Source organism: Phragmites australis, chromosome 12 (genome assembly GCF_958298935.1).
Source record: "Phragmites australis chromosome 12, lpPhrAust1.1, whole genome shotgun sequence".
Lineage (NCBI taxonomy): Eukaryota > Viridiplantae > Streptophyta > Magnoliopsida > Poales > Poaceae > Phragmites > Phragmites australis.
In genome coordinates, this window is record NC_084932.1 from 23,210,643 (window position 1) to 23,322,236 (window position 111,594).

General features: G+C 43.1%; 8 protein-coding genes across 10 annotated transcripts; 7 read left to right on the plus strand and 1 right to left on the minus strand.

Annotated features, from left to right (window-relative positions):
• Positions 1-33,391: 33,391 nt before the first annotated feature.
• Positions 33,392-44,976, plus strand: LOC133886037 (chromophore lyase CRL, chloroplastic-like). The gene is made up of 9 exons (XM_062325758.1): positions 33,392-33,734; positions 33,950-33,999; positions 35,282-35,342; positions 35,418-35,453; positions 36,124-36,174; positions 36,824-36,916; positions 44,285-44,389; positions 44,550-44,642; positions 44,738-44,976. Exons 1-9 carry the CDS (start codon positions 33,567-33,569, stop codon positions 44,879-44,881), a joined length of 801 nt encoding a protein of 266 aa, XP_062181742.1. The 5' UTR covers positions 33,392-33,566; the 3' UTR covers positions 44,882-44,976.
• Positions 44,977-47,369: 2,393 nt separating this feature from the next.
• LOC133886705 (obtusifoliol 14-alpha demethylase-like) lies at positions 47,370-51,028 on the plus strand. The gene is made up of 3 exons (XM_062326495.1): positions 47,370-47,606; positions 47,720-48,194; positions 49,814-51,028. The coding sequence occupies exons 2-3, from the start codon at positions 47,727-47,729 to the stop codon at positions 50,813-50,815; spliced, it is 1,470 nt and encodes a 489-aa protein (XP_062182479.1). The 5' UTR covers positions 47,370-47,606; positions 47,720-47,726; the 3' UTR covers positions 50,816-51,028.
• A 7,167-nt stretch (positions 51,029-58,195) lies between these two features.
• On the plus strand, positions 58,196-61,573 carry LOC133887357 (N-alpha-acetyltransferase MAK3). 2 transcript variants are annotated; one of them, XM_062327288.1, is made up of 4 exons: positions 58,196-58,598; positions 58,728-58,863; positions 59,990-60,045; positions 61,095-61,573. In XM_062327288.1, the coding sequence occupies exons 1-4, from the start codon at positions 58,389-58,391 to the stop codon at positions 61,305-61,307; spliced, it is 615 nt and encodes a 204-aa protein (XP_062183272.1). In that variant the 5' UTR covers positions 58,196-58,388; the 3' UTR covers positions 61,308-61,573. The 2 variants fall into 2 exon arrangements, with proteins under 2 accessions (XP_062183272.1, XP_062183273.1); XM_062327289.1 differs by having other exon boundaries at positions 58,197-58,598; positions 58,737-58,863.
• A 4,209-nt stretch (positions 61,574-65,782) lies between these two features.
• LOC133886617 (DCD domain-containing protein NRP-like) lies at positions 65,783-66,183 on the minus strand. The gene has a single exon (XM_062326343.1). The coding sequence runs from the start codon at positions 66,154-66,156 to the stop codon at positions 65,908-65,910; it is 249 nt and encodes an 82-aa protein (XP_062182327.1). The 5' UTR covers positions 66,157-66,183; the 3' UTR covers positions 65,783-65,907.
• A 15,333-nt stretch (positions 66,184-81,516) lies between these two features.
• Positions 81,517-83,133, plus strand: LOC133886412 (uncharacterized). The gene is made up of 2 exons (XM_062326125.1): positions 81,517-82,778; positions 82,870-83,133. The coding sequence occupies exon 1, from the start codon at positions 81,517-81,519 to the stop codon at positions 82,585-82,587; it is 1,071 nt and encodes a 356-aa protein (XP_062182109.1). The 3' UTR covers positions 82,588-82,778; positions 82,870-83,133.
• A 46-nt stretch (positions 83,134-83,179) lies between these two features.
• On the plus strand, positions 83,180-84,731 carry LOC133887144 (uncharacterized). Its single transcript, XM_062327084.1, has 3 exons — positions 83,180-84,096; positions 84,183-84,399; positions 84,489-84,731. The coding sequence occupies exons 1-3, from the start codon at positions 83,786-83,788 to the stop codon at positions 84,702-84,704; spliced, it is 744 nt and encodes a 247-aa protein (XP_062183068.1). The 5' UTR covers positions 83,180-83,785; the 3' UTR covers positions 84,705-84,731.
• Positions 84,732-87,740: 3,009 nt separating this feature from the next.
• Positions 87,741-90,739, plus strand: LOC133887147 (protein COFACTOR ASSEMBLY OF COMPLEX C SUBUNIT B CCB1, chloroplastic-like). Its single transcript, XM_062327087.1, has 4 exons — positions 87,741-88,080; positions 88,904-89,028; positions 90,054-90,206; positions 90,292-90,739. Exons 1-4 carry the CDS (start codon positions 87,796-87,798, stop codon positions 90,476-90,478), a joined length of 750 nt encoding a protein of 249 aa, XP_062183071.1. The 5' UTR covers positions 87,741-87,795; the 3' UTR covers positions 90,479-90,739.
• Positions 90,740-101,181: 10,442 nt separating this feature from the next.
• Positions 101,182-108,363, plus strand: LOC133886277 (uncharacterized). 2 transcript variants are annotated; one of them, XM_062326031.1, is made up of 5 exons: positions 101,182-102,762; positions 104,550-105,121; positions 105,233-105,452; positions 106,568-107,909; positions 107,992-108,363. In XM_062326031.1, the coding sequence occupies exons 1-4, from the start codon at positions 101,473-101,475 to the stop codon at positions 107,885-107,887; spliced, it is 3,402 nt and encodes a 1,133-aa protein (XP_062182015.1). In that variant the 5' UTR covers positions 101,182-101,472; the 3' UTR covers positions 107,888-107,909; positions 107,992-108,363. The 2 variants fall into 2 exon arrangements, with proteins under 2 accessions (XP_062182015.1, XP_062182014.1); XM_062326030.1 differs by having other exon boundaries at positions 106,568-108,363.
• The last annotated feature ends 3,231 nt before the right edge of the window (positions 108,364-111,594 follow it).

The following is a 111,594-nucleotide window of genomic DNA, read 5'->3' on the forward strand; positions in this document are numbered from 1 at the left end:
ACATTGGTGTGAACGACAAGGTTTTAATGATCTCACACCTAATGATGTCCTTGGAAGAATTCTAGTATATGACTTGATGCAACAAGAGTCTAAGGAAGTCTATGATCTCAACAACCAAAGCTTAAGTTCAAAGAAACAAGATCTACCATTGAAAGCAAGAAAATAAATTGAATCAAGCACAAGTGAAGATGATAGTGAAGATCACCAAGACAAGGATAGCATGACACTCTTTGTCAAGATATTTAACAAGTTTCTCAAGAAGAGTGGCTACAACAAGGGTGGTAGAAAAAAGACCTTCGACAAGTCAAAAGGGAGACATTCATTGTGAAGATGCTATGGATGTGGTGAACTAGACCACTTCATAGCCGATTGTCCAAACAAGAAGGACAAGAAAGACAATGAGAAGAAAGATAAGTACCACAAGGGAGACAAGAGCAAGTATGACAAGAAGAACTACAAAGGTTAATCTCACATTGGTCAAGAGTGGGATTCCAACGACTCCGACACCGATTCCGATGAGGATGAAGGTGTTGCAACTATTGCCTTTGCAATCACTCCACCGGTCAAGTCTCTTTTTGATCATTCAAGCAATGACGAGTCACCCATTTGTCTTATGGCAAAAGGGCGTAAGGTATCATCAACTACCAAATCTTATGATATTGATGTTACTAGTGAACATGATTGTAGTAGTAATAGTGATGATGACTTGCTAGATGATTTGAATAAAATATCTTTACCTAGCATGTGTGAATTGCTTGAGACAATACAAAGTTAAGAGGAAACTATAGAGAAGCAATAAGAATTGCTCATCTTTGAAAAAGAGAGGAACCTTGAACTCGAGAAGGCCCTTGCTAAAGAGAAGGAGAAAAAAAAATGAAAATTTGGCTAAAATGCTTGAGTTAACCAAAGCTTCAAATGCTAATCTTGAGAACTAAAATGAAATACTTCAAGAGAAATTTGATTGTTTAGATACATAAAACTCTTGAAGTTGAATTTGGAATTGTCAAGAATAGCACATCCATCTCTAATGATGCATCTTGCTCTACTAGTGCCTCAAGTAACATTGATTGTTTTAGATGCAAAGATATTGAGATTGATGCTTAAGTTACTAACTCTAAATCTATGCAAGCATTAGCAAGTCAAAATGAGAAGCTTATGGGACTTCTTCACAATTGCCTTCTTAAGTGCCATATGGGTAGTAAGGCCCTCAAGGAGTATCTTGGTTATCAAAGAAGCAACTTCAACCATGAAGGACTTGTATACTATCTTCCCAAGGGAAGGAAGGTTGAAACCTTGATACAAAAGCAAGGATTTATCAACTTTATCAAAGCCAAAATTATCCAAAACCATATTCATGCACCTCAAGCTACTTTTGATGCATCATATGTGCTTAGAAAACATAGTCATCATAGAGTTGTCGCTAAATATGTTGGTGTTTGAAATAAGCATGTTTTTATTAAGAGACCATTTGGTTACCAAAAATGTTTGTTACTAACATGAAAGTACCCAAGCAAGTGTGGGTACCTAAAAAAATAGAAATTGATCTATTTTTTGTAGGAATATATCTCCGGTGGAATAAGTTGGGTAATCGATAACGGTTGCACAAATCATATGATCGGAGAGAAATTAATATTCTCATCATTTGATAAAAGTGGATCATCACATGAGAATATTGTGTTTGGTGATAATGGCAAAGAAAAGGTAATGGGTTTAGGTAAAGTTGCAATCTTAAATGAACTTTCCATATCAAATGACTTGCTTGTTAAGTCCTTGAATTATAATTTGTTATCTGTTTCTCAATTATGTGAAATGGGTTTTAATTGTTTATTTACCAATGTTGATGTGACGGTCTTTAGAAGAAATGGCTCCTCAACAGTCTTCAAGGGTCATATGAAGGGCAAGCTTTATCTTGTAGACTTTTCATCGGATGAAGTAAGCCTTGAAACTTGTTTGATGGCTAAATCTAGTATGGGTTGGTTATGGCATCGTAGGCTAAACCATGCTAGTATGAGGAATCTTAGCAAACTTCTAAAGGGCGGTCATATTTTGGGACTAACAAATGTTTGTTTTGAGAAAAAATAGGATTTGTAGCGCATGTCAAGCCGGAAAGCAAATTAGAGCACCTCATCCTACCAAGAACATTATGCCAACATCAAGGGCATTGGAATTATTTCAAATGGATTTTTTTGTCCTATTGCATACATAAGCATTGGTGGTAACAAATATGGCTTAGTAATTATTGATGATTATTCTCGTTTCACTTCGGTATTATTTTTGCATGGCAAGAGTGAAACTCAATGAACATTCAAGAAATTCACAAGAAGAGTGCAAAATGAGTGTAAGTTGAAGGTCAAGAAAATAAGAAGTTATAACGGGAGTGAATTTAAGAACACTCAAATTGAAAAAAATTCTATTTTGCTGAATCGTGATCAATTTGCTAGATATTGCTATGAGTCATATATGCATATTTTAGTGAATCAATGTTGGGAATGTGGGTAGATACTACTTGTTGCATAGTACTTACCTTGACAAAGTTGTTAATCCCTGATCATTGTAGCCTAGGTATAATATGTCGTGGTCTAAATTAAAAGTGATGCGGTAATTGCTTAGCCTTTGCTTAGGCCTTCGGTAGAAGAAGAGCAATGGATGTCACCGTCGTTCGCGAGCTACATGACTTTGAATTACTGTTTCAAAGGAATGACAAGTTGAGATGGTGAGTTGGTAAAATTGAGATGAGATGTGGGCGGGGTTAGGGGCCGAACGGGAGAGGAGATACGGGTGCCATAGACCACTTGCATCAATTAAGCACCGTCCGTTGGTGTCGTTAGCTTAAGCACTTTTCATACTTCCACATATTCAATAAATGTATGAATAAGCTGACTATCATACGCCATGCTGACATTTACCTTGCGACCCTATGACATGTAAGAGGAAAAGAATAATAAGAAGCAAGGTGCCGGGGAGCCAAAGGTGTGAGAAAGCTTAATCTGGGTATGAATAGGGGCATGTTCAAGTGGGGAGTTCCGGGTATGAGAAAAGTTATCTTAGGGGCCAAGAGGATGGACCCGAGGGATGTGGATAAAGATGTACCCCCTACAAGCTGTAAGATCAATTTGAATTACCGCGCTATCGGTCATAACAATGCTTAAGTTTCATCCACATCAATCGTAGAGTTTCGTTCTATATTTGAGATAGGATATATGTGGGATGTTGAGAGGCATCTGCTGATGCTTATTTGAGTTGAGAAAGCTTACATCGTTGGAGGTTTTGATTATCGTCGATCAATATTAGTTGTTCATGTCTTTATATTGATCAAAGTGCTTTTTCGCTGAATCAATTTAACCTTGTGGTCATTCCTTTCTATTTATCCAAATGCATTATCCTTAGAGTCTGAAATATATATACACATATGGTGTATGTCTTGTGAGTACCTTCATACTCATTGTGCTGCCCTTAAGTTGATTCAGGAAACAACGAACTAGTGTATGGATATTTTTATCCTGTCGTTGCTGACGATGGACATGAATAGAGGAGGAATGTCTAAGCCAGTTCCGGTGGTGCCTTATGAGCAATGGCACCACTGACCTTTTGTTTTATTAATATATTTCTGTTGCGTATAAACACTCTAATAGAAGTAGAAATTGGATTTGTGAACAAGGTATGTAATATAGTAAAGTCTTTGCACTCTATTCATATCTTGTGATGTAACCTTATTGTAAATGATATGTGTTGTGATCTTTGGCCTTGTTAAGCATATATGGGGATTGCTCTTGTTTTAATCGAATAGTGGTTGCGATGGATGTTTTTAGACAAGTTTTAGCACTTGACATGTCAAATGATGGTTGTGTGCTAGCTCTTATATTTATAGACAGTCGGCCCAGTCGATTAAGCCGAGTGCGATTTGGACGGGTCTGACAGCGTGGTATCAAAGCCAAGGTTGATAGAGTTAACCATAGCTTACTTAGAGTTAACCATAGCTTACTTAGTAAGTGGGTTAATATTAAAACTTGAAAATCTCAATTAATGAAACTCACTAATTGAAGCTAAAATTCAGAAAATAGCATGGTTGCTCTATTTTATTCCTTCTCTATCCTAGAGCTATTCTCATCTTGCTGCTTAACACTTAAATTGGAAAACTTTCGATTTATGACTAGCCTTTTCCTTCATGGGTTAAGGATGGCTACATACACTATAGTGATGGTCACACATGCTGAGGGTGTAGCTGGGTTTCCCGCCCTCCTCTGAGAGGTACTCTGGTGCGCAAGTTTCACCTTTGCGCCCGAGTACATGATGTACGGCAAGTGTCTCAAACTATGATTGGTGGACTATTTAGCGATGATGAACATCCTAGAGCACTTGGTTATAGGGGATGTCCCTCATCATTACGAAGCAGAAGGGACATCAGAGAACATGGCGATATAGGCAGTGGCTTATAAAGCGATAGCTTCCCTTCACGGCGAATTACCTTGTGGACGGTGGCCATTTCTTTATTTCCCCGTACATGAAGGAGATCTCGTCAACAACTTCGTGTAGGTGCCAAATGCAGCTTCTCTCTTCGAGCATCGCATCGTAGACCTGGTTCACTCCTTAGACCAAGCTTACCAATGTGTGATGGTTGAATTAAGGTAGACACGTAGCCACTGCAGTCAGCTACAACATGCAATGGAAGCATATGTCCATCGTGGCTTGGTGAACTATGGGGTGTTGTACAGGGAAAATCATACCACACCATTTGAGTCAGCCCCCATTTTCTCTTGTTTCCTCTAGTGCTTTGTATGCGGATGCCTAGCGCCCGTGACTGCCCAATGGGGACATGGAATGGAGTGCCCATGACGCCAGCTCCATGCACGAGTAGCCACTGGGTGTCACTATTGCATGAGCCGCAATAGCTTTCACACCCTTGGAACCTGAAAGTCCTTAGTGTCGACTAGAGGGGGGGTGAATAGTTGTTTCTAAAATTTAAAACTCTGCAGCGGATTAGACGGTGTCCGGAGACTCTGGCTCAATCCAGATACTCCGGGTTCCAGAGTATCCGAGTTCATCCGGATTATCCGGACTATACAGGAAGATGTTGAGTTGGATGACAAGGATCTTCAACCCGATCTTTCCTATCGTGAGCATCCGATTCACATCTTGGATGAAATCAAATGAAAAACGCGACGTCGTTTGATTAAATTTCTCGAGGTTCAATGGAACAACCATTCTGAAGAGGAAGCAACGTGGGAACATGAAGATCAGCTTCGTACTAATTTTCCTGAGCTTTTCTCCAACATATGAGTAATGCTCTAGTAGTGTGGGTGCCACTAACTCTTTCCTGTTGTTGAGATAAGTTCATTGCTGAACAGATGAAATGTCTATTATCCCACCCACACCATCCCTCTCTTTTGTATGGATATAATATTCCTAAAGTCTTTAGATATGTACATAATCACCATCAAGTAAACAAGGAGACCACCCTCACCTTTTACTCTCATGAACAGGATTATAAGTTGTTACTTTGTCATGTCAGTGAACTGAGATGAGAAATGATGATGACAACACTAGCACTCACACAACACCCATCTGGTAATCTTGTAGGATCCTTGTTGGAGGATTAACTTGTCTAGGTGAATATGGCACTAAGAAACCATGGAGTTTTCCAAGGCCGGGAAATATATCCTTGCAGCACCATCTTGTTGTCTTTTCGATACCGTTATCATTCCATTCCTGGAATTCCTAAATTTCCTCGCACTCTTCCTAAACCTCACCCAAATCTCGGAACGAAATTCCTTTAGGGGGGGGGGGAGTTTTGTAACATCCCAAAATGCTAAAGCATGTCATTAAGCATTCATGAGCATCATTAACATTGTAATTGAAGCTTTGAGCAAGTATTACAATGCAATTGAATCTAAACAGGAAATGAAATTAGTCCATGACGTATGAAGAATATTAGTGGTTTTCCCAAATTTAGGGATTTAAATTGAAGCCATAAAAATTACTGCAAGGTAGAAAAGATTGCAACTTTGAAGAATTTTTATTTAAATTTGACTCAAGCTTTATGGGTCAAACCACTTAAATGGGTTGCATATGTTTTATAGTATCATACAAAAATTGTCCTAGAATTTTTGTAGTCATGGAGGACCTACATTTGGATCAGAGAAGGGAAGAAGATTTTTGTTTACCGTCTGCCACTGTTCACAGCCCACCAGTCATCCCCTCCACCGACCTCCCCTCTCTGTCTCTGTGTTGGCTATCGCCGTTGTTGACTTTGTGGTCGGCTACTGAGCCATGTCGCCAGCCATCGAGGCTTCTAGTGAATTCGGTTGCTGCCTTGCCCTCTCTCTCTCTTTCTCTTGCCCTTATCTCTCTCTCTCTCTCTCTCTCTCTCTCTCTCTCTCTCTCTCTCTCTCTCTCTACTCAATCTCTCCCCTCCTAGCCGAGCGAGCAGAGCACATGCACCACCGCCGCCGAGCTCAAAATCCATCATGCCCCCAATGAGAACCCTTGAGCCCGAGCCCTAGGAAGCAAGGAGGAAGACTGCCGCCATCTCATCGAGTTTCCCCCCATCGAATCCCCATCTCCCTCGGCCAGATTCGCCATGCAGATGCGTTCTTCCTCAGCTCCGGCCAACCTTCTCTGCCCTCACCATTGAGCCACCCCATCTGAGCTCCTCCTCCCAAATATGTACCATGGTGAGCTTCCCCGAGTCCTTCTCATCCTTTTGCGTACGTTGGTTCTCCTTTAGCCCGACGCCGACGTGACTCTCCACAGGAGCAGAGTGCCCAACGTCGACCTAGTTCTGACCGACCCCATTTTCCAAGAGGCACTCCACCGAGTTCACATGCCCCCGTAGTGCTTTACGTGTCCTTGGCCGACCCGCTTGCACCGTCGTTCATCGCCGGTGAGCCAGATAGCCCGGCTGCTGTCGTTTGTCATCGTTGGCTGCTTTCCGATCGTTGTCATCGACCATGTGTGCCTCGAACGGGATCGTTTGTGTGCATTGATGCTGCTACTGCCCTCCATTGGCCATGACTCACTACCACTCGCCGCCAGTGAGGTCTGACTGAGCTGCCAGCCGTGGTTGCACTGTGCGCCAGGGCTCAAGGCCATTTTGACTAGCTCAGTGTGGCCCTGGCCCCACTTTCATGGCTGTGGCTAGCTAAACCCAGGTAGAAGAAGTTTTTGTCCCATTTATTATTCGGAAATCCAGAGAAAAAGGGAAATTGAATTATTGTTACAATATTAAAATTGGTTGAACATTGTAAAATTCATAGGAAAATGAATACAACTCCAAAAATAGGGAAACCAATTTTGTTAGCTTTGTATGATGATGCTATACTTATTAAAAATTCTAGGAGCTATGAAATAGGGACTGAAATTTCTTGAGTTGATAAAATGTGTTTAAGCTTGAATAATTCATAATTAATTATTGAAAAGTCAAAAATTGGTGAAACCAGTTTTGTGAATCTTATTATGTTATTACCTGTTTATTAAAACTACTCACCCTCATGTTATACATAATTAATTTTCAATTAAGGATTAAGCTTTGTCTTAAGCTTAATTAATCCTAGATAATATTAAACAATTAGCAATAACCCAAATTTAAGAAATCATTGATGCTATAAACTCGGGCATGATTCATTACATCTCCACTATGTCATGCATTGTGGAGCATATCCCATCAACATACCATCCATACTCATTGCGACGCATCATTCCTTTATTTAGAAAATGACATTTTGGAGAGTCGTTTGTTTAAACCCGAAGGCGAACTAGTGGAGTTCATGAGTGAAGAACGGGAAGCACCAGGCAATAATCTATTATATTTCACCTATATTTTGCTGAATTGTGGTCAATTTGCTAGATATTGCTATGAGTCATATATGCATGTTTTAGTGAGTCGATGTCAAAAATGTGGGTAGATCCTACTTGTTGCATAGTACCTACCTTGGTAAAGTTGTTAATCATGATATTTGTAGCCTGGGTATAATGTGTCATGGTCTAACTTAAAAGTGATGTGGTAATTGCTTAGCCTTTGCTTAGGCCTTCGGTAGAAGTCGAGCGATGGATGTCACCATGTTTCATGAACTACAAGACTCTCAATTACTATTTCAAAGGAATGATAAGTTGAGATGGTGAGTTTGTAAAATTGAGATGAGATGTGGGCACGGTTTGGTGCAGTTCGGAAGAGGAGACCCATATGCCATAGACCGCTTGCATCTGTTAAGAATCATCTGTTGGTGTCGTTGGCTTAAGCACTTTCCATACTTTCACATATTCAATAAATGTACGAGCCGACTATTATACACCATGCTGACGCTTGCCTTGCGACCATATGACATGAAAGAGAAAAGGAATGAACAAGGTGTCGGGGAGCAAGAGGTGCCCGGGACACACTCGCACTAACCCCGATGCCATAGGGGCATGTGCAAATGGATAGTTCCGAGTATGAGAAGGTTGTCTTGGGGGCCAAGAGGATGGACTCGAGTCATTTGGGTAAAGATGTACCCCTGCAAGGTGTAAGATCAATTCGAATTGCTAGGTTCTCGGTCATGAGTATGCTTAAGTTTAATCCGCATCAGTCATAGAGTTTCATTCGGTATTTGAGATGGGATATATGTGGGATATTGAGAAGCATCTGTTGATGCTTATTTGAGTTAAGCAAGTTTACATTGTTGGAGGTTTCAATTATTTTCGATCAATATTAGTTGTTCATGTCTTTATATTGATCAAAGTGTTTTTCGCCGAATCAACTTAACCTTGTGGTAATTCCTTGCTATTTATCTAAATCTATTATCCATGGAATCGTGAATATATATACCCATATGGTGTTAGTCTTGCGAGTTCCTTCGTACTCAGGGTGCTACCCTTAAGTTGATACAGGTAACGATAAACTAATGCATGGATATTTTTATCTTGCTGATGCAAGTGATGGGTAGGAATAGAGGAAGAATGTCTAAGCAAGTTTCGGTGGTATCTTATGGGCAATGGTACCATTGATATTTTATTTTCTTAATATAATTTCGTTGCATATGAACACTCTAATAGAAGTAGAAGCTGGATTTGTAAACAAGGTATGTAATATGGTAAAGTCTTTGCACTCTATTCATATCTTATGATAAAACTATATTGTAAACGATATGTGCTGTGATTTTAGGCTTTATTTAGCATATATCAGGATTACCGGGATTGCTCTCGTTTTAATCAAATATTGGTTGCGATGGATATTTTTAGATAAGTTTTAACACTTGACACGTCAACTGATGGTTGTGTACTAGTTCTTATCTTTATAGACAGTCAGCTCTATCGATTAAACCGAGTGCGATTTGGATGGGTCAGACACTATGTTTTGAAAGGAATACCACCATTGCCCATTAAAAAAAACTCGTTATAGATTGGCAACAGTGGTCAGCGATGGTGAAGGAGGTTGAGGGTGATAGCGTAGGGGGTCTAAGACAAACGGAGGACGAGGAGGCTGGGGTAGGCGATGCAGTAGGCCGATGGATTATACCGCTGAATGTACTCGCACTCGCGTGTGCGTAAATAGTAGACACTAGGATTTGAATCTTGGTGGGTGGAGTCATCCTCTCATATCTCCAGTACCACACTAAGAAGTGGTTCCAAGGCTAGTTACTTACATTTTTTAATTTATATTGATAATAAAATAATTTAATATGATTATATTTTGATTTTAGCCAAATTAAATAGACAAAAATATGATATACCTTTGCTACATCTTATAGCGGGACAAATGGGCAACCCGGCATGGCACGGCCCAGGCTCGAAAGTGGCATGGCCCGTTTAGGCATGACCAGGTTCGACGCATTAGCTAAACAGGTTGTGCTGTGCCGACCCATGTGCCAAGCAGTCGGTCCAAGGTATGATCCACCTAAGGTCGGGTCATGTCGTGCCGGCGCGTGACACGATAGGCTCGATGGGCCTATTTGGCTCGCTAAGCATGTTAGGATGTGAAAAGCAAAAAAATAAAAAAAAATCATGAAAAATTTAGAGAAACTAAAGAAAATATACAAAAACATAGAAAAAACTCAAAAATTCAAAAAAAAATAAGCTTTATTGACTGGTTGACTCGTTAAAAACTTTATTGACTGATTGCCGCATTAAAAAATAGATAAAATAAGCTTTATTGACCGGTTACCTCATTAAAAAAATTCTACTAAAAAAAATATACAACCTATGCACGAAAAAACTGTGCCATCATGCCGTGCCATGTTGAACATGTTGTGGCGGCCCGTGTGCCGCGATTCCGACCCAGGCACAGCACAGCTCATCGTGCCGTATGACCCAACTGGCTATAAATGGGTCACACCTACAGTGTCGGGCCATATGCCAGTCCATTTGGCCAGCTCTACTTCATCTAAACATAGGTGGCTTAAATACGCCAGTTTTCTGGATTTAAAGCCCTTTGACTCGCTGAACGCTGATCGGATGCGATAAGTTTTAGTGATGAATGCAAATACTAATATTCAAATGCTGGTCTCATGAAGTTTAAACTTATGTTTTATTCTTAAAATTGCAGGATATATAATAGGAAGCGAATCTCCATGGAACAAAACTTGAAATACGTTGTTGCCTTATCTATGTAAATTGTTTTCATTTGCAATCTGGATTCATTTCTTCATTGGACACGAAGCTGAACTCCCCAGAGAGTGAACATGGAGCTACTGAAACTTTGAAACCTTCTTCGGAGTTACTATCTGGATACTTAAAGCCGGTGGTTTGTATGCAGCATAAGAAAGTAAATAGAAGTACTCTGAAAAAGTAAGAATCTAAGATTTTTTTGGTGCTCATTAGCTCGGTAATTTCCCAGCATAAAAAATAAAGGAGCTAGGGCTTATATTATTATTGATCGATGAAAGATACCAAACTACAAATTATCAAGAAAACAATATCAATAAATATGAACATCGTGTTAACATGCAAGCAGTGTTGCAGACCGGGCCTTACCTTGAACTACCATTCTTCCCATGCGCCCACACCAAATCATCTCGTGGAACCATGGCCGTGACGCCACTCTGTTAGAGATAAACTTGTGTTGATTCAAAGGTTTGGTTCATGGCAGTAGATGGACATAGTTGGAAGTAGATCAGGTTTGGTTAGAGTAGATATAGAAAGTTGAATATCGTGTATGATCGCATGTACACAGATCACGTCCGATCTCTCTGCCGTAACCGAACCGGTCTCTGTAATCTTCAGCCGCGTTTGGCCGGCTCCATATAAACATGCAACTGCGGCCTCTACGGGGTGCTTCAACAAAGCTTTCACACTCTCTGTGAACCAAATCATCTGCTCGCTTCGAATACTAGCTAGCCCCGACTCCTGTTGTAGCTTCTGATTGCCGATGAACTCGCCGTCCTCATGCTGGCGACTCCAACCCTGTTAACGTTGAGAACTTTGTGGCCGCATCTTCTGCTTCACTGAAATTTCCCTTGTTACCGATTCATGACTGTTCTTGTCCCACTGGATGAGAGCTCAACATGTTCATCAACAGGCGTCCACCATCTCTCTAGTTGGACATCCTTACATGTACAGATGGCCATCATGACCACTCCGCTGCAGCATCTTCTCCTTTTCCTTGACGATAGTCTTTGTGGCCATTTATAACTGACATGATCTGGTCATCGCAATCTTTCCGAATCCCACTACCTGAAAAGGGACAAAGTAGACACAATAAGTGACAGGTCCTTAAAAGATCCGTCACTTATTTAGCCTCGGGTCAAGATCGGACCATGACTCACCACTGGTAACTGACCATCAGTGACGGATTATGATATTATCCATCACTCATTACACCAGTGACGGATCTTACTACACCAGTCATAAGTGACAGATCATATTATGACTTATCACTTATGAACTGGCGTAGGTGATAGGTCTCCCTAAGCCAATGAAAAATTATGGGTGTTAATATGACTCGTCACTTATTTCACGTCATAAGTGGTAGGTACTCTTATGACCCATCACTAATGACTTAGCTCTATTATAAGAGCTAGCCACCTACTGTTCGCCCACAACAATTACATAGACTCAACAGTACTGCACGCCTAATAGATCTGGTGATTTTCTTCAGTTCCGCTAGAGACTTTCTAATATCTTGTAGATTTGAAGTTTAAATTGTTGTTAGGTCTTTGAATATTTGCATCTCCCTCTTTCCTTCTGCTATAACTCCTATTTGGTATATTTTTTTTGCTTTGAGTTGTAATCAACTATTTTGCTTGTTTATCCAAAATCTTAGTACAAGTGAGTTATATTTATGTTAGATTTTATACTAGGTTTGTCCGATCTACCGCGACATGCCACAGATTCAGTGTAATTGTATGAAATTTTTAATCATATCTTTAATCACACAATTAAAATAATTATTAATGAAGAATGAATGTTTTTACATTAATTATAGCGGATAGAAATTTGATGTACCTTAAGACTCGGACTTGTCCAGAGTACCTGAGAGGGGTAAAATATTTCATAAGTGATATTTTGGAGGATATGAAAGATCATGGTAAAACGGCAATGTATTATTCATATTACGATTGCAGGAATGATAAGAAATTCTCCAAACTAGATAATGCCCATGCACACTTGATTTGTGGATTTAAAGAGAATTATACATGTTAGAACAAACATAATGAGAAAGGTGTTAACGAAAGAGAGATGGATCAGGGCCTCCATGCCTACAATGTGGATCAAGAACTTACATCTGTGATATGGGTTATGATCTCAGGGACGAGGATATATTAGGTTTCAATGATAATGATCTCTAGAATTTTGTGGAGAATATGGACCACATGGTGCGGGATGTCAAGTGGCACGACGAGTATAATAGTGGTGAGTTAGCTAAATTCCAGGAATGTGTGCGAGATTTTAAGGCGCCCCTTTATTCTACTATAAGGAGAAGTACACACGGCTATTTGAGGACCTAAAGCTTCTATAGTTGAAGGCAACCCATAGTTATACTGATAAGAGTTTTAAAGTATTGCTGAATCTGCTAAGGGACATGCTACCGAAGGGGAACTTGGTGCCCGAGGGCGTCTATGACGTGAAGAAGATAATTTATCTTTTAGAACTGGAAATAGAAAAAATACAAACATATAAGCAGGATTGTATCTTATTTCGTAGAGAGTATGCATAGTTGGATCAAGCCCCATTTGTGGAACCCATCGATATAAGCGTAGAAATGACGGTGGTGAAATGGATGAAGACAAGAAAAGTAAATGGCCTCCTAGGAAGGTGGTGTGGTATTTTCCTATAATTTCCTATCTGAAGCATTTGTTTGCTAATAGAAAGGAGGTCAAATTGGTGTGTTGGCATAAGGAGGATCGTAAGAACGACGTAATGATACGGCACCCGGTGGATTCTGCTCAGTGGTGAACCATTGATTCCATATTTGATTAGTTCACCAAAGAATTAAGAAATATTAGGTTTGTTATGAGCACAGATGGCATGAATCCATTCGGTGACGTGAGTACCTCACATAGCACCTAGCTTATTGTATTGTCGATTCACAACCTTCCATCCTGATTTTGTAACAAGCGAAAATACATTATGTTGTCGATCTTGATTTCAGGACCGAAATAACCTGGCAACGATATCGATATGTACCTCAAGCCTTTAGTCGATGATCTTAAGAAACTCTAACTGGAAGGTGTTGAGGTTTAGGATCAGTACAAGCATAAGTACTTTACCTTGCACACCATGTTATTCGTCATCATCAATAATCTGCCAGCACTTTGTAACTTGTCAGGTCAGAGCAAAAGAAAAGGTGAGGCTTGCCCTCATTGCTTAGATGACACATGCAGTTTGAGGTTGAACAACTCAAAGAAAATAGTATACATGTGGTATTGACATTTCCTTCCTCGAAAGCACCCATACCGAAACATGGAAAAATAGTTCGATGGCACAAGAGAGAAAATGTTACCTCCAGGATATTTCAGCGGGAAAGATGTTCACAATCAGGTTAAGAATATTAATGTTATCCTTGGCAAACAAAAACGATACTCCAAGGATGATGAACAAAAAGGAATGTGGAACAAAAAAATAATACTATTCGAACTAGAGTATTGGAAGAAATTAGATATTCACCACTCTATCGATAGCATGCATGTAAAGAAGAATATCTACGAGAATCTGATCGGTACATTACTCCAAATGAAGGGAAAAGGAAATGATCATGAGAACGCACGAACCGACCTTGAAGAAATGAGCTTAAGGCTGGAGATCTATGCACATAATATGAATAAAGGAAAACACCTACCCCAGCAGCTATTACTCTCTTCAAGAAGGAGAAAAAAGAATTTTGTGAGTTCTTGCACAGTGTGAAAGTTCTCTCTGATTACTCGTCCAACATCGTAAGACTTGTTTCAGTAAAAGAGCTAAAAAGTAATTTTGCCATGAAGAAGTCCCATGATTATCATGTGATAATGACGTCACTGCTTGCGGCAGCTATTTGGAACATCCTCCCAATTAAGGTTTGCAAGGCTATCCTGAGCATATGCTTTTCCTTCAATGCAGTTAAACAAAAGGTGCTCGATCCAGGGTCGCTGGAGGAGCTAGAAAAAAGAAATTTTGAGACTCTATGTATTCTTTAGGTGTATTTCCCACCATCCTTCTTCGATATCATGGTACATCTCATTGCTCACCTTGTGAAAGAGATACACTACCTTGGTCCTGTGTTCCTGCATCACATGTTTCGATATGAGAGATATATGGGCATTCTCAATTCATTGTAAGGAATCGAGCCTTTCCTAAGGGATGTATTGTGCAAGGTAACGTGACGGAGGAGGTATTGAAGTGGTCTGTTGGTTACATTGACCCAAATAATCTAATTGGCATGCCTAAATATCGCCATGATGGGAGGCTCATAGGTGTAGGGGTTCTGGGGAAGATAGCAATAACTCCTGATCAAAAGGCATAATACCAAGCTCATTTCCTCATGCTGCAACAAATAAGTGAAGTACGCTCATACGTCGATGAGCACAAGCAAATGCTACTTGAAGAGAATTTGGGGCAGACCGAAGCATGGGTTGTGAGGCAACATATGCAAAGGTTCACGACTCGGTACCAATATCGAATTAAACAATCGAGTACTCCTACAAGTGCTCTAATAAAAAAAACTGGCATCAGGATCTATATACACAATTATGACATATCAAGGGTATGATATAAGCAAATACATATTTTACACGGTTTCCCAAGATAAGAAGAACATATACTAGAACAGTGGTGTCCATATAGATGCTTATAACAATGGCATGCAGAGGAGCACATACTACGGTCAAATAGAGAAGATATGGGAGATGAACTACTTGAGATTCAAGGTAATCCTGTTTAGGTGCCATTAGGTACATGGGGCAAAGGGCATCACTAATGACAAGTATAGAGTCACTAGCGTTGATCTCAAATATGTCGGATACATGTCTGAACCCTTCATACTCATTAAAGTTATTCGCCAAGTCTTTTATGTGATCAACACAATAAAGAAGAAACGCCATCTGGTTCTCGTTGGGAAAAAACACATCATCGGAGTTGCAAATATCGTTGATGGGGAGGAGTTCAATCAATTCGATGAAATCTCCTCTTTTGCTGCTGCAATCATGCCACACCTTTCGCCGACCGAGTAAACTTCATACCTACCCTCCAACAACCATAACGAAGGGATCCATGTTAAGAAAGAACGAAATGGTAAATTTGAATTTGAGTGTCAAATTGGAATTTGCATATATTAAATGTGTAATATTAATGTCCAATTTGTAATATTAATGTCAATTTTAAATTTTAGGTTTCAAGTTATTTGAATTTGTAATAGTAATGTCAAATTTATAATATTAATGTCAAATTTGAATTTTTATATATTAAATTTGTGATATTAATGTCAAACTTGAATATTATGTTTCAAGTTATTTGAATTTGTAATAGTAATGTCAAATTTGAATTTTTGGTTTCAAGTTATTTGAATTTGTAATTGTAATGTCAAATTTGTAATTTTAATGTCAAATTTGAATTTTTATATATTAAATTTATAATATTCATGTCAAATTTGTAGTATTAATGTCAAATCTATCAAAGTGATAGGTAATGGGTGATCATGTTAACCAGTCACTTATTACAATTGATTGGTGACGGGTAATGCTATTCACCGTCACCTATGACTTTTTTCACCAGTCACAGATCGATCATAGGTGATACTATCCACCCATCACATATGACTTGTTATAAGTGATGGGTTGTTATAGTAGGTGATGGGTGATATATTCACCCGTCACCTATGAGCTTATAGTATATATTGGCTAAGATCCCGCCCTCCTCCGTATCATTTTGTTTAAATCATAAGTCCTAGCCCTAACTCATCCCTGAGCTGCCTCTGAGCCCAGGAGCCCGTTGTCGTCTCATCGGACCAGGAGCCTACCATCGTTGCTGCCATCTCATTAGACCAAGAGCCCGCTGTCCTTGCTGCCATCTCGTCGGACTAGGAGCCCGCCGCCCGTATAGCCATCGTCCCAGAGGAGGAGGAGGAGGCTGCTCGTGCCATCGTTGCCCCAACCAACGATGAGGACTAGGAGTATGGCGCCATCGCCTTCCTCCATGGGCCGCTATCGGTGAATCAGGAACCAGGGGTCCCCGAATCCCGAGGCCTGGTCAGCAATTTGCCACGTGGCACCCTCCCGCGGGGATCATCTCCGCGAAGTACGAGAAGACTAAGTCCCGAGAGGGGGTGCTCGGGGCCATGAACAATGGTCCCCGAGTATCCGAGTTCCCCGATAATCTACGAAGACCAAGTGTCAGGAAGAGAGTGCTCGGGATCACGAACAGTGGCCCCTGAGCACCCAAGTCCCTCGATGACCAGAAAAGTCGAGTACCGGAAAGGGTGTGCTCGGGGCTGCGAACAGTGGCCCCCGAGCACCCGAGTACCCCAAAGACCCAAGGAAGGTAGTTCCGGGAGAGAGTGCTCGGGGCTGCGAGCAGCGGACCCCGAGCACTCGGTTCCCCGAGGATCTGAACAGTCAATTCTGGGAGAGAGTGCTCGGGGCTGCGAACAGTGGCCCCCGAGCACTCGGTTCCCTGATGACCAAGAAAGGGCGTTTCCGAGAGAGAGTGCTTGGGGATGTAAACAGTGACCTTCGAGCACTCGGTTCCCCGACGGACTAAGAAGTCCTTCGTCGGTGGCCCCCACAGGGGTCCAGCGGTGAGGTGTCAGCCAGTGAAAGGCTCGATGCCGCATTTAAGAGGGCGCGTGGCCTGTCACTTCCAACTACTCCTGCCACGCTCGGTGTCAGTCCCTGCCACGTTCTGGCAGGAGGGCGTGGGGACATTTAATGCACGGATCCCATCCCGCATCATCCGGCGCGTCTCAGGATAGCATCGCAAGGCCCAAAGCGCCCCGCCTGCCACCCTGCTGTGTCAGGCGTACAAGACCGGGCGGGCACGCCGAGCTGCTCTGTGGCTGCCCGGTGGGCCCTCTCCGCAGCGCCTGTTGTAGAGCGTATCATGACGACCACGACCGGGGGGGGGGGCGTTTTCAACTCTCCCCCCCCCCTCACTTCGCGCAGCAGCCCATGATAGCTGATTTTCCATTTATAGTGCCTTGGAACTCGTGCCCTCCCTTTCGAGGCACGCTACCGCCGATGAGTATTTAAGAGAGCTGGTGGGCGCGGACAAGAAGGGGCGCTAAGACTCGGACACACTCACAGACGCTGAGACACTCCGACTCTCGGACGAAGATCCAAGAAAAAGGTTCAGTACAAGCACAGAAGCTAAGACCACCGAAGAACAAGGAGCCCGAAGCTCTAGGATAGGCAAACATTCTTGTAACCAGCAACATCCCTGAGAGACATTCTCAGTGCATTTATAGCATCCACACAGGAGTAGAGTATTACGCTCAGTGCGGCATGAACCTGTCTAAAAACCCCCAGTGCATTTACTGCATTCTGCATCCGATCATTCCATTCCACCTGCCATCGCATTTACACCCATTTATTTCTCCCGCAAACAGATTCAGAATCATCCCCCTGGCCGAATCTCAAAAGGGGGTCCCTCCGGATCCCTGCTTTAGGAGTACACTCTCCGACAACCACCGTCCACCTTGCCACCGCCGTCTACGAGGAGTCCCGTTCATTTGAGTGCATAACACTGTGAGTATCAAGGTTCACTCCTCTCCCTTCCTCTCTCTGTTTATACCTATGCAAAGCTAGATATGAAGAAATGCATTGAGATTGGGCATGCTTACTAAGTACAATAGTTTTAGACCTGTGAACTTGAATTGTTTGAAATAGTTGGTAACCCCTGGAGACTATTGTTGGTGATACTCCATGGTTTGTTCTAGTTCACCAAAGAACATTTGTTGTGTTGGTTCTCCAGTGGGCTATCTGTTGTTTTGAACCCTGGTTCTAGTGCTATTGTTAGCTGAGATGGAGTTTAGCATCTTTGGTTCTGGACAATTGAGCCAAGTAGCTTTTTAGCTACTATTAGTACTTGTTTTGTGCTATGCTGTTCAGTCTTTATCTATCTCAGTTGCAACTTATTTCATATGTTTAGGATCTCTACTCTCTGGCTTAGTATAGCAGCATTGTTTATGGTGATATTTCAATTTATAGAAATATGTACAGATTCTAATAACTAGTTGAGAACTTAGGAAGCTACCCAGTCGATGATGGATTCATTAGAACAACTAGGGAGCATGACCTTGCTTGTCTTGGAGCCAATTGTTATACCTTTTCTGAGAGCATTTATACAAAATAAATGTACCTGCTATCTAGTACAATATCTTCTTTTGTAGATAATCTTCTACACTTTTGTTGCTTCTAAAATAAATTGGATTCTTTGCAAACATGCCTCCTACTTTGTGTTAAGATATATAGTTGCTATTTAGATGGCCATTTTTTCTACTGAACTTTCATGGATATGCACTCTTCTTACTTATAATCTTTCTATTAGATGTATTATTATTTTTCATACATTACAATATTACATGTTCTGTTAGTCAGCATGAACTCATTTGTATCAGGGTTGGACATGGTAATCATGCGATATAGGTTTGGTAATGAAATTAGTCTTTGATATACCATTGTTTGTCTTTAATAAACGTACCATGCACCTTATACCATAATCAACATGATAGTTCGACTAGTAGATTTAATCACCACGATTATGTTACACTTGATCAAAAGAAAATCCTTTGAATATACCCTATTTTTAACCTTGATTCATTTTCTTTCCTCTAAGAAACCATAGGGCAGAAGAGGACTGTCATCCCTAAGAAACTACAAGCATAGAGGATGCTCATACTAGAGGCTGCCTCGGCATAAGATGGGACAGATAGGAGCCCTAGCCCTCACCCGATGTCCCCCTCCGGCAGTAGCGAAAGCTAGCACTCGTGGCATAGCTCGAGCTCTGTTCAATGCGAGCATCCCCCTGATGTTGAACAAGTAGCTCCGACTACGATCCCGTTGAAGAGGCATTGAGATGAGTCAATGCATTTTATACTACTTGAATAGAGGAATATTATTTGCTTATGTCAACTCTCCTTGTTTTCTCTGTAGATGAAGGGAGCGTAGTCTCTAAGTCAAACAACTGATAGTAATGCGCGAGCTCGAAAGCCAAGGGGTCACAAACACAGTTACCGATGGACAAGGTTACCGTCATGGGAATCGATATTGTCAGGCTACCTACGGATGAAAAGGCCTTAAATAGATTCTGAAGGGTCGTATGGCTCATTTCTTGGGAGAGGGTACCAATAACGACTAAGTTTGATGACCTCATTGATGAAGCAAAAAGGGATTTGCTTGATAATGTCATCAAGGAGTATCTAGAGTACCCTGGAACAAGAGTGAGCGTAAAACGATTGCCGCAGTTAATGCAACAATGAAAGTGATCGCGAAACTTCACTGGAGCTTTAGGAGCAAGCCTGTTAATTGGTAATTGGCTAAAAGGGTGGCGCCCTTCGAGAGCTACAAGCACTTGAAAGAGGAAGATTGGGATGTTTTTGTACAGATGAAGAACTCAGGGTAGTTCAAAAAGGAGAGTGAGGAGAACCAGCAACTTCGGGCTAGGAACAAGCACAGCCATGGGACTGGCGTAACCGGGTACATGGGGAAAAGGGCGAAATGGCGGGTAAAGGATAAAAAGTTAGCCAAAGAAAGCTGCGAGAATCCTTGGCTGCAATTCCCGGGCGATCACGGTCATATTTTCGTGCAAGGGGTGAGCTATCCGAAAGCGGAGAAATCATATGTAGAAACAACAAAACCCAATCAATTGCAGACAAAGTAAAAGAAAAGGCAGCCGAAGCTAGCCAAGATTCTTTCATCGGGGTCAGGGAACATGATGTTCTCTCAGCGACGCTGGAAAACTCGGAGCACCTATGTCGAGTGTGAGGTATATCCAGTTCCCTTGGAGGGAAATATGACTTTCCTAAAGACCTCGGAATGTACAAGAAGAGGAAGAGATCGGGTGTAGTGGACATAGATGCATTGATACAGGACATCACCAAAGTTTATGCAAACATTATGTAAACGCTTGCAGCATAGAGAATAGAGATTTTCATCCCAGAGGAAGCTAGCCCTGGAAATACACAAAAGAGTAGTTATGCTTTCAAGGAGGTCGATCAACCAGTAGCTACTGTGACTGGGCCAAATACGATTGACCTGCTAGAAGGGCCCATGCCCTGCAACCTTGTAATCAGGCCTAGCGAGTATTACATCAATGTTGCAAGGGGTCAGGTGCTTCTAGACGTCCATATCTTACATACAGTCTCGATACGTGCTGACTATGTCATGGTTACAGTAGACATGGTACATAGGAATGCCACCGATCATGTGTTGGAGCTCCTCCCCCCCCCCCCCCTCCCCGCCCAAAAAAAATTATGAAGTCACAACTCTAGGTGAAGCTCTTCATCAAAGGATCCAGTGGAAAAGGTGCAATATTGTGGTCCCTAGTGCATCCTAGTCTGGACGAGGTTAAAATGCACCGTCGTCATGCCCCTCACTTCTAGAGAAGGTTTCTCCTCCAGAGAAGCTAGCTTCACTGCCTTCTCCTTTGCATCCGGCGGCCTCGCTTCTAGCTCCAATTCCATCTCCTCCAAAGATCCCAAAGAAGAAGGAAAAAAGAATCGAGAAGAAAGACTCTAAGAAGCACCTGCCAAAGATATCGAAGGCCATTGTACCGACAAAGAAGTCCACAAACATTGGAGCAATGTGGACTAGTGCCAACATAAAATTTCAATATGGGAAGCCCTTGATGATGATAGATGACCTAACAAGGGTTGGATAAGCATGTGTTGACCTACATAATTACTACATGTAAACTTTCTAGAGACACCAATGCTCAATCTATAATTGTATAGTACAAATGGCGTCACTTCTTAACTGAAGACTAGGGCTGAATGAAAATCTCGAAGCTCACAAGCTAGTTTAGCTCGTTTCTGGCTTGGCTCAGCTCGACTGGTTCTAAAATCTAACAAGCCGAGCTAGAGTTTTAGCTCGTTTAGACAATGAGCCAGCTCGTGAGCAGCTCGCAAGCCAAACAAGCCTGGAGGTAGCCCATACAACATTATGCAACCCAGTAGCCCATTTGCATGACTTAAGTCCAAATATATACCCTCATTCTTAGGAACCCTAATGGAGCATCCTATTTTTATTCTCCCGCAGTCGTTGCAACCGGTGCTCAAGGGATGAGGGCTCAACCTCTCGAGGCATGGGCGTGAGGGCTACGTGGTATAGGTGCCGAGCCGCCAGCTGCTGGTGAATCGGTAACAGCATCCTCCGTCCATGACGTTCGTGCCGTTGGCCACCCAAATCCTCATCCACCTCGGCTTCTCAGCGTCATCGCAAACCTCTTTTCACATCACCGATAGTCCTCCGTCAGCCAAATGAGCCAGCTCACGAGCCAAACGAGCTAAGCCAAGCTGGCACTTTTGCTCATTACGTTAACGAGCCGAGCTGAGCCAGCTCGTTATCTAAACGAGTCAAGCCATAACAAGCTGAGCTTGCTTGTTATCCAGTCCTATTGAAGACAGCTACTTCCTTGTGGGTTTCAATGACTTATATAGCCCCTCAACCTTGATGCTATGGATATATCATTATTGCAGACCTTCACATTGTAAGTCCTTTGAAACTGGACATTCATTAATTAATACCACTAAATCTTGAATCTAACTATATATCTTATCTATAAACACTTGATCAAAGAAACAAAGAACAATAAGGAGCCCGTCGGATTTCTTGACCCTGAGGCAATTTCAATCTCGGTCATCCAATCTCATAGCGACTACGATGCGAACTATGTGGTCAGAGTAATGCAACAATATTTCAAAATAGACTACCTATTGGGCGCTCACAACACTGGTGGTCATTGGGTTTTACTGGTCATCAATGACATGTTGGGAGTCAATTTCAATCTCGGTCATCCAATCTCATAGCGACTACGATGCGGACTATGTGGCCAGAGTAATGCAACAATATTTCAAAATAGACTACCTATTGGGTGCCCACAACACTGGTGGTCATTAGGTTTTACTGGTCATCAGTGACATATTGGGAGTGACAGATGCAGAATCCATCACCTATGACAGTTATCACTCGTTGTCCATAGCTTTTTTTTCAAGTAGTTTCCGCACTTCATCTTCACCGATTACATGTGGCACGCCGAGTTCTGCGGCCTCCACAAATGCATGTGTAAACTGAAGAATTTTTTGGCAAAAGCAGTAAAGCACCACACGGTGCAATGCATTGGACCTGTGTATTTATGATTGTAAAGAGAGATGAATCCTAGACATGTATAGCTATTCAAACGGGTTAAGGATGGAATACAAATCATGTACAATCTGTCAAAGTTGTAATTCTATGCACAGTCTAAAGTTTGATGGAATAACAAAACAAATCGGCTTGGTTGCCGACTCTGTTTCTGTTTCCTGTCAGCATGCTCCCACCCGTGTTACATGATAATGTTATTGACATGGAACATAACCATATTGCTGCATGACGGTATTGAAGAACCTACGAATTTTGTTCTTACCAAAAGAAAAACACAGCCGTTCGTTGCTTCTGTCATGGGGAAATTCTGATCATTTCAAGAGAAAGTCTTCTGCTCCTCATCTAAAAAAAGTCTTTTGCTCCTTTCCTCGTCATATATTTGAAGGGCCTGAAATTGGGAGAACGAATCGAATTAGAATATCTGATAAAAAAAAATGACTGGGACTAGATCAAATCGGGTTGGAATCGTTGTAAAAAACAATTGTAATCTATGGCAGGCGAGGAAGGGACGTGGGAAGAGGGGATTGAGGAGCTGACATCCATATTTTTTTAATGGGATAATTAATTTTTTTTTTTAGTTGGGATGAATTAGAATGAGCTAGTTTTCTGTTTGAATGATGAGATTAGAGTGGATTAGATGGGCTAGTTTTCTATTTGGTTGGTGAGATTAGAATGGGGTATGATTCATTTATATTTATATGCATTCCATAAGCATTTGGATAAATTTATGCATGTTTAAATTTGTTTTAATTCAAATCGAATTAAAATGAGAATATCATATAAAATGATAAAAATACATATAAATAGGGCATTACAAAGGAACTCACTTTTTCACTAAATAATCTAGGGTTGGAAATATTTTTATAAATTAGTAAATCACATGAGAAGAATATCGATGAATTTTTTCAGATTTTTTGGAATTTATTTGAGCATTAAAATTGCTAGAAGTTATAAGAGTATGCTTCTTTAGAGATTTTTAATTAAATATTAGCTTATTATTTTTTATCAAATTAATTAAAACAGGTTACTAGTGAGCTCTAATTTACTTATAAAAATATTTAAAGTTTTTAGACTACTCTTATACTTCCAAATAAATTAAGAGTTAAATGAAAAATCACAAACGCACACGTATGATAGCACAGACGAGACAAACCTGGATCGCTTGGTCCGGCCGATTTTGCCTGGATCAGCTCATCTAGGATCTGAGAGAATATTCAAACATCCTGGCTACCTCATCCAATCCATCCAGTAAACCAAACACTAAGAAAACTGGATGGCCATCTCCCGTATGGGTTCATCCATTGAATCAAACAGAGGCATAGTACTTAGCAATCTTCTCTCTTCCTTCTCTTTTTGTTCATGTAGGACAAATCCTGACATGGATGAACCTATAGCTAGCTGACTGTAACTTGTTGGAGATAACAGTGCTTGCCAAGTGGGCCTGATGGGCTAGCCTGACACATACACGTCTAGGCATAGACTAGTTAGGGTACGACCCATCAGACCCGGTTACATAACCGGTGCCCGGGGTGGCAGTAAGGCGGTGACGGGACGAGGCAGCAGGGCGGCGGCCAGGTGGGACCATGCCCGTGCCAAGTCGTGCTGAGGCATCAGCCCAGGCACAGCTCGACTTGTCTTGCCATGCCAACTTAGGGCACTAGCTCTCGTGTCGTGCTCAAGGTTTACAAATACGTTTTGTCTTCGTAAATCGTTCGATGGCGGTAATCATGGTAACCACGGTAATCGCATAGGAATTTGGTATAAACCGATTGAATTTCATCAAATTTTTAATTTTTTAAAATTTTTTAATTTAAGTTTGATCAGTAACTGTTCGGTTTATAAATATGATTCAGACTGAATCATCTAGTAACCGCGATAACCAAATGGGTACCAATGATATTTTGAACCTTAGTCGTGTTGTTCCTGAGCCGGACCAAAATCATTGTGCCTCATCCTGGTCTATTTAGCCCAGCCCGGTTGGCCAGCTTTAGGAGATACCCTTATTGTCCACGTAAACACCTAGAGGACTGAGTGGATTATGGTGGTAGAGGTATCTTTTAGATTTTAAGTAGTTTCAGCTTCGGCTTTGAGGCCAAAACCCAGAATTAGAAGACAAAATAGACAGGCCCTAAACATCGCTTGTTAAATAGTGTTGTCAGTTGAAGCCCGGGCCAACCCAGGCCATTGTGCACGGGAAGAGAAAAGTTTTTTTTTTCAGGCTGTGAGAAAAGAGAAGCTGCGTCCATGGCGCGGGTTATTTCTGTTACGATGCATGTGCATATTTTTATGGACATGGCTTCATATATGCCTCGGCAAGAGGGGCCTCTTTGGTTGGTGTTCCAACCACCCTGCTTGGTCCAGGCTGCAAATCCAGACGTTGGATTTTGGACACCTGAACCTGGATTTATTTTCTGGTCTAGGGTCCGAACCAAACGAGCCCGAGGCAACTGATGATCTCTCTGTCTATTTCAAAAAAAAGGTAGTTTTTTTTTCTCTTTTATTTTTGAGAGGAAGAGAAAAAGGTACTTGAAGGTGAGTGTGCTAGCTGAACCTCTGTGTCGTTATGTGCGTTGTCAAAGAACTATTAAGCTTACCGCGAAAATTCGGCCCATCAAGGGAAGTGGATTAAAAGGTGGTGGTACACTAAAAATAGGCCAGGCCAGAATCAGGTGTGGTTTCAGATAGATAGCTTGTAGATTGGCCCAACTTCTATTTGTAGGACCTCTCTATTCTGAAGAAGAGTGCGGATTCTGTATCAGAGTTCCAGCGTCCCAGCCGCAAATTCAGCAATGTTGCAATGTTTCAAAAAAATTATCAAAAAGTCGTGTATCAAATTCATCCAAGATGCCAATTACAAAATAGATAAGGAATCAATCCGGCATTGTTCAGCGTGTGCTAACAGCAGCCCTTGTGTTTTTTTAATCTCAATATCATATTTTAAATTGAATTTTTGCAGGCGTATTTATGCTACATACATGATCTTTTTTATGTAATTTTTAAAACATTGTAACATGTTGGATAAATCATATTTTCGTTAAATGGGGCACTAGATCCTTTGGTCACCAACCAATTTCCCTTTGAACAAATTTGTTGCACCTATCCTCTTCGATATAATAATTGTTAAGGTTTACTTTTCAAGGACAAAGTGGCCATACATCCTTTTATATATACCTCTATTTTTCGTACACCATGAATAAACCAGGTTATTTTGTTTAGGACAGTAAAATTTTTATGTCCGCAAAGTAAATAATAATGGGCAAACACATGTGCAACATGGGCAGGGAAAGAGAAGGAGTGAAGCGCTCCGGGTCATTCGAGTGCTTAAAACTTTATTAGTTTTTAGATCAGTTATTGGTAAATACAAGTCTTACAACATGTGATATCATAATCATACAATAAAGAAAGTGGTAAAATAAATCCATCAAGTAATAATACATAAAGGGTTCCGTAAAGGCTCACGAGCAACATAATCCAAATTACCAGAGGACACAACAGGATCAATATTGGGACATGCCACTTTATATGCAACTCGGGTGCGAACACAATCAAGACTTAATCGCCAGCCTCACCATTGGCGTCGGTGAAGTCCGGATCTTCCTATGAAATCACAGACATACTCAGCAAGTCTCGATTCTTGCACTATATCAAAGGGTATAACTACATGTATACAGTATTGACAAGGGTACATCAATAAATTTAATTTTGCAAAAATGTCAAGTTTAAATATGTAAGGGTTTATTTTCATAAGACGGATTTGTTAAAAAATCGTATCATCATTATTAAATGAAGGAGGAGTTCATCTGTGGTGGAAAGTTACCAGGGCCCAAGTTTTAATATTATCGGGTACTCTGTCCATAGCAACTTATGGCATACTGTCAGACCTATTTATAAAAATAGGCACACCTTGCCCACTCATATTCCAAGGAAACACACGTATCCATGCTAGTTGTTGTGGTCAAACCGTAGTTCGTCTATAACCGTGGACACGACTATTCAAATAGATTTACCTCTGCAGAGTGGTACACTTTACCCACAAGTTGAGTTTGGCAACATATCACTGTCATGACAGTGCAACTCAACAAAGTCATTATCCACCTCAGCAACATCCCTCTAATCACCTACGAGAGCTAACCAAGGGATCCTGACCTTCAAACTAGGCCTCCAACCGGGTTGACAAGTCCGCACCTGCTCCTTAGTCTCCAATTGCACTCATGCCTCTGGACAACTAGTAGACTCGCTAGTGGGGTTTAGACGCCCTACCACATATAGGATCGAGCGACTGTATAGTGAAGATTATGTAAGATGTTACACCAACTCGATCCTTAATCGAGCAAAGGCAAAATATCTCCATTTTAAGGCTACCACACAGGCATCACTTAAACTCTCAAGGCAATCTCGGTGAGAACCCTGATTTGCCCCAACTCTAATAAATTATCTTTTATTATCATTATCCATTAAGTCTTCCCATCCTGATAACTCACACAACACCAAAGCACCGAGTTCACACATTTTGTAAAACTAATTATGACTTAAACACGACATGAGAGTGAAGTACACAATCCTAAGCATAGCAGTAACAAGGTGTTCATCTTAGCGTAATTAAAATTGCCAAGACAATTGTCCTAGGGTTACCAATGTTATATTCAAGTTAAAAACAATCAGGCTGGCTAATACAAGATAGGACATAACTAGATAAACAATTCAAATTATACCGATAAGTAATACTTCATGCAATTATTTAGTGGGAAAATGGCTACTACAGGTTGTGGTAATAAAACTTGGGTTTAATACGATCAATTAGAGAAATAGATTGAAACTTGTCTCTGATGAAGTCCTTGAGGGGGTCCTGCTTAAAGTCATGTGTTGTCGGCTCCTCCTTCTCCTCCTCAAACTCTTCAGTCTCTAAAATGCGGTTACACAAACAACACAAATAAATATAAATAAATTAAAAATTAATTTAAAATGAATATGGAATTGATAGGAATGGATATGATTTGAATTTAGAGGAATATCGATGAAAGAATTGTTGAAATCAAAGTTGAAACGTAGAATATATGGGCTTCAGAAGTTGGTTGGAAAATAAATTTTAAAAAATAAAAGGTGGGAATATTCCCTAGAAAATGGAATTTTGAATTTTATAAATATTTTCAAAAAATAGAAAAAGGTTGAGAGGCTGACAGGGGGGACCCAATAAATAGTGAAGTTGACTTGGTCAACCTGGTTACTGCTCTATATGCTTGACTCATGGGTATGTGGATCGAAGGAGCTATAGTCTATGGTCTACGGTGGACCAGGGATGTGGACTATGCTGACGTTGCAGTTGGCTGTGTTAAAGGGGTGGGGTCGGTGCTGAGGTGGCGTTGACATGGATGTGCACATGTTAGCACAAGAGCGGACAATGCTGGGGTGGCTCTAGGGCGTCCGAGGCAAAGGCTTGTCGGAGAGCTCACTGGCGGCGGCTCCCCAGCCTCGGATTGGACCGAGAGCCAGTGCAGGAGAACCAGCATGGCACGGCGGAGCTAGTGGCTGGGATTTCGATGACGGATGGCGGGCGAAACAGTGCCAACAGCTCAACAGAGTTAGGGATGGTAGCAGTCGATAGGGGAAAACGCGGAGAGATGGTTTGGGGTTGGGTTTTTGGGTGTCGGTAGTGAGCCTGGGCGATAGGGAGGATGGTCCCGTGTTTGGTTCTGCCGAGGGAGTATCGCTAGTGGCTGGCGATTGGGACGGAGCCTGGCAGCCATGAAAGCTCGGTGAAGGCTCAGGAGAGAGGGGCGAGGGAGGTGGAGGGTGATTGGGTGAAGCTTGTCACGAGGCCTAATTAGTCGGTGACGGTCTCTGGTGATGGATCAACAACGGCTGTTGTTGGAGGGCAAAAATAGTGAGGGAGGGAGAGAGAGTGTGGGGAGTGAAGGGCGGAGCTTGCCTTGGCGAGCCTGACAAGCGACGGTGAGCCTGACAAGCGATGGTTAGTGCCAACGGTAGGGGTCCAACGGTGGAGCTCTATGTGGGGTACAACGCGCGATGGCTTGTCAACGACAACATAACGCAGTGATGTAGCGGCTTTGGACGCACACGGCATGGGCAGAAAAGTCGATGCGGTAGTTGAGGTAATGGTTTTCTGACACTGTCGTCGCGCACATCAAAGGAAGAGGAGCGGCAAGACAGCGGCGTAGACAGTGACTTCATCGTCCGTATGTAGCGGAGGTTAGGCGGGTGGCGTTGTCGCAGTTCGATGGCAAGCTCGGGTGCGATCAACATGCATACATACGTTGTAGACTTCAATGTGCATCAAATGCATACATACGTTGTATTTGTTGGCTAACTTACTCTATTTTTGTCCTATAAGTACAGGGTCAACGTGGAAGTCGATCGGCTGAAATTTCGGTTCTTGAAGCCAACTTATAATTTTCAAAAATCATATTTCAAAGTAGAGGGTGGGGCAGGGTGAATTACCATTTCCCATCCCCTTCAAATTATATTTCAGTAAAATTCAGAAAGTGATGCACTAAATTTGAGAATTTCAAACTGCGAATTTCTTTTCTTGCTCCTCTTCCTCTTCCTCTCCCCAGTCCCCACCTAGTCCCGGCCGGCCCTCGCGCATCCGCCGTGGAAGAACCCCCGACGATGGGCTACGGCGAGGAGGACACCGGGGGCGGAGGCGGTGTGGTGCGGGGCGCGGTGCTGAAGGCGCTCGTGGTCGTCGGCGGCGTCCTGCTGCTCCGCCGGCTGCGCCGCTCCACCACCCGGTGGGACCACGCACGCGCCGTCGCCGACGCGCTCTCCGGCGAGAAGGTGATCTCCCCTCCTTCGAGAAGTGTTCGGGTCCTGGGGCATTTCGACGCGGCCGCACTCGGAATTCGTCTGGAATATTCCATCCTTTTATTTGTTTTGCGAGGAGAAAAATCCCCAATTTTGAGCGAAGGGAGATAAACGTTTACGTCTTGATGCGTTTATTGGTGTGTAGTTGGGACTTGACTGGTTCGCGTGTTTACTGGTTTGGTGTGCAGTTCTCGAGGGAGCAGGCCAGGAAGGATCCTGACAACTACTTCAACTTGAGGTCAGAATTGTGTTCTACAGAGGCACTGCATTCTTTTTTGCACACTAGTGTTTCCACTGTCCATTTTATTAGGGTTCTTGTCTTTGGTCTAGTGGTATCTGCGAACTAATTGTAGCCTTGTTTTGGGAGGGTTGCATATGCAGAAGCACAACAATCGATTGTTTCCTGTAAAGTAACTGTGTAGGTTACATTATTGATATGCATAAATGTTGCTGACGATGGGTTACTGTAGGTTTGTGATATTTAGCTTTGCTGGTGGTGAACGTCTGATTTTTACAAGTTGCTGCATAAAGCTAAAACGATTGAAAAATGCAATATTGGTTAACTTAGTTGGTCTGAACACTGCAAAGTATTTTGATTGGATTTTTTCTTTGTTGGGTTTTGAATATAAATCTGCACTGGGATCATCTGGTAGTATGAATTTAGTGACATAATAGTTGATTGAGGGCAGCCAACTTTTTGAAATGGTTTAAATTCTGTAATTTCTGGCTGCTGTCTATGTCAACCACAATTTATATTTAAAGAGCCATACCGAATCTTCTAACAAATATCAAGTTTACACATTTAAGGGTTTATTTTCATAAGACAAATTTGTTAAAAACCATATCATCATTATTAAATAAAGGAGGGGTTCAACTATGGTGGAAAGTCACCAAGACCCATGTTTCAATATTATTGGGCATTCTGTCCATAGCAACTCATGGCACACTGCCATACCTATTTATAAAAATGGGCACACCTTGCCCACTCACATTCCAAGAAAACACACGCAATCCATGCTAGTTGTTGTGATCAAATCATAGTTCGTCTGAGGCCATGGACACAGCTATTCAAATAGTTTTACCTCTACAGAGTGGTACACTTTACCCACAAGCTGAGTTTGACAACATACCACCGTTATAACAGTGTGACTCAACAAAGTCATTACCCACCTCAGCATCATCCCACTAGTCACCTACTTAACCAGGGGTTCCTGACCTTCAAACTAGGTCTCCAACCAGGTTGACAAGTCTGCACTTGCTCCTTGGTCTCCCATTGCACTCATGCCTCTGGAAAACTAGTAGACTCACTAGTGGGGTTTAGACGCCCTACCACATATAGGATCGAGTGATTGTATAGTGAAGATTATGTAAGATGTCACACCAACTCGGTCCTTAATTGAGCAAAGGCAAAACATCTCCATATTAAGCCTACTACATAGGCATCACTTAAACTCCCAAAGCAATTCCTGTGGAAACCCTGATTTGCCTCAGCTCTAATAAATTCTCTTTTGTTATCATTATCCATTAAGTCTTCCCATCCCGATAACTCACACAACACTAAAGCACCGAGTTCACACATTTTGTAAAACTAATTATGACTTAAACATGAAATGACAATGAAGTACACAATCCTAAGCATACTAGTAACAAGGTGTTCGGCTTAGTGTAATTAAAATTGCCAAGACAATTGTCCTAGGTTTACCAATGTTATATTCAAGTAAAAAACAATCAGCCTGGCTAATCTAAGATAGGACATAACTAGATAAACAATTTAAATTATACCGATGAGTAACACTTCATGCAAATATTTGGTAGTAAAATGGCTGCTACGGGGTGTGGTAATAAAACTTGAGTTTAATATGATCAACTATAGAAATAGATTGAAACTTGCCTCTAATGAAGTCCTCGAGGGGGTCCTACTCAAAGTCCTATGTTGTTGGCTCCTCCTTCTCCTCTTCAAACTCTCAGGTCTCTAAAATGCGGGTACACAAACAACACAAATAAATATTAAAAAATAATTTAAAATGAATATGGAACTGATGGGAATGGATAGGATTTGAATTTAGAAGAATATCGGTGAAAGAATTGTCAAAATCGGAGTTAAACGGAGAATATATGGGCTTGAGATGTTGGTTGGAAAATAAATTTAGAAGAAAGAAAAGGTGGGAATATTCCCTAGAAATGGAATTTTGGATTTTATAAATATTTTCAAAAAATAGAAATAGGTTGAGAGTGACACGTGGAACCCAATAAATAGTAATGTTGACTTGGTCAACCTGGTTACTGTGTTACAGGCTTGACTCATGGGTATGTGGATCGAAGGAGTTATAGTTTATGGTCTACGATGGACCAGGGATGTGGACTATGCTGACATGGCAGCTGACTGTGTTAAAGGGGTGGGGTCGGTGCTGAAGTGGCGTCGACATGGTGCCGACAAGAGCGGACGGTTGCTGGGGTGGCTCTAGGGCGTCCGCGGCGAAGGCTTGTCAGAGAGCTTGCCAGTGGCGGCTCCTAGCCTCCGATCGGACCGAGAGCTAGTGCAGAAGAACAAGCATGAAACGGCGGAGCCGATGGTGGGGATTTCGATGACGGATGGCTTGGGGTTGGGTTTTTGGGCGTCGGTAGTGAGCCTGGGCGATGGGGAGGATGGTCCCGTGCTTGGTTCTGCCGGGGGAGTATCGCTAGTGGCTGGTGATTGGGACAGAGCCTGGTGGCCATGGAAGCTCGATGACAGCTCAGGAGAGAGGGGGCAGGGGGGTGTGGGTGATCGGGTGAAGCTTGTCGTGGGGCCTAATTGGTCAATGACGGTCTCTGGTGATGGATCAACGACGACTGTCATTGGAGGGCAAAAATAGTGAGGGAGGGAGAGAGTGTGGGGAGTGAAGGGCAGAGCTTGCCTTGGCAAGCTCGGCGAGCGGCGGTGAGATGCGGAGGGGAGCTCAGTTGGCTTTTATAGACGGGTGGAGAGGTGACAGTGCCGACGGTGGGGTCCAACGGTGGAGCTCTACATGAGGTATGATGCGCGATGGCTTGTCAACGACAACATGACGCTGTGATGTAGCGGCTTTGGACGCGCATGGCGTGGGCAGAAAAGTTGATGCAGTAGTCGAGGTAGTGGTTTTCTAACGCTATCGTCGCACACAACGCCAAAGGAAGAGGAGCGGCGAGGTGGCGGTGTAGACAGTGTGGTCGGTTTGTGGTGGAGGTTAGGCAGTGGTAGAGGTTAGACGGGTGGTGTTGTTGCGGCTCGATGGCAAGCTCGGGTGCGAGCACCTGGCTGCAAGAGGAAGAGAAAGGGAGAGGAAGGCGATAAACCGGCTAGGCTAGTGGGTTGGAGGAACGAGATAGGCCATGGAGAAAAAAGAGAGAAAAGGAAAGAGTGGGCCAGTGAGAGTGAGTTGGATAAGATTAAACCCAAGAAGGGGAGGGAGAGGAATTTTTTTAAAATTTCATTTGGATTTTATTTTTTAAATTGAATTTTTAATTTCAATTTATACTGAAAATTTAGGGTGTCAAAAGGGGAGGGTGAGCCATGAGCTAGTGATGTATAGGTTGCCTGCATGTAGGCATTCTCGTTACCTAGTGTAGCTATATCAGATTCCTATCTTATTTAAATAAAATTTTATAGCATCTCAAAATAAGTATATTATAAACATTGTAGACTTTAGTGTACATCAACATGCAAACATACGTTGTATTTGTTGGCTAACTTACTCTATATTTGTCCTATAACTACAGGGTCAACGTGGAAGTCGATCGGCTGAAATTTCTGTTCCTGAAGCCAACTTATAAGTTTTCAAAATTCATATTTCAAAGTAGAGGGTGGGGCAGGGTGAATTACCATTTCCCCTTCAAACTATATTTCAGTAAAATTTCAGCAAGTGATGCACTAAATTTAAGAATTTCAAACTGCGAATTTCTTTTCTTGCTCCTCTTCCTCTTCCTCTCCCCAGTCCCCACCTAGTCCCGGCCGGCCCTCGCGCGTCCGCCGTAGAAGAACCCCCGACGATGGGCTCCGGTGAGGAGGACACCGGCGGCGGAGGCGGTGCGGTGCGGGGCGCGGTGCTGAAGGCGCTCGTGGTCGTCGGCGGCGTCCTGCTGCTCCGCCGGCTGCGCCGCTCCACCACCCGGTGGGACCACGCACGCGCCGTCGCCGACGCGCTCTCCGGCGAGAAGGTGATCTCCCCTCCTTCGAGAAGTGTTCGGCTCCTGGGGCATTTCGACGCGGCCGCACTCGGAATTCGTCTGGAATATTCCATCCTTTTATTTGTTTTGCGAGGAGAAAAATCCCCAATTTTGAGCGAAGGGAGATAAACGTTTGCGTCTTGATGCGTTTATTGGTGTGTAGTTGGGAGTTGACTGGTTCGCGTGTTTACTGGTTTGGTGTGCAGTTCTCGAGGGAGCAGGCCAGGAAGGATCCTGACAACTACTTCAACTTGAGGTCAGAATTGTGTTCTACAGAGGCACTGCATTCTTTTTTGCACACTAGTGTTTCCACTGTCCATTTTATTAGGGTTCTTGTCTTTGGTCTAGTGGTATCTGCGAACTAATTGTAGCCTTGTTTTGGGAGGGTTGCATATGCAGAAGCACAACAATCGATTGTTTCCTGTAAAGTAACTGTGTAGGTTACATTATTGATATGCATAAATGTTGCTGACGATGGGTTACTGTAGGTTTGTGATATTTAGCTTTGCTGGTGGTGAACGTCTGATTTTTACAAGTTGCTGCATAAAGCTAAAACAATTGAAAAATGCAATATTGGTTAACATAGTTGGTCTGAACACTGCAAAGTATTTTGATTGGATTTTTTCTTTGTTGGGTTTTGAATATAAATCTGCACTGGGATCATCTGGTAGTATGAATTTAGTGATATAATAGTTGGTTGAGGGCAGCCAACTTTTTGAAATGGTTTAAATTCTGTAATTTCTGGCTGCTGTCTATGTCAACCACAATTTATATTTAAAGAGCCATACCGAATCTTCTAACAAATATGCAGTGGAGCTGCGCGAACAATGGAACTTGATGTATCGTTGATGGTTTATGAACTTTGTGTCTTGTACTCTTGTTGGATGCTGCCTTCATGACTATTAGGATACGCATGTGCAAATTCTTTGTCCTCTTGTACTGTCTTGAATATTAGAATTCATAAATTTGATCCAATGTTCTAATACTTTGTTAAAAAGAGAGAGGAACAGAGAAAACAAAGTTTTTTGGTCAAGTTCTCGGATTAGTGACTGAATGGTTACACTGATCTGTTATTGTTTTCTTTTAAAGTTTTAACTGTATCCTTGTAAACTTTTGCTCTTTCTAATCACCTGTTGTCATTATCAGTGATACCACAATTTGTGGGGAACTAGTTGATGGTTTAGCCTTGTAATTCTTGCAATAATTTGTCATTTGCTTTTTGGGTGAGACTTGAGAGCATCCGTCTGTTTAATATCTTTTGCTTGACACTTTGTTAAACGATACAAGGGTATCTGGTCTTCTGGGTACTTGTCATTTTGATGATACTTTGTTTACTGTTACAATTCGATCTTGACAATTCATTATGAATAATGAAATCAAAATTTCTCTGAACCTGCTTGCATGTAAGTAACTTGGTAGATTAACCTTCCAAATTTTATTTGTTTGGCATGAGATTAACCTTTTTTTAAGCATATACTAGTCTGTTTGTGATCACATAAATATCCTGTTTTACAATTTGGTATTATTTTTATTTTCAGAATGCTCACATGCCCTGCAACCGAGATGGTGGATGGTTCCAGAGTGCTTTACTTTGAGCAAGTATGAGTATTATCTCTATACATTCTTCATTATAGTGTCCTTTCAGGAATTTGAATTACGTACTTTCCTTTGCAGGCATTTTGGAGAACTCCAGAAAAGCCTTTTAGACAAGTAGGTAGCTTCTAAACTGTAGTCTCACTCTTACATCTCTCTCCTTTACCCTTTTCATTTCATATGTAAGATATTTCCAATTTTTTAATTCTTGAATTGTTTCTGCACATGAATTCATCTTATGCAAATAAATATAGTTTAACAATTGTATTATTTTATATTATCTGACAGTACTCACGCATAAAAAAATTCTGTGATCAAGTGATATATTTTCGCCACTGCACTATTTTGATGAACATTCGATTCACTCCTATAACTATTTATTGTTTCTTTTAAATCCTTTCTTCCTGGTTAACCTAACCAGATTAACAATTTCTTAACGTTGCATGCTATGTTCTGGAGATATGTATGTATTGCCTTTATGTGGTAACTGTGGATAATGCCATTAGTTTGGGATATTGAGAAAAATAGTTCCATACTCTGCAAGAAAGGATACATCTAAAAAATATGACGTAACAAGATGTAGTTGAAAGTCTGAAACTGAACAAATTCATTTTCAACAAGGCTGTTTCACAGCTGATAGTAGAACTTCGTATGCCAGTTGGTAGGATAGTATTCAGATGATTTGACAGTGAAATTTAGATTTCAGCTATATTTTTGTTGGTTCTATATTCCAATATCTTATGTGCTCTACATATGTACAAATAATGATAAGTTATGGTCCCTGCAGAGATTGTACATGGTAAAGCCCTGTCCGAAGGAGATGAAATGTGATGTTGAGGTGAGCTTGAATTTGACGTACTTGTTCTAAACTAATGGATGTACAGAATATTTTACAAAATATATGACATACTTCCTCTGAGATCCTGCAATGTCGTGAAATTGATGTACTGAACAAATGAATGCATCCATACTAATATTTCTCAGTTTATTAGCAGTATTCAGTTCGTCCTCCTCTGCTTTTGACTTTGCCAAAAATGAGACCATCTGAGCAAATCGGATCTCCTATTCAACTATAAAATGATGCATCTTAAGATCATTCCCACATTTTCATTTCCCATGTTCAATGCATAAGAAGTTAGGTAAACTTACTTGATTGCCCAAAAAGCTTGGTGCGATGCAGCATGTCCATAGTGGGGAGCATATAATGGTCTAAGTTATAGTCACACAGATCTGGTACAGTGCTACGTTACAATTTGACTGTTCTAAGCATAAGTTTCTTTCTTTTGGCCCTTTAATGACCTTTCGTGAATCTAGATTGATATTTAGCACTATTAATTTTAATGTTTGGTGGTAACAATGACACTAAAATTGTTGTGAAGCAATGCACTAAAATTGTGGGGAAAAGCTGATTCAAGAATATTTTATCTTAAATTAATTCAGCAGGCAAAGCTGACTAGATAACATTTTAAATTATTTCCAATGGGCAGTTGAGTTCATATGCAATTAGGGATGCTGGAGAGTACAAGAATTTCTGCGACCGTCCAAAGGATCAGAGGCCACAGCCAGAAGAAGTAATTGCGGTATGCCATGTCCAATCACAATCTTACTTTTCAGAATGCATGCTTGAGAAGCCCCCCCCCCCCCCTATTTACTCATAACTGAGGACTGTTGGTGGCTTAAACTTTTGACAGGCAGCTTCAAATAAAATGAAGAAAATATTATACAACAATTAGACAAATCTAATATACTTAATTATTCTAAGTTTTTCTGTGCATTTTAGGTATAGGGAGTTAGGGACCATGTGGAGTTGCTAATGAATGAATGAATAAATCCACTGAAAATAGCTATGCACTTAGATTATCAAGGGCAGGGATTCCATCCTGTTACCAGACCAAACATGATATAGGGTACTTCAGTGGGTTTCAATTATGAGTGATATTCATAAGCCATGGACTTGCCGTATATTTGATTTTACAACTCATTTGCAGCCTTTGATTTCTTGAACATGGAATGCAATGCTGTTATTAGTGCTTCTGCTGTGCCTAGTGTACTACATGGACCAGGACCTAGTTTGTTGTGTGCGGGGCAACTGTTCACGCGTGTGAACAGTAACCACGGCAGCAGCAGGACTTCAAATTAGGTTTTATCTATTCGGTTTGTTAGTTTGAATCAAATTCAGTTAGAGATAAGATTAGAGATCGGTTAGTTTAAATCAGATAAGAGTTAGAGATAAGATTAGGGATACATTAGAGTTGGATTTGAAAGAGGTTTTTATAGGCCTATATAAGGCACACAACAACCACCCTTTATAATCAAGCAAAGAACAATTAATCTAAGTCTCTCCTAGTATTCTGTCTTCTCAATCTATGGTCTAATCCCTCTTTTAGTAGCCGACTCCGTCTAGCTATCTTCTCGGTGGATGTTTACCCTAACATAATTCCTGCATGGATAAAAGCTCTGCCTCCCTTGTTTAATGTGGCTTAAGCGCATAATCATTTAATGCATTTTGAAGCTATGTACTCATTTGTAAACCATTACATACTAGGCTGTGCATGTATCCCTGTACTCACATCTACACGGTGCATCTCCGCATGGAATCATGCACTGACAGCCTGGCAGGCATAGCTTCACATAGTACATTCCTAGCTAAAAGTGTATATAATTTGTGATGCTGATTTTTGGTCACACATACCACTGTGTAATGTTAGTGTAGGACTGAGAATGATGATTCGAGGGGGGTAAATAGACGCCTTAACAAATTTCTTTCGAAATGAGGGGTAAATAGACGCCTTAACAAATTTCATTCGAAATATGTAGTCTTTTCCTATTTTATCACCCAACGCACTTCAAGAACAAAGCACAACATAAAACATAAAAATATAGAGGAAACACAGAGCTCAACCCGAAAGATCCGTCTAGAATAAAACAGAAACTCAAAGAATTCAAAAACCAAACTTGAAGATCCAATCAAAGGTGGGTCTCATGGTTAGAATCGAACACTAGGTTCTACAACAAATCAATCCATAACCCATCTCTTCACAAAGTTTGGAACTTGAGAAAAAAGATTCAAAAATCAAAGATAAGGTCACCGGTTGAAGAAATTCTTCAAGTTGATGATCTAAAGACAAAGAAGTTCAAGACACATGAATATACACTCATATGTGATTTTTATATCTCTAGCAACAAGAAGAATGACTTCATAAGGTGCTGAAAATTCAGTCAAAAATCAAAACGAAACATCGAAAACTTGCAAACTTGCAAGAGAACCAATAGATGTAAATTAGAAAGAGGGGAATTTAAGTATATGCAAAAACATAAACTTTATTACTTAAAGAGGTCAGTCCTATTTTAGACGGATTACAAATATTTTTTACTCAAAACTCTCACCTAATATATAGGCTAAACACTCATCCTTTCTCTCCTCTAAAGCCCTATCACTAGTCTCTCAAATGAGTGGCACAATATGTTCAAGTGGCTGGTTCATCCTCTCTCATAGCCCTACCCCTTTATTTATAGACATAGGAAACATGAACTCCAAGTTTTCTAGCTTTTTTCTAAAATACCCCTCTTTTGTAGTACACTTCTATTCACTATCGAGGGTATTTTGGTCCATTTTTTTTTATTCATCGGATGACCACGGCATCTTCACGACTTAGCTTCGCCTTGACGTAAGTTTCACGATGGTGCCACGTACTCCTCCAGTCCTCCCAAGGTTTTTAGGCCAAACCGTGAAACCCTCTGCACGCTTTTCAAAGCGTCACTCGTCACTTGCTTACACCTTAAGCAAGCGCTTTGATGTCAACACGTATATCTGTTTTGCGATCCTGACCGCCAGCAAGTCTCTCCCGCTTCTGATCTCTCGGGCCGCCTTGTCACTTGCACCGGTATTCCTTTCGTTTGACTTTGTCAACATGCTGTATTCATCCTCCGTTTCATGCTTTGCTTGACCTTCACGTGTACAGTTAGGATCACCCCTGATTCCGTCCGATCTCCTTGATCGTCCGGCATCAAGCACCCGCATAGTCCCGATCAGCCACCATCGACCACTAAATTCTATCTGTCACATGCACATCATGATACAAGCAAACACATTTTTTTAACTCCAACTCCAATTAGCTCATAATCAAGCTCAAGCAATCCAAAACTCGACAACCTTGTGAATCACTCATCACATATAAAGTAAGACACATTTTAACTTGGTTTCTCAATCTCCTTCTTGATGAGTGCATTGCCAACACCTCAAGGCACAAAGATTTGGGTTTGAAGAGATGAAGCACATTCAAGTGACCAAAACTCGAAAAAAAAATAAAAACATATTACTTGGCATAAAAAGGATTGCAAAAGGTTGAAGAGAGTCAAAGACAACCCAAAATCTCAAAAGAGCAAGAAAAACTCAAAACTAAAAAACAAATGCCCCCCTTGATAAATGCGCATTTTTTATTTTTCTTTGAGGTTTGTTGCAAATATTCTCATTTTTCTTCCTTTGAAGCATATCTATGCATATTCTCATCTTTATGCATATGCTCTCCCCTTTGGCAATGCAAATATCAAGGATAAAATATTATGAACATACAATCCTAAATGAGTTTTTACTATAAAACATTTGCGAGAGCTAGAAATGTCAAAGAGCTCCGGAAAATAGTACATAGAGCTCACAATCGCATAGAGACTTAAAAAGAGACAACGACATAAAAACATGAAGCTTGACAAGCTAAACTTGAAGAATTGGTTGCGTATTTAATTTCACATAGCCGAATCATTTTTAAAGTGACCACCACATAAGCATCCACTCGTGCCGAGGCAATACAAACATTAAGAATTAGCCAATTTCAACCTTAAACTAGATAAACAAGTATTCATGATAATAGTTTTGCAAACGCCCACATATGAAACCAAGACTTAGATTGATCAAATGATTAAAAAGAATTAAACAGTTACACATATTTCTTTGAATTTCATTTTATTCTCAAGTTGCCTCTTATCTAACAAAATGTCGCGCGACTAGGTATGGCAAACACCTTGAGGCTTTAAGACAACCGTATTAGATCACATTTTAGCATAAGAGATTTGGTTTTTCATGATTATTTGATTCGCACAAGTTATCAAGATGGTCACAAGATCGAGTTAAATAGTGCATTTTCGACATAAGAAACACATGTTTCTTTAAGGTTCTATCATAAGCTAAACATTTAATAAAAACAGAAAACATAGTGCAATGTTCTCCAATCCACTATCTTGAATCAAGAAGATCTAGAGCAAGATATTCATGAAACTAGCCTTAACACAAGTATTGATTAAGCCTAAGCAATTACGAACATGACGATTAAGAATGTAGCATTTCATAGCCTACATGATTCATAAAATTGCCAAATTTTATCTTAATGAAAGCAAGCTTGCTTCAAATGTATTATGTCAAAGCACCAAGAAGAGTTTAAAATTAAAAGATTGTTTTACACAATTACTCAACTTAGTCCAAATTCAAGTATAGCAATCGAAAATGCTAAAGATATATAAATCAAAACTCAATTTCTATGATTATCTTACATAATGAAATGTAATACAAATACAACAAAAGTAACATAGAGTATGTATGAAGGACAACTCTTCCTCACACAATGCTATAGGGATGAGACACACCAAGCTCTCCTCTCAAATAGACAAATCTTGTAGTATCTAAAGGCTTGGTGAATATATCGGCTAGCTGGTGTTGGGTATTTATGTAGCTTAACTCAATATCTCCATTCTCATAGTGGTCTCTTAGAAAGTGAAATCTCACATCTATATGTTTGGTTCTGGAGTGTTGAACTTGGTTGTTGGCTAAGTTTATGACACTGATGTTATCACACAAAAGTGACACACTCCTGAAATACAACCCAAAATCCCTTAAAGTAGCAATTATCCATAAAATATGTGAGCAACAGCTACATATTCAGCTTCAGCAGTAGACTGCATAACGCTAGACTGTTTGCGAGAACATCAACACACAAGAGAAGTAGCTAAGAAGTGACAAGTATCAGAGATACTTTTCCTGTCAATTCTACAACCAGCAAACTCCGCATCTGAAAAATCTCGAAGAGAAAGCGAAGAAGCAGAAAACCAAAGCCCATACTCGAGAGTGTGCTTGAGGTATCTCAGAATGCGTTTCACCGCTTAGCAGTGAGACATCTTCAGTGAAGCTTGGAAGCGAGTACACAAGCAAACGCGAAGTGGATGTCAGGTCTTATCGTCGTCAAGTATAGGAGAGAGCCGATCATGCTCCTGTATTCCCGCTAGTCCACTTGCTTGTCATCTTCATCTGGATCAAGCACGGTCGAGGTAGCTATCGGTGTTGCTAAGGGCTTCGTATCACTCATGTTGAACTTCTTCAGCAAATTCTTAGTGTACTTCATCCGGTGGACAAATGTACTTTACTTGCATTGCTTGATTTGCAATCTAAGTAAGTTGAGCTTGCCTATCATCAACATCTCGAACTCTCTGCTCATAGCTTCTGCAAACTTGGCCACAAGTACATGAAAAGAGCTATAAAAAATGATATCATCCACATATATCTGAACAAGTAATAAATCATTATCATGCCTGAGAGTGAACAAAGTTTTATCAGCCGATAACATCACATACTCATGCTTAGCAAGAAAGATCTAAGCCTATCATATCAAGCTCTAGGTGACTGCTTAAGCTCATACAAAGTCTTTCTAAACTTATAAACTCTATGTGGGTATTTGGAGTGCTCAAAGCCTGATGGTTACCTAACATAGACCTCTTCTTAATAAAACCATTAAAAAAAACACTTTTGACATCCATTTAGTACAACTTGAAATCTCGGGATGCCGCAAATGCAAGGAGGATCCTAATGGATTCTAATCTAACTATTGGTGTAAAGGTTCCTCCAAAATCTATCCCCTCTACCTGAGTAAAATTCTGAGCCACTAGTCTAGCCTTGTTTATCACTACAGACCCATCATCCCCATGTTTGTTTTTTAAAACTCATTTTGTGCCTATAGTGTGAACATTAGGAGTGGCTCTACAAGGACCTAAACTTAGTTTTTTCTCAAAATTTTGAAGCTCCTCATGCATGGCATTGATCCAACTTGAATCAAACAAAGCATGTTCAACATCTTGGAGCTCAAAAGAAGCAACGAATGCAGAATCAGTAAAAATGAGCATTAGAAGCAGATTTGGACCTCGTTACCCTCTCATTGATGTCACCAATCATCGTCTGTGGAGGGTGTCACCACTGAATGTGTTGAGGGGCCTCACGCTGTGAGTGTACCTCTCCCTTAAACACTGCTGGTACAGGCTCGAAAGCAGCTGAAGTGGAAGTAGAGGCTGTAGGATCCTCTGTTGGAGTAGAAGAAGCAGGAGCCAATTCTGGAGCAGGTGTAATAGAGGGAAGTATTGGATCACCCTCGTCATCACCAAGAACTGAAAGGTCGCCATCTACAAATATACTCTCGCTCATCTTCTGATCACCTACACACTTAAAGACAACTAGTACAGAGGGTTGACTTATCAAAAGTCACATCACAAGATTCCATGATTGTGTTAGTGTCAAGATTGTAAACCCTGTAAGCATGACTATGAAGAGAATACCCTAAGAAAAAGCCATCGAAAGAACATGACTCGAACTTGTCAAGATTGTCATGCTTTAGGATGAAGCACCGAGATCCAAAAACTCTCAAATACGAAACATTCGGCTTCCTCTAAAAACGTAACTCATAAGAAGTCAAATTCAAGATCGAGCGTAAGAAAATTCGATTGGAGATGTAGCACACTGTGTCCATTTTTTTTCCATTCATCGAACGGTCGCGATGCCATCATGACTTAGCTTTGTCTCGACGCAAGTTTCGCGATGGTACCACATATTCCTCCAGTCCTCCCATGGTTTTGAGGCTAAACTGCGAAACTCTCTGCACGCTTCTCAAAGCGTGACTCGCCACTTGCTTACATCTTAAGCAAGCGCTCTAATGTCAACACGTGTACTCCGTCTTGCGATCCTGACCGCCGGCAAGTCTCTCCCGCTTCTGATCCCTCGGGCCGCCTTATCACTTGCACCGGTATCCCTTTCGTTTGATTTTGTCAACACGCCGTCTTCATCCTCCGTTTCATACTTTGTTTGACCTCCACATGTATAGTTAGGATCACCCTTGACTCCGTCCGATCTCCTTGATCGTCCAGCACCAAGCATCCGTTTAGCCTCGATCACCCACCATCGATCATCAAGTTACATCCGTCATTTGCACACCATAAGACAAGCAAACACATTTTTCCAACTCCAACTCTAGTTAGTTCATAATCAAAATGCTCAAATCAAGCTCAAACAATCCAAAACTCGACAAACCAAATCAACAAACTTATCAATCACTCATCACATATAAACCAAGACACATTTTAACTTGGTTTTTCAGTTAGCTTATATGACCTTCAGTTGGGTGGTAGATTAGTAGACATGTTTTAATTATGTTGTCTTAACTCTTATAGCTTGGTGTAGCTGTAGTGTGCTAGAACAGAATGCCCATGATGTAAAATATTGATTCTTCAAGCTTTTTGATGACACTTAATACCAGTATCTGGATTTCGTAACTAAGATTATGTTGCTTTATATTTCTATCGTTGACGGTAACAACATTTAAGCTCTGTATGTTACAATGTTTGTGTGCCCAAACCCCAGAAATATCTGTTGTGAAACACCTTCCCAGTATATATGGACTCTCTTTAACGAGCTATTGAACAATTATAAGATATCTATCATCCTATAATGCTGCAACTCCTACCTATAGTGGTGGTTGGAGAAAGAAAATAGGCAAAAGCTCAGCTATCCACCACTACAACTTTCCTACTCAAAATTGTGTTTATAACCGTCCAAGGTTACGCCCAATATAAAGTGGATTATTACTATTAATTCCCAACATATATACTGTCCTAACACTCAGGCTACATTTGGTGTTCAGGATATAGCAGAGCATCTGACCAACATACACTTGTCACGATGTGGACGTGGAAAACGCTGCTTATACGAAGGATCTACCCCACCTGAAGGTTTTCCCAACAATTGGGTGAGCTACTTGCTCTCCTCTCAATCAGCATATTCAGTCCTCTTTCTGACTGAATAATTTGAAGTCATTTCTTTTTAATTTCATATCATCAGACCCCACCCAGGTAATCCTGTTTTGCAATGATTCGCATGTTCCCATCTCAAGATCAGTATTTTTACAGAATGGTGCATCATATTGTACATCGGATTTGTCCATCCACAAGAACAGTGAAGTACACATCAGGGACAAAGGTTTTGATGACGAAGGAAACCAGGTAATTTTCTTACATTCGTCACACTAGTGTTCCAGCTGACTTGCAATGCTTGTGTAAAAGTGATTCCTTTTGACGATGTGCCCACTTATTCTCAGGTTTGGGGAACCAAGGCGGGCCCTTACGAGTTCAAGCCTGCTCCCAAATCCAAATGCGATGACATGTTCTCACCGCTAAATTTCTCCGCCCCTTTGTCACTAGAGAAGAAGCTGGATAAAGCATATGTAATCGACGACCAGTAGTAGTCTGTTTCCTAAATTTTGTTCATAGGAATGCAATAAGCGAATAGTATGCATGTATATATTGCATCGAGTTCTAATGCATTCTTTTTTACCAACCTGTGCCTCTTGCCCATGATCAGTATGGTGAGGGATGGTCCTAGTGGGAACCAATCTAACTCGGTACATAAGATGATCAGACTCTGTAGTTCCACATAGAATTGACCAAATCACAATCAGATGGGTGTTTCAATCATCTTCTAAAAAGCGGCTGCCTCTCGCCTAGGCAGCCGCCTAGCACAGATGAAGCGCTGGGTGCCTCCTTGCCGCCTGCCTAGCAATTAGCGCTTTTTAGGACTCTGATATATGGTTTATGATCTGGGTGGACTTCTTTGGAACCCTGGAGTGATGCTTGACAGAACTTCACCTTGAAATGGTTCTTTCCTTGGCGAACATGTAAGTTGCTCAGTAACACAGCAACTCCCAATGGCAAGTCTCAAATGGTTCTTTCCTTGGAGTTGCATCGTGTACACCAGTGACTCTCAGTCACATGTTCCTGGCATCAAAGCTATTTTGTTTCTTCACCTCCCTTTCTGCCTGCAAAGTTTTTGTGCTCTTACATGTTCCCGGTTGAACAACTTGAATCAAACCAAACCATGAATATACCATCTGGTTTAAGGGCCCATACTGTTGGCACCTGTGGTATTGTGCTTTACAACTCTTTCATCTGCGGGATATTTTACCAGCTAGTTGCCTGTTAATCTGGATTGGAGTGTCTAGGGGAGGATGGATCTGTTGGAGCTCTGTGTGCCATGGTAATGATGAAGGATTGCTTTTTGGATCCAAATCCTCTGTATTAAGCCAGATTTAAGCAGAGAAATACTGTTTATACAGTGAAATATGTCTTGTGCTGTACTAATTGATCATTTTTACTGTAGCTACAATGGATCACCATGCTGTGCAGGAGCTTTTGTACTGTAGTATTTTTACTGTAGCAGTCAGTCCCAATCGTCCTCCATAACGACTGAGATTTCTCATCACTGTAGAGGATCCGGATCGTTGCTTTTTGGCTAGGTGTCTGGATTTTCTTGGGCTGAGCAGAGCATATGATTGGGGATCAAAATTAGGCCATGTGCATGTAACTAGGAAATGGTGGACGAGTAGTTTTTAGAAATAATAGGTGTATTTTATTTTGAAAAAAATCAAACGGTATGTACTTTGATTAATATCGAATCAAATTATAAGAATGTTTAATATATAAAATTATATAATTAGATTTACAATTTAAAATAATTTCACTATATATAGGTTTTGTAGCTATAAATGATATATTTTATGAAAAAATTAGTAAAAAAAAGATTGAGTCTATAAATAGTCCATCGGACAGAGTAGTTTATCTCTTTAAATGGATGGGCACAGATTCCTCCAAAGGCATAATGGCAGAGTGGCAGATCCAACAAATGCAACTTGAGTTGGGAGTGGTCCAGTCTTTTTGAAAAAAAATGCTTTTTGTTTTGGATGCTGGAGATGTTCATGTGGTCTTCAAAAGGGTTCATCCTAATTGAAGTCTAGATGTTGTGAGAATTTCTGCACAAAAAAAAACTTGTCTTTTTTGGTCTTTTCATCAATTCCTTTTCTTTTACATAAAATAACTGTTTTAGTTTTTTATAGATTCATGCTAGTTATATCCAGTCTGAAACTTGCAAAGTTATATATAATTTTCCAATGCCCCAATTTTAAAGGAAAAGGCACAACTATCAAAGAAAACCAACACGATAGCATAAAAAAGGAAAAATGAAAGACCATCACCATTTGTACCATCTTCCTTGGTACCAGCCTCCGATTATTGAAACGGAGCAGGACTAGTACGAGCGCTATATGTGATCACCTATCCTATCGTTAAAGATGATCCAGTTTAGTCGCACGCTACTCCACTATCTGACTATTTATGTGCAGGTCTACAGGCAAGGTAGGGAGGTTTTTTTTAAAAAAGTTTTAATTTTTGTCACTACTCTGATCTTCATAGGAGATTATATGAAAACTGATTTCACCTTGAAGCACATGTGGTAAAAAATGCGAGAGCTGGGAATCGAACACCGACTCGTTAGTTCGCTCCTTTAAACTTACCAACTGAGCATTCGCTCTATCGTCAAAGCGGAGGAGGAAAAAGACGTGAAAGCGGAGGAGGAAGAAGACATGAAAACGGTTACAAAACCATCACCTGAGATGGAATCAACAACGAGGAATTTAGTTTTCGAGCTCCAATAAGTATGCTCTACCATGAAATAGCTTCTTACCACGAGGAGTGACTACACATATGCTCTACCATGAAATAGCTCCTGATCTTCTTTTTTTCCGCCCGACTGAAATAGCTCGACACCTGAAAATGCCAGCCATCCTTCGTCGCAGCTGACCACCGGTCCACATCCGCTCGAGAAGCCTCGGCCACAAAGGATCCCTGGCACAATCGTCGTCCGCCACACGACCTGTCCACGCGTGCGTGAGCATGTGTCACGGCCAGGTGGGACCCAGGAGCTCTCCAGCTAGCTGCGCCTGCGTGCGTCCCTCTCTCTCCCCATCCGCAGCCGGCAGCTCTCCTCTCCAGCTCTTCTCCATTGTTAACCTCGGAATCTTTCTTCCTGTCCCACCGGTGTAGCGGCGCTTATATAATCCCACTCCCGTTCCACTACACACACAGCCCCGCCGGCGCGCGCGCCGACCCCCCTCCTGCCAGGCGAAGGAACCAAAGGTGAGATCTGAGAAGTTTGCATTTTCCATTTGTTCCCCGCCCATCCAAGCTGCCATCTTGCTTGTGATATGATGATCTGCTGATCCTTGGAGATGCGAATTGTCGTGAACTAGGGGGGAAATGATGGATCTCGCGGGCAACCGGCAGAGGCTCATCGCCGGCGCGGCGCTGCTGGTGGCCACCATCGCCTTCATCAAGCTCCTCCTGCGGTCGGGCTCCCGCGGCAAGCGGCTGCCGCCAAACATTGCCGCGGCTCCTGTGGTGGGCGGCCTGGTCCGGTTCATGCGCGGCCCCATCCCGATGATCCGGGAGGAGTACGCGCGCCTCGGCGGCGTATTCACCGTCCCCATCCTCAGCCGCAAGATCACCTTCCTGATCGGTCCCGAGGTGTCGGCGCACTTCTTCAAGGGCAACGAGGCCGAGATGAGCCAGCAGGAGGTGTACAGGTTCAACGTGCCCACGTTCGGCCCCGGGGTCGTGTTCGATGTCGACTATTCGGTGAGGCAGGAGCAGTTCCGTTTCTTCACCGAGGCGCTCCGTGCTAACAAGCTCCGCAGCTATGTCGATCAGATGGTTGCTGAGGCTGAGGTAAGAATTTACTTCATCTGTCTTGATTTGTTTTTAAATTCTGAATGATGTTATGATTACTGTGTTGCTTCAGTTACTGTGAGGTGAGATGCTTGTTCTTGATTGACATGGATTTCTGGATCTGTAACTGTGGATACTTTTTAGGGGAAATTCAACACCTGGGGGCGGGTTTTGAAATACTATAGTTGCACAAGAGTACCATAAGTCCATACTTTAAGTGTATAGATGTCCACTTTTTGACCAATTTTATGTAAATGTGGTGATTTGATGCTTCTGGAGCAGTTTATTATGTCACCAGTATCTTGTGGTAGCAACAATTTCTTTTTTTTCTTCTATGAATAACATTTAATATCTGAGATATATATGTTCCTTTGCTAACAACATCAACATTGCATTCTGTATTCGGTCCAAATTCGTCGAGTCCAACATATTGTTGTGTATTGGGCTTACAGGGTTATTAATGTGCAAGCGATGAGTCTAGTCCCTTTCTGAAAGTTACAGCATGACTTTTTTGCCCCCCCCCCCCCCTTGAGGGAAGAAAGTTGCAGTATGACTAACGTGTTATGCTGTGCTTTATTCTAATGGGGCACTTTTTTTCCTTTGCTTTAATGTTTTTATGCCTCTTTGTTAGTTCTTTAGAATGAATCTTACACATAGATTATGTCTTTGCTAGTTTTGTCTATTAAAGTTGCCTTTTTCGTGTCCTGATGATCTGCTCCTATGCTGTCAGTTTCTTGATCTTAGTGAGTTACACCTATTTATTAATTCTCAAGGGAATCTGAAACGTGGACATGGTTTTTTATTTTTGCAAATAGGAGCTGGTGATCGTATCTCCCTTCTCGATAAAAAAAATCTGAAACATAAACACTGTTGATTACATTTTTTTCCTTTGCCTTGTACTTTTGTCCTTTTGGTTTGATCAGTAATCATAATTATAGAAATGGCTAAGTTTGTGAAATTATTGAGAGCTGCAATTATATTTCCTCATGAGTCCAGAGGATATATTACAAAATACTGTGTTTCTAGTTGGTTGTGAAGGACCAAAGGTGGTAAAAGCTTTGTTTCATACATAAACAATGTTCTTGCGACCTTGTCCTGCACTTTAGGCTCTTAAGCATCATTCAGAACTGCAATGAAGGACTCCATATAAACTTGTTGCTGAGGAAAAAAATAGGGTCACATACTGTAGAGCATGTGCATCGATCATCTCATCTCCCTCACAAAATCAAGTTCACTATACTGACTCCCTTCTACCTTGAACATCTAGTCACCCTTATTCATAAGTCATAACTAGGTTTGCTACATCTTTTCGTTTGCACTACTGTACAACCAGCATAGGTTTTTTCAGTTGTTTTCATGCTTGCTTTCAGCATTAGCAATGAATCCAAAGTTTTCATGATTATACAGAGCATTTCTCTTTATCAGCTGCTGCACATTTTGGCTTAATGTTCAATGCTCTTATCCATGTTACTAACAATATGTTAGCATTTAATTAGCATGTCAAGATACATCCAATTTGCTGTCCGAGACTTTTTAGTGGTCTTACTTTGCTATTACGGTATATTTTTGCTTATAAATTTAACGATTAATCTCATCTCCAAATCCAACCCTACCTGCAGGAGTATTTCTCGAAATGGGGAGAAAGCGGCACTGTGGATTTGAAGTATGAGCTGGAGCACCTCATCATACTGACAGCTAGCCGATGCTTGCTGGGAAGGGAGGTGCGAGAAAAGCTCTTTGACGATGTTTCCGCACTCTTCCATGACCTTGACAATGGGATGCAGCCAGTCAGTGTCATATTCCCCTACCTCCCAATCCCTGCACATTGGCGCCGTGATCGAGCACGGGCACGTTTGGCAGAAATCTTCTCCACCATCATCAAGTCCCGCAAGGCCTCTGGACAATCTGAGGAAGACATGCTGCAGTGCTTCATTGATTCCAAGTACAAGAATGGACGCTCCACCACAGAGGGTGAGGTAACCGGGCTACTTATCGCGGCACTTTTTGCTGGACAGCACACTAGTTCCATCACCTCGACCTGGACCGGGGCCTACCTCCTTCGGTTCAAGCAGTACTTTGTGGAGGCCATAGAGGAGCAGAAGGAGGTCATGAAGAGGCATGGAGACAAGATTGACCATGACATCTTGGCAGAGATGGATGTCCTGTACCGGTGCATTAAGGAGGCTCTCCGGCTTCACCCGCCGCTAATCATGTTGCTTCGCCAGTCGCACAATGACTTCACCGTGACAACGAAGGAAGGCAAAGAATATGACATCCCCAAGGGCCACATTGTCGCGACATCCCCATCCTTCGCCAACAGGCTGCCCCACATCTACAAGAATCCCGACTCGTACGATCCTGACCGCTTTAGTCCTGGAAGGGAGGAGGACAAGGCTGCAGGTGCCTTCTCATACATCTCCTTTGGTGGCGGCAGGCACGGTTGCCTTGGCGAGCCCTTCGCCTACCTCCAGATCAAGGCGATCTGGACACACCTGCTGAGGAACTTTGAGTTCGAGCTGGTCTCGCCGTTCCCAGAGAATGACTGGAACGCTATGGTCGTTGGCATCAAGGGTGAGGTGATGGTGAACTACAAGCGGTGGAAGCTCGTTGTTGACAACTAAGACCATGGCCGTCTCTTAGGATGTGTGCTCCTTGTCAGTTGCATATTTTTCACCTGTTTGTCAGCATTTGTTCGGTGTAAGTTCTGCTATGTTCAAGCCAGCTTTGTAGGTGTGCTTCCATTGTATAGGACTCTGTAATTTGCTTCAATCATGATCTGCAACTTGTCCTGTGAGCTGCCTATTGATAACAGAGTCCCCCTGTGTTAACTTGTAGCATCTGGGCATGTGTCTCTCCTGTTGAGATCCTGCTGTTAATCATTCTGTTGGATGGCCTGAAACATAAAACTGAACAAATAACCCTGTGTAATGAAAACCTCAAAAGTGTTCAGGCACTCTGAATACCTCTGTTGCTTATGCTGGATGTTGAGTATTTTGTACTGGAGTTTTTTTTTAATAGATTGTGCTGCTGCTACGGCTGGGGACTGCCGCTGCAGATGGCGGAGGCGACGACGTTACTCTCTGCATGTTTGTCTTTGTTTTGATTATCACACTGGTGGGGTATTGAGTTTTCCCTGATGTGAATTAGTTCTCGGATTAACGGTTTGGTCTTGTTAAGTGTTTGATTTACTATATCAATGTGCTACAAAGAAATATGATATGATATTCGTTGGATTTTTTTAATAATATTACTTTATTAGAAAATTGCAAAAATAATATCAAAATTAACAAAATTGTAAGAATAGGTACCTGTCAACATTTCGCGTATCAACAGTCTATGTGGCAGTGGGTTTGGAAGCCTGTCGGTAAGCATGTGTGGTCGAACAGACCTCCACGTGACGACAGACCACCTAGACGACACTGATAGGTCTATCGAGCAGGTGATAGCCAAGAGGCTTGGTAGCATTTGAATGCTGACAGATTGGTCAGCAACCGGTGTGCCAACAGGTGGTCTATCTTTAATTTTTTTTAGTAGTTTTTAATTTGGGAATAACCATGTAGTTAATGAGACATATCCAAAGTAAAATTTAATGTAATAAACAAATACTATAATATTAAAATGGTAAACCGCCTGAAACACCATAGGCCATACATTGACTCTAACAACTATAGTGGTATGTTTGGTACATTTTTCATTCTATTATAGACATGTACCGATGACAAACCTAACATGCCTTAGATAATTTAAAGAAGTCATATAAAGAAAGTAACAATGATATTGACATGTACCATATAATTCTGAAAGTAACTTAGATATGTACCGATTCTAATCCTAACATGTTTTAGGAAATTGAAACTAGTCAACTACTACTGACACTGCTGAGTGCAGCATAGGTATTTTCCCTTTCTCGCCGCCTCAGGTCCAGCTTCACGAGCCTGACGTGCCCTCTCGCGCTTCCACTCCCTATTTGCCTCACGCGCGTCCGCTTTGAGGCGGTTCTGCTCCTCTCTTCTCTTCTGCTCTTCCTCCTATAAGGGTATGCGAGTCACCTCTCTCTTCTCGTCAACTTCTATTTTATGGAATTGTCTCCATACCGTCCGGTGTTGTGTGTGAAGGAGGAACATATCGCTTCACTCTACTCAATATCGATTCACTATATGAAGTCACATAGTGGTGGTGGATACTAGCAAAGAAGGAAAATTTTGTAAGTGGTAAACGACAGATAATTGTGATTTAGTTTTGCAATATGCGAGTACCTAGCCGAGTAGGCAAAAGATCCAGCATTGACTTCTTCGGGTGAGGATCTGAAGCCATTTTGATAAGAGAAGAAGACTTTAGTTTGTTTGGACAAGTTGCCTCCTGGACTGCTATTTATACAGAAAATCAGTGTTGGTTCATGGACTCAATCCATGGAGATTTCACTTGAAAACCTAAGTATGAAAATGCTACTTTTGAAAAGGCTACATCTAAAAAGCCTAGGTTTGTAAAGGCTACATCTGAAAAAGCCTACTTCTAAAAAGGCTACGTTTGAGAAGTCTAGTTCTGAAAAGCCATGTAATTCTGAAAAGCCTTCCTCTGAAAAGGCTATTTCTTTAATCATTGGATTATGATTAAATGTTATAATAAGCATCATACATAAGGCTTAACGGTAATGTTATCATAATTAATTCGTGATAGTACATGTATATAAGGGTTTGCATAGTTCGAACCGTAGGCACAATGAAACAATGGCTTCTAGAGGTAGGAGAGGGAGAATTAGAGGGTCTACTGGCGTGGGGAGGGCACCGGTGATATGGCTGGGTTACTTTGGTCCTAGTGCGTACGAGGAGGCACTCGAGGACTTCCCTTTGCAGGAGAAGAATAAGTTTCAACCACCCCATCATCTGGGGACTTACGACCTTCTGAAAGAGGAGTGGCCGAAGTGCTCTCATGGATATGACTGCATTGTGAAGATGTATGATGGTAGCATTAACGGTGGTCGTCGATTCTTCTGATGTCCTCTTGGAAGGGTGAGAGTGCCAACAAGTTCAGTGTCATATTTAGGATATTTTAGTCTTTAATTTCTATATATTTGCAGGAGGCAAACGATGACGTGAGCTACCACTACACGGGATGAGTCGATCCTCCCATTGAATAGAACATCCAGGAGTACATCCATCACCTGCAAGACCGTATCTTCAACCTGCAGCATGAGGTTGATGCTATCCCAAATTCACACCACTTACTCAGGTTGTCCAATACTCTGAATAATACATAACACAACATGATCCAAATACTACAAGATGGTCCAAATATTATAACACATATTACAGTTGTCTGATATTACATAATATAACAATGTGCCAATATTACAAGAGTTCAACACATTGTCTGATGAATATTATAAACTTAGGGCACCATCCAATTAGTAATACAATATGGAAACAGTTTCGCTGTGCTTCAAATCTGAGTCTCGTTTGAAGGGTTTTTCTTCTTCTTTGGCTTGTGGACCGAGACATGCTTGACCTGCTCGCCTGACACTAGAGTATCCACCGGATATTGATCGCACTGCCCATTAGAATGTGGACCTCCACATATTAGGCACTCCTTGCGGGCTTGTGCTCCCTCAGCAACATCCATATCATTCCTGATACGCTAAGTCTTGTGTGGCCCCTTTGTGTCAACCTTGCTGTGTTGGATCTGGAATCCAAGATGGGCCATTTTAGTCCATTACCGCCTGCCATCCAAGCAACTCGCCGCATCAAGTACTTTCTATGGCTTCCTTGTAGTAGTGTGGCGACACAAAATATTTTGTCTCTATGTTGCCCTTCACGCAACAAGCTAGCACACGAGAGCAAGAAAAATGCATTAGTGATGGCTTGTTGCAGGTGCACTTGCACTTGTTGTCCGCTGACCACAACCTGCATTCTATTGTAATTTCCTATCTTCCGATGTCAAGTCCACCCTTGTCACACAACATCACCTCGAACATTTACTGATGGTTACCAACAATATAAAACCCTATGCTTTTGGCCCTTCAGATCTTCTATTCCATCTAACATGTTATCTTCTCCTTGTACACCCTTTTGCGGATTGCCCATATGTAGCACGGCTTTGCTGTAATGCTCTCGGAGATACCACTATGTTCCACAAGTGACTCCCTCCGCAATTGCCACCAATGATAGTGACCTATTCCCCTTCATTACCCAATTATAAATCTCAGCTAGGTTAGTTGTCATAATTCCATAACGTGAACTATCAGTGTCCGTAATGAGTGCTCATTTCTCCAATGGTACTTGTCTGATCCAGTCAGAGAAACACTTAACTCTCCTTCCACCCTTCATCCTCCTCGTCACACTCTGTGGCTCAAGTGGTAAAGGCTCTAAGCCCTGAAGCTTCTCCTCTCTTGGTACAACTGGCTTCTTCAAAGCTTCTTCCATATGGCTACCAGTTAGTCTATCCAGCTCTTCCTATAGAGCATCAAACTTCCTCATTTAGTTCTGTTTGCATAGCTTTTCAAAAAGATCCATCAACCTCTTGCTCCTAAATTGTCTGTAGAAGCTTGCTCTAAGATGGCACATGCACCAACAACTATGCAAATTTGGCCATAGCAATACCCCACTCACACCACTCTACAATATGTTCATAGCATTCAACAAGCTTGCATGGCGATCATGGAGGAAACACATGTTAGGCTTGTTACCAATATTACCTCTCTTAACCCACTGTAGGAACCACAACTAACTATACGTAGACTCGCGTTCGACAAACACAAAAGCCAAAGCCACAACTTGGTTTTACCATCTACCCCGATAGTTGTGAGTATTTGCCCCTGTATTTACCTGTGAGGAATGTCCCGTTAACGCACATCACTGGTTGGCAATATTGGAATGACTTGATCATACAACCAAACGACCAGAATGCTTACTAAAGGACTCAATCTCCATCCTGGTTGACAAAGTCATGGGTAGCAATGCAGTTGCCTAGGTTCCTCCCCTAAATAACCTCTAGCAATAAAGGTAGGTTATTGTATGAGTCCTTATATATGACAAACCTCTTCTCTAAAACCTTCTGTTTCGCTTTCCAAGCCATATCATACAAAATATTATGTTGGGGGAAAAATAAGCCAGCATGAGAATAACGGTTGAAGATCACCATCTCGGTCCCTCCGAACCCTCTGCTAGAAGCTCGATTTCCGATATCATCAGATCCTTCCACGGTACCCCTCCGCACCTATGAAGCCTTCCCTTGGCTCCACCGGTTCAATCCCCTGAAGCCTTCCAAAACACGGCCTCCCGAAGTCCCGGCCCTCCAAGGTGCCGCTTCCCAACGTCTTCACCTCCCTGTTCTATGCCTCCCAAGGCCCTCGCCTCGGGATGATCAGGCCACCTTCCCGAAAACAGCAGGGTGAGTCAGCAGGCCCTGGGAAGATCTACCGGAAGGGGAGCGCCGGTCGTGCTTTGCTTGCTAGGAAGTGACCGGCATTAAAGGCCTAGGTTGATGGGCGCCACTCTGGCACCCTGGCGTGATAAGGGCTATCTTGACACCCTTGACAGTGCGGCGCCGGGCCGCAATTGGCGATCGGCATGCCCCCTTCAGGGGGTAGGCACCACAATAATTACCACGGTGGACATTTATCTTCCGACAGGATAGAAGGTAGTTATCCGGGATAAGGTTCAGTAATTTAGCCGAATCCTGGATATTTGTACATTGTGATAACTTGTACGCTAAGCTACGCATGGCCTTATAAATAGGAGGCAATGGTCCTCGTCGAAGGGGGAGGGACCCAATAGAACGGCAAAAACAGAAACACACTACAACGAACGTTGTGATACTCCCCTCCCAGAATGACACATTTTTCTATCATCAATATATTCGTGGTGTTCCTTCCTCTCAAACTTCATCTCCAAGCTTGAGTCTCCTCCTTAGAAGAAACTCTCGCCGTACTTGCTGCGGCAAGACGAACTCTGACTCCAACAACGCACCGTCCGTGGGGACCAGAACACAGAAGTGCTAAGAGAGGTAGAAATCCACCAGAAAAACCACCAGAGAATCGGCTAAAGCCACCATACCCTTGCGAGCATGCAACCCTATGCATGGTTGCCTCAGCCATACGCACCGTATGCATGCTCCAGTCCCGCTGCCGTATGGGACGGCGTTCCTCCGACCTTGGCCAACTCAGAACCCTAGGTCAGTATAGGAACCCCAGACGGCGTGGAGGCCTTCCCGCCTCTGCGCGACGAAGACCTCACCGCCTCAGGAGAGGATGCAGCCAAAGCAACAACCAAGCAGGCCGCCTTCCAATGGTTCTGGGCAGTCCAACCCAGGAGTGCTTCTACCTGGGCATGGTCCCCAGGTGTCCCCTTTGACCACACCTGGGATACCCCGAGCGAGCCAACATCTTTAGAAAGTCTGTCCACTCAGCGCCCTCCTTGGGCCCCTCAGGCGAAAGAGGGTTCCAAGGAGACGAAGGGCTCAAGGGTACGCGGACCCCGCCAGTGCCTCCAACGTCGCAACACCAACCGCACGCAGAAAACCCCAAGCCCACCTCATCCGGTGAGGTATAGTCAAAATCACTTCGGCTCCAAAAGCCGGTTCACCAGACAGTCCCGATGGTCTCCCAAAGAGGAAGGAACCCCTGGGGAGACCACTGGCCATAGGACACATCGCCTTCGGTCGCGACCCCGATGACAACTCTAAGCTCCGGCGCCCCCGAAGGCACACGGGTGCATCCTGTATGGACAAGGACGCGGCCATGACACCAACGACTACCACACCCTCATGACCTTCCAGGAGGAATACCTCGAAAGGCAAGCAGAATACCTGGCCGAAGAAGGAGCGGGCGAGGGACGATGCAGGGTTCGGAGGCTTGGGGCAAAATCCCGGGCAAATCCTCGACCCCTCAACCCTGCACCGCCACTACCAACCCTAATACCAACGGTACCACATCCAGCATCAAGAACTGAGTCGGGGACACGCTGTCGCCAGGCTCCGGATGGAATACCTCTGGAGCCGGCAGCGGCTAAGGGCTGAAGGGGTCACAAACCCTCTCTTCCGCTCAGCCTTCAGCTTCGCCTCCAACATGCCATCACCAGGCTCCAAGTGGTTTGTTGGGTTGTTTCCCACAAGCCCAGTTTAGATTCTGGTTCTATGAATTCTAACTCAACTATGAATGCAAGTTTTTTTTTCTATCATTCGGTCGATCCAAAACCCAAGACTACAATTTTTGCAAATGCTTTTGAACCGGCTCTTTTTTTTTAGAGAGATGCCCAATGCCGAGCTTTTATATTTTTTTATATTTTCTAACTTAAAATATTAAATAAATAGACTCCTAGTAGAAAGATTTATTAAAATAGACGTCTACCGTTCTCTCATAGGACGGCTAGGCTCTTACCGTCCCTTGAGAGGGCGACAAACAATCCGACTCTGCCACTGTAGCAGCGTGGGCCCTTACCACACAAGATGGAGTTTTTTTTAAAATTAGTCCATCATATAAAAAGAATATTAATGATTTTTGAAAATTTATTTGAGACCCTAGTAATTATTAGAATTTATAAAGGTAGTCTTATTTGGAGAATTTTAGTTTAAATTTTACGCAGATTTTTTTTATGAATCCAATTAAAATAGGTTACACATAGATTATAAAATACAATTTTTAGAGTAACAGAAGACTACTATTTTGAACAGAATATATAGGAGATGAAATGAGAGTTATGAATAGTAATTTCGACGACTATTGTTTGCCGCTCTCTCAGAAAGTGGTAAGAGTCTAACTGCTCTATGAGAGGACGGTAGATATATATTTTTACAAATCTTTATAACAAGAGTTTATTTATTTAATATTTTAAATTAAAAAAATATAAAAATAAGAAACTCGCCCAATGCCTATGCGTCGAGGCGTTCTGGAAAGGGGATCGTTTCCCTGTCGGAGTGTTGGGCGTTGGCTAGGCCTGGGCTTTTCCTCTCTGACACATTGTGGCATGGTGCTAGAGCGGCCCAAGCCCAATACCCCTTCGTCGTTCCTCGTCTTCCCCAAACGACGCCACGCAGGTCCCAGCCAGCGCCGCAGTCGCCTCTTCCAGCGATCGCCGCCCGAGCGCCTTGTGGCCTCGGATCTCTCCGAGGGGGGTGTCTTGCCGCCAGAGTTACGTAGGGAGGACGCCCTGGCTTTCCCTACTGGAAGGTCCGCCCCGACGCACTGATACCTCGTCGGCGATGTCAGCGGCGACGGTGGCTGTGGGAAGCGGCGCTTCCTCCTCCGCTTCCGGGAGCGGGGATGGGGAGGCAGAGATCACGTACGTGAGCTACGGCGGGGAGCAGCACCTGCCTCTGGTGATGTCGCTGGTGGACGCGGAGCTGAGCGAGCCCTACTCCATCTTCACCTACCGCTACTTCGTCTACCTCTGGCCCCAGCTCACCTTCCTCGTACGCCTCTGCCCCCGTATTCTCTCATCTGCCCCCTGCTCCGCTCCCCTCTCCTATTCTCGCATTTTTCAGGGTGGATTTAGATGCGTTCTTGACGGTTTCGTGGTTGTTATTGTTCGGGCGAATGAGATTGCGCAGGCGTTCGATTCCAAGGAGGGCAAATGCGTGGGGACGGTGGTGTGCAAGATGGGGGAGCACAGGGGCGCCTTCAGGGGGTACATCGCCATGCTCGTCGTCCTAAAGCCCTATCGAGGCAGGGGAATAGGTGGCCAACTTCCTCTTCTTTACCTGTTTGGTTCTTTTGTTACCCTTTTCTGTTCTTGACAATGAGTTATTTTACTTTGTACTGTACGGATGTATAAGGCGGCACCGCACCTCAAAATAGATCCATAACCAAGCTGCAAAAATCTTGGTTGTGTTGTGTAAATGGCATTGTTAAGTTGTGTTAGAAATTAGGAATATTGCTGCAAGCAACAGTCAGCAGATTTATGTTTTTTTCAGAAAGAAGCTTCTGTGTGAATTATTTCGCCTGCTTTTATTCGGCTAAGATTATTCCTTGACAATTGACATTCTTGATGCCTCCCCTTTCTTGGACTAAATGATTTTCTTAGGCTAATTGTAATTGAGATTTACATAACTAGTTAGATGAGGAGTTAGCAAGCTTTGTTTGAATAGTTTCCAAGTCTTGTTCGGGTATTAAGTTATGCTTTGCACAAGTTTTGTATGTTCACTCTGTTCCAGTGTATGATAGTTGATTTGATACAAGAATAGTTAAGTCGCTTATTGATTATGATCAGAAGTTTAACCTCTTTTATCTGGTGATGTGTGCCACATAGGAATAATCTTTTGTCAGATCCTTTCATTAAGAGTCTTTATTAGCATAAATTGATGATGGAATGCTTGAAATTAATTTGTCTTTCTTTTAGCATTTATTTGTTGGAAATAGTCCCTTAGAGGTAGTTGTTTGCTTATGTGGTGTGTCGCACACAAGTTAGCTTTGTAATAGAGGAGCGATACTTGGATCATGATGGGCGTGCTAATTTTTTGTGCTTAGCTTGGTACTGGTAGTCTGTTTATCGGAAAGGCACTGCCTTTTTTGTACGATTACATCAACAGCAAGGATGTTGACCAATATCCATGCATTAGTTGAATCCTGCTAGACATGAATGGCCTTTCTCTACAAGTATACAGAGGACATGGTACTATACTCTCCAGCTTCATTTTGAGCAGCCGTCTGAAATAGAGCAGTGCTCTGCTCCTGCAAATTGTTGTTACTTAATTTGTGTGAAAATTAGTAGAGTATATGCAATTTCAACTTCACCTGTTTCAACTTTTACAATAGGCTGGTCTTAGTAAACAATGTAACTAAATCTCTATTTCTCGTAATACAGCAACTGAACTGGTTACTAGATCGATTCGGGTAATGATGGAATCTGGCTGTGAGGAGGTAATTACTACGACCATTTCGCTTACTCTTTTCATTCCTAACTTTTCATTTGACTTTTGAATTCTGAGACGTGAAAGCTTGTCATTCATCTTATCTATGGTGTCCATTATTTAATTTTTTTCGTGTAAATTGGTTCATAACCTCAGTGAGAAAATTGGAAATAAGGTTGAGCTTAGGCCCTAGATTAACATGCAGTTTCCATAAAAACAGTATGCCACTTGAAGCAGAAGTTCCACCTGCTAATATTGCCTTGTCATATTTTGCTGTCTATACTTAAGCTTATGACAGTTACTATTTTCTGCAAAATGCCATATAGACAGGGAGTGGGGATGTATCTTTGTCAGCCCATGACCCATCACACTTGATTGGTGGCTCACTTCTGACTTAATTGGTGGTTTATTTTGTACAGACTGTTGGCAAAGCAAATGAGCAACAATGGGTAAATAGGTCAGCTAGACCTCGTCCACCTATATCCCTGCCACATAGACCTATTTTTTTGTGTACCATCTTAGATTATTCGAGCTTAAAGTATGGTATGAAAGTAATGCATGGTCCCTTCGCTGGGTCCCTTTGCTGGCTCACATAACACAGGGTCCCTTTCTGAAAAAAAAAACCAAAATTATTGCACACTCTGTTATGTGAGCGACACCGTGGAGGGCTAATCAAAATCACATCAACCTCATTAGCCATCCTGGGCCTGTCTACACCACATTCCATCGACAAATCAGGATTGGATATCTGAGCATTTTGCCAGATCTGCAAGTTGTTTTTTCTCCAGTATAATTTAATCTTCATTTCACAATTGTTGTTCTTTCTACAAGGACAAGCCTCTTTTTGTTGGGCCTTAATATCCAATAAGCTGGCCTTTATGGCTCATAAGCCCAAAACACTATCTTATCTGATAGCGTTAGAAAACTGCTCGTCAGAAGTTTCGGACTTAAGCGTGTGAATAGTTTACAAATATGTTTCAAGTTCTAACAACCAAATCCAGTTTCCTGAAACAGTGTGAAAAGCTGAAGTATTTTACATCTGACTTTACTTGCAATCAGGTGACACTTGAAGCAGAAGTTACAAATAAGGGTGCCCTCGCTCTGTATGGTCGCCTGGGGTTCATCCGAGCAAAGAGGCTGTACAGATACTATCTGAATGGTGTGGATGCTTTTCGCTTGAAACTGTTGTTTCCTCGCCCTGACCCAAGCCTGCCTCCGATGATGAGCGGCAGCGATAGGGATGACCAGCAGATGGATTCGCCCTACTTGTAATAATACCTTATCAATAGGTAGAATGATTGGAAACTTGGAATGCAATCATTTTTTGTTCTTTCCTGTTTCATGCTGTCATAGTTCGCATGTAATGATGTAACTTGTGACATTGTTGTGTTTAAAAAAAACTTGTGTGGCATGTAATGATAGAGAGAGAGAGATTATTATGCCATACTCTGAAGCTTCGTTAGGACATTAGTCTGCCAAAGCTGATTTTCTGCTAACAGTTTAATATATTTACATAAGCTTATACTGTTTGACAGCAACAGCCAGCCAGTATGACCTAAGGAAGCAAAAGGAGCTGAACTACGCTGTACATCATACCCAGCATACCAATAGGAGGGAGAAGGTGACAACCGTTAACCTGAAACCCTAGTCCCTTGGGTGGATGGCAAAAGTCAGAAGGGCGTCGCAGTGCTGTTCCCTTATAAGACCACACTTTCAAAAACAGCAGTAGGATAAAGAGCAATCACTAGTACACTGGTGCAGCCGTGACAACATAAGCCGATGAAGCAGCGGCATTGTTGACGGACGCTGCTAATTCGCGCGCACACAACTTCAGACAGCAAAACGACAAAACCATTTAAGGAAAGACAACCTTTCCCCCGATTCCCTTCTGGGGTGCTGTGTTATGTTAATTACCTGAGCCATTTTCTCTTTCCGCGCGCGTATGTTGTTGTGCTTTGCTTTCGTCAACATCTCTTTCCGCGCGAAGTACGAATCATTTTTGGGACATGGGATATGAGGGTAAGAAAAGGGTAGGAAAATGAAATTACACTTTTCAACTAGTTTGTATATCCACTTTCATATTACAAATAATATTCATGCACTAAATTGAAAAGTAAAACAAAAAAGAAGCGCAACAAGCGAAATTTCTCTTTCAAGCCAGAGCATAGTTCAAATGAAAACAGTGTCTTCTTATCTACGCTTTTCTCCAAAACTTGTATGGGAACAAAAAAAATGTAACTTAGATACAGAAGTAAAAAAGAAAAAAGAAAACTTATAAAAATATGATATAACTCATTCACTGTAAGTTATATAGGAAACTTATTCAGAGATAACTTATTCAAAAAGAATGATATATCTTTTTCGACATACCTTATTTCAAATATGTTTGAACATAACTTACTCAACTTATTGTTTTAAATACAAAGTTAATAGGAAAAGTTTTGCAAACAAAGTTATCTAGAAAACTTAATCAATATAAGTTATCCAGAAAACCTTTTACATAAACCCTAAAGTTGATAACTTATTCGATATAACTTATTTATATAAATTTGTCAGATAACTTATCGATGCAAACATTACCTAGAAAACTTATTCAGGATAACTTTTCGAATATACCTTATTCGAGAAAACTTATTTGTATAACTTATTCGAAATAACATCTAAAAAAAAAGTTATCCATAAACCTTAAAAGTTGATAACTTATTTGTATAAGTTTGTCAGATAACTTATCTATGCAAGTATTACCTAGAAAAGTATTCATGATAACATATTGGATATAACTTTTCTTCAAGATAAGTTGATTGAAAATGTTTTAAAAAAGTTATCCACAGTAAGTTTACTAAAAACTTTTCAAACATAAGTTATCTCAATAACTAATAAATTATAACTTATACACAAAAATTACTGGAGATAAGTTATCTAAACTCATTGAGGATACCTTTTTTTATATATCATGTTCAGTATAAGTTTTGTTAGAACCTTATCATGTTCAGATAAATGTGCATGAAAACTTTGTTAGAAAAATAAAGAACGAAAATACAATATAAACACATTTGTACGAGTTTCTGAAGAATGTGTCTTACCTCTTGATAAATGGCATTGTTAGAAATCGTATATTTAAATCCACATTCTGCACCACAACAAATAAAAAAAGAATAGAGGAAAATGTTATTTCAGACATCCAATGCACATGTCTTGAGTCCTAGCCTCTCCAATCCGTGGTAAGTATCAAATCCTCTCGAATTTGTGTCGATTTCTATTCTCATGCATGTTGATTTGCCGATTTGATCGGAATTTTGTCGCGGGAAAGGGTGTAGGATTTTGATTGGAATCCTATTATTGATTGGATTTGTATTGGTATCATATAGATTTGGTTTGAAATCTGGGCGAGATGCAGGGTGCAAAGTGGTAGATGTTCATCGATACATGTCTGTTGCTGTGAAATCCAATGGATATGTTCAGAAAAATTGTAAAATATGTTCAGTGCCAGTAAGTCAGTTTGATTGGGATGCTTTTGCCAAATGCCATGCAGCCATCTATCATGCCTATTGACCATTCCATTCTGCTGGTGCTAACTCCTTGCTGACAAATTAGTTTTTTATCAACAAAATTGTGCTAAAAGTGCTATATTGCAAAACACAAAGCACAACAGAATGTCGTCTCAAACTCTCAGTCGTTGCATAGCTTTTTTGAAGACCTCCATGATCCTGTTGTAGTTCTGATGAGCTATGCCATATCTGTCCAAATGGTCCTGTCGGGCTGACCCAACATGGGCCCAATTATGGCACAATCTGACATGCCCGCTTAGTTAAACGGGCCATACCAGGTTAACCCGCGTGTCATTGCCTCGGCCCACGGCACGACCCGTCAGCCACCGTGCCAGGCTGGCCCGATGGTACGGTGGGCCTGACGGGCACAATGGAGGCACGATGGGGTGACGGGCACGGTGGAGGCATGGCGCATGGCCGGCTTGGCGGGCACAGTTGAGGCACGGGGCATGGTGGAGGTACGGTCGATCTGGCAGCACTTCGAAAATAGAAAATTTTAAAATAATAGATAAAAAATTTAAAAAACTCAAAAAATATAGAAAATAGATAAAAATAAGTTTTATTGATCGGTTGCCTCGTTAAAAAAACCTTTCTACTATAAGGAAAAAAGACTACAACCATTGCTCCGAAAATTACATGGCTTCTTTAGAAACCCTAAAATTTTGCTCGCAATATTTAATATGCTTCCTCAAGTATCCCGTTCTATTTGTAGACCTGACACCTAATCCATTGTTGTATATATTACATTTAGCAAATCTTACTTATTCCCCGTTAATTTCTTTAAAGATCTTTTCAAAATGTTGCCACACCTATGACCATGCACGCGAGTTCTCGACGTTTTGATCCATGAATAGAAATATGGAATTATTTTGTTGAAGTGGGCAAGTGGCCTTACTCGTAAGTAGCTTTGTTGTTCACTGGGAGGGAGTTTGAGATGGTGGCTCTGTGCGTGGCTTGTGGCTATTTATAGGTTAAGATGAGAGATTGAGAGGTGGATGGAGGATACGAATGTTTTTTAAGAAAAATCATGAAAAATAAAAATAGAAATAATAGGGACATATAATTAATTCAAAAATAAGCTTTATTAATATGTTGTCTCATTAAAAAACTTTCTAGCAAAGGAAAAAAGAGTACAACCTAGCTTAGAAAATTGAAAATTATACATTCCCATCAACATTTAGATACAAATTTTCCAATAAATCTTATTAACATTATATCTTTTAGTCCCAGATCCCAATTTTTCTACACAACTCTAAAAGCAGTGGGATGGTCTGTGGGCATCTAAAGACAGTGCTGAACTGCCACATATCCCAGCGAGGTGCTTCATGTGGTAGATTGTTGTTAACTCATTGCAGAATTAGTAAAGTGACTCCACGTACACATGAAATGTGGCTACCTGCCATCCAATTTAAACCAATGTGTTTGAAATATGCACCCAGATATACATTACAACCTAAAATGGTCAACAGCTATCATATATCCTCCCGCTTGTGATAACATACCAATAGTTATTCGCATATTATATATTTTATAGTACTAGATAGACATTTGTTACCTTACATACAAACAATCAGTACAATCCATATCATACCAATAGTGCTTATGATGTGCGGCGTGATGATACTATACATACATCATAATCTAAGATATTAAAAAATTATAATGATAATATAAGTATAGCAGTAGAGAGAAAAATCTGCTATACTGGCTACCCATTATTAAGATGGCTTACCTAATCCCTTAAGCAGGCAGCCGCAGGGATACTACATAGAAAGCTCCCACGAAGGCAAAAGGAAAAAGGCAACAAGAGAAAATGCCAGGGTAGTAGTATTCTGTACTAGTAGTAGTTAGGCACAACTTCTTCCCACCTATATTCCCAATCAACACCCACAGAAAAAAGAAACACCAAAAGCAGTAGAAAGATAAATAGGGAGAGAAAAAGAGCAGAGAGAGCTCGGTGGCGGGCGACCACCTCAGCATGCTAATAGGATTGGACAACATAAATCTTATTTCGTCATGCCCTACCCTTAAAATTTTCGACCTCTTCCTTCCTATACCAGCGAGAAAGTGGAAATGACACCCTCTGATTTGTTCTCGCCAACCATAGAACATTCCCAACAAAGCTTACTCTTATTAGACCCATCGGTTCACCATTTCCCTCAACTTCTTATGCACGGTTCAACACAGTCCCAATTCCACACTGGTGATTACTCTGAAGCCACTGATAACAAAAGATTCTAACCGTACCAACCAGCACAAAAGAGTACCACTACTCTAAAAGCCCACCCCATTTGGCCATTTCTTGCCATGGATCACCAAAAAGCTCACGGCTTTGTGGCAGGCACAATGCGGTTACCCACTTGGGCGGGGAAGCCGCCGTGGAATGCGGCTGGGACGAGGTCGAGCCCGCCGTCGGAGTCGACGTGGTAGGGCCCGTGGAGATGCCTGGCGTCGAAGTCGTAGAGGAAGACCACCGTGCCGCTACGGATCTGGGAGACGGCCTCCAGCCTGCCCTGAGGCAGGCCCAGCACCCGGTGCCGATAGCAATCGGGCTTCGTCGCGCCGCTGCACATGAAGATGAACCCCGCCAGCAAGGGGCCGGGGGCGACGGCGCAAGGGTGTGCCTCCTCCTCCACCGGGTGCGGTCTCTTGCGCGCCCGCGGGGAGGTGGAAGGGGGAAGGGTGGCTCGCCATGGAGGAGAACGGGAGAGGGGGTTAGGGTTTTTCAACCTTTTTCTCCTTTTTGTATCAATTTTTTTTTCCAAATTACAATTTTTCTCCTTTTTGTATCATTTGCTTTGAGTATATGTTCCTAAGCTGTCTTAAACTTTTGATTCTCAATTTGGACCAAATAAAATATTTATAAGGACAATTTGTCGTGTAGTATAGTGATTTAGTAGTGCGGTACTGAAAACATTTGGCTTATTCAATTTTCTGATTTGTGAACAATGCAAACGCACACCTTTAATTGTGCACATATAATTTGTTTTAGCCCTCTTCTTCAGTATACATATGGATATTTTGGGGCCAGAGGTCTTGGTAGAACGTGTTTGAAAAGGCTAGAAACTCTGGGATAAATGTGTACATCTTTATCAGTTGGAGGTGAAAACTTACCATTGTAAGCTTGAGAATGGATCATCATTAGGATAGATTATTACACTTTGTGGAGTGTCAGTAGAAAAAGTCCTAGCTGAAAAAGAGTTTTTTTTAGGTAGAACAAATTTGGACATACATATATGTCGTGTGAAGTAGGAGCAATTAAGAGCTTGCTAAATCACGATTTTAGCGACATCGCGGTGTTGCAGGCAAAACATCTATAGCGGAATCAATCTTACATCATGATCATTTGCAAAAATATCGATTTATAATATTTTATACTGAGTAAAATACCACAATAGCTACTAAAGACATATTTACCAATTAACCGACTCAATAGAGCCACAAAACCACAAAGAGTAGTTATATCCATGCATATGTGGAAATATAATTGGTACTTCATACAACGCTCGCTACATAACAATATATCACTGCTGGCTCTAAAACCCTCTTCACTATCAGTTTTGGAGCCGATAGTGGGTAACGGGCAGTGATAGTCAGTGACTATCACTGTTGGCTCTGTGGACTAACAGTAAAAATGGTTATCACTGCCGTTTAAAGGATTCGGCAGGCAATGATTCCTTGAGTATCACTGTCGGTTAGTGGTTTCAGCCGACAGTGTTGTGCCTCCCCCCACTTTCTACTTCAGCCCTGTTCTCCCTCTCTGTCCTCCCTCTCTCTCCTCGATCTCTCCGTCTCTCTCCCACTCAATACATGCATACAATGAGACATATGTAATATAAATCAATAATAAAAGCACATTCATTAGTATATAGTAATTTATGTCACACATATATACATAATAGTTCTCACAAATCAACCAAAAAAATCGGTCGAGTTGAGCCATCCATCTACCTCTCCCGCGATGAGGACTGCATATCCGCACGGACGGCTGACGGCGTGTGTACGTGTGGGGACGCGGGGGGGGGGGGGTGATGGTGGTGGAGCGGAGGACCCGATCACGTCTGATCGACCGCAACGTTGTCTAAGCTCCAGGCTCATGAGGAACCGGCAGTGATTGGCCAGCATATAAGTCCAATTCTGTTGTAGTGGAAGATGGCAGTTGAGATGTAAGTATTTGTTTAATGGTGGTTTTAGTAGTTCCATAATCATCACTAAAAGTATCACTAAGATTTGTCTCTTCAAAATCTAGCCATATATGTGCAAATCAATAATCTAAAAAGGTTTTGAGCCGTAGCGTGCTGCAAAGCGCTATAGAGCATGTAGCTGTGTTGCGAAATTTGCAAGTTTAACTTAGCGCCTCGATTGGTGTCCACCAGACCACTAGTTTAATCCTTGGTTGTCACTTACCATTGTCTCTGCTCCTTAAATGGCTTAAATGGTAAATTTCTGCTTAATATGGCAACTTCAGCTAAAATTGTCAAGAAAACCCCTTTCTTGAAAAATTTAGCTTGAGTGATCTTGTATTGACACCATTGCAGCAAGTGCTTTGGATACACTGAATTGCTGACCTGAAGCAATAATTTGACATAATTTGGCTCTCTTTTTTTAAGAGAGGGTGACATAACTCGGCTGAGCAACCTGCATGTACATAACTAGGCTGAACAACTTCTTGGACGTACGAATGAAAGACACTAAAAGGTAAAGGCTTGAAAGCAACAGTTAAGAGTGAATTACCAAAAAAAAGGTCTCGTCATAAAATGTCAATATAATCTGGTGCGTAGTTACATAAATATGACACGCCATTAGGAGGTATGTGTTTCTCAGAAACACAGATGTGTTTCGTAGGAGCTAGTATGCAAATTAGATATTTTTGCCACAGAGCTGAAATACCTTGATCAACGCTACCTAAGACTGGGTCCTGCAATCACCCCTTTTTTAATTTATTGATTACAACATAACTGTCCAAATAAAAATGGTAATGAGTTTTGTTGTGTATGCCAATATAAGACTGGTGGATTGGTTTCCAAGTTAATGATCCAATGTGTGTTGAAAAGATCGAAAGGATCAGTGATTACGAAACGGCTAGACATAGGGCGGCGTGTGTGTTTATGAATGTATGTGCACATCCACGTCTACAGAATACCCTATCCTAGACGTTGCATGGTGGTTTTAAAAAAATCGTCAGTGATAATAACATCACAGACGGTTATAAAAGAGGGAATGTCTATGCTGTGAGCGAAGCATAGAACCATTTACCATAGGACTTATGAAAAATGGTTTTGTATTAAAAATCTTTGGCTATACTAACATGGGTGTGCAGGCATTACAGACGGTCCTAATACAAAACTTGAACTTAAAAAAAATGATTTTGGTAAGAGGATTCATTGGTGGGGTATATACATGTGGCGTGGCTCTCCGTTCCGAACCATGGACGCGATAGCATCTCGCGCGGACACTTGACACTACTATAAAATTGACTTTATATGTCGGTCCAACACTACCGATTTCTAATGGACCGGCAGTAATGGGGCATCACTGTCGGCTCAAAAGTCGTATGGGAAGAATCAATCATCTGATTTTATGAACTGGCAGTGATAAAAGTCATCATTATCAGTGGATGGCTTGAGCCGATAGAGATGCCCAGCTCAATCATCACTGTCATCTCGTGTTACGAGCCAGCAGTGAAACCTTGACCATCACCGCCAGCTCTAGCCATGAACTCGTAGTGATAGTTCGTCAAGTATCACTACCAGCTCGTGTTATAAACGAACAATGATAATGGGAATCACTATCGGCTCGTAAAAAGAACTGACACTGATAAAGAATGAGTAGTGATTGGTCAAGTATCACTGCCGGTTCGTAACATGAGCCGATAGTGATAATAGATGATATCTTATCTTTAAAAATTCATAACTTTTCTATATGAAGTCGAATGAGGACAAAATTTATATAAAAATTGCAGTCCTTGACGAGATTTACAACTTTGTAGTTGAAAAACTTTTCATTTGAAGTCATTTAGATATCCAAATAATCATTTAAAGTTCAGACAGAAGAGATCAAAATGATTGCATATGCCATTGTTATCATAAGTACTTCTGTGGTAGAATGGTAAGGACGCATCACTCAGCTGAGAGGTCTTAGGTTCGAGTGTCACGAGCCGCACGCGTGCGTATTTCGCGCGAAAAGTCATGTGATTGGTGACTTGTGACGGTGCGGGCGTGGGGTTCCTTGAGTGCAATTTTTTTACTTTTTTAGTTTTTCGGGTAGAAAAATGAATCAGTGGTAAATTGTATCACTGTCGGCTGAAGCCTTCAGCCAGCACTGATAACTAACTATCATCACCGATTAAAGCCTTCATCCGGCAGTGATAACTCCTTCGCTATTGGTGTTCGGGTCGGTAGTGATAGTCTTTAACTATCACTACCTGTTGCTAACTGTTGACTCTAAAATCACAAATGAAGATAACTTTAGAGCCAACAGTGATAGAGTTTTATGTAGTAGTGTGGCTCGGTGACGACGTTTCCCTCCCGCGGCGACGTTTCCCTCCCGCGGGACATGAGTCCTCTCTTTAGCGGGGGTGTTCGTCCCACTGCGCGTACAAAATCCATGTTCGAAGGTTTCTCGTCCCTTTTCCCACCGCCGCTGCAGCCGACCCGATGAGCTCGCTATGTTTTGCCGGCGCCTCGACGCATGGCGTCTGAGGTCTACCCTAGCGGCTCCCACATGCAGCTCCAGGACCTGTTGGTCGAGCCTGGTCTCGGCAGCCTCGTGGTCGTCGTCGACGTGGGACATACTTCGGAGCGAGGACCACACGTCGGAGCGCATGGCGTGCATGCGCACGGCGATGCAGGTCCCGGCTCACGTGGCCAACACGTCACCCCTGATCTGCGCCACAAAGCTGCACCTGCCGACACCGGTGCTCTGTGACGAGGGTTGGGTGAGGTCGCGCAGCCAGCGAAGTGGATGAGGTTCGCCGTCACAGGGAAGGTGCGTCGTCTGCTACGATGTGCTAGAGAGGGGTCTCGTGGCGTGGCCCTGGTGATCCCACGTCTTCCATCACTGCCTATGTGTAAGGGGGAGTCAAGACCCTACTGGAGAGTGAGCACTAGCATCTGACAACTCATATTGCAAAGTAACTTATTTAGTAAGAGTATGTGGAGTACTTAGAGGATGTATGTATGAAAAAACTAAATTTTTCTCAACTGTAGTAACATAGGTACTTAGATAAAAAATAATATAGTTACTTAAATACAGCTGCTTATATTTCTCTATCTTACTGATATCAAGCACCCCTTTCATACTCTACCCTCCCACTTCTTATCTAATAAAAAACCGAACCACCGAGAAGAAAAAAACATAAAAAACCGAGAGCTCCTGACTCGGTCCATCAACCGCCACAATCGCCCCCACATCATGTGCACGTGGCCCCCCGTCTCACGCACCGCAACTTGGCAACTTCCCCGATCGAACTTCTTCTCTCTCGATCTCCATGCCATCACATTGCTCCTTGCCACAGCAGCACCCCGTCCAACCGTCGCTCGCTCCTCCAGTGGGTAGCGTCGTTGCCCCTCAGACGGCAGCCACAGATCGCAGAGAGGGCACAGCGGCGATAGATATCCAGGGCCGTGCGCTCGCGGAGCATCATGGCAGCGCAGAGCAGAGCGGCGTGGCGGCGCCAATAGTCTGGAGCGGAAGACCACAAGGGCGGCGCGGCGACGCCAACACTTTGGAGCGGAAGACCACAGGGGCAGCGCGACGGCGCCAGAGATGCAGATTCGTGCACCTCGCCCCGCCACCTGGGCGGGATTCTCGTGAGAGCCGCTGCCACTTCGCCGTCTCTTCGCCCCGCTCGACGGTGTCATTGGATCCATCGCCGGTAAATGCTTTTTCTTCTCTCCCGATCTCCATGCCATCACATTACTCCTTGCCACAGCAGCACCCCGTCCAACCGTCGCTCGCTCCTCCAGTGGGTAGCGTCGTCGCCCCTCAGACGGCAGCCACAAATCGCAGAGAGGGCACGGCGGCGATAGATATCCAGGGCCGTGCGCTCGCGGAGCATCATGGCAGTGCAGAGCAGAGCGGCGTGGCGACGCCAATAGTCTGGAGCGGAAGACCACAAGGGCGGCGCGGCGACGCCAACACTCTGGAGCGGAAGACCACAGGGGCAGCGCGGCGGCGCCAGAGATGCAGATTCGTGCGCCTCGCCCCGCCACCTGGGCGGGATTCTCGTGAGAGCCGCTGCCACTTCGCCGTCTCTTCGCCCCGCTCGACGGTGTCATTGGATCCATCGCCGGTAAATGTTTTTTCTTCTCTCCCGATCTCCATGCCATCACATTACTCCTTGCCACAGCAGCACCCCATCCAACCGTCGCTCGCTCCTCCAGTGGGTAGCATCGTCGCCCCTCAGACGGCAGCCACAGATCGCAGAGAGGGCACGGCGGCGACAGATATCCAGGGCCGTGCGCTCGCGGAGCATCATGGCAGCGCGGAGCAGAGCGGTGTGGCGGCGCCAATAGTCTGGAGTGGAAGACCACAGGGGCGGCGCGGCGGCGCCAACACTTTGGAGCGGAAGACCACAGGGGCAGCGCGGCGGCGCCAGAGATGCAGATTCATACACCTCGCCCCGCCACCTGGGCGGGATTCTCGCAAGAGCCACTGCCACTTCACCGTCTCTTCGCCCTGTTCGACGGCGTCATTGGATCCGTCGCCGGTAAATGCTTTTTCTGTAAATGCTTTTGCTTGGTGAAATGAGCAATAGCTCTTTGTGCCTGACAGGTTGATGGTGCCAAATCTGCCGATGCGGTTTTTGATGATGTGAAGGCCATATTCGCTCAACTGATTTGTGGATAGATTTCGGTTTGTGAGTGCAGATGTTCTGTTCGTTGTTGCAAATATTCAGTTTGACCAGATCTTCTTGCTTGCATCAACAAAGGCCGTTGGGAAGGGACTAGCAGACCATAGCATTAAAGTTTATGTGTGTTGCATTAGTGGGAGTGAGAGTGAGTGATCTTTTTGATGTGATTGCAACTAATTTGTGTTATCTTGGCCGCGGCAGGCCGGCAAGCAGCAGCAGCTGCTGCAGCTCGGCAGCTGGGTAGTACGGCCAACGGCAGGTAATTGCAAATTGCAATTATATTGGGTGAGATATTTTTGCAAACATTAAAGATGAAGATATCTCATACTATTTTTAAGAACTGAAGAGTCGTATATAAAGTCTACATCGATTATTTTCGGTTAGTGCTAGTTATATGTTGCATTCTTGATTACTAATTTTTATTTATTAATTAATTTTAATTTTGCATTCTGATTTTTTATACATATACTATTTGTAATTATAGGTTCAGTTTCACATGTTACTATTGATGAAGATATGGGAGACTCGAACGAACGAATTACTCATTAATTAGGTAATTACTTTTATATCATTGTACGCTTTTATGTAGTTCGTTGTACCGTATAAGCATGGATTTTAAGTACTATATAAATAATACATATTAGTATGTGATCTAGCTTGAATGGTTTAGACGCTTAATTATTAGCATAAGTCTTTACCGGACGCAGAGCTCCGCCACTGCCCGGTGGCGCTGATCGTCGGCCTAGCTGTGGCCCAGCGGCCGCCCAATGATGATCAAGTGCGGACTGTTCTTCAAGAGCTTGGCGTCTGGTGCTCGTAACACTACCAGTGCCGCTTTGCGTTCTTGTGTTGAAGCATTCCGTCCTGCCGACCCCATGCCTTCGACAGTGGCAGTCCATATAAAAAATGCTGCGCATCACTAAGTCCAGAATGTGCTCGCGCCCACTACTACAAAACCTATTTTTCGAGACACCTATGATTGATTTATACAGGCGATTCATAGAAAAAATCATTTGAGAAAGTGACTGTGGTCCCGTGCGGCTGAGAACCGCCTGTGAAAAGTAATTTTCATAGACGGTTTCTTACGTGAAAATAGAAAGTATGTACATAGTCAACAAAAAGTATATTCCATATAAGCTAGAAAAATATCTTATGTCTCATGATGCATTTAGATTTTCAAGACCCGTTCGTGTATGTTTGGAGCAATCAAGTTCCCAATTTTATGCTCATAGATTCTCTTGAAAGTGAAACTCCTAGTGCCCCATATGAATATGACTCACCTGATACATGTTCATTAGGTTCTTGGAAGGCTTCAGTTGATAGACAAATGAAAAGTGTTTCTGATAATGAAAAACGTTTGAACCACATCCATGGCAAAAATGGGTACGAGGTGGAATTTGGATAGATAATGGGAATGGAAAATAGCAAGTGCAAAATTTCTGCGTCTGCCTTCCCGGGAAGGCACTATCTGTCCCGGTCATTCCCTGCGCGCCAAGATTCGTAGGGGTACGTACCTTATGTCTCCTCTCCTCTCTCTGCTATGTCCTCACCGACCTCCTCGGACCTCACCGGTGCCACAACGGGCCTAGCCTTGCTTGCTTTTCTCTGTCTCTTGCCACGCCGCCACATGCCTCCCTACGCCTCCTTTTGTTTGCCAGCCTACCATAGGCGCCCCAGCTAGAAGGAGATCCTACGATGTAATATCACCATGACATGATCGATCGTTGATATATACGCTAACTTTCAGTAGGCTCTACGTGTTAGTGACGATATCACATAGTCAGAAGAACTGTTTCTGCCTTAGCCATCCCAAGCCTCACTGCAACCACCTCCCTCAGCCTCACCCAAGGTCTCTTTTCTCTTCTTTCTCTTCTCTTACACATATCTCAGAGCTGCCATGGGGAGAGAAAAAAGAAAAAGGAAAAAAAAAAGAAGCACATGCCTAGCTCCAAATAATAAAGGGGAAAAAGGGCTCTTTCCCTTCTCCCGTCACATGGGAAGCTCATGTAATAAAAAAGATGTGATAAATCTGCTTTCAAGAAAGTATTGTACTCCCTTCGTCTTTTTAATTTATAGTTATTGACTTTTTTATCGTCGAGTCGAGGTGCACCTTTGACCACCACTTTATGCAATATTTATATCATGTGTATTAATAAATTTATACTTTAATGAAAAATTCAAAGGTGAATGTAGTAGTATGATATTCATATAGCAATTCTTGAGAGATTTGAACATATTATTTCATTAAATACAAATAGGTATTTGTTGCACTTTTCACCACCTCATGGATCTAGTGCGGCCGTAGCGACAAACTCTAGAAGAGATCCCAAGTCGTCGTTTTAGGATCTTGTACGTCAAAACTTTTTTAGCTTTAGCAATCAATAGATCGATAACATTTGATTGATACTTAGATCTGTCATGAAAAATAATTTATAGTATATAATTTTTTATTTAGAATAATATGTTTAAAAAATTGCTAATCGAAACATCGTAATAAAGACCATATCGAAGTTCTAGACAACTTATATTTGTAATTAGAGGGAGTACCACACGTGATTATGAGTACTTTTTGCATGATCAAATAATTCGTTATCAAAAGGGCCACAATTATCCCGTGATCAAAGTTTCCTCAAGCATATTTAATAAAGAGCAAAATGAAACAATTCCACGTATTTTAGTGCGATCGAGATTATCATCGCTACCAAAACTTGACCTCCTATGGCTTCATGCTGCGTAACGCATTTGAGCAGGATTATGCTGCCAGTTTGTAGGTATGATCCAGTTGGATAAAAATGTGGTGAAAAGAATTTAGGCGATGTTATGTGCAACAGTTTCGTAACCCTCGTGATTAGGTCAACAAAGAAAGGAATCAACAAGTAAATTCCGTTTCAATGGCTCTTCCATTTTCACAATATTGGTTGCGAGGTAATTCAAATATACCATTTCAGAGCATAATAAAAACCAGGGCCAGTTCTAAGATTTTGGTGGCCCAGGACGAAACTAAAAAACCGACCCATTAAATTGGAACATAAAAAATAATTAATACATAAATTATAAAGATAATATTCGGTGCATTAAAAATTGTTTCTAATAAACACTTAAAATATATAAAAAATAGCGTTCATCTTAAACACTCTGTAGAAATCATCTTAAACAATTTCTTCTAATTGAAAAGATAATATTCGCTGCCAGATGCATACTTTCTAGAAGATAAAATATCAAGAATGTGCTGAAAAAATTGAAAACATTAGCGGTTGAAAACTAATGTAAAAGTATAAAAGTATCGAATCAACTTAAACAAATCTTGCCAATTAGCAGTAGTGATGTGGAATTTCTAATAATTTGTATCTCTAAGACCTTAACCTGTGTCGTTAATTGATGGCTTACAGCTTACTGAAAAATATATATCTTACCAATTAGGTCAAGTCGTCGACAGAGATAATCATAAATATTTTGGATGCTACTTTGTGTAGTATGCTTTTGATACGTCTGATTGAAAGTATTGCATATTGGTTCTTGCATAGATAATGACAGGTAGTAGAAACTGGCTCATGCATGAAAGTAAAATAGTTGAAGTTCTTGTCAAACTTATTGTATTACACGTTGTATTACAGACATATTTGTGCAGGAAGGTAAAAATGGAAGTATAACACAGGGGGCGTTGACAAGAAACGAATTTTCTAATTCTCGGCATGAAAATTTTAGGAGTTCAGGACCTAAGTCACCTAACAAGCTAACACAGCCACCGTACCGTACCTAATGCAGTCATCATGGACCTAATTCAGTCATCAGGAACCTTAATTAGTTAATTACCTTGAGTAATTCAGTCCTGCTGGCTGCTGCAGTCCTGATCAGCAAGAAGACCTCAGGACGATCACGTATTCACGTCAATCAGCATTCAGATTTCAGCGGCGCTGCAGCCGTCTCCGGCGACGCCGACGAGCGACGGCAGTTCGGCACGTCAGCCGCCAGAGGCCACGGCCAGGGCGCCAGGCGGCCAGCCGATGGGCGATGGCGAATTGGCGATGAGTCGATCTGTCCATGTGATGTCGATGAGACGAGGCCAGAGGAGAGGAGACGAGAAGATAGATCAGTTTCGCAACTCGTGCGTGCGGGACGCTGGGTTGTGGCCTGTGGATATGGCCTATGCGGCTATGCCATATGCGCTGACCTTCTGAATCTTCCTCGTCGCCACCGCCGCCATCTTCCTCACTGCAAATGGAATCGAGATGGCCGGCGCTGTCCCTTCCTTGTCGCGCGTGATGGATGGAGATGCCGGCGAGGATGGAGATCCAGGAGCAGGACGGATCCAGCATGTAATCATGGTGTCAAGGGACATCAATGACTTGCTACTAACACTAGGTAAAACTCTAAAATGGTACGCAAATACAAACGGTAATGGAATCGAAATACATTGGAACTGTAAACCAAATATCAAAATACATACATTGTTTGGTTATGCTCCATAACGTAATCGAGAATGCTTTGTCCATGAATGGCCCTCTTGTCTTCGGCGGCGGCGGGGCACGGCATGAGCAGCTTGTTCTACATGGCCTGCGCCCACGTGCCCCATCCAAGCCATGGATCTCGGTGCTTGATCCACAGCACTCGCCGGCATCGACCGCCGACCGGCCCTCACCCCACAAATCGCGCCAATCAACCAGCGCACAGCCAGATTCTGTTGGACCGGAGCACACGCGAGGAGCAGCACGGTGGTGAGGGGAATAGAGACGATGAAATGGGTGGTATGGACTCGATGGCGAGATCTCAAGTGGAGACGATGGTGTATCGCTGCATTGGCCTCCCATGCACTACCGGAGACGGTTTCTTTGCCGAGTGTCCCATACTTTGCCGTGTGCTTTTTTATCGGGCACTCGGCAAAGAGACTCTTTGTCGAGTGCCAGAGAGAAAGAACTTGGCAAATATCTGGCACTCGGCAAAGAGCCTCTTTGCCGAGTGCCGCAAAGAAAAGAACTCGGCAAAGAGGATATTTACCGAGTGCCAGAGATAAAGAACTCGACAAACATCAGGCACTCGGCAAAGAGGCTTCTTTGCCGAGTGTCATTTTGTGACACTCGGCAAAACCTACCTATTTGCCGAGTGCCAGAGAGAAAGAACTCGGCAAACACGTGGCACTCGGCAAAGAGCCTCCTTTCCCGAGTGTCATTTTTTGACACTCGGCAAACCCTAATTTTTTTTTCACTTTTGACCTCCAAACTTTTTCTGCACTCCTCATACAATACCTGGTACTCCATGTTCCAATGTGGCACATTTCTCGGACTTTTTTTATATTTCTTTAATTTATTTCAATTAATTGAATTTTCTTGGATAATTCAAATTATAACTGCTAGTCATTCGAATAATGAAAAAAAATGAATGAAAAAATGACATTCATGTTATTTAGTATAATGTGAGGCCGTATCCAGGAACAGACCACAAATTTCGAACATCTTGTTCACGAAACATGACCACGAACTTGCGGTCGAGTTGTTTTTAAATTGTATAAAAAGCAAACGAAGTCCGAAAATCATGAAACTTGTCAAGATGTCATGATATCATATGTGGAGACTGTGATAAAAATTTGAGAAGGTTTTGCACAAGTTGTCACATACGATGCTTGCAAACCGAATAATCTCCGAAGAAACCTGGGTAAACTTCTTCGGTTTGCAACAGATTACAAGCATCGTACATGACAACCTGGGTAAACTTCTCAAATTTTTATCACAGCCTCGAACATATGATATCATGACATCTTGACAAGTTTCATGATTTTCGGACTTCGTTTGCTTTTTATACAATTTAAAAACAACTCGACCGCAAGTTCGTGGTCATGTTTCGTGAACAAGATGTTCGAAATTTGTGGTCTGTTCCTGGATACGGCCTCACATTATACTAAATAACATGAATGTTATTTTTCCATTCATTTTTTTTCATTATTCGAATGACTAGCAGTTATAATTTGAATTATCCAAGAAAATTCAATTAATTGAAATAAATTAAAGAAATATAGAAAAAATCCGAGAAATGTGCCACATTAGATCATGGAGTACCAGGTATTGTATGAGGAGTGCAGAAAAAGTTTGGAGGTCAAAAGTGAAAAAAAAAATTAGGGTTTGCCGAGTGTCAAAAAATGACACTCGGGAAAGGAGGCTCTTTGCCGAGTGCCAGGACGTCTGGCACTCGGCAAAGAATTTTAATTTTTTTAAAAAAAACCCCTCTTTGCCGAGTGCCAGATCGGGGGCACTCGGCAAAGATTTTTAAATTTTTTTAAAGAAAACCCCTCTTTGCCGAGTGCCAGATCGGGGGCACTCGGCAAAGGGGGGATTTAACCCCCGGCCCACGCACCGCACACATGCAAAACCTCCCCGCCGCCGCCCGCGCCCGCGCCAGCCGCCCCCGCCCCCGCGCCCGCGCCGCCCCCGCGCCCGCGCCGACCGCGCCCGCCCGCGCCCGCGCCCGCCCGCGCCCGCCCGCGCCCGCGCCAGCCGCCCCCGGGCCAGCGCCGCCCGCGCCAGCGCCGCCGGAGCAGGAGGAGAAAGAGAGGAGGAGGAGGAGAGGAGGAAGAAGGAGGAAGAGAAGGAGGAGGAGGAAGAAGGAGGAAGGAGGAAGAAGAAGGAGGAGGAGGAGAAAGAGAGGAGGAGGAGGAGAGGAGGAAGAAGGAGGAAGAGAAGGAGGAGGAGGAAGAAGGAGGAAGGAGGAAGAAGAAGGAGGAGGAGGAGGAGGAGGCGCCCCGGTCGCCGTTGCCACGTCCCCGACGCCTTGTCCACCGGCGCCCTGACCCCTTCACCACCGCTGCCCTACGACGCCCACTAGGTATGCCACCCGTCGTCGTCGTCGTAGTATTACTAGTAGTTGCGGTATTTGTAGTGATGGTATTACTTGTGCATGTCGGCCATCGTGCCGTTCATATATATGTGCATGTCGGTCATCGTGCCGTTGGTTTTCTTGCAGGTTTTGGAAACCTCACCGTGCAGGGGAGGTGCTGCCGAAATTTTGTATTGACAGTTTTATGTTTCTTTTTTTGCAGAGAAGAGCCAGTCGGAGCGGCGCCGGAGTACCTCGGCGACCCCGATCGCCTTCCTTGCCGCTGCGGGTCTGCCTGCACTGCATCGCCTCGCCACTGCACCGACCCGCCACGGCCCCGCTAGCCTGACTCCACCGCCACCCTAGGTATAACCCCTCTTTCCGTATCATGGTCGTAGATCACGTAACCCAGTTAGGCGTCTCCCGTTCGAAAGAGATACGGTTGGAAATATGCAGATATTTCCATATCTAAAACCGTATCTGTTTCGAATTGTCCACGTTTTTTGGACAGCCCGCGGATGCGTAGGTGGGGTTAGTTTCCATGGTCTGCTCCGATCCGAGACAGAGTTTCGGCATCATCTCCCTGTTGTTCTCCGGATACACACTCTCCCTAGCAGGACGTGTATTTGGAGAACAGCGGGGAGGTGCTGCCGAAATTCTGTCTCGAATAGGAGTAGAGCATGGAAACTAACCTCATCTACGGATCCTCGCGTGGGATTAGGACCTATCCTCACCTATTAGATAGTAGGAACGTCGTGTAGATGCAATTGATGTTTATATTACTCGTCGCTATATATGTTAGAGGATGGAGGACCGTGAGTGGATGTACACGGGCCGCGCAAGTCAGGGTCAGGTGACCAATGAATGGATCGACAAGACCGATGCTTTCTTGGAACGGGCATTTGGCGTGGCTGCTAAAGGAGCGAGTAAAATTTGCTGTCCCTGCAGCAAATGTGCAAACAGGAAAAGACAAACGAAGAAGGTCATGGGGGAACATCTTTGGAAGAATGGATTTACGGCAGACTATACCCGGTGGGTCTACCATGGTGAAGCCGATCGTATGAGAGAGGAGGTGGTGAGACCACGTGTCGAGGATTATGATGCTGATGCCGGGGTAGCAAACATGTTAAATGACTATCACGAGGCACAGTTCGCTGAAGGCCGTACGGAGGAGGAGCCAGAGGCAACCGCAAAGGCGTTCTACGACATGTTTGCCGCGGCACAGAAACCCCTTCACGGCCAGACAAAGGTTTCTCAACTGGATGCCATTGGACGCATAATGGCGTTAAAGTCCCAGTATAGCCTGAGTCGAGACGCCTTCGATGGTATGTTGACAGTTATTGGCAGCCTGCTTCCGGAGGGTCACCTTCTGCCAAAGAGCATGCACGAGTCACAGAAACTCCTTCGTGCACTTAAGATGCCGTATGAGCAGATACATGCTTGCCCGAAGGGGTGCATCCTATTTAGGAAAGAATACGTGGAAGCAAAGTACTGTCCAAAGTGTAAATCATCTAGGTTTCTGGAGGTAGGTTCTGGTGATGGCCAGAAGAGGCAGCTTGACATTCCCGTGACAATCCTACGGCACCTTCCGTTCATACCGAGGATCCAACGGCTATACATGACCGAGGAATCCGTGAAACAGATGACATGGCACAAAAATGGCAAACGATACAATCCTGACAGGATGGTACATGCATCCGATGGTGAAGCATGGACCCACTTTGATGGCATTCATCATGAGAAAGCTAAAGAGGCTCGTAATGTACGTGTTGCGCTGGCAACAGATGGGTTCAATCCTTATGGAATGATGGCTGCCCCATACACATGTTGGCCCGTGTTCGTTATCCCCCTCAATCTCCCCCCCGGCATATGCTTTCAACGACAGAACGTATTCTTGTCGTTGATAATTCCTGGACACCCGGGGAATAATATGGGTGTGTTCATGGAGCCTGTGATTGATGAATTGGTCCGTGCTTGGGAGGAAGGGGTATGGACATACGATCGAGCTACAAAGAAAAACTTCAAAATGCATGTTTGGTACCACTACTCCCTGCATGACTTCCTGGTGTATGGGATATTCTGCGCCTGGTGTGTTCACGGGAAGTTCCCATGCCCAGTATGCAAGGAAGGTCTGAGGTTCATTTGGTTGCAGAAGGGTGGCAAGTATTCATCGTTCGACAAACATCGGCAATTCCTCCCTCTTGACCATGCATTCAGACGAGACATCAAGAACTTTACGAAAGGTGTCGTAGTGACAGACCCTGCACCACCGATAATGACTGGTGCCACGGTTCGTGAACAGATATATGGTCTCGAGGTCAATCCAGAAGGTGGTTTTGTGGGATATGGTGAGCAACATATGTGGACTCATAAGTCGGGCTTGACTCGGCTCCCCTATTTTGATGACCTTCTCCTTCCACACAACATTGATGTAATGCACACTGAAAAGAATGTTGCCGAGGCACTTTGGGCAACAATCATGGACATTCCTGACAAGTCAAAGGACAACGTTAAGGCTAGAGTGGATCTGGCAACGATATGCGATAGACCAAACCAACATATGAAGCCTCCTAGTCGCGGCAAGACATGGAGAAGGCCTAAGGCCGATTTTGTCTTGAGCAAGCCCCAAAGGAGGGAAGTACTAGAATGGATCCAGACGTTAATGTTCCCTGATGGGTATGCAGCTAATCTGAGGAGGGGAGTGAACTTATCTACTATGCGAGTCTTAGGGATGAAGAGTCATGACTACCACATATGGATTGAGCGGCTTCTTCCGGCGATGGTTCGAGGCTATGTCCCTGAGCATGTCTGGCTTGTGCTGGCAGAGTTGAGCTATTTCTTTCGCCAGCTTTGTGCCAAGGAGTTATCTCGGACCGTGATTGCTGACTTGGAAAGAATGGCACCTGTGTTGCTCTGTAAGTTGGAGAAGATCTTTCCACCCGGCTTCTTCAATCCGATGCAGCATTTGATTTTGCACCTCCCGTACGAGGCACGAATGGGGGGGCCCGTGCAGGGCCGTTGGTGCTATCCAATCGAGAGATGTCTAAAGGTTCTTCAAAAGAAATGTAGAAATAAATACAAAATCGAGGCTTCCATTGCAGAGGCATACATTCTGGAGGAGGTGGCGAACTTCACAACAACATACTATGGTGACAACCTCCCTAGCGTGCATAATCCACCCCCTCGTTACAATGCTGGCGAAAATGAATCGAACCTCAGCCTTTTCCGAGGCCAACTCGGAAGCGCAAGTGCATCGACCCCCAAGACCTTGAATCATGAAGAGTGGCGCCATATCATGCTATACGTGTTGACCAACCTTGACGAAGTGGCACCGTACATGCAGTAAGTTCTCAACGAACTTGTTAAATACGCCATCACTATTCTGCATCCAACCCCCTTGTTTCTCGTTGGTACAGGGAATTTCTTCATGAATTCTGGCGTCAATCAAGGGATCCTACCCCGCAGCAGGTAGATACCCTTCTTAGACAGGGTGCGGGAAATGGAATGCCCGATTTCATTTCTTGGTTCAAACGGAAGGTACCGTCCAATTTAGCTCGTACGTAGTTTGACATTCCAAGTTACTCGTACGTGCGAATAATATAACGATGTATCCTGCTTGAGCTTGCAGGGCCAGAGGGATGCGTCTATGTGTGCCGAGTTGAGACAGGTTGCCGATGGCTTTGCCTATAGGGTCAGGTCATTTTCTGGTTATGACGTGAATGGATATCGCTTTCGCACAACAAGCTACGAGCAGAGTCGGCCCAATCGAAGAACCACAAGTTCCGGAGTTTTTACGCCCGGCGTTGATGAGGTCGAGTATTATGGAAGAATTGAAGAAATATACGAACTCAAGTTTCATGGTTCCAAACCTTTTAATCCCGTCATATTTAAATGCCATTGGTTTGATCCTGAAGTAACGAGGTGGACATATTGTAATCTTGGGCTAGTCGAAATTCGACAGGATTCCGTCTTACCAGGAGACGATGTCTATATTGTGGCCCAACAGGCCACGCAAGTTTATTATCTCCCATATGCGTGTCAAACCATAAGGCATCTTAAGGGTTGGGATATTGTGCACAGGGTATCGCCACATGGTAAAGTGCCTGTCCCAAACGATGAAGATTACAACTTAGACCCAAACACATATGACGGAGAGTTCTTTCAAGAAGAGGGACTAGAAGGGAGGTTTGAGATAGACTTAACCGAAGCGATCGGAATGGAAGTAGACAATGAAACGGTTATTGAAGAGGACGTTGGAGATGAGGTGCAAAATGTGAAGGACTTACAAATGCTTGAGCGATTACATTTAGACAATGACAATGGCAACATTGCTCATTCGGATAGTGTTGATTATTTCGACATGATTGATAGTGATGATGAGACTTATGATCCAGCTAATCCCGATCATGAAGATTATTTCTAATACATGTAATACTATGTTATTTTGTAATTACGTTTTGTTTATTTTGCATCTCTTTCTAAGTACTTCTTGTTTATCTGTGCTTATTGGTTTACTCTTTTTAATTGCAGGTGATTGAACAAAGATGGTGGGCGGTGGGATGAGGAAGCTAACGTCCTTGTACCGAAGGACAAGGAGGAGCAGCTGCAGGAGGGAGTCGTCGCCTGCCGCCCCGTCGCGTGAGGAGGAGGAGGAGGAGCAGGTGCCCCAGGAGGACGCCGAGGAGGCGCAGGAGGAGGCGCAGGAGGAGGCGCAGGAGGACGCGCTGGAGGAGGCGACAGCAGGGGGTTCCGCTTCCTCTAGTTCGTCCAGCGTCTACTTGCGAGGTCCCGCGAGCCTCCCTCAGCGACCGATACCTCGTGAGAGACGCCCGCTGATTCGACCCGAGGGGGAAAAGTAAGTAACTTTAGATGTTATCACTACTTTATATGATATGTTGAATATCAAAATAGAAATTGGACGATTGTTAATCACTTGGGCAGGAACTGGACGATTATGGCGAGTGGAGGTGCTCACACACGCCAAGTCAATGGCATCCTCGGTCTTCTGTGCAAGGAGCACTTCCCTGGCCTGGTTGAGTACGCCGGAGTGACGGGGCCGGCCTACTCGTTTGACCACTACGCCGCCGCCCCCGATGCTGCAGATCGGGCCCGCAGGGTATTCAACAACAAGGCGGAGCGGGTGAAGCAAGAGCTGTGGGTAAGTCTTCCTCGCACTACATTGCTCAATACATCGTATTTATTGGACATTCTTGAAATAATGAATGGATACATCGTGTTTGTATGCAGGATTTCTTTAGATGCCAGGACGGACATGAGGCCAGGGCGGATGCGGTGGCTACCAAATGCTGCAAAAAACTCGTCGTGGACATGCATTACGAGGCGCGCATCCAGGCCGTCGTAACTTACCACGGGACCGTCGTTGGAACGAAGGTCACCAAAAGGGACGCAAGAACCATGACGCTGACCCGGGACCAGTACCTGCAGGTAAATACAGAACATTAATACTGATTCCTTTTGAGATTAAGTAGGCTTAATTTCATCTTCTGATATGTCATGTACTTGATGGCCTGTAGATGATTTCTTATTGGTGCGCTGCGCATCCCCAGTGCTGGGAACAGATGGTGGACAAGTGGTGCTCACGCGAGTGGGAGGAGACGCACAACTTGTGCCGGGAGCGGCGTTTGATGATGCCAGGTGTAGCACACCATCAAGGCAGCCGCAACCTCAGCGGATACGCACAAACATGGGTACGCGAATTCATTTATTTATTCTAACGCTCAATTCTGCATGATTTCTAATCATCTTGCTGTTTTTCTCGCAGTCGGCGTCACATGGTGGCCAGCCTTGCTCCATCTTCAAGGCATTTGCTATGGCCCACAAGGGCAAGGCGACGTCCGACGTCGACTACAACCCGGAGGACGGGCCCGAGGCGTACAGCAATGCGACCGTCCACAACCGCCTTAGTGAGTACACATCGATGGCAAGGGAGGTCCATGGGCCAGAGTACGATCCGAGCACCGAGGACCTTGATGGAGAAGTCGTCATGAGGGTGGGAGGAGGCAAGAAGCATGGGCGATACTGGATTGGCGACGGCGCAATCGACTCGGCCGCTACTCCCAGTCTCTCCCAGATTCGAGCAAGCAGCACGAGCACGAGCCCGGCCATACGACCTCGGAAGGACACTTCACACCACCGGGTGGAGGCACTCGAGGTTATTCCTGGTTTATTCGTCGTTCATTGGTTTTTTCAAATCTTTCCTTTGCATTATTGTAACATTAGGGTGAATATATTGTAGGCCCAGCTGGAACAAGAGAGGAGGATACGGGAGCAAATGTAGGCGACGATGGAGGCCGAGCAGCGGAGGATGGTGGAGATTCTTCAGTACATGCAAAGTATTGGCGCCGCTACGAGTGTGGCTCCGCCACCTTCGCTATTCGCTCCACCTCCACCTCCACCTCCTCACTATTCTACTCCTGTGAGTATAAATGTTTTAGTTTGTATGTTCATGCTTACGGTCAAACCTAGTGGAGTATGAAAGTTTTATTCATGTATGGTATATATTTATCTTGTCTCACACATGCAATCTCTTCTCCTTTGTGCAGAATCAATCGGCGGCATCGAACGATCCTCATGCTTCAGCGAATCATTCACCAAATCAGTTTCATTGACCATCTTAGTGATGATACTTGTGGTTGTTAATGGTACTTCTATTTGCAATTATGGTTGTAGATGATGGAGCATTTGGATTACTTGTGAACTTATTTGTGATATATTGTGAGACATGTGATGTTTGTGATATATATGTGGTGTTGGTGATATATATGTGCTGTTGATGATATATATGTGATGTTGGTGATGTTTGTTATATATATATCTGTTTGTTTGGATGGGATGTCAAAAACAAATAAAAAGGCTGTTTTCAGTCACTTTGCCGAGTGCAATGGCCATGACACTCGGCAAATTGACAACATGCTTTGCCGAGAGCCACGGTCCAGGCACTCGGCAAATATGGCCTGTTTGCCGAGTGTCCTCCAGGTGGCACTCGGCACAGACGCCACCTTTGCCGAGTGTTAGCTTAGCACTCGGCAAATCCTTTGCCGAGTGCCCGATAAATTGCACTCGGCAAAGAGGTCTTTGCCGACAAACTTTTTACCGAGCGCCCTTTGCCGAGTGTAGCACTCGGCAAAGCCTTTGCCGAGTGTATACGCAAAGAAGCTGTCTCCGGTAGTGATGGCAATGATCTGGCTGACCGCCGCTGTGCGGATTTGTGCCAGGGAGGAAGACATTGATGGAGACAAAGTGGAGGAAGGATGGCCATCGCCGTGTCCATGTGCAGGAGGAGGAATCCAAAGTAGAAGGAAGAGGAGTGGAACCCGGTCGAGCTGCTTGTTGTGATGACGGTATCACATTACGCTCGATTTGCTGCGGGATCAACTCTGTATGGGTTGGTTCAAGATACCTTAGTATTCGATTACAGGCCACCATAACCAAACAGGAACTAATGGAATCAAATAATACTGTAAAATGAATACGTTATATTATATGGAACCAAACACCACCTAAGTATAATTAGCAAATATATTTATAAATAAGTAATGACTCTAGTTCTGACAGGAGTACACCAACAACATTTTTTCCTGATCCGCGCCTCCGGACTGGGACCGCATGGCGCCGGCGGCGAGTATACCCCCTTCGCCGGAGAAAGAGGCCCGGCCCCTCAGCTGCTTTGCTCGTCTCTTCTGCACATTGCTCCCGTCATCCAGAGAGCGTTTTGGTTGAATTTCTCATGCTGCTTGCACACGAGATTTGCGTTGGGATGAATGCATACCTGGATGTTGAAACCATGGTGGTTCAATGCGAGCGGCGTATTTTAGATGAATTGTTTCTATATGAGTTCGAACTTGTAAAGAAAGCTTCCGTCATTTTAAAAAATAAGTTCGAACTTGTAAATAAACGATTTCGAGCTTGCAAGTTGATTTTTCCGATTTGATCGAGCCACAACTGGAACTTGAAAATCAAACTCCTTATCAATTGAATTGTGTTGTCAAAACACATAAAATCATACAAATTTAAAATTTAGCCAGATATGTTGATTGAAAAACAGAAAAAACAGATTTCTAGTCAGCACTTAGAGCTATCAACTAGCCAAACTCTAGCGAGCCTGGCATAGCAACCTCTAGCTCTAGAGAAACTCTAATCGAACTCGAAAAAGTCTGAGTTACCGACTTAGCCTAAAGGCAGGCTCGCTCGGCTTGACTAAAGCTTAACTCAGCTCGAGAGTAAACTCATTAATAATTAAAATCTATAATTTTTGTTACTAATTAAACGTATAAACTATTAAATTATTAAATAGAATAAAAGCTCGCGAGCTTCAAGATGGCGAGGTTTGAGCCAGATCGAGCTTGACGACGAGTCATCTCGAACTTCGAGCTTTATTTTTGACAGCCTATCGACAGAAACAGGCGGAGAAGCGTGTTGGCAAAATATTCTTCCACGCGTTCCATCCCCCTCCCGTCTTACATGCGGGCCCCACCAACTTAAACAACACACCGCCCAGGCTTCCCCACCCCCGCGGCCTTATCCCCCAGCCAAAATGGACGCCACCACCGCCGCCGGGAGGCGCCTCCTCCTCCCGCTCCGCCCCGCGCCGCCGCCGCCGCGCGGCGCGGTAGCTGCGTGCTCCCGGAGAGGAGCCGGGCCGAGGGTCCGGGTCGTGCCGGCACGCGGGTCGCTCGACCGCGCCGCCGTGCTCCTCGATGCGGCGGCGGCGGTGGGCGGCACCGGGTACTCGCAGGCGAGCTACTACACGTCGCTGGGGCTATTCGTGCTGTCCGTTCCCGGGCTGTGGTCGCTCATCAAGCGCTCCGTCAAGTCCAAGGTCCCCATCCCCCCCCCCCCCGCCTCCCCCTTCTTCCACCTCGCTCTCTCCTTGATGCCGCCGTGCGCGCGCCCTTGCGTAAGCGCGGGGCGGGGCGGGGCGTCCGCACGTGTGCGTCGCCGTAGCTCGCACGCACGGGTGCCCACCGCGCACGTCTGCTCCTTGCCTGTCCGTCTTCACTAGTTTTGCCGTAATTCTGAATACAAGATTTCGTGCCACTAAAATTGGGTAATTCTGGTCCTTCTGGATGAGCATTTCTTGACTCCAAGACTGTTTGGTTAGCTTTGGAGCATGTTTCTTTCTTCCTTTTTTGAGGTGTGGTTGGCATTGCTCGGTGGTGTGGGTAGCGGAGGGAAGGAGATATCTGCACCGTGACGTAGCCGCTGACATGTGGGCCCAACTCTCAGTGGGGCCGTGTGTCAGCGACGACGTCACCCCGTGCAGTTACGTCGGATGAGTCGCTTCCCGCTTCCGAAGTGGAGTGGACTCGTTCTATGTTGGCTAAAGTGGATACCACCTTTGATGTCTTGTATTTTTTTCCAAGATCCTACCACTATGCCCAATAGGGACTACTGCCTTTCTCAACTAAAATCTTGTAATTGTTAATGCAACAAAGTTGTGCGATCGTTCATTTGATTACAACAGTTTCATATATAGTGACTGAACTGTGAAAAATTCAAAAAATATATATATAGTGACTGAACTATGGCTGCTAGCTCTCAGATTGATGTGTTTTTTGTTTTCTTGGATGTGTTGTTTTGTTCTTGGCCGAAATTAGTAGCACTGCCACTGTGTGTCATGTATGTCGAATTGGCCAGTGCAGATTGTGCAGAAGACGTTTGTCAAGGAGGATGGGCAGTTGATGACGCCAAATCAGGTGGCTGGGGAGATCCTGTCGTTCTTCACCCGCAACAATTTCACCATCTTGGACCGTGGCGAGGTCATCACGTAAGTAGTACGCTGGCTGTCTATCCTGATGCGGTAGTACATAGTAGCTATGCTTTGCAAGTGTCAACGAAAGATCCATGGACCTGTTGGTGTGACAAAAACACTTGGTAATGTATTTAAGTATATAGCATAGTTTAAATTTTGCTGTGCTTCTTAATTCTATTGCCAAGCTAAATGGTGCAGTCAATTCGCAGCTTTACGTTGATCTCCAATCTCCACTGTAGTGTTGAACATATAATTTGGTGTTTTGAAACACCCAAAATTTATTGCATAAAACAAAACTATCCAAACGAGTAGTACTCGTTACTTAGTAGTGCTTTATGCTAGAATTACAATTATGAGGGTAACTATAAAAATGTCATAATTGTTACTCGGAAGAAAATGGCATCTATTATCTTATTGTTTCGATTAATATTTGCACAATATTAGTGTAGCAGACTGGCAGCTGTTCTTGTCGCTGGTGACTCCTGCATTGTGAAGCTGCAGTTCACATTTTTTCTTTAACATAATCTTGCACAAACTTATGGATTTTGTTCCACATGATAGTGCATTAAAACTGAGAAACTTTACAGTACACCATGATACTAGATGATGGAGAGTATCATTGTTATGATCTAACCGTCTATTTTACTAGGTATTATTGTAATTATCTTGATACCCTTAGGGGTAATTACGTCATTGACTGATCGGATTTCGGACCTTCGTCATCTATCATCGACCGACCGACGGAGGGTGAAAACCCTAATAAATAAAATGAACTGAATAAGTGAAAGCTTATCTGAAGAATAAACTAACATTTTGATCTTCCCTAATTAAACATATAATTTACAAGTTTATCATGGTTTTTTTTCCAATCATACCCTTATGATACCCATGATACTCTTTAATGATACTCATGATACTGATGGATGATAGAGTATCATTGGGCTAATCTAAACCACCGGATGAAGAAAATGAACGGCATGCACTTATTTAGGTGTACTATAAAAGTCCTCTTAAAACTGACATTTTGTGTTTCTGTACAGCTTTGAGGGTACGATGGTACCAAGCAGAGGGCAAGCAGCTCTGCTGACCTTCTGCACCTGCATTAGCCTCGGGAGTGTCGGGCTCGTTCTATCGATCGCTGTCCCAGAAGGTGGCAACAACTGGTTCTGGCTTATTACCCTAAGCCCCTTGGCGTACGTCTCTGCAACTCTACTAGCAGCAAATTCAGAATGAAACTTCCAGTGCAAATGTAGTAACTATCCCTTCATGATGGTTCAGGGGAGTGTACTACTGGACAAAAGCATCAAGGAAAGAAGAGATCAAGGTAAAAATGATCCTTTCCGACGATGGGAACGTATCTGAGATCCTTGTGCGAGGTGATGATGTCCAAGTTGAGCAGATGAGGAAGGATCTCAAGTTGAGCGAGAAGGGGATGATATATGTGAAGGGCATTTTCGAGACATGACCGGGAGTTCGATATCTGGAACCAAACATTTTAGATGAATCTTACTTGTGATGCAAACAGCAGGTAAGGGGCGCAAAACATACGGGCAAATCTGTATATTGGCTTTGATAAAAATAGGTGATCCTCATACGGGATTCTATTAATATAAGTGATGCTAATATGAGGGTAATTAATATGTTAACTCAACATTAAACTGATGACAATGTAAGAAACTGTCGAGAAACAACTTTTTGAGCATGGCAAAAATAGCTTGTTTTTGGAGGAGAAGAAAGTAGTTGTGGGATTGGATGCAGCTCACATGAACTCCGATTGTACATCAGTGGCTCACACTGGACGGCTGCACCCAGGATTGCATGTTTGTTGCAATTGGGAAGATAGATTCTGGATTACTGAAGTTTTGTTTTGATCTGTTCTTTCCTATGCATCTGACGTAAGTACAGTTCTTCTATGCTACACTGATCTGTTCTTGTGTACGTATATGATGTAAGGAGAGTGCTTCTAGGCTACTCGTGGTAGATCCCAATTAACGGCTTGTTTGGAAATGTGGTTTTCGGATTCAAATCTCTAGGATTTTGTACAAACTTCAATTAAATTAAAAAAATCTTAGACTAATCCTTCATTTCCAAACAGGTCTTAAGATGAAAATCTTTTAGGGACTAGTTATATATCTCAGCCCACTTGGTACGTTAGTTAATATGGGTCTTGATTTGTAGGTTTAATTGTGAGTACGTTAGTTCAAACAGATTGATTCAGTTAGTAGTTTAGACTGGTTTTAGTGTTAATTTCTATCTAGTCTTGCATGCTGCAAGCCGCAGAAGTTTGGGTTTTTTTTTTTTTGTCTGAATGTGTTTCAGGCACTACATTTACACCTGTGCATTGCAAATGTGCAATTGCCAGGATGAACTTGTACTGGTTTTTCGACCACAAACGTTTTTGTGGATCCTTTTATAAAAAAGGTGACACAGGGTTTCCATTGTTGAAAGAAGAAAGTTCAAAGGGATTGAGAAACGGAAACACGGTTCAATAGATATGAATATTTAGTTGTTTTATTCCAAAAAATAATGCAAAGTACCTACCCTCTCTGCTACTGCCACGTCAATCTGGCATGGGAATTGGGTGCCCAGTAGCTGGGGCGAGCAAATCGGGCGCCCTCTTGCGCTGCTTCACTTGTGGAGGAGTAAGAGCAGGATGGTAATTTTTTTCGTGGAGACGAGGATCTGTCCTGAATAGGATAGGGTCGGGAATAATTTTTCTTTTACAGGGCTCACGGGTAGGGCGCTGAGTTTAGGTCAGGGTAAGAGTGAGTATAAGTTTTCCTAGCGGGACTCTATGGCCCTAAAGTCTCTCCCCTCCAAATCACTAGCCCTTCATGCTTCCTTTACTCCCTCTCTTAATTCCACATCCCATTCCTCCTAGCCGAATGGTGCAACACAACTAGACCCCTATGTCAAGGACTCCGACCTTGGATTTCTCTGTGCCTTTATATTAGTTTCTGAATCAAGTAGTTGATACATATAAAATTCAATATAATAATATCAGATACATACTTTGAATAAAATTATTATCTGAAAGGGGTAAAAGACGGTCTTGTGGACAAAGATCCACGACATACCAGTTAGGCAGAAGAGTCTACAACGGAGTGGAGCGAAACAAGCGGAACAACACAATGCCACAAGTAACTCGGATGCGAACACGACTTTAGACTTCTTCTCTTTAACTTCATTTGGATTGAGATTGATCTCTATTTCAACAATCTAAAAGCAGCAATACTAAATATGGAAGGTACTCAACAAGTCATATACTACTTCAAGAATTTGATAGATGCACTAATGGGTAAATCGAGGATAATACTTTACGGTTTTAGTTTTAAGCGTAAAACAGTTTATGCAGGTATCCAATATATATTCTCTACTAGTAGCTTTGAAAATACTTTAAACAAAGTAACAAGATATATCTGGGGGTTTTCGGTCCTGAGAAGTGTTACACCTCGCTCCATAGTTCCTATCATTGTGTCTGACGTACCTCTAGTATCACACAGCTCCTGACGAACTGAGCCAACAACCTCATCACACGGACATCTAGTCCACAGACTCACTCGTCAAGGATACACACGCACTTCCTTAGTCTAATCAAAGTGTTGCCATATCTTCGTATGTGCATGACCGTGAACACAACTATTTGAATAGAGTTACACTCTGTAGATGTTGTACACTGTACCTACATGATATGATCAGCCTCCAACCATTATAAGCGGAGGAGCGAATCATACCAAGATACGTCAATCACCTTTCCTTACCGAACATTACTACGTGTGTACCTAACAGACCCCCAAGACCATCGACGTGGCTAGGGCAAAAACTCCTTCGCGTGTACCTAACAGACGCTTAGTTCACCATTGCTCTCAGCCCCTTAGTATGATGTCCAACTTGGTCGGAAAATAGAAAAGTCAATTCTTGCCTATTTAGGATGCATGGTTGCATTGGGGTGACTTAGCATAAGGCGCAATGATTCGGTACTTATACGGCCGAGGCAGACATCTTCGATTAGAAATGAATACCACCAGGTAACTCAAGCCCCTAAGAGCATCCTTTCTAAAGGAATACCCGCATGAGATAGCCTCCAGCTTTCAGAGAACTATCCCGCTTGCCTCTGCCAAAATAATTTTCACACATTTTACACACCACCTGGCGTATCACGCTCGACATCAAGGATTCCATAATCATCAAAGAATCATGATATATGAGTTGAAATGTTTAAAATAGTGAAGCGACATCTCCGAAGAGATGTATTCCAAAGTGACATCTTCGAAGAGGTGTATTCCATCCTAAGCATGCTATATATCAATGCGTTGTCTATCGTTAATATAGATAACAACAGGTAATCCTAGGGTGATATGTATTCTGGATGACAATATTTAAGGTATGATAATTTTTTTGATAGGATTTAACTATTGCAAGTAGTTTAAATAGCGTAATACATAGCATATGCGATAATAAGTCATGTTTTAAGTTGATCAATTAGATTATTAAAAACATGGGTTCAACATGATCAAGGAGTTAGGACTTGCCTCGATGAAGATCAAATCTTGATTGGTCTTGTCGTTTCAGTATCCCAGGTTCTTTATCATCGAGACTCACCTTCAGTTCCTGACTCGCATCCTTGCTTAGATTCTTAACTTCGAGCCTATGTAGATTAACGACAAAAGCGCACAACGACTAAGCAACGGAACACCAGAATAAAACCAAAGGAACACCAAAGTAAAAGAAGAACGACTGAGAAAACAACAGAAGCTAACTTAACGGATAGAAGATCGGTAAATATTAGATAAGTGGAATTGACATATGGAGCTCCGCGGGGTTATCTAGCGAAGCTAAATCAAGTTGTTCTATCGGCTTAAGATAAAGCCTAAACAAGTTATGATCAACTAGGTGAGCATTTAATAACTTAATTGTCGAAAGATGACAATTTAGGGTTTCTACGTGTCTGTGAGTGTACGTGTACAGATATAAACGTATATGTGATACTTACGGTTATATGTATGTGAGTATGTATATAATATATGTAAGTATAACTTTAGGTGATTATATGTGTTTAAGTGCCGATTATTAATCTAAGTTATAGCACAAAACTAAGGTCATCTAGTATTTATTCTAATTACTTAGTATTACTTAATTGCCACTATAATTAAGCTATATTTTATTGCTATCATAAAAGCACGCATGTAATTAATTAACCCAGTTAAATTATGATTTAAAATATTCTGTTATATTCTAAAGACTGGTATTTATTTATTTAGGAACTACACCGGTTAATCTAATTACATTATTTAAACTAAGATTATTCTATAACCTATAGCATGGAATAACAATCTATCTCTAAACATTTTAATTAACATATTAATCATTTAGTTATTCTAAAAACTATTCTTTAATTAACAAAAGGATTAAACCTGTACTTAAACTAGATTAACGTATGCGACTAAACTACCACTATAACCTAAACATGGTTAGCTAAACACAACATTATTTAATAAAAGATAAAATCTAATTCTAGGTTAAACGCTGCGACACGAATAAATATCGGGCGAGAAAATTAAATGAACTCCAAAAATTACAAGATTTGGCAGGGAGATAGATTATGATTTTAGAGGAATATCGACGAAAGAATCGCCAAAATAGGAGTTAAATGGAGGAGATATAGCTATCAAAAGTTTTGGCAGAAAGGTTAATTCTTGAAAAAGAGAAGGACACTATTCTTATGGACTCGGTCCATGGGGCTGTGGACCAGAGGATGCTTGTGGGGGTGGTACACAGTGGACCAAGTTCTGTGGGCCGGAGCGATACTATGCAGTGGACTTGGCTTACGGGTCATTAGGGTTGGTAATGGGTCGGGTTGGGTCCGGATCGAGCAAAACCATGCATGATCCAAAACCCGCTAGTCATAATCCAACCCGAACCCGAATGCCCAAACGGGTTAAAATAAGAACTCGAACCCTAACTCGTCGGGTGCCCATCGAGTTTCGGGCACCCATCGGGTCTTCACCTCACACACGCGCGAGAGAAAAGAACAACGCAAAAAGCAATCACTATGGCTCAGGGAAGGGGCAATGTGACGCGGAGGCTCACCCTTGGCGGCCTACTCGCCATGTGCCTCCTCGGTGTCGCCACCCACAATGTTGAGTGGTCGTTCAACGCACACGGTTGGTCTAGGGGCCAGAGCTTCTGCGACGGAGCGGGGGCATGACAGGGAGGCATGGTCAGGCGGCGACAGGTCGGTGTGGTCGAGCGAGGTGGGGTGGCGCCGGGGCGCAGGCAAGCTGGGGTGGGGTGGCACCACGAAGGGGGTGGAGCGACGATAACAGGCCGACGTGGTCAAGCGACGCCGGGGAGGAGGTAGCCGAGATGGGGAGGTGCCGGAGAGGGGGTAGGCCGGGGAGGGGCGGGGCAGCCGGCAGTGGCACATCGGCGGTGACGAGCTGGTGTGGCCGGGCGACGCTAGGGAGGGGGCAGGGTAGCGGCGGGCTGGTGTGGTCGGGCGACACCAGCGAGGGGGCAAGCCGGGGTGGGAAGGCGGCTAGGAAGGGGCAGGCCAGGGCAGGGAGGAGCCGAGGAGGGGGCGGGGTAGTGGCAGAGCGACGGTGGTGGGGGACCGATGCTGGGAGTCCAAATCGGTGAGAGAGAGAGAGACAGAGAGAGAGAGAGAGAGAGAGAGAGATGGAGAGAGGGAGAGAGAAAGGAGTGCTGGCTTGTTGGGCTACCACGCACCAGCTGGTGAGAGGGAGGAGTGATGAAGAGAGAGGATAGATAGCCAGTTGGGCTGGTAAATAGATCAATGGGTCGGTGGAAAGTGGAAATTAAATAACCCATACATGATTTCACGGGTACCCAACCCGACCCGTGGGTGAAATACCAAACCCAAGCACGACTTGACCCTATTCGGGTATCCGACCCGCTTGACCTGTGAGCAAAAATTTGAACCTAAACCCGGACCCATCGGGTCCAGAACCTGCAGGTACCAAAACCTATAGGTCCGATTGCCAGCCCTACGGTTCATGAACCGAGGGGTGGCTCGGTGGGTGGTCCACCATGGACCCGTGGCCATGGACTAGAGGGCCAGTGGGGAGGATAAGGCCGGCCAGCTTTTACCCGTGCGGCTTATAGAGGGCGAGGTGGAGTGAGAGAGAGGGAGACTGGAGAGGGGCGGAGCCGGAGAATGGAGATAGCCGGATGAGAGGGACTTGGCCAGAGGAAGGGAGAAGTCAGAGGGGAGAGGGTGGCCAGTCGGGGAGGAGACACGACCAAGCACAGCGGGGCTTGGATTTAGGAGGTCGGTGATCACCGGGGAGAAGGGGGTGCTGGAGAGATGGAGGGAGGCGCGCTAGTGGGAGTTTAGCGGCGGCAGGCTTCTCAGCTGAGTGTGGTAGCATGCATGCGGGTGGCGCGGCTAGTGTCGTGAGGATGACATAGGGATGATGTAGGGTGTGGCGATGGCAGTGTGAGCCGGTGCGCACGCGGGCAGTGTGGCGCTCTGGCCTGACGTGGCCGAGACGACACGGTTGGGTTGGTGCGACCGAGCAGAGGGAGGCTTCAGAGAGATGAGACCGGCTAGGGAGAGAAGAGGCCAGAGAGGAGCAAGGAGAGGTGATGCTTATTGTGAGCGACAACGCAGGCGTAACGACGGCGTGATGGCGCTACTCCCGGGAAAGGCGCGGCCTCGGACTAGGTTGGTGGCTCGGCGGGGAAGGGGCGGTCGGGTTGCATGGCGTGATGGCTCGGGCCTGTAGCCAGCATGGTCCTTTTAGGACATGTATGTGATTTTGGTGATTAATGACAATATAGTCAATGTGACTAATATGTTTATCAAATATATGCTTTAGTAGGTCTCATGGATGCAACATGTGAAGAAGCTACCAAAGCAAAATAAAGATTGAATTGAATTGGACAAGTCCTAGGAAGATTGTACACGTTAGATGGTCCGGCACAGAGTCGTTGGTACACGCCGGAGCATTCTTCCTGGCTTTTTATACATGCCGGGTGGTTCAGTGATGAAGATTGGCTATACCGGAGCATTTTTTAGGAGTTAGTTTTAAGTGATGAAAAGTTGGCTATACACGTCGGATGGTCCAACGATCAGAAGCTTGTACACGCTGGACAAATGCACAAGAGAAGTGGCTCGGTTGACTCAAGTCTACACACCAGATAGTCCAGCGATGAAGTTAAAGGTAACACCAGAACATCCGGTGTTCTCAAGTCTATACACCATATAGTCCAGGGAAGAGGTCGCTGAGTTGTTGGAGGGCTCGGTCGACATGGTGGCACCGGAGAGGAAGGTGACGGTGAGAAACTGGTGACGGCGGCGGTGGACTAATGTTAGAGGCCAGGAAGGAAAGCTAATCTCATGATACCATGCAGAGAGGAGAAATTATGGGAAAATACCACACACTCAGGCACGTTGCATGGTGGTTATATATATTGATCACAAGGGATTGCATCCTAAATACACAAGATACAAGATCTATTATGATCTATACATGTAACCGATTATATCCATACTAACCATAAATAGTTAGGCAGTTAAGAAAACAATCCTAGACTACCAAAGCAATGCACTAACACCTGAAAAAGAGAAGTTGCTAGTGCTACTGCCGCCATTGTTGTTGCTGCCATAGGTACCTTGACGTTGACTCCACCAGAGATACAACTTGGTGCAGAAGGATCCTCATGAGGCACCATCATCATCGCCAACAGGAGAATCAACGACTTTAGCGCCCCTAACCCAAACAAGATCCACATAGTTAAGTACAATAATGTTAATAAGAATTTCGATATTAAGTTGGCCATCCTCAATATGGTCGGGCAATTTCATTTCACCTGGAAGGAAGACAAGAATTTGCACCTACAACAGTTCATGGAGGTTCAAGATGGGAATTCTCATGATGGATAAAGCCCCCCGCGCTTGTTCCTTTCTCACTTGCTGGGAAGGCTTACCAATAGTTTCACATGCTTCCTTAAGAGACTACAACAACATGGGACAACATTATCATGATCTATCTCCTCATCCAATCTAGTAATTTTAGGAGCTCTTTTATTTTTTTTCATTCAGTTTTATTCGTGTCGTAGTGCTTTAGCCATATAAATAGATTTAGCCTTTTACCTAGCCGAAAAATAGATTTATGTATAGAGTAATTCAATAACCATGTTTTAGACTATAGATGCAGTCTTAATAAGATTAATATAGTAGATTGATCAGTGCAACTCCTATGTAAATAAACACCTATCAATAGAAAATAATAGAATAATTTAGCCTTAGGAATTAATTAATCAGATACCTTTTTGTTAAGTAACAGCTTGATTAATAGGATAGTTTAACCTAGATAATTAATTACATAAATGCAATTACGGTAGCAATAAATATTGTTTAATTAGTGTAGCAAATAAATAAATACTATGTAATTAATAATAAATACTAGATAACCTTAGATTAGTGCTTTATATTAGAATAATTAATTATAACACTTAAGCATATGTTGTTTTAAATACCTAGAGGTATACTTACGCATGTGTCACACACATATACATATTCACGTGCATATAGACATAAGTATCACACATGCACATACCGACACACAAGCACTCACATACACATAGAAACCTCACAATCGTTTCTTGGATGTTAACTTATGGAATCTTATCAAGCTGTTGATAATGGTTCAATTGGGTTTCCTCCTGAGGCATAGAATAGATTGAATAACAACTTGATCTGGTTTCACTAGATAACCGAGGCATAGAATAGATTGAATAACAACTTGATCTGGTTTCACTAGATAACCCTGCTTAGACTCCATACGTTAGATTCATATAGTAATAAGTATCCAAGGAGTCTTCCCGCTAGGCTAGCTATAGCTATTTTCCTCATTCATTCTTCTTTTGCCTTGGTGTTCTTTGGTCATGCTCTAGTGTTCTTAAGCTTATTCGTTGAGTGCTTTTCGTTGATTTTTTCATTGATAATCAACGTAGGCTTGAAGTCAAGAATTCAATCAAGGGAGGTTGAAGGCAAGACCTAATCGTGAAGCACCCGAAGTACTCAGACATCAAGACCAATCAAAAATTGACTTTTGTTAAGGCAATTCCTAACTCCTTGATCATGATGATCCCATGTTTGCAACTAATAAAAATGACAACTAAAAACCTGGTAGTTATATACACACACTATATGATAGTTTTACTTTAAATGCTTCTCTTAGCTATAACCTATTTGTTGAGCCATAAGTGGATTACTGCTTTCCATGCTCAATAGCAACCCTAGATGATCCCAAGGTATCTGATATAATGGTGTTAGATGAAACCTTATCAACTCATATGCTTAGGGATTATTACTTTGCTCTTTTTGGAGAGTGCTTAATCACTGATTATTATGATCACATGCTTTGCAAATAGGTGAAAACGTTGAGGTGATTGTTGGTGTGTGTGGTCTAAAATGGTATTGGTATTAAGAAAACCTTGAATTGATTGATGATCACGTTTTATGGATCATGAGTATAAATATATCAGGTCAATAATGTAGATATTTATGTTGAAGAACATGATGTTGAACCTACTTTGATAGGAGTGAATGGGGGTAGTTCTCTGATGGAGGGTGCCTCATCGGAGCAAGTCCTTAGGGAAGGATGCCACCTGGGAAGCAAGTCCTTAAGGGAGGATTGCTAGTATGAAGATGCTTGCCCTAAGGACCGAATCATTGAGCTGTCGTACTAAGCCACTCCGTACAACCACACGCCTTGTATGGTCAGGGCTTGACCTCACACCCTATTAGCTAAGCTCGGTACCCACCCTAGAGGCATGAGTGCAACAAGAACCTAAAAAAGGCTCGAGGTTATATGCAGTCCAAAGTCCAGTTGGTGCTACTATAAAAGCTACGTTCTAGCCATGATCTAATAAGATCGATGATTTAGGTCCCTCGTGGCCCTGTGGGTGGACATCATAGCAAATGATGAATGGGTATGGAGCCTTATTATGATTTTCTCCTCCGCAAGTTACGGATGAAGGCTGAGCATACCGTGTGGGTACAATGTACAACCTTTGTATAGTGTAAATCTATTCGAATAGTTATATATACAGTCATGGATATGCAAAACTTTGACCTCACAATGGTTATACTGGTGGTGTGTATCCCTTGATATGTGAATGGGCGATGTGCCCGTGTCTTGGAGAAAGTCGTCTATATGCCATTGAACTGGTTGGAACTAGATATCAACCAACTAAAAGATAGAAACTACGGAGAATGGATAGCTTCCCCAAGAGCCAATAATTCTTTTTATATTAATCAAACTTGACTTTTGGTTAACTATTTTAAACAGAGTGTTACACCTTAATTCATATTGCATATAAAATTGGCTTTGCACCCAAATTATAGTCCGATGGCTTTATCCTTAACTACTACTCCCCATATGCATCTATTCAACTCTTGAAGTTGCGTTAGGACTTGCTCGAACACCATAACTTTGCTTGGGCTCGCACCCTTCCATCATTGTTGCACTACCCTCCTCCTCCTCTCTGCTCGTCGACATCATCCTGATGCTGACAAGCCGCTCTGGCGATATCTCGGACCCAACAAAAATATCCCAATGTGGGGAAAAAATGTTCCGACGTGGGGAAAATAATGTTCCAATAAAAAAGAACCAAATGGTCCAATTCATATGCAAAATTGTGCTAAGTGTAGAAATCAAATGATCCACATTGCTTATGGCTAGTCAGATGCGGCAGCGAGTCAATGACGGAGGCGATGAGGTGAGGTTGAGGAGATCAACTTTGGCGGAGACGATGATGAATGGATCAAGATTCTCTACAGTTGCCAGTGACAACAACAACTACTCCGGTACAGTCAGATAAAAAATAATGATTCAGAGATACTACAGTACTTGATAAACAGTGCAGTAAAGTGAAATCCTTTACTACAGTACTAATACATTTTACTGTTTGACTCCTCACAAAATATTGTAGCAGCTGCTGCAGTGATCTGCATTGCCTCCTCTGCTGCAAGGATCCGCGTCCATAATGAACGGCAATGCCTCCATAGACGATGCAGAGCCCGCTGGTGCTAGAGACCGACGATCGAATCCTAGATCACCGCGATCAATGGTGGAGCACGAGCACAAAGACGGCGAGGTTGGTGGGGAGCACTGGTGCGGCGGCGGCGACGACTGCGTGGGATGTGGAACCCCTGCCTTCTCATCACTGACAGGTGGTTCCTCCGCTGCTCCATACACGTCAGTCACTGACATAATGGCCCGCACGCACGTTCTGGTCCACCAGTCAGCCACCGTGTCCGCATCCGCGAGAACTCCCCATCGTGACGCTTCCATTCCTTCCTCTCCCACTCCAGATCTCCTCCGCCTCCCCGTCGTCGCCGCCGCCGTCTTCCTCCTCTTCGGCCGGCTGATGCCTCCCAAACCCTAGCCCCACCGCAAAACACTAGATCCTGCCGCCGCCGCGGCCATGGACCACTCCGGATCCTCCTCCCGCCACGGGCGCTTCCTCATCTCGCCGTCGCTCTCCACCCCAACCTTCTCCACCCGCTCGCCCTCCCCCTCCCCGTCCCCGTCCCCCGCGCCGCACCACGACCGCCGCAACTCCACCTCCTCCCCGAAACCCCTCGTCCCCTTCCCTGTCTCCTCGTCCTCCGCTTCCAGGCCCCGCTCCGTGGGAGGCGCGGGGGGCCGCGCTGCCGCCGCGGCGTCCGCCTCGGGTTCGGCGTTCGCGCACAACGCCCGCGTCGCAGCGGCGCTCGCGCCAGCCGCGGCCTTCCTTCTCGACCTCGGTGGGCTCCCCGTCTTCGCCGTGCTCGCCGTCGGCCTCGCGGCGGCCTACCTCCTCGACGCGGTCCGGCTGCGCCAGGGCGCTTTCTTCACCGTCTGGGCGGCGCTGCTCGCCGCTACCGTCGCCTTCTTCTTCTCCGCCTCCCTCTCGTCCGCCGCCGCGGCCACGCTGCCGCTCACCACCCTCGCGCTCCTCCTCTGCACCGAGACCTCCTTCCTCATCGGCGTCTGGGCGTCGCTGCAGTTCCGATGGATCCAGCTCGAGAACCCCACCATCGTGGCCGCGCTCGAGCGGCTCCTCTTCGCGTGTGTGCCTATCGCCGCGCCTTCGCTCTTCACATGGGCTGTCGTGTCCGCGGTTGGCATGGCCAACGCATCCTATTACCTCGCCGCGTTTTCCATGGTGTTCTACTGGCTATTCTCCATGCCCCGGCCGTCTAGCTTCAGTAACCGCAAGCAGGACGCACCGTTGCAGGACAGCGATAGCATTCTTGGGCCCTTAGAGAGCTGTGTGCATACATTGTACCTGTTGTTCGTGCCGGTGTTGTTCCATGCTGCATCCCATCACGCCACACTCTTCACGTCATGGGCCAGTGCTTGTGAACTGCTGCTGCTGTTCTTTGTACCATTTTTGTTCCAGCTCTATGCGTCCACTCGGGGTGCGCTATGGTGGATCACCAGGGATGCACGCACAATGGAGCAGATAAGGATCGCTAATGGGTTGGTTGCACTCATCGTCGTGGTGCTTTGCTTTGAAGTGCGAATTGTGTTCCACTCGTTTGGAAGGTACATTCATGCTCCACCACCGCTGAATTACCTGCTTGTAACGGTCACAATGCTTGGTGGTGCTTTGGGTCTGGCAGCGCATGCTGCGGGCAAGGTTGGGGATGTGATTAGCTCAGTGGCTTTTACGGTGTTGGCAGTGCTAGTCAGTGGAGCAGGAGCTGCAGTCATTGGATTCCCCATTATGGTATGTTGCAGCCTCATTTATAGCAATTGATATCTGCACCTGCAAATTTCTCACCAACATTACCAGTGTGAAAAGCAATTTTTTTTATGGGCTTATATGATTCCTCAGCAATGTTAAATTTGTTGAACTTATTATTCTTAACGCTAGTGCATGTTACATACTACTACCTTGAACTAACAACTTGTATGGACTATGAAGTGAAGTACATATTGTATTATGAAGTCAAAGAAAGGCATTGAACTTTTGATGGACCTAGACTAACAATAACTACTAAGTCTGTAAGTTAGGGTAATATATAGTTCTTTGCTGTGTTGCAACTGCTTACTTTTAAACTAGTTCTACATCAAATATTACTTAGTATTAGTGCTAAGATTATTTGGTCAAGGGGTTATTAACCTTCTCAATAAATGAGTACTTCCACTCTCCACTTTAGTAGCCGACTAGCTGTCACATTTGTTTGAGAGATGTTGTGCACTTAAGCTGTTTAGTTCACTTTATGTCTATCATGCATTTGGTTGGCTATTTGAATGGATGATGATCTAAATTTTTAGTTGCAATCGGTACCTTAGCTGCTGTTCCAGCCATTATTTTTGGAATTTAGAATTCATGAGATCACAGTAGTCTTTTTTAGACTAATCAGGCAGCACTTTGTTTATCTAATGAGATCATGATAGTTTGGATCATCTCTGAAACATCCAAACGCCAAAACAAATCACAATAATTTTTTGAAGCTTTTGCTAGAACATATGCTACCTTATTACACAAATGATTGATATGAATAGACGAGAAGGAGCCTGGGAGATCAGTGGCTGCTTAATATTATGAACATTAGTTTGTTGAGGAATACTTCTGGTATAGGATAGTATAGTCATCCATATTTTAATGAACATTAAATTGTGGTACTGTGTTCCATACAGAAGCTGTTGGTAGTACATGGCAATTGCTGCTTGTAGATGTTTCTCAATTATGTACTGCATCACTAGCCGATCTTGTAGTCATTTTTTATTTTGCTCAAGCTGGTGCAATTTTGTTTGAAAATGCTGTAGTTGAATGCCTTAATCCTTACACCCTTATATTTCCACAGCTTGTGGTATTGTCCTCTACAACTATATCTTTGATGATATTGTTGCGTAGTACTCAAAAATCATGGTTGTGATTATGCTGGTGAGGTCCTTGGCTACAGTTAAGGGTTTTTTTTTAATGCAGCAGTGTTGCTAATTCTCTCAAATCTTGTTTAAATCATATGTAAAATTTGATGCAGAAAACTGCAAGACTATACCAAAGTAGGATGCATGTTCTGTGCTTGGTGATATTTGTCCCTTCTGTGAGAGTTTCAACTGGCACATATTAATGTAATGTTATGTAACATTCATGATCCATGAGAGCCTTAAGATAGTTTTCTTTTAATGGGGTGGGAGAAACGATTCCTTCTTCCTAGATTGTCCTTTCCCTTCTTTTATGTTTTAAAATTTCATAGTGAAACAAGTCCATGGACAATATGAGCATCTTTAAATCATTTAGGGTTCTGGAATAGCGGTCTCTCAGTGAGCAGAGAGAAGTTCCTTGCATGGTGATCCTAACCATCATCTAGCCTCTTGGAAATGACACATCTTGTTGAAATCAATTTTACCTGATGGCCGATCTTACAGTGACATGCAATTGAATTTACAAAGCGATAATCAACGTCCTGGAACTTGCAACACTATTCCAGCCAGTTATTTATTGTTTGTACATAAAAAAGATATATGTGTTAGCCATCTTAGTGTTTTTTGTTAATCCTTATGCAGTTCCTGCCACTGCCGATGATTTCTGGCTATTATGTTGCAAGGTTCTTTACTAAGAAAAGCTTGTCATCATACTTCACTTTTGTGGCAATAGCAAGCTTGATGGTCCTTTGGTTTGTGGTGCATAATTATTGGGATCTGAATATTTGGATCGCTGGCATGCCATTGAAGTCCTTCACTAAGTATGTCGTTGCAGCTGTCATCACAGCAATCGTTGTTCCTGGTTTGGCACTTCTCCCAACCAAACTTCGCTTTCTTCTGGAACTTGGTCTTATTGGTCATGCATTGTTGCTATGCTACATCGAGAACCGATTGTTCACATATGCCACTTTGTATTACTTCGGATTTGAAGATGATGTCATGTATCCTAGTTACATGGTTTTGATTACAACCTTTTTGGGTTTGGCTCTTGTAAGAAGATTATATGTTGATCAGAGAGTTGGGCCTAAAGCTGCTTGGATCCTGACTTGTCTGTATTCCTCAAAGCTATCAATGTTGTTTATGACATCAAGATCAGTTATATGGGTTTCAGCTGTTTTGCTACTTGCTGTTACTCCCCCTTTACTTCTTTACAGGTATTTACTGCAACTCCAATGTTCTAATTGGACCATCAATATAATTTTTGTTGTGCTATCAATTAATGCTGGCGATTTTATAATTTGATAAAATATTCTTGCTTGTGACAGAGACAAGTCAAAAGGGGCTTCAAAGATGAAGGTCTGGCAAGCTTATTTCCATGCATCTGTCGTAGCCTTTTCTGCTTGGCTCTGTCGGGAAACAATCTTCGAAGCTTTACAATGGTGGAATGGAAGACCTCCTTCAGATGGTCTGTTATTGGGTTCATATATTCTGTTGACAGGAGTAGCTTGCATCCCAATAGTCGTTCTCCACTTCCCTCACGTTCAGGTAGTTGCTAGTTACTTCTTTGTTCTATTCAGAAAGATTGATCTTCTACTTCTTGGAGCATCTTAGATGTTGTGATATTTCTGTGCTCTTGTGTACTAACTACTAATGCTTGGTGTGTATATTCTTAACAAATACCACATAAAGTTCTGTTCATTTCCAGAGTTTTATTATGATGTTAGGTGCTCTTTCTATGGATGGTTCACTCATATTTAGTGCTCGAAAACAGTAGTTCAAAATGTGTTTAGAGGCATGACATCAGATTGTCGGATCAGTCTTTTTGAGAGTGTCAGATTGATGGCATTGATGTGGATGCTTGTGCACTTATTTAGGACCATCTGGCTAAATTCATAGATACATGTTCAGAGAAAATTGTATCCAGATCTAACTTGCAGTCTGGAAGTTATCCTTCAAGTTTTTTTTTTTTTTTTTTGCTTCCCCTGCAATTTTATGAATGCAGCAAATTTAAAGAAGGAAAATTTTTAATTTAATTCATGGGATACGATCCAAAATTTTGAACTGAAAACGGAGCCGAACGATTCAAAGATCAGCTGCGGTATGAGCTGAATAGCTGATATTAGTTTGTTGCCCAAAAAGATTGGAAAACCTTTCCATCTGATGAATTTTAAGGTTAGACTATCTTTACTGTTGCTGGAAAAGGTTAATTCAAAGGTGCAGCTTGTTACCTGTATGATGTTCATGACTACCTTCATCTGAAATGGCTGTTACGCATACACAAAATGTTAACTTTTAGGATTATCTTAGGAGTTCTAATTATATAGTCCTCACCTGCTAGTTTGGATTCCTTATCTAAATATATGAAATAGTCCTTGTAGCTTCTAATTTTATCAAGAAAGGGGGTTATCAAGTTATTCGCATATGTACATGGTGCCCACTGCCCAGTCAAGTAACAGGAAGGTTTTTACTTTTTATTTCTCTCACTGAATGTGGTTCCTCTTTACCACAAAACATCTGCAGTTTAAAGATTGAACTATACCTTAGTGTTTAAGTACTTATATCTTCCTTCTCTTCTATGGGTATTTGCTCTATACCTGTCTACGCCTTTCAATATATTTTGGGGCTGCATCAATTGATTATATTTCAATATTTCCTTGCAGTCAGCAAAGAGATTCTTGGTGCTCGTTGTGGCTACAGGCCTTCTCTTCGTTATTATGCAGCCTCCTATTAAACTGTCGTGGGTATACCGGTCGGAGTTGATCACAGCAGCACATGTATCTGATGATGACACTTCAATATATGGTTTTGTAGCATCTAAACCCACGTGGCCATCATGGCTGCTCATCGCAACTGTGGTACTTACACTAGCAGCAGTTACATCCATCATCCCAGTGAAGTATGTTGTTGAATTGAGGGCTGTGTATGCAGTGTCGGTTGGGATTACACTAGGCATCTACATATCTGTTCAGTACTTCTTCCAGGCAGTTGTTCTGTATCCTCTTCTTGTTGCAACAATTGTCTCTGCTGCAGTCTTCATCGTATTCACACATCTCCCTTCTGAATCCAGCACAAGGGTTTTGCCATGGGTGTTCTCTTTCTTGGTAGCTTTGTTCCCAGTCACCTATCTGCTTGAAGGACAATTAAGAGCCAAATTTTTTGCAGATGAGGATGAAGCAGAGAAATTGACCAACATGTTGGCTATAGAGGGGGCCAGAATGTCACTTTTGGGTCTATATGCTGCTATCTTCATGATTATTGCATTAGAAATTAAGTTTGAACTAGCTTTGCTACTGCATGAAAAGGCTGCAGACAGAGGTGTAACACATGGTCCATCTAGTCGAAGCTCTGCCTTTCCACCCAAAGCAAGGCTGCTCCAGCAACGAAGAGCTCATGCTACACCAACATTCACCATCAAGAGATTGGCAGCTGAGGCAGCTTGGATGCCTGCAATTGGCAATGTTTCTACTGTACTGTGCTTCATCATCTGCCTTGTTCTCAATATAACACTCACTGGTGGCTCAAACCGTGCTATTTTCTTCCTAGCACCTATCCTTCTGCTTTTGAACCAGGATTCAGATATCTTTGCAGGATTTGGTGACAGGCAACGTTATTTCCCTGTAGTAGTTTCTATTTCTGGGTATTTGCTATTGACAGCATTGTATAGGATATGGGAGGAGACTTGGCCTGGCAGTGGAGGATGGGCTCTTGATATTGGGGGTCCAGGCTGGCTCTTTGCTGTGAAAAATGTTGCTCTTCTCGTGCTCACATTACCTGATCACATACTCTTCAATCGCTTCATGTGGGATTATGTCAGACAGACAGATGCAAAGCTACTGCTGACACTACCTCTCAACTTGCCGTCGATTATAATGACAGACATACTTGCCATTCGGGTGCTAGGATTGTTAGGAGCTATATTTTCTCTTGCGCAGTACCTTATATCAAGGCGGATAAGAATTGCTGGGATGAAATACATTTAAAATAGGACATGTAACTTTTGAGGTAAATCTTTTATGCCTTGGCACAATTGTTGTCCGTAGAGTCTCCAGTTTCCTGAAGCAACCTTTCAATGCATTGCTAGCAGGTTGTCAATCATACATCTTTCAAACGCTCAGGAATAGACATCTTTGCCTGGCCCGCTTGGAACAAATTTGTGCCTTGTAGCAGAGAGAATCAAATTGTCGAGCGACTTTCACTTTTGTACTGAATGGATCTGTATACAGGTGCCCTAAAGGTGTTGTGGTATAGATGTTATTGAGCAGCACATACAATGCTATCACCTTGGTCCATTTTCTTTGAACTCATACAACATTTTGAGGCAGTACTTTTTGACGAGCCTCAGCCAAACTGACTTTGTGCATCTTCGTAGATTATTTCTTGTCTAATTGACTTAAATCTGAATGGCTGGACATGGCAATATTCTCTATGGAGTTGTCTGGTTTTGTTATCCGTGTGATATGCTTGCTGCATATGCCATCCCGGTGAATTGACTAGTGTGTTCATATCGAACGAGCGTTTTTACTGATTCATGAACTTGTTTTTGGATTGTGTGGTTTTGAGATACCTGTCGAATTTGTTTTGTTGGAGACCTGTAATATTGGGAATGTGTTTGTTGTCTGGGGTCCTGAAGTGAAAGCTTGTAATTGTTATATTCGGTGGATGTTATTGCTGTTCTGGCTTGCGAAGGTCGCTGGTTTTTCAAAGTCGGCCATTAGCCCGCTGCTCTTAGCATTGCTAATCAATTCAAAAGTTCTCAAAGTCTGTTCGAAAACTGTAAAACTTTCAACTGATTTTTAGAGTTCATGCTGGAAAAAAGCAAACTCAGTTGACATTTTTGCCTTTCAGCTCGACTAAATACTTTCAAAATCATTGTACGTGATGCAAGAATTGTGCAGTAAAAATCTACCAAGAGTTGCCCAGATGAGAAGCGGCAAACTGTTCCTATTCTGTAGGGCAGCAGAACCGGCACCATCCAGACTGCAATGCGTGCGCCCAGCTCTTCGTCCGCCGGTGAAGACGAGCTCACAGCGGTCGGTTAACCTCTTGGACACGATGATGGTTGACTGAGACGGAGAAGCGGTGGTTCATCCAGATCTGCTCGTGTAATGCGATCGTGTCGATCGGTGCATCACAATAGAGACTCGCTTTATTTTTTTGTACGCACGTGTAAACTCGTGTGATTTGTTGAGAATTTCGGGTAATTTCATCGATCAAATTCTTAATCTCTCAATTTGCAACGCCGTCGTCGACATATGCCGATCGTCGTAGCGGCAACACTTGCGTTAGTTCAAAGAATGTTTACCATAGCATTCACCGGCCAAACGGCGATTCTCGACGCCAAACAAATGTTTTTTTTTTCATTTGGTTGATTCGATCTTCATAGCAATCCCTCCAGCGGTCATAACTGAGCAACAACAGATCAGAGAAGAGGCTTCAAGGTGGGGTTGCTCGTCTTGCCGGATGAGTAATAGTACAAATATTTAGTCAGGGGTGGTCACCCTATTTCCTTGTGTAACCAACTTAGGCCCCTTTGAAACGAAGGATTTTGGAAGAAATTTTGTAGGATTCTAGTTCCTAAGGAAGTTTTCCTATATGGCTTTTTGGATCACATTAAAAGAAAAAGAAAAATTCCTATGGATTGCTTTTCTATAGCCCAATTCCAAAGGAATGTAAGTAAGAGGTTGGACTTCATAGAAATTTTCCTTTGTCTCTACCGCTCTCTCCAAATTTCTATGTTTTCCTGTGTTATATCCAAACACTCCATTGGAAACTTTCCTACATTATGAATTCCTGTAGGATTACAAATGTCCTATGTTTTTTCCTATGTCTACATTTTTTAAAGGTAAAGGCTTCTTTTTGAGCGTGCAGTCGCTTGCGATTCCGTCCGCACGCTGTGACAGCCCAAATGGCTTAAGCATGTCATAAAGCATCATAAGCATCATTAGCATCATGTTTAATTGTTTTGAACAATTATTAACTTGCAATTTCAATTAAATATAATTTGTGAAAATCAATGTTAATTGGTGCATTGTTAAGCAACTCACAATGTTGCTATACAACATAGGGTTGGAAATAATTTTAGAAATTAGTTCATGCAATATGAAGAATATAAATGAATTTTCCCAAATTTTTGGGGATGGTTTTGAAGGCATAAAAATTACCACAAGTTAGAAAAGGTTGCATGTTTGGAGAATTTTAGTTTGAAATTGGCTCATGCATTATGGGTCAAACTAGTTAAAATGGGTTGCACATGAATTTAATTTCACAAAAATTTTGTCTCATAATTTTTGGACCACTGGAAGGTGTTCTTTTGAATAGAAGAAGTGCAGTGAATGTTTTTCTTCGGTTGTCACTGTTCACCATGCCTCACTTGTTATCCCTCTCTTTGCCTTTCACCTCCTCTCACTCGCCAAGCATTGCTCAGGGGTGGCCACCGTTTTTGCTGACTTTGGTGGCCGGCGAACACAGCATGCCATCGAGTCACCGAGCCTTCGAGAGGAAGCCTTGGCCGCGCGTCTTATCTCCTCCCCCTCGGCCCTCTCTCATCTCTCTGCTTCACTCTCTGCCTCACTCCTCTCTCCACTGGCCACAAGAGCAGAGCGCAGCGCACGGCACAACGGCCGCTTGAAAGTGCATCTAGGCCTCCTAAGTGGGTTTTGACTTATTGATGACAAAACGATGAAGGATCTAATATGTTTATCTAAGTCATGAACATGTCTTAGTCTAAATTGAGAAGACTTATGACGGTTGACGCCCCTTGAAAAGAAAAGAGAAGCATTGAGTAGTATTCAATAGGATTTAAATTTTTCTATCTTTGAAATTGAGTCTAGGGTAGCCGTTCTATTAAGAGGGTTGCATTTGATTGCTGGTATGGTGTCTCAATGCTCAAGATAACCTTTAGAACCAATAAGTTGAGAGACACACTCACCTACGGTCACCGGGAAGTTAGATAGAAGTTTACTGGACCCGGAGTCTCCGGTGTTCACGGGATACTCCGGTAGGAAAAAATGTTTTTACCGGAGTCTCCGAGGGAGACTCCGGCAAGGGTGGCTCGGTTAGTATTTATTCTTTTATTAAAAAGACTGGAGTCTCCGGTGTTCACCGGATACTCCGGTACCTGGAGAAGCCGGAGGGTCCGGCAAGTCTCCGGACCTTATCTGTGTGGTAGCCCTGTCAGGGCCGGAGACTCCGGCAACTTAACAAAACCGTAACGGCTAGTTCTGACACAGTTCTATGACCGTTCTGACGCCGTTTTGGATTTTAGACCGGAGACTCCGGTGTTCACCGGATACTCCGGGGTAGGTGTGTCAGAACAGTAATGGCTAGTTTTTGAGAGTAAGCTATATATACTTCCACATCCCCAAGCATTAAGTGTTTTGCTGTTGCTGCTGAGCTCCACACTCATAAAGCCTTCCAAGAGCATTTAAAGTCCCTCAAAACATCTCTAGTGCTTAGATTTGCGCAAATTTGGTGAGATTATGTTTGGAGTGAAGTTGAGACACTTGAACATTGAGTTCTTCATCAAGCATTCACTGTGATCATTTCTCTTGGAGCCTTGTGCTCCTAGACGGCAAGGCATCGCCCGTAGAGCATCCAATATTTGTAGAGTGCCACGGGAAGTTTGTAATCGACATCAACTTGAGTAAGAAAATTCTAGCTTGATCTTCGTGGTCGCTAGAAGAGGATA

Coding starts and splice junctions, on each gene's coding strand:
- LOC133886037 (XM_062325758.1), top strand. CDS start 33,567: ATGGGCTCCGGTGAGGAGGACACCGGCGGCGGAGGCGGTGCGGTGCGG. Junction 33,735..33,949: donor ACGCGCTCTCCGGCGAGAAG/GTGATCTCCCCT, acceptor TTTGGTGTGCAG/TTCTCGAGGGAGCAGGCCAG. Junction 36,917..44,284: donor AGCCAGAAGAAGTAATTGCG/GTATGCCATGTC, acceptor TTTGGTGTTCAG/GATATAGCAGAGCATCTGAC.
- LOC133887357 (XM_062327288.1), top strand. CDS start 58,389: ATGTCAGCGGCGACGGTGGCTGTGGGAAGCGGCGCTTCCTCCTCCGCT. Junction 58,599..58,727: donor GGCCCCAGCTCACCTTCCTC/GTACGCCTCTGC, acceptor CGGGCGAATGAG/ATTGCGCAGGCGTTCGATTC. Junction 60,046..61,094: donor TGGAATCTGGCTGTGAGGAG/GTAATTACTACG, acceptor ACTTGCAATCAG/GTGACACTTGAAGCAGAAGT.
- LOC133886705 (XM_062326495.1), top strand. CDS start 47,727: ATGATGGATCTCGCGGGCAACCGGCAGAGGCTCATCGCCGGCGCGGCG. Junction 48,195..49,813: donor AGATGGTTGCTGAGGCTGAG/GTAAGAATTTAC, acceptor CCCTACCTGCAG/GAGTATTTCTCGAAATGGGG.
- LOC133886412 (XM_062326125.1), top strand. CDS start 81,517: ATGACTGGTGCCACGGTTCGTGAACAGATATATGGTCTCGAGGTCAAT.
- LOC133886277 (XM_062326030.1), top strand. CDS start 101,473: ATGGACCACTCCGGATCCTCCTCCCGCCACGGGCGCTTCCTCATCTCG. Junction 102,763..104,549: donor TCATTGGATTCCCCATTATG/GTATGTTGCAGC, acceptor ATCCTTATGCAG/TTCCTGCCACTGCCGATGAT. Junction 105,122..105,232: donor CCCCCTTTACTTCTTTACAG/GTATTTACTGCA, acceptor TGCTTGTGACAG/AGACAAGTCAAAAGGGGCTT.
- LOC133887144 (XM_062327084.1), top strand. CDS start 83,786: ATGGTGGGCGGTGGGATGAGGAAGCTAACGTCCTTGTACCGAAGGACA. Junction 84,097..84,182: donor ATTCGACCCGAGGGGGAAAA/GTAAGTAACTTT, acceptor TCACTTGGGCAG/GAACTGGACGATTATGGCGA. Junction 84,400..84,488: donor GGGTGAAGCAAGAGCTGTGG/GTAAGTCTTCCT, acceptor GTTTGTATGCAG/GATTTCTTTAGATGCCAGGA.
- LOC133887147 (XM_062327087.1), top strand. CDS start 87,796: ATGGACGCCACCACCGCCGCCGGGAGGCGCCTCCTCCTCCCGCTCCGC. Junction 89,029..90,053: donor GACCGTGGCGAGGTCATCAC/GTAAGTAGTACG, acceptor GTTTCTGTACAG/CTTTGAGGGTACGATGGTAC. Junction 90,207..90,291: donor ATTACCCTAAGCCCCTTGGC/GTACGTCTCTGC, acceptor ATGATGGTTCAG/GGGAGTGTACTACTGGACAA.
- LOC133886617 (XM_062326343.1), bottom strand. CDS start 66,156: ATGTGCAGCGGCGCGACGAAGCCCGATTGCTATCGGCACCGGGTGCTG.